The 144,179-nt window shown below is 46.8% G+C and overlaps 2 protein-coding genes across 4 annotated transcripts; one reads left to right on the top strand and one right to left on the bottom strand.

The window, feature by feature from the left end:
• Window positions 1-37,674: 37,674 nt before the first annotated feature.
• On the bottom strand, window positions 37,675-71,570 carry LOC122920183 (APAF1 interacting protein). Of its 3 annotated transcripts, none has more exons than XM_044269450.1 (7): window positions 71,469-71,570; window positions 46,715-46,815; window positions 46,234-46,282; window positions 42,373-42,490; window positions 40,205-40,340; window positions 39,961-40,128; window positions 37,675-37,999 (listed from the first exon to the last, which is right to left on the bottom strand). In XM_044269450.1, exons 1-7 carry the CDS (start codon window positions 71,505-71,507, stop codon window positions 37,900-37,902), a joined length of 711 nt encoding a protein of 236 aa, XP_044125385.1. In that variant the 5' UTR covers window positions 71,508-71,570; the 3' UTR covers window positions 37,675-37,899. The 3 variants fall into 3 exon arrangements, with proteins under 3 accessions (XP_044125385.1, XP_044125384.1, XP_044125386.1); XM_044269449.1 differs by lacking the exon at window positions 71,469-71,570 and adding an exon at window positions 51,926-52,209; XM_044269451.1 differs by lacking the exon at window positions 71,469-71,570 and adding an exon at window positions 51,846-51,949.
• Window positions 52,565-126,553, top strand: PDHX (pyruvate dehydrogenase complex component X). Its single transcript, XM_044269448.1, has 11 exons — window positions 52,565-52,717; window positions 64,596-64,679; window positions 68,210-68,310; window positions 85,518-85,705; window positions 90,973-91,071; window positions 102,421-102,589; window positions 102,926-103,073; window positions 107,758-107,816; window positions 113,034-113,192; window positions 124,644-124,708; window positions 126,186-126,553. Exons 1-11 carry the CDS (start codon window positions 52,600-52,602, stop codon window positions 126,448-126,450), a joined length of 1,455 nt encoding a protein of 484 aa, XP_044125383.1. The 5' UTR covers window positions 52,565-52,599; the 3' UTR covers window positions 126,451-126,553.
• The last annotated feature ends 17,626 nt before the right edge of the window (window positions 126,554-144,179 follow it).

Below are 144,179 nucleotides of genomic sequence, written 5' to 3'. Positions count from 1 at the left end.
AGATCACCGCCCATTTTGTCCCCGTCAAGTAAAGAAGAAGAACAATGCCTATTATTCCTTTTTGATATCTAATGTGAAATATGCAAAATGTATATGTGATAAATTGCCTAAAATGTGTTGTTGTGCATAACCCTTTATTACAGGAGGTTATTGAAGTGTCATGATAGTGCATTGCAATATTTATATCCATATTTGTATTTTTGTGGCGTGTACTTGGTGTATTTCAGGTGACGGCGTAGAGATCCACAGTTTCAGTCACTGTAAATATCGAGGACGACTTACCTTTTAGCAGGGGGGTATGCAGCGTCCCACATATGTGTGTAAATGGGACACTTCAAACATCTGAATATATATATGTATTGAATTGCAATGTATGGTATTCTCTATTATCTGACTGGCAAATTCATTTACATCCATTCGCCCCTAGGTGGTGCTGACACCACATAATATATATAGTGGGGGGTGTCTAGCTGAGTGAATTTAGAATGTAGTCAGAGTTGGGAGAAGCAAGTTCATGGAGGAGAGGAACAGGCTAAAGTCACCATGTAGCTGTTTTCCTTTCCTCTGGGCCCTGATCAAGCCTGGAGAAGATAACTACAGAAACCAAGCACCAGACAGTAAGTCTATACACCAAGATGCAGAGAGAGGGTAACAGCTAAACCTAGCTTATGGACCTCATTAGCACAAGTGACCAGGAGTAGCTTTCCGAGTACCTGGACACAACTAGATGATTAAGGCCATAATTGTCCTTATCCACTACACAAGCCTTCCGGGTCATAGTGGAAAAACCTTTCTAGAAGAGTTTCCTGCCAAATAATGAAGCAGATGAGTTTGCCTGCAGCGAGGGGAACGCCCTTAAAGGATAACTCCTAAATAAATAGTTAATAGCATCTTTAGTGCCAGAGTGCTATAAAGAGTGAACCTAGGATTACCACCAGGATCCTTGCCTGTAAAGTATCAGCAGTAGAAGAATCCCTCCATTGACAACTGCCACTACCTGATAATGGGATTACCAGTGAACTTATTATTGCTATACAAAAAGCTTTCCATTGATGAACTGTACCAACTGTCCAGAGACTATTGATTTGTCAGTAAATGTTCAACTGGTTTACAACCACCGACTCCTCATTTTTACTGCTACTCTCAACATTTGCACCAAACGGTGTTGGCGTCACGAACCAGGGGCCCAGTCGCAAAAGCACCTAACACCCATTACCATCAAGGGCACCTCAACTTCCATCTGGCTGGTATTCCCTGTAACCGAGAGTGCCACAGAGGATTTCGTGCTGTCTTCCCATCGACTGTACGCCGGCCCAGGAAGGCATCTGCTAACCGTAAGTACATGAACTATTGCACCCATCGGCCCATCGTGAGCCTCACGTGTTTCCCCTGTGGTTTGGTATGCTACAATCCCTCCCTGCTTCTTGCTTGTGGGCCAATGAGAAGGCTGCAATGTCTTTGTCTGAGCTTAGCAACATCCCTAGCAACCAATAGGAAAGCAGCCTGCCCCTTACTATATAAGAACCTCCCCAGCAGCCATTTACTGCAGTTTTATGGAGTTCTGAGAGAGAGCAGTGACATTGCTGTGCTCTGTGCTTTACTGTGTCATTACATTAGATAGTTAGTTTATATATATAATACAGATAGTCAGTGTAGGTTAGATAGTGATATAGTGTAGCTGATAGGTTCTGCTGTCCATACATACATGCTACAGACAGTGTTTTGATGTCACAACAATACTTAGTCCACCAATCAGTAATATGTAGTCAGACCTGCTAAAATGTGAAGTTTCACGTTATGTGCCAAAATATCGCGAATATATTGGAGCACTCTATCTGCATATAAAGCTTTTCTAATGTTCTGCCGTGCCAACCATTTTCTCTAGTCTCAGGAAACTTCTAGCAGCTTGGAAAATGTAGCAAAAGTGACCCACGCCTGTATTTCTCGCACATTACGCAAATATTACATTGCCGATTTTTCGCAATCCCAAAAATCATCCTGAATACTCGAATTCATGAATATATGATTAATATTCTACAAAATATTCGCGAAATATCGCAAATTTGAATATTGCCCCTGCCGCTCATCACTACCAAGGATTAGAAGACAATGTCACCAAAAACTAGACAACACAAATTTCTGGGGCCGAGAATCAGGATAATTCAACTAGAAACCTGGCAATAAGCTGTTGTATGACCAAGCATTGGAAATTCTGCCCAAAAAATATATAATGATTTTTGGGGTCAAGAATCAGAACAATTCTACCAGAAACCTAACTATAACCATTTATGTGGTCAAGAATTAGGACACAACTTAACTTGACAAAAACTTGACCATAGCCAAATATTTGAACCATTTTTGGGTCTAAGAATCAGGTTAATTCTAAAACTATCTAATACCAAATCTAATATCAAGTTCTGAGGATGAGAATTAGGATAACTCTAGCAAATCTTTCACGATAACAATTGTACCCGAAACCTGAGCATCACCATTTCCAGGGTCGGGAATCAGAACAATTCTGGCAAAAACTTGAACTACAGTATCTTTTACTGGAGTCATCAACCATGAGAAAAACTTGGCTATAACCAAAAATGTGAACCATATTTGGCTCCAAAAATCAGAACGATTCTAAAAAATCTTAACCATGAAAATGTCAGAACCAGAATAATTGTACAAAGAAAGTTCTTAGTAGTGATGAGCGGGAGGAGCCATATTTGATTTCGCGATATTTCACGAATATTCGATTGGATATTCGTCTTATATTCGTCGAAATCAAATATTCGTCATTATTCTATTTATCGCGAATAATATGCGATTTAATTATTCGCGTATTGTGAATTTTCTTTTAACTGTATAAGGCAACTTTCCTATGGCTATGGCTAGGCTAATATGTGTATTTTACCAATATTCTCTATATTGCTATAACTTCGTTTTTTAGAATATTCGTAATATTCTAAAAAACAAAGTTATAGCAATATAGAGAATATTCGTAAAATACAGATATAGACTGTAATTTAGCTAATATAGTGCTATAATCTTTTTTATAGTCAAATTTTTTTTGCCTTTTCTGAACTTCTGAACTGAAAAATGTACACTATTAAAAAAAAATACTATAGCACTATATTAGCTAAATTACAGTCTCTATGTGTATTTTACGAACATTCGCTATATTGCTATAACTTCGTTTTTTAGAATATTACGTATATTCTAAAAAACTAAGTTATAGCAATATAGCGAATATTCTTAAAATACACATATTAGCCATAGCCATAGCCAACCAATAGCAAAGTTGTGTAATTGCCGATTTATCGCATGACATAAACTATCTTACATAAAGAGGAAAATTATAAATCAGTAATGAGAATCGTTACTGATTTATAATTTTCCTCTTTATGCAGGATAGTTTATGTCATGCGATAAATCGGCAATTACACAACTTTGCTATTGGTTGGCTATGGCTATGGCTAATATGTGTATTTTAAGAATATTCGCTATATTGCTATAACTTAGTTTTTTAGAATATACGTAATATTCTAAAAAACGAAGTTATAGCAATATAGCGAATATTCGTAAAATACACATATAGACTGTAATTTAGCTAATATAGTGCTATAGTATTTTTTTTTTATAGTGTACATTTTTCAGTTCAGAAGAGGCAAAATAAAATTGACTATAAAAAAAAGATAAATCGGCAGTTAAATATGCGAGTGAATCGGGTCGCATAAGGGCTGTATGCTATTGGGCTGTATGCTATTCTACCAAGCCAACCCAATAGTGATAGTAGTAATTTTCACTATCACAAAATTTGTGATAGTAAATGACTAGCACTAATAAAGTGATATTAAAGTAAATTACTAATATGACTAATGGGTTCAGATGGAGAAAAAATGAATATTCGTTATAACAAATATATCTTAATATATTCTAAATATTGGCGAATTTACGAAGTTGTAATATTCGTACGAATATTTCGCTATTCGAATATTCGCGCTCATCCCTAGTTCTTAGTAGAATTATTCTGATTCTGACTATGGTATAACTATGGTTATTTTTGGAGTCAAGAATTAGATCAAATCTAGCATAATCATTTCTAGGGCCATGAATCTCAAAAATTCTACCTGAAAATGTGACTGCAACCACTTCTGGGGCCAAGAATGAGAAGCTTTGCTGATTTTTGTGGTTCAAAATTTGGATCAATTCTATAAAAACAAACTTGACCATAACTATTTTTGGGGCCAAGAATGGAGACAACGGACTGTTTTTCTAAACCTCCTCTGTTTTGAGTTCATAGTGTTACCACGAAGGTAATTTCATGGATATCCTCTCCACTGAAGGCCATCTGGACTGGAGCCAATCGCACCGACTATGCACAGGGGAAAATTCATTACAAAAACATGTTTAGCCGACAAGCGCAAAAAATTAAAAATGCATAGTTAGTTATTAAAAAAATAAATGAGGGTCCGGATACGATAAGGTCCGGTGTTCTATCGATCCACTAAATAAATGTATCCTTTGGATTGTCACAGGGCCCTGCACCTTCTAAGACAAAGAGCTGTTATCGAGCTCACAAATTGAAATGCTAAGTCCATATCAAACAGTGACAGATGGTATTAATATAATTAGACCCAAGCGCCAATGTCAACCTGTTCGAGGGACAGCTCCCGGCCAGCCGCTTGTAAGTTAAAGCCATAATTAAAAATTGTTATTGTGTATTAGCAGAATTGACTTGTAGGACTCAAGCCATTGGAGGGGTTTTTAAAGGGGTTGTCCGGGCTTTTACTATTGAGGACCTATGCTCAGGATAGGTCATCAATATCAGATTGGCGGGGATCTGACACGCGGCACCCCCGCCGATCAGCTGTATGAGGAGACGGTGCGCGCTTCTCTCTTCCTGTCCGCTGCTGCTGTCTATGGTCTTTGCCATAGACAGCAGCGGTGAACACGAAGAGAGAAGGGAGACGGCACATGTGCACTGCGCGTCTCCTCGTACAGCTGATCGGCGGGGGTGCCGGGTGTCAGATCCCCGCCAATCTGATATTGATGACCTATCCCGAGTAAAAGCCCAGAGAACCCCTTTAAGGGACAATGGGGGCACTGCTGTAAGGAGCCTAGGAATTCAACATGGTAAGAGGCCGGCAATCATACGGGAGCTTATGTTAGAACATATGATACCAAGGAAATATTTCGGAATGCAATGATTTCCACACTTTACACCAATAATTTAGGATAGAGGGCATGCTCACTTTTGCAACCCATTTTTATAAGGTCTCCGTGCATTTAAAATGAATAATGCAGTAATGTTGCAGCCGCTCCTATGCAGGCTGATGCATCTTCATGTCTCCTGAAAAGCAAATCTACCTAGTTAAAAACTTATATGAAAGCAAAGGATGTTTCTGTTTATGGCTTGGTGGACTTGGCGTACCTGCAATAGAGGCAGAGCATGCCACTGCTGTGGGGCCCGGGGAGAGTGGGGGGCCTCACAGTACTTGCTCTTCTCTTCCCTGTGTGAGAGCAAAGCATTTTCACGCAGACGCCACTAGGGGGAGCTCAATGCAAAGAGATTATTCCAGCTTCTATGGTAGTTGTATTCATTCCTATTCACTGAGCTCCCCCTAGTGGTGGCTGCAGGCAGCCAGCTTTGAAGCAGAAGAGAAGCAGGAGATTTATCAATGTACTTTTGGCAATTTTCCGGTGTAAATACATTGAGAAATATGGTGTTCAGAATGAGTGCCATATATTTAAAGCACATAAAAGGTGAGGCCAAAGGCAACATTTTTATTGCAATTTGTTTGGATTAAATTTCCTTCCACTTGATTAATAAAAAACAACGTAAATTTGTCCGAAATCTGGGGCGTTGCCCTTATTCTACATTGCCTGGGAGTGACTGATGCACGTACACTGGGACACTAGCTGCAGGGGGCCCATACTAAGATTTACTTACGGGGCCCTATGAGATCTGTGTGCGCTCCTGGTGGTCAGGGCGCCACTAAAGGTAATTTATTTATTTTTTTACCCCCAGGAGCTCTCACGTCGACCATAGTCACCTAGATCTAAAAAATCATTTATAGAGATCCGGGAGGATCTTCACATGTCAATCATCACATTTCTTTACCTTGTACCGATTTCGAGTGACGTGATGTTTTATTCTCCCTGTTACATTATGGAAGCTCGGAGCATAGTCGACAACAGGTTAGAGTTGAACTGCTGACTGTTACCAAGAGCAACCAGAAGAATTTTATGGAATTTTATAATGAACTCAGGATAAGAACATATAAAAATACATAAAATGGCTAAAACTGGCATAAAAACAGTAAACTACTTTTTATCTAGATGTAAAATAAACTGTGACATTTTGTTAGATGCAGAATTCATCCTCAGGCAGTGAAAGGGTTACAGGGCTTTACCGTAAGACCCCCTATACAATGTTCAGTGGCTCCTAGGTACACCCCCCCTGTTTATTCATACATGGCTTTGTACAGTACTCCGTGTTCCTTGCATATATGAAGTGAGCTTTCCATGGCCCACGTCCAAACCACAAGTTGCACAACCTTACACAACTGAAAACGACAACACGGCCATGACGGTTCTGTGCGGAGGCCAAAAGGGGCCACCCTCTGGGGATAAAGCCTGATCTAACCAACCCATTGAGCTCAATATGATTCCCCAATGGACTGATCCTCCCTCCATCGTGAATTTGTTGGAACCTGCTAATTTTCCTATTGATAAGCGGCAGCCGCAGCGTCTGGTAGCCGCTTATCTCTCTTTTGAGTGAGCTTATTAATGTTGCAGCCCATCAGGATAAGGGCTCATGCACACGACTGTGTGCATTTTGCGGTCTGCAAAATACGGATCCGCGAAAAAAAAAAACAACGGACGGACACGGACAGAAAATACGTTTGTGTGCATGAGTGGGCTTTAGACCAGCACTACATGACTTTTCCAACCAGAATATAATTAATTAGAAAATTTAAAGGAACAGTCCAGGCAAAACTGAGATGAACAGAATATATGGGGCGGTCCTTGACAAAGATAGAAGTCATGCACCTCTCCCCCCAGTCCCTGCAATTGGCTTAACACACAGTATAAGTTTTCCAGGTTCCTTTGAAAGGGTGGTCCCTTGAAAAATACATTTTTCAAACCAGCGCCTGGATCTGAATACTTTTGTAATTGCATGTAATAAAAAATTTAGCATAGGCCCTGAGTTATTCAATAAAATGTATCTGTATAGCGCCACCTGCTGTTTGTTCTTTTCTTTACTTCTCTGTCTACCTCAGTAACATTGCTGAAGTGGTCGCACATGCTCAGTTCCATCCTTCAACTGCCACTAGCGGTATCTACTCTTAGAAGCTGTTACAGTTACAGAGAGAGCTGCAGCAGAAAGGACACCCCCCTGAGCTGTGATAGAGAGAGAGCTGTAGCAGAAACGTCACACCCCCTGATCTGTGATAGGGAGAGAGCTGCAGCATAAAGGACACCCCCCTGAGCTGTGATAGGGAGAGAGCTGCAGCAGAGAGGACACGTCCCCTGAGCTGTGATAGAGAGCTGTAGCAGAAACGTCACACCTCCTGATCTGTGATAGGGAGAGAACTGCAGCAGAAAAGACATGCCCTTGAGCTGTGATAGGGAGAAAGCTGCATGAAAAGGATACGCCCCCCTGAACTGTCATAGGGAGAGAGCTGTAGCAGAAAGGACACACTTCTTGAAGTATGATAGGGAGGGAACTGCAGCAGAAAAGACATAAAACATGCCCCTGAGCTGTGATAGGAAGAAAGCTGCAGCAAAAAGGACACCCCCCCTGAGCTGTGATAGGGAGAGAGCTGCAGCAGAAAGGACACCACCCTGAGCTGTGATAGGGAGAGAGCTGCAGCAGAAACGTCACACCTCCTGATCTGTGATAGGGAGAGAACTGCAGTAGAAAGGACACACCCCCTGATCTGTGATAGGGAGAGAACTGCAGTAGAAAGGACATGCCCCCTTAGCTGTGATAGGGAGAGAGCTGCAGCAGAAACGTCACACCTCCTGATCTGTGATAGGGAGAGAACTGCAGTAGAAAGGACATGCCCCCTTAGCTGTGATAGGACGAAAGCTGCAGCAGTAAAAACACTCCCCCTTATCTGTGATAGGGAGAGAACTGCAGCAGAAAAGACATGCCCCTGAGCCGTGATAGGGAGAAAGCTGCATGAAAAAGGATACGCCCCCTGAACTGTCATAGGAAGAGAGTTGCATCAGAAAGGACACGCTCCTTGAAGTCTGATAGGGAGAGAACTGCAGCTTAAAGGTCACACCTCCTGAGAATGGACACACCCCCTGAGCTGCCGAAATAAATCTAGCTGATCATATGTAGCAGTGAATGTGGAGATCTCTGGATCCATGTGAGGTGCAGGGCTGGTTCTAGCTTTGTTAGAATGAGATGGTCATGTTCTATATGATGATGGACCTATGTATTTTTTTTTTATTTACATTAATTATAAGATAACCCCTTTAAGCAACTGTCACCCTGGTGGTCTGGTTCCCAGTCACTTTTACTGGAGCGCAACTAATGGGTGACTTTTTGAACTTGTGCCAAAGTCAACAGCAAGTGGAGCCCAATACCATAGAAAACACACGCTCGCAAATATTGGGCGTCTCCGTCATCATCATGGCGCTCGTGTAACCTCATGTTCTAGACTGGGACTGAAAATGTAACAATTAATGGAACTACCGGTCTACTCTAAATAAATTTTGCAACACATGGACAAAAATGTGAAAGAACTTTGCCGTATATTGGTGCCTTAGGGTCTTCTATCAGTGCTTGGGGTACTAGTGTGGATTTTTTACTTTGATGTGTATTAATTGTATAACTATTGTAACTGATGCAGAATATTTTTTACACCAGTTGAACCTGCTTATTAGGATTTCTATACAGGTCGTCTAGTCAGAAACCTCATTTCAATTACCCTATTGTTATCAATGAACTCCCTTTTTTGGGACCTCCATTAGTTTGCTGGCAAGAACACCTGTCCCTGGAGGACCCGCACTGTACATACAATACACAGACGGCACCTTGATTTGAATTGACAACATGCAGTTCTTCATTTCGCCTGTGGGGGCAATGCAGAGAAACTAAACTCTTGGTGTCAGGTCCCTCTTGAGATTATGAGCTGATTACTGGGGCTTTCAACACAGTTCTCAAGTGACTCTTAGGATTGTCAATAGTGGAAAACGCCTTTAAATGTGTATAATGTGTAACATATAGAAAAACCAGTACTTGCTTATTATACGGGGAAATCCTCTCTTGGAGATGCCTATGACCGTTATTATTTGATAACTATAATAATTATCCTCTGGATTCAAGCCTAATTTTATAGGAATTTCCACCTACATTAGGTGGAATTTTTGACTTAAAGAGGTATTCCTATTTGGACATTTTTGGCATATTCTTTTTAAATGCCAAAAATGTTCAATAGGTGCTGGTCCCACCTCAGGGACCCACTCCTATCCCGAAAAATGGCTTATGTTACATTGAATGGAGAGGTGGCCGCCCATGTGTGGCTTTCTCCAGTCACTGCTATGAACTGCAGTGAACATGCACGACCACCCCTCCATTCAAAGAGAGAAACACAGGACCTCCATTCTTGTGACTGGCGCAAGGCCCATCTGATCAGACACATATTCCTTATCCTGTGTTACCCTGCCAAGACCAGATACGTGTTGCTAGTGGAAAATCACTTTAAATAAAATTCTAGTCACCACTAGAGGGAGCTTACTGCAGACTTTGTGTACATTTAACTCAATTATAAAACAGTATGCTGTGAGCTCCCCCTAGTGGTGATTGAAGGCAGGCAGAATTTTATCATTTAGATACATGTCTCTTCAGTGGATTTGGAGTTCTACATTAGTAAAAAGAGCTCTGATCAACTATAAGGCTCCGTTCACACGGGCGAGTATTCCGCGCGGGTGCGATGCGTGAGGTAAATGCATTGCACCCGCACTGAATCCCGACCCATTCATTTCTATGGGGCTGTGCACATGAGCGGTGATTTTCACGCATCACTTATGCGTTGCGTGAAAATCACAGAATGCTCTATATTGTGCGTTTTTCACGTAACGCAGGCCCCATAGAAATGAATGGGGTTGCATGAAAATCGCAAGCATCCGCAAGCAAGTGCGGATGCGGTGCGATTTTCACGCACAGTTGCTAGGAGACGATCGGGATGGAGACCCAATCATTAATATTTTCCCTTATAACATGGTTATAAGGGAAAATAATAGCATTCTGACTACAGAACGCATAGTAAAATAGCGCTGGAGGGGTTTAAAAAATAAATAAATAATTTAACTCACCTTAGTCCACTTGATCGCGCAGCCGACATCTCCTTCTGTCTTCATCTTAGCTGTGTGCAGAAAAAGGACCTGTGGTGACGTCACTCCGGTCATCACATGGTCCATCACCATGGTAAAAGATCATGTGATGCATCATGTGATAACCGGAGTGACGTCACCACAGGTCCTGTTGCTGCACACAGCTAAGATGAAGACAGAAGGAGATGCCGCCTTCGCGATCAAGTGAACTAAGGTGAGTTAAATTATTATTATATTTTTTTTAACCCCTCCAGCGCTATTGTACTATGCATTCTGTATTCAGAATGCTATTATTTTCCCTTATAACCATGCTATAAGGGAAAATAATACAATCTACAGAACACCGATCCCAAGCCCGAACTTCTGTGAAGAAGTTTGGGTTTGGGTACCAAACATGCGCGATTTTTCTCACGCGAGTGCAAAACACATTACAATGTTTTGCACTCGCGTGTTCCCGCAACGCACCCGCACATTTTCCCGCAACGTCTGAAACCAGCCTTAGACTCTCAAACATACACCTGAGACAGCCATCTGCCAAAATAACCGGCTGCGAGACTGCTCTACCCAGAAGGACGCAGGCTCCTCTACTTTCTGTGTGACTAATTGTTTGTTCCACTGCTAATCCATGCAGTTAATTCGCTGTGTGTTTGCAGAAGTTCTCAGGGTTCTGCAAAATTACCATCCCCGGTTCAATTTTCTCTCTGCGCGCTTTTGTTCAAGCGCCTCCAGATTAGCTAAATTATCCACTAATTGAGCTTTTAAGGGTGTGTAATCACAGTGATCCGAAATTCCTAATAACAGCCTATGGATACAGAGCGCACGTCAGGGTTAAAGGTCTTATTAACAAGACAAAGGGTAACACAGAGGAAGGCGGCGCAAGGTATTGTGAAACACTGATCCTGCAGGCTTGACTCCAGCTGAGCGTCACCTGTGCGTGCCTTTAAATTTGTCGTTAGAAATCACGTCTGGCCTCTGGCAGTCGGTTTTGGTGCATCTGCAGAGGAATCAGGACAAGAGCTATATCCCTGGGATCAGAACAAGGCTTGGCTGCTCCTCACCTGAGGCCTGAAGAAGATATTTCTGACAGTGAACGCCAGGGGCTGTGGTTGTGACACTAGGTGGCGCTGTGTTAAATGGCCCTGTGGCCTTCTGGCGGGAGGCAGCAAAGACTTTGGGACAAATATATTAAGATGCCAGTCTTAAAATGCTGGAGTAAGGCCTCATGCACACGACCGTTCTGTTTTTGCGGTTCGCAATTCGCGGATCCGCAAAAAACGGAAGCCGCCCGTGTTGCCTTCCGTAATTTGCGGAATGGAACGGAAGCCGGCAATATAAATGCTTATTCTTGTCCGCAAAGCACGGACAAGTATAGGACATGTTATATTTTTTTTTTAACAGGGCCGCGGAACGGAGCCATGGACTTTTGCGGCCCCATTGAAGTGAATGGGGTCCGCATCCGAGCCGCCAAAACCCCTGCCTCCTTTAGCCAATTTTAGTGCATAAAAACAGCTGCAAAGTCGTTAAAGGGTTTTCAGGGGTCCAAAATATTGATGAGCTATCTTAAGGATAGGTCATCAATATCGGATGGGTGGGGAGCCCTGCAGCAGATCAACTGTTTGAAGGGGCCACAGCGAGCGCTGCAACTTCCTCAACGTATACCAAGCAGAGCGCCGTACATAGTGTAGTGGCCATGCTTGGTATTGCAGCTCAGTCCCATTTACATGGGAATGGGACTGCGCTGCAGAAAGGCCACGCGCCCGATGAGTGTGACATCACTGGCCGAGGCTTCTAAGCGGTGCGAACGGTTCATTACTGGTTGTAAAATAGTAATGTAACAATAAAATATTGTACCATGCATACACACATCCGTAATTTTCATGGAGTTCATCAAGTTACGAGTAGTTTGTATAATAGTATTAATGGGTAATGTCTATATAGGCAGTATGGGTGTCATTCATTACACAGCTGTCCCAGGTACTAATAGCATTAAAGGGAATGTATCATCAGAAAATGACCTATTGTTTATATTACGAAATTATATTTAACATAATTTTTAAATAATTTTTGATTATGTTATTTTTAATTTTCCATATCAATATTTATATTTAAACAATAACCACAAAATTCCTGCAGTTTTTCGCACTAAGCTTAATAATAGGCGCCACTTCATGGTCTGTACAGATCCCTTTACTGCAGTTATCTGCTTATCTGTCATTCTAATCCTGCCTGTAATGATATCACCTCTGTGTATAGATAACGGGATCCACCATTCACAATAGGTGATTGTCACATCTTATCTATTCTTTCCTTGCCCAGAAAACTCTCCCATAGAAGTCAGTGAGGTCCCCCTGCTGACCATTGTGTCTATGGACCATGGGGCTGCCGTAAAGCAATTTTCTTAAAGGGAGCCTGTCACCAAAATATGACATTGTACACCATTTACATGGCTCTCTAGCATACCTACCCATGATTCAAATGGTACCTTTGTAATTTTCTTCTGACACTATGCAAATGAGGGCTCGCAAGTGCCCAGGGAGCGGAGTTCGGTGTGTAGGAGCCCAGGCTGCTCGGCCTTCTTGTTAGATTAGTCCTCCCCAGCCTCTTCCTTGGCCCGCCCTGCAAGTCCCTTGCTTCATCCACAGGGCCGGCCGATATCCCGCGCATGCGCAGTGCACCGCTACACAGCATCGGTACATGTAGTGCGCATGCGCTGGCCTCCAGTCCTCCTGTTTGCTTCTGGTCCGCCCCCTAGTCACTGGTTTCACGGTGTTTGCTGTTGCATGCGGGCCAGCGGTGCACTGCGCATGCGCGGGATATCGGCCGGTTCTGTGGATGAAGCAAGGGACTTTCAGGGCAGGCCAAGGAAGAGGCTGGGGAGGAGTTATGTAACAAGAAGGCCGAGCCGCCTGGGCACCTACACACCGAACGCCGTCCCCGCACTTGCAAGCCCTCATTTGCATATGAATTAAACTGTGTTTTTCCTACTGGTGAAAGTCAGAAGAAAATTACAAAGTTACCATTTGAATCATGGATAGGTGTGCTAGAGAGCCATGTAAGTGGTCTATAACGTCATATTTTGGTGACAGGCTCCCTTTAAGGCTTTCTAAATGCTGTTAAGAACAGTTCAGGTAAGATGGCCGCCCCCATAATCATTTTCAGGAAATAAAATTTAAAAAAATGAAAAAACTGATTAGAAAAAAAGATATGTTGCTATCTAGTTTTAACTGGCAGATAACATCTTTGGTGGCACATTTCCTTTAAGTAACATCTGATTAGAACCTAGTGGCGAGGAGGATATTTGCTGTCCTACAAAGAATAGTTTTGATCTAGATGTCAGATATTGCAGCGAAAATTCTAATTATCTTTCTAAACCAATAATAAAATGACATGACATTCAATAATAATGTATACAACACGACAAGAAAATATTTCAGGAATTACAAATGAGGAAATGTCAGCAAGCGGAGGACCGACATGTCACCTTCCAGAGAAGACCTTCCTACAACACGTACGATGCCTCTGGAAGGTCTTCAGACACTGCTACTTTTTTGCACATTTTATGTTGCGGCCTTGTGCTAACAAAATAAAAATTCAGGTTTTCCCCTAACATTCTGCACTAAATACCCCAAAATCAGAAAGCAAAAACAGGATTTTTTAGATTTTTGCAAATTTATTAAAAAAGAAAAACAAAAATTTTGCATGGACATACGTATTCAGACCCTTTGCTATGACACTTAGCTCAGAGGCCTCCAATTTCTCTGGATCATCTCTTAGATGTTTCTACAGCTTGAGTGATAAATTCAGTTGGACATGAATTGGAAAGACACAGCCCTGTCTATAGAAGTTCTCACAGCTGACAATGTATATCAGAGCAAAAACCAAGCCGCGAGGAGGAGAGAACTGCCTGTAGAGCTCAGAGACAGGATTGTGTGGAGGCACAGATCTGGAGAAGGGGACAAAAACATTTCTGCTGCACTGAAAATTCCCAAGAGCACAGTGGGCTTAATAATTCCTATATGGAAGAAGTTTGGAAAAACCAGGACACTTACTTGAGCTGGCCGCCCCACCAAACTAAGTAATTGGGGGAGAAGAGCCTTGGTAAGGGAGGTGACTACTGGTCACTCCAAAGATCCTGTGTGCAGATGGAAGAAACTTCCAGAAGGTCAACCATCACTGCAGAACTCCACCAAATCTGGCTTTTATGGCAGAGTACTTAGCACTTAGTACTCTCAGACTGTGAGAAACAAGATTCTCTGGACTGATGGAACCAAGACCATCCAACCTGACAGAGATTGAGAGGATCTGCAGAGAAGAACGGCAGAAAATCCCCAGATCCAGATGTGTAAACCTTGTGGCGTCATCAGTGAGAAGACTGGGGTCTGGAATCACTGCCAAAGACTTATGTCCCGAGTAAAGGGTCTGAAGACTTATGTCCCGAGTAAAGGGGCTGAAGACTTATGTCCCGAGTAAAGGGGCTGAAGATTTATGTCCCGGGTAAAGGGGCTGAAGACTTATGTCCCGGGTAAAGGGGCTGAAGACTTATGTCCCGGGTAAAGGGGCTGAAGACTTATGTCCCGGGTAAAGGGGCTGAAGACTTATGTCCCGAGTAAAGGGGCTGAAGACTTATGTCCCGGGTAAAGGGGCTGAAGACTTATGTCCCGGGTAAAGGGGCTGAAGACTTATGTCCCGGGTAAAGGGGCTGAATACTTATGTCCCGAGTAAAGGGGCTGAAGACTTATGTCCCGAGTAAAGGGGCTGAAGACTTATGTCCCGAGTAAAGGGGCTGAAGACTTATGTCTTGAGTAAAGGGGCTGAAGACTTATGTCCTGAGTAAAGAGGCTGAAGACTTATGTCCTGAGTAAAGGGGCTGAAGACTTATGTCAATGTGAGATTTTAGTTTTTCCTTTTTAGCAAAGATTTCTAACATTTTGTTTTCACGTCTCATTATGAGAGATTAAATGCAGAATGATGGGGAAAACTTGTTTTTTAAAAAATATTTTATCACAAGGAGAAATATAGCAAAATGTGAAAAAGTGAAAGGGTCTGAAGACTTTCCAAATGCACTGCAGGAACCAAAGCAAGGTCAGAAAATGGCAGGCCTACTAAGAGCGGCAACTAAGGGTACTTTCTCACTAGCGTTAGAAGAATCCGGCAGGCAGTTCCGTTGCCGAAACTGCCTGCCGGATCCGGAAATCCGTATGCAATCGGATATCATTTGTTTCCGGATCCGGATCCATCTGACAAATGCATTGCAATACCGGATCCGTCTCTCCAGTGTCATCTGGAAAAACAGTTGTATGGTGGCCATTATGACACATAACAGGTAGTATTTAGTGTTAGGTTCCCGTCTTAGAGAGATCGCCTTGACGTTTGGCGGACGGGCCCAAATAATTTTGTACAAAATGTATTTGCCAATAATCTCAAATTTGCTAAATAAGCGTAGCATTAGCACCAGAATGTTTTCTATTACTTTGGCATTATTGTACTTTATTTGTTTTTGCAGAGTGCATTGTCTTTTTTTCTTTATGTTTCTAGCCATGGCAGCGTGCACCTGCACATTGGGATGGGCTGACTGAGCCCCTTTTCTTGCAGTTGTACTAAGGCCATCAGAGATCATTTGTGACTTTTTTTAGATCAGGCATTTCTTTGTTTTTGGCTCTGAATTCTTTAAAAAATTCATATGCTGGAGTTTGACATCCTCGTCAAAAGCTTAAGCTTCTATGAACACCCCCATGCTTTACACTGCTGCTCTGCTTGTTCAGATTGGCTGCTTTGTCAAGCCACAAGCCCATCAACAGCTTGTGCTCACCAGGATGTCAATGCATGGAGAGTTGATTGGAATTATAGAGAGTACAGAATGATTACAAACTACTGGGTCTCGCATAAGGCGTTGCACGAAGGTCCTGGGCGCCGATGCAAAATCTGTAACAGGCGCCCAACTGCCATGTGCCCTTTATAATGGTGGCGTCTTGGTGACCCATTAGAAATGACCCCAGGGGAAGATTGGCAATGTAGCGTTTTTCTGTCTGCGATGTGGTGCTGAGCAAGACGGATCCGTCCTGACACACAATGTAACTCAATGGGGACGGATCCGTTTTCTCTGACACATAACGGATGCAGACGGTTGTATTATGGTAACGGAAGCGTTTTTGCTGATCCATGAGAGATCCAGCAAAAACGCTGGTGTGAAAGTAGCCGCAGCAAGACGTCGAGGACGGATGGATCAGACTACGCAGGGGCGTATTTATGTAGTCTGTAACTATGGAGACATAACTGTATCTGTATAGTAGCTGTAGACGAAAAAATCAGAAGAAGTTTTCAATCAAGACCCGTCGGAAAGTCGCTTCGATTTACATTTCAGATGCACTGAGGCTAAAAATAATTAAGTAAATAATAACCCCCCCCCCCCCCCTTGCTTCCTGCAAGTGAGTTTTAGCACTTGTCCTAATCCTCGGAGGGGACAATTGCACAGCAGCGCATCCATTGTTCCGTGTTTGCTGAATGCAAAGTATTGAAGGAAATATTTTAAATACAATAGAAAACCTGTGGATAATTATACAATGAACCCATTTACATGGGGGGGGGGGGGGGGGATCTTAAAGGGGTTCTCCAGGATTTTAGAAAATCAAAAATACTTAAATATTACTTTATTCTAAATATATTCCCAAATACCTTTGATTAGTTATAATGTCTCGTTTAGTCTGGGGAGCAATTATTAGGAGAGCTGAAATGGCCGCCGTCCTATTTGTGCACACAGAACCTGTCCTAATCACACAGGAGGACAAGTTACTTCAGAGCACTGAGCTAAAGAGCCGCCTCATCCTCCTCTCTGCTCTGCTTGTCAGGGATTAGGATCCTGAATACAGATGATAAGATCTTCAGCTGAATCTCTGTAAGGATGGAGCTCACGAGGAGACATGAAGTACAGAGAGGAGGGTGAGGCTGATGAGCAGCAGCTCTCGTCTCCATTACCACCGTCTGTCCTCTCCGTCCTGTCATACTTCATGTAGCGCAAACATTCATGTGCCTAATTCTCTTATTGTTCTTTATCAGCAGGGTAAACCCTACTAGGCAGCCATAATTGGATTGATCCTGCTGATTACAGTGCAGGTGCGATGAGGTGCACTGAAGCCGGCATATAGGAAAGTCTTTTTATTTTATTTTTTTGGGTAATGCTGCAACCGATTTTCAAAAGACAGATATTGTTTTAATCATTAGGGTGAACCCTTCCAGACAGTGTGTCTTTGGTTTAATAGGGTTGATCCTGCTGATAGGTACTCTTCAAAGGAAACTAAACTATAAAAAAAAATAATCAAGGAATCTTGAGTTTACAGTGAGATGTCCACTTAGGATCCTCATCGATAGGTCTAAGACTGCAATGCTCAACCTGCGGCCCTCCAGCTGTTTCAAAACTACTACTCCCAGCATGCCTGGAGAGCCTACAGCAGACATGTTCAACCTGCGGCCCTCCAGCTGTTGCAAAACTACAACTCCCAGCATGCCTGAACAGCCTACAGCTATCAGCGTTCAGCAGGGAATTGTGGGAGTTGTAGTTTTACAACAGCTGGAGGGCCGCAGGTTGAGCATGCCTGGCCTACAGCTATTAGGGCATGCTGGGAGTTGTAGTTTTTCCACAGCTGGAGGGCCACAGGTTGAGCATGCCTGGCCTACAGCTATTAGGGCATGCTGGGAGTTGTAGTTTTTCCACAGCTGGAGGGCCACAGGTTGATCATCCTAGGTCTAAGAATGGCTGCAAGAGCATCTCTTCCTCCGGAGGACCTGGCATAGCCGTGCATTACAAAGCCAGTCCATTGATTTAGGGCTCATATACACAACTGTAGGTATTTGCAAAAAAAAACAAAAAAAGTATAACATTCATGAGACGTCCGTGTTACATCCGTTTTTTTGGCGCATACATTTTAACAATGCCTGAATAGGACATGTTCTATTTTTTTTGCAGAACTGAGTCCTTTCCGTTTTTTTTGCGGCCCCATTGAAATGAATGGTTCCGCATACAGACACAAAAACAGAACGGACACGGACAAAAATAAAATATATGTTGTTGTGCATGAGCCCTTAACTGGACCTTGTGCAATGCTTCATTTCTCCTGTGGTGGCGCTGCAGGGAAACCAAACGCTTGCTACAGCCGGTCGCTGGGACCCCCTTAACGTCCGGGCTTTAAAACCTTTAACCTTTTACTGGTAAATTACGAATTGATGAGCAGAAGCTCTGTAAATTTAATTTCCCCTTCTTTACAACAGTCATATTTATGCAAATCCCAAAGTACATATTTGCTTGACAGAGTACGAAAAATAATAATATGGTGAGCATCATTACAAATGTGTCAGATACGATCTGCACGGAGCGCCACGCTGCTGTCAGCGACAGCCAAATCCTGATGATTAACGCTCCTCATCTTCCAGGAAACGGTGGACATAAATATAAAGCAGATTGGAGGCCAGCGCTGTGCTGCTCTGCCCCCTGCTGGTGAGAGAGGGACAAGTACTCATTGTATTATTACTACCAATGAATGATATGCCATAAATGTCTGATAGGTGGGGGATCTCAAAAATGAGGCCTGGCGCACGTCACTTTGAATTGAGAGGTGTCTGTAGCGCATGCGCAGCTTTTTCCATTCAAGGTCCGAAAATAGGCGAGTAAGCGCGCTTGGCAATTTTTTTAGTCCTGACCCATTTTATAAACGAAAAAAAAAAAAAAAGAGTTACTGCGGCTTTGGAAGGGCCACACTGTCATTCTTAAGTATGGGGCCTTATTTCTTCTATATGTCGACGCCACCACATTAACTAAATCTCCCACTATAACCCCGACACAATGGCGGTTATTTACGTAGCGCGCTACACCTCTTTTTGTGACCTTTCAGGCCTCTTGCACACGACCGCATGTATTTTGCTCTCTGCAAAAAACAGATCCGCAAAAAATACGGATGACGTCCGTGTGCATTCCGTATTTTGCGGAACAGAACAGCTGGCCCCTAATAGAACAGTACTATCCTTGTCCGTAATACGGACAATAATAGGACAAGTTCTATTTTTTTTTGCGGGACGGACATATGGAAATACGGAAACGGAATGCACACGGAGTAACTTCCTTTTTTTTGCGGACCCATTGAAATGAATGGAACGGACACGAAAAGAAAATACGTTCCTGTGCATAAGCCCTTAACCAGTTTTGTTGCATGGGTGTTTTTACGCCACGTTCAACATTTGGGCGTGGTGAGGGAGTGACAGGGGCCAGAAGATTAACTCTGGCAAATTTACTGACATTTAGGCCTCTTTCACACGGGCGAGTTTTCCGCGCGGGTGCAATGCGTGAGGTGAACACATTGCACCCGCACTTAATCCAGACCCAGTCATTTCTATGGGGCTGTGCACATGAGCAGTGATTTTCACGCATCACTTGTGCGTTGCATGAAAATCGCAGCATGCTCTATATTGTGCATTTTTCACGCAACCCAGGCCCCATAGAAGTGAATGGGGCTGCGTGAAAATCGCAAGCAAGTGCGGATGTGGTGTGATTTTCACGCATGGTTGCTAGGAGACGATCGGGATGGGGACCCGATCATTATTATTTTCCCTTATATCATGGTTAAAAGGGAAAATAATAGCATTCTTAATACAGAATGCATAGTACAATAGCGCTGGAGGGGTTAAAAAAAATAAAAATTAAACTCACCTCATCCACTTGTTCGCGCAGCCCGACACGTCTGCTTTCTTCTACTTTGATGACCTGGGAGGAAAAGGACCTTTGATGACGTCACTGCACTCATCACATGGTCCATCACCATGGTGATGGACCATGTGATGAGCGCAGTGACGTCACCAAAGGTCCTTTTTCTCCCCGGTCCATAAAGATGAAGAAAGAAGACGATCCGGGCTTTGCGAACAAGTGAATGAGGTGAGTTTAATTATTTATTTATTTTAACCCCTCCATCCCTAATTTACTATGCATTCTGTATTAAGAATGCTATTATTTTCCATTATAACCATGTTATAAGGGAAAAATAATAAAATTTACACACCTAACCCAAACCCGAACTTCACTGAAGAAGTTCGGGTTCGGGTACCAAACATGCCGATTTTTCTCACGCGCGTGTAAAACGCATTAAAGCGCTTTGCACTCGCGGGGAAAAATTGCTGCAGCCTCTTTAGATCCTACCAAGGACAGTGCCATAAACTGCACAGTGGCCGTGCTTGGTATTGCAGCCCAGGCCCTTTCACTTGAATGGGACTGAGCAGCATCTAGGCCAGTGGTGGCTAACCTCCGGCACTCCAGCTGTGGTAAAACTACGACTCCCAGCATGCTTCATTCATTTCTATGGAGTTCTGAGAATAGCCAAGCAAGTGTACATCTTGGGAGTCGTAGATTTACCACAGCTGTAGTGCCGGAGGTTAGCCATCACGTGCACCATGTGTCCAATGAATGTGACATCACTGACCTAGGAAGAGGCTGGTGAACTTTGAGGCCTCTTTAAACAGCTGATCTGCAGAGGTCCAGGGAGTCGAACCCCCAGCGATCAGATATTGATGACCTATCCCGAGGATAAGCTATCAATATCAAAATCCTGGACAACCCCTTTAAGCAGCATACTGTTGCCACCTAGTGGGTGAAAAGTACATAAATTCTATTTGCTTAGAGTACTTTCATACCACTGGTGTGAAACTCCGGCATGCAGGGGCATAGCTATAGTGGGTGCAGAGGTAGCAGTCGCTACGGGGTCCAGGAGCCTGAGGGGGCCAAAGACCCTTGTGGTGCATAAGAAGACACCGGTATTATAGAAAGTGCACGCTGGGAGGGCTCCGTTACAGATTTTGCTCTGGGTCCCAGAATCTTCAAGTTATGCCTTATGAAGGGGTTAGGTCAAGAATTTGGCATGGGGGGAAGGTTGCCTCAGGCTGCAGGAGGGCTATGTGCTTCCCGGCCCCTGGCCACTAAGCACTGAAGGAAGGCGGCCTACGCTGAACCCTTGCACCAGGGCCCATGAGCCTTTGGCTATGGCCCTGCCGGCAGACGAGGGAAGAATCGGCTTGCATGCAGCGGTTTGTGTCCAGCCGTTTCTCCGCTTGTCTGCCGGAATATGTACGGAACAGCCTGGCAGAATTCACATCGGAAGTGTGAAAGTAGCCTAACTCATTATGTAATTAAAGGGGCTGTCTGATGAAGACATACAGAACGAGTGCCACTAGGAGGCTTAGATGCAGCGCTTTATGATGCTGCAGGAGGGGGGTGCTTTGCCCAGCCAGGGAATAAATGGAGAGGGGTCGGTGCATGTGCACAGCTCTAGCAATCCACTTCCAACATCATGGGACTGTCGGAGATTAGCAGAGCAATGTACTCGACTACCTCCGCGGTCCCACAGAGCTGGAGTTGCAGCACACATGCAGGACTAGTGCTACATTGGAATAGGGGAACATGAAGCCTTCATTTTTGTGATCAGTAGGGACCCCTGCCGATCTGACACTTACCCCCTTATCCTGTATCCTATCACTTTTTCCACTATGGAATTTAATGCAAATTTGCAGCAAGTTCTTCATGTGTTGCATGTGGATTTTGCCATTGATTTGGATTTGGAAAAAATGGCTATAAAAGCCTGTGAAAATCAATAGCAGGGCCACATTTTCCTTTCTACACCTATGGCCACGCATATTTGCAACACAGAGCAAAGGGGTACATACCATAGAGGCAGACTATGCAGCTGCTATGGGGCCCTTGAAGAGAGGGGGCCCAGCGCTGGTTGAAACCCATCCTTATTGGATTCCCCCCTCTAGAGGAACTGCATAGAGAGGGGGGAGACAAACACCATCTTCTGTATTTGGTGGCAAAACCTGGCATTATAATGGGGGCCCAGTCTGTTCTCTCCGGGGGGGCATTGCTTCTATAAACACCACTAATTTTAATAAAACGCGCTCCCATTCGGTCAAGTTTTACGCCTCTCTAATATTTGCATCCCTCTGCAGCAGGATTTGCTCGATGCCTTGAAGGGACGTGAGGATCAGGAAGTATTTGTTACTATTATAAACACATTTTTACGAAGATTAATTGTTGGAGTCGCTCGTTTCCTCTCTGGGACATTAGACTATGTCAATGTTTGGCTGTTGAGCAAATTTTGGAGCAGCCAGCGGCTAGCGGTGTCCTGGACTCTACCCATGTGTCAGAGGGGCTGCAGGTAACCAGGTCGGGGGGGTGCCAGACTCGAGTATGTGCAATATTTGTATTGTTGGCTATAGAGGTAGAATGTCCCGGGGGATACGGTTTTGCAATCACAGTTGTGTCACATATTGCGTAATGTTACATCATTCGAAAATTTAACGAGACTTTACTTTTTTTGATGCAGTTTTTAAAAAGCCCAAACCAGGAGGGGATTGAAAAAAGGTGGACAAGTTGTATATGTCCCAGACTATAAATACAACCCATTAAGCTGGGTAAAGGATATGAATCTCTTCATCAGAAAATTAAAATGACGCAAATTCTTCCTGACACACAACAGTCAATGTCCTAGACTGGGGCTAGAATATGAGGAATTATCTGACGTCAGATTACTGGCAGAAATGATGGAAGAGAGTGAACAGGACATCGGCACTGGGCCCTTTACATTATCTACATCCCCCCTATCAGAGACTACTCGCCTTTAGACGCGTTCCTGACAGTAGTCACTGAAAAACTCAGAACACTTAACATAAGGGGCAGGGGAACAGCTGATCTTTAAGCAAAAAAATTCAAGTGAAAGGGGTATATATATCAAAATATCACTTTATTCTCAAATAATAATTACGGGAAAAGACAGGATGGAAAACAGTATTCAGAGAGCCATAGGGACGTACACAAAAATGGAATCATGTACAATCATGCAATTAAGCATGGATAATCCACAGGTGCAGATAATATTGGCACATGGATGATCGGAATCCTGTGTACTAGCATATGGGAAGTAGCAACCGAGTGAGTAAGCAGCCCACCATAAGACTGCATCCCATATTACAATAACAAAGGGACTACCGATCATACATGAACCTCACATCAGCAAGGAAAACATAATAGTATATACACTTGCAAGGATTCAGTATGGGTAATATAATAAATAGGATCACTAAGTATCACTATAAAACCCCCCCACAACTAGTATTGTGGATCTAGTGTGGATGCCAGCTGGAACCAAAACGTGAGTACGCCCTGTGATATACTACTAAGCGAAAACTGTACCTGAGGACATGGTGACCATGATTGTGAGCCCCTAGAGCGCAAACCTCGACGCGCGTTTCGCCTGAGCGGCTTCGTCAGGAGGTGTCAAGAAACAGATTAGCAGGGTATATATAGTCTATGTGACTGTCCAATTAGGGTACCTGGATTATGTGCACCTGCGGTCCAGTGTAGTGGGCGCGAGAACATCATGATGCGCGGCGCCATCTTTCAGCGCGTCACCGTCCACCCGCCGCGCATGCGCGGCGCGTGTGGACGTCACGGAGCGCGTTCAGATGACGTCGCACAGCGCATGTATGGACCGCGACCCGTTGGAACGCAGGTGAACCGCAAATGAGCGGGAGGCGGATCCTTTAACTAAAGAATAGCTATGGTCGATGAATAGCCTATGCGACTATGTTAATCAAAAAGAAGGTAATAGCACGTGATCCAGCTCCCATCCACTCCAGATCCACAAACCACCATAGTATGACAGTGAAATGACAATACAAAACATCTAAAAGGACATTGCGTCGTAATAAGTAAAATGCAATGATAATGGCATAAGCCCATAAGTCATTGCAGTCATACAAAGGGCGAGCTTAATGTATAACATTTATAGATAAGTGAAAAAAACACCACACTAAAACAGTGTAGTGTAAAATTACATTGATCTTGTGGCGGCACCCACATCATGTACAATGCATCAGTTATATATAACCACACGTTAGAAATAGTGAAAGTAAGAAGTAATACATGAATAAAAAATTAATTCATCATCTGTGTTATTCATATAATAATATCATGATAAAATTATCACCAAGTGAATGATCGAAGACAAAGGGGAGAATTACACCCCAATGGCCCCAATTGTGATATCGTCTGCACCCTAAACGGGTGCTGGCATATATATAAAATCGTGACCTATGTGAGTCACCAACATATGTGGGGGTGGGATATCGCGGATGACCATGTATGCACAATGTTAACTGCAATACTGAAGCAGTTATATACCTGATTACTTGCCCATGCCAATTGATTTATATTGGCATGACGACTAGGGCCCTTAAGGTTCGCATTTTGGAACATGTGAATAAGATCAAAGCAGCTGCAACAACACCTGAAAGTGACTATGATACATTACAAGCAGTTCCACGGCATTTTCGTAGGTTTCACGGGTCTGACCCGCGGGGCCTCACAGTAAAGGGTATAGACCGAGTCCATTTAGGATCCAGGGGAGGAAATGTGAAATTAGCGTTGCTCCGGAAAGAAACGAGATGGATCGTCATCTTGGACACGGTTACCCCATACGGTTTGAACGAATCGAATAGCTTCTCCTCCTTTTTATAAGTTGCGCGAATTTTAATCACCAGGGTATAGTAAATTTTATTACTTATATCATAATACTTTCCTTTTTCTTTCTTTGAGATTGTCCTGTGTTGGCGTGCCTTGGATTTGTTGGCGGGTCCATTGGAGAAGTTACTTTTGAGACGAAAGGTGTACAACAGATGGATATCCTACGACGCATCTTTGAGAAATCATACCTCCATGTGATACTCCTTATGTACACCTTTAGCACATTCACAATGCATATATATTCTTAATGTGACATCCGATATAATTATTTTAGATGGATGTGATGTGCACAGTCCCTTGCTTCTCCTTTTCTTTTTCCCTTCTTGTTTTCTTTCCCTTTCCCTCCTCCCCCCCCCCCCCTTTCCCTATCTATCCATTTTGGATAGATGCTTACCTATCTCTTGTGTGTCTTTTGTTTTGATCCCTCCTTTCCACAATGAGAGGTGGTTGAGGTGACTCTTTGATGCTGTGATGCAGGTTTGACCGTATTACCATATTCATAGAACATCATTAATTACGGCCATCTTGAGTGTGTTGATACTGTGATGTACATTTTGACCACAGTATTATACACACTACTATATCATGTAACATCACAATTTAAGCAATATGGTATACCGGGCTCCGGCATCATACTCTATCGTACTTGTTAGTCTCTTATATACACGACCCTTTGAGGTTATTTCGAGTGGGGCGGGGATATCCCGCGTGACACTTTGGGCATTTCTTTGCTGCCTACATGGTCATCCGCGATATCCCACCCCCACATATGTTGGTGACTCACATAGGTCACGATTTTATATATATGCCAGCACCCGTTTAGGGTGCAGACGATATCACAATTGGGGCCATTGGGGTGTAATTCTCCCCTTTGTCTTCGATCATTCACTTGGTGATAATTTTATCATGATATTATTATATGAATAACACAGATGATGAATTAATTTTTTATTCATGTATTACTTCTTACTTTCACTATTTCTAACGTGTGGTTATATATAACTGATGCATTGTACATGATGTGGGTGCCGCCACAAGATCAATGTAATTTTACACTACACTGTTTTAGTGTGGTGTTTTTTTCACTTATCTATAAATGTTATACATTAAGCTCGCCCTTTGTATGACTGCAATGACTTATGGGCTTATGCCATTATCATTGCATTTTACTTATTACGACGCAATGTCCTTTTAGATGTTTTGTATTGTCATTTCACTGTCATACTATGGTGGTTTGTGGATCTGGAGTGGATGGGAGCTGGATCACGTGCTATTACCTTCTTTTTGATTAACATAGTCGCATAGGCTATTCATCGACCATAGCTATTCTTTAGTTAAAGGATCCGCCTCCCGCTCATTTGCGGTTCACCTGCGTTCCAACGGGTCGCGGTCCATACATGCGCTGTGCGACGTCATCTGAACGCGCTCCGTGACGTCCACACGCGCCGCGCATGCGCGGCGGGTGGACGGTGACGCGCTGAAAGATGGCGCCGCGCATCATGATGTTCTCGCGCCCACTACACTGGACCGCAGGTGCACATAATCCAGGTACCCTAATTGGACAGTCACATAGACTATATATACCCTGCTAATCTGTTTCTTGACACCTCCTGACGAAGCCGCTCAGGCGAAACGCGCGTCGAGGTTTGCGCTCTAGGGGCTCACAATCATGGTCACCATGTCCTCAGGTACAGTTTTCGCTTAGTAGTATATCACAGGGCGTACTCACGTTTTGGTTCCAGCTGGCATCCACACTAGATCCACAATACTAGTTGTGGGGGGGTTTTATAGTGATACTTAGTGATCCTATTTATTATATTACCCATACTGAATCCTTGCAAGTGTATATACTATTATGTTTTCCTTGCTGATGTGAGGTTCATGTATGATCGGTAGTCCCTTTGTTATTGTAATATGGGATGCAGTCTTATGGTGGGCTGCTTACTCACTCGGTTGCTACTTCCCATATGCTAGTACACAGGATTCCGATCATCCATGTGCCAATATTATCTGCACCTGTGGATTATCCATGCTTAATTGCATGATTGTACATGATTCCATTTTTGTGTACGTCCCTATGGCTCTCTGAATACTGTTTTCCATCCTGTCTTTTCCCGTAATTATTATTTGAGAATAAAGTGATATTTTGATATATATACCCCTTTCACTTGAATTTTTTTGCTTATAGATTGGATGATATCAAGTGATGTGTTCTGTTTAGACTAGACAGAGAGGTTTTTCTTTTGTAGGTTGAACAGCTGATCTTACCCCACTAGAATACGAGGCCCTGGAAACCCTCCATAATGATCAGACTATGGTGATAAAACCCTCTGATAAAGGGGGAAATGTAGTGGTTTTAGATCATGATAGATATCGTGACATGTGTGAACGGATTCTTGATGATGGTTCATGCTTCAAAAAATTGGATTGTAATCCCACAGATACAGCGAGGAACAGAAGTATTTGAACACCCTGCGATTTTGCAAGTTCTCCCACTTAGAAATCATGAAGGTGTCTGAAATTCACATTGTAGGTGCATTCCCACTCTGAGAGACAGCATAAAAAAATATTAAAATATTCAGGAAATCACATTGTATGATTTTTAGAGAATTTATTTGTCTTGCACATAAGTATTTGAACATCTGAGAAACAGCAAGAATTCTGTCTCTCAAAGACCTGTTAGGCTACTTTCACACTAGCGTTCGTCGGTCCGCTCGTGAGCTCCGTTTGAAGGGGCTCACGAGCGGACCCGAACGCAGCCGTCCAGCCCTGATGCAGTCTGAATGGAGCGGATCCGCTCAGACTGCATCAGTCTGGCGGCGTTCAGCCTCCGCTCCGCTCGCCTCCGCACGGACAGGCGGACAGCTGAACGCTGCTTGCAGCGTTCAGGTGTCCGCCTGGCCGTGCGGAGGCGTGCGGATCCGTCCAGACTTACAATGTAAGTCAATGGGGACGGATCCGTTTGAAGATGCCACAATATGGCTCAATCTTCAGGCGGATCCGTCCCCCATTGACTTTACATTGAAAGTCTGGACGGATCCGTACGAGGCTATTTTCACACTTAGCTGTTATATGCTAAAACAATGCAGACGGATCCGTTCTGAACGGAGCCTCCGTCTGCATTATTATGATCGGATCCGTTCAGAACGGATCCGATCGAACGCTAGTGTGAAAGTAGCCTTACTGTGCCTTTAAAAAGTCCACCTTTACTCCACTCATTAATCTAACTTAGTAGCACCTGTCTGAACTCTGTAAAGACCCCTGTCCACCCCACAGTCAGTCGGACACCAACTACTCCCATGGGCAAGACCAAAGAGCTGTCAGAAGACACCAGAGACAAAATTATGGACCTCCATCCACAAGGCTGGAAAGGGCTACGGGGCAATTGCCAAGCAGCTTGGTGAAAATAGATCAACTGTTGGAGTAATTGTTAGAAAATGGAAGAGTCTAAAGACGACTGTCCGTCTCCCTCGGACTGGGGCTCCATACAATATCTCACCTTGTGGGGTATCACTGAAGATAAGAAAGGTGAGGAATCAGCCCAGAACTACAAGGGAGGAGCTGGTCAATGACATGAAGAGAGCTGGGACCACAGTTTCAAAGGTCACTGTCAGTAGAACACTACGCCGTCATGGTTTCAAATCATGCATTGCACGGAAGGTTCTCCTGCTCAAGTCATCACATGTCCAGGCCTGTCTGAAGTTTGCCAATGACCATCTGGATGATCCAGAGGAGGCATGGGAGAAAGTCATGTGGTCAGCTGAGACCAAAGTAGAACTTTTTAGTCTAAACTTCACTCGTCGCGTTTGGAGGAAAAAGAAGGATGAGTTGCATCCCAAGAACACCATCCCTACTGTGAAGCATGGGGGTGGTAACATCATGCTTTGGGGGTGGTTTTCTGCGAAGGGGACAGGACGACTGGACTGTATTAAGGAGAGGATGAATGGGGCCACTTATTGTGAGATTTTGAGCAACAACCTCCTTCCCTCAGTCAGAGCATTGTAGATGGGTCGTGGCTAGGTCTTCCAACATGACAACGACCTGAAGCACACAGCCAGGATAACCAAGGAGCGGCTCTGTTAGAAGCATATCAAGGTTCTGGAGCGGCCTAGCCAGTCTCCAGACCTAAATCCAATAGAACATCTTTGGAGGGAGCTGAAACTCCGTGTTGCTCAGTGACAGCCCCAAAACCTGACAGATGTAGAGGAGATCTGTGTGGAGGAGTCGGCCAAAATCCCTGCTGCCGTGTGTGCAAACCTGGTCAAGAACTACAGGAAACGTCTGACCTCTGGAATTGCAAACAAAGGCTTCTGCACCAGATATTAACACTGATTTTCTCAGGTGTTCAAATACTTCTGTTCAGCAGTGCAAGACAAATACATTCTTTAAAAATCATACAATGTGATTTCCTGAATTTTCTTTAAAATTCTGTCTCTCAGAGCGGGAATGCACCTACAATGTGAATTTCAGACCCCTCTATGATTTCTAAGTGGGAGAACTTGCAAAATCGCAGGGTGTTCAAATACTTCTGTTCCTCACTGTATGTTTAAAAGGGAGCCAATACAAATCCTTGATGGAGCCAAACAACAACATCTCATTAGCAAAGGGGAGTACGCGTTCCTGCTACCCAAATTCCCAATACTTCCATCATTTTACAGTCTCCCCAAGATACATAAAGGTACATCACCCCTCAAAGGGATTTTGTAGTCAGCCTACCATCCTACGTACGTGACTCTATGGAAGTTTTGAGACGCCTCAATGACATACAGTGTGAGGAGGGCACACTATTGGCGAGTCTCAATGTTGAAGCTCTTTATAGCTCCATCCCTTCAGGAAAAAGGGTGTGAAACCATCAGATCATTCTTGACTGAAAGTGGTACACATCTAGTATCACATAATTAATTTGTGGCAGAACTGCTACAATTTATCCTTAAACGGAACATCTTCTCCTTTTACCGTACCATCTACTACCAGCTCAGGGGAGTGGCAATGGGGAGTCCATGTGCCCCGACTTTTGCCAACCTCTACCTGGGCTGGTGGGAAGAGGAGATTGTCTTTGGTGAAAGGATGGAAAGATGGACCTCATCTATTTTATTGTGGATGAGGTTCATAGATGATGTGTTCATCCTGTGGAGAGGCACTAGCGCCGAGTTTGAACACTTTGTCTCCACACTGAACGTTAATGAGATGGGTTTATTCTTTACGCATGAGATCAGCGATACTCATCTTACACTTCGGGACTTATCAATCACCATAGACCAATCTAGAAAGCTGGTGACCAAGATGTATTGCAAATCTACAGCCACTAACGCCCTTCTGCAATGGAACAGCGGACACCCTACCCCATTGAAGTACAGGATCCCGAAAGGACAATACCTTAGGGCCAGTAGAAACTGCTTCGAGTGGGCAGACTTTAAAATGGCAGCAGGAGACCTTCGAAGGAGGTTCATGCAGAGGGGATATACCCCCAGTCCTCCCTCAAAAAAAGAGTACCATCATGCTGCTGGTTGTAAAAGGGAAAGTTTATTATATCCCAAGAAGAGGGAGACTTGAGGACGGTCAAGTGAGGATTATTGGCACCTTTGATATAGCACATCGAGAAGTACGTGCTATTTTGCAGGATACATGGTCAATTTTAAGATCCAATCCGGATGTGGGAGAACTGGTGGGAGAATACCCGCTCATCACATACCGGAGAGGAGGCAATGTAAGAGACAAATTGGTCCACAGTGCATTCAAAACCCCTATAAAGGAAACCTGGCTCCCACAGAGACCATGCGGCACGTTCAGATGCGGGAACTGTGTCGCATATAGAGTAATTAAGAAAGGCGACACAGTGACCAGCGCAGTAACAGGACGCAACTACAGGATAAGATCTTTTATTAATTGTAAAACTGTAGGCGCGGTATATGTGGCGACCTGCATCTATCACAAAGAGGGGATTCAGAAGGAGAATAGGGGAACACCTCTCCGATATCACCAAGTGAGGCGACACTCCAATGGCACAACATGTGGCAATACACCATGCAGGAGAAGAGAATTGTGTTAGGGTTCAAGGGCTTGAACACATCAAGGAATCCGCAAGAGGAGGCGATACTGATAACCTCTCGTAACGAAAAAGAGGCAGAATGGACGTTTAGACTTCAGACCGTGAAACCGCAAGCTTCTAAATGAATTCATATCATATACGTGTTTTATAGGATAGTGCAGCCCTTAGGGCTGTTTCACACGAGCGAGTCCATTGCGGGAATCACGCTCCGTGTGTGAGTGTGATCCTCCGCTCTGGACTTGGCATTATCATGATTTATAATGCTGTGTGTCTCTGCATGGCCACATAAAGCTGTCAGTATGATTCTGTAGAAATAAGGTCAAGCAGAGACACATAGCATTATAAATCATGATAATGCCAAGTCCAGAGCGAAGGATCACACTCACACACGGAGCGTGAATCCCGCAATGGACTCGCTCGTGTGAACCAGCCCTTACTGTCCTCCTTCCGCACCGCCCACGTTGATCAGGTAGTGACCGGTCATGTACCTCTATCCCCTACTGCTAGTGAATATGTCACCTATTTTCTAGTGTTACAATCTATACCTGATACTGGTATTTTGAGATCATGGTGCCAGGGTTACATGTGCTAGGTACCCCTATACTGGTTATGGATGCTGCCAAAGTGGATTTACTAACCAGTATGTTTAGGGTTAACTTGTATGCGGGCATCCTTTAATATAGTTTTAAATCAGGTACTATCGCACATGAGAATAACATATTACATATTAGCGCAACAGATGGCGATCCCGTTGCGATAGTTACGCTGAATTAAAATTTCCACTTTGGTTATCGGGCCACTCAATCCATTATGATGTCTCCTCACAATGGCAAGTTATGGCCACATTAGGGTCCATTCACACGTCCGCAAAATGAGTGCGGACCTATTCATTTTCAATGGGGCCGGAATGAGCTGTTCGCATCCGCACTTCTGTTCGGCTAAAAAATAGAACATGTCCTATTCTTGTCCGCAATTGTGGACAACAAAAGGCATTTTCTATGAGAGTGCCGGCGATGTGCAGTCCGCAAAATGCGGACTGCACATTGCCGGTGTCCGTGTTTTGCGGATCCGCAAAACTCATACGGACGTGTGAATGGACCCTGATACTCACTGTTACAGTTACTCATTACCATCCCCGGATCGAGTGACAGGAGAAGAGGTGTGGTTCACACCCCCTCGTCCGATTGGACGGACTGTCATGTAGCTCCACCCATGGGGAGGCGTGGCTGTCTTTAACTAGTGGCAGGTGGCGGCCGCGCTACGGCCGTCTTGGTGCCCAAGGCTACGCATCGCTGCACGCTCATTATTCATAGCGTGCAGCACCTCTGTATGTTTGTCCTGTTCCCGCGTTACAGACTCCCGATGAAAGGCTGGCATGTCCAGCTTTAGAAACGCGTCGAGTAGGGACGCTAAATAGGGAAACAGCACATGTAGCAAATCTTTAGGTAGCAGTTAGGGGTATTTCATATAGTCAGCAACTGTGATCTCCCCAGACCAAAGTCCTACCCCCGTAGGCTGGAGGTCAAGCTCACAATCTAGATATAGCCTTAGTCCTCTGTCCCGATGATTAATGCTGGGTTCACACCTGAGCGTTTTACAGCGCGTTTGAACGCGCTGAAAAACGCCCTACGCTCAAAAAAGTTCTTGAGCTTCTTTGGGGCGTTTCGTCGCGCGTTCCCGTACATAGACTTTCGGGAACGTGCGACAATGGGCGTTTGCTTGTCTCTGTATGCGCGATTGTAAACGCCTGTACAATTGCGCATACAGAGCGCTCCTTTCAGAACGCTCAGGTGTGAACCCAGGGTTAGGAGGCACAGAATTAGCATTTGTACCCACGCCCTGGTTCCCACATTGGAAGGATTATAAATGGCGCATGCTAGTGGGGATCCTGTTACATATTTTACAATGGGGCTCGGTTTGCTTTCAGTTTGGTGGAACCACAACGCCACCTGTATATGCCGTCCTCAGTCTGGTCTGAAATACATTGCGTAGGAAGTGCCACCTATCTCCTCACCCTCCTGTCAATGTTCCTTCCTTTGTTGACATTGCGAGACCAATTACACCTCAGCTCCGGTTTGTATTGTTGGGTGGAGGTGACAGGTCGGGAACAATTTATAGAGGAGCAGAGTCTGTGCCAAAAAATAGAGCCACTATATACTTGACTGAGAGCCAAGCAGCCTCCGAAAACAAAACCAGCAGACGGACACATTCAGAGATGTCGGGATGGAAAAACAGAAATGTATTAAAAAAAAAAAAAAAAAAAAAGTAAAAACAGCCAATACCTTTCTTTTAGGATCTGTTCCTACGTCTTTCCTTGGGGATGTCTAAGATGATAAAATATAGTCCATTTCTTCCAAAAACAGTGCCTCGCCTGTGCATGGGCTGTGACTGGTATTGCAGGTCACTTCACGCGTTATGGATTTTACCACCAAATTTGCTGTGGATTTTCACAAATCCATAGCAAATCTGCAGTATAATGTGCAGGCCGCCGCTCTGAAGACCCCATTCAGGCAAGGGCCTAGAGAGATTAGAAATGTTAAAGGGGTTTTCCCCATCACAAACAATGGGGGCATACTTCTGGGACCCGCACCTACAACAAGAACAGAGCGGGGAAATGAATGGAGGGTGCACTGCGCATGCGCAGCTGCCCTCCATTCATTTCAATGGGGTCGCAGAAAATAGCCGAGCGCTGGCTGGGCTATTTCTGTCTGCCCTATAGAAATGAATGGGAGCAGGGGCCGCGCGTGCGCAGTGCTCTCCCATTCACTTGTATGGAAGCAGCGGGGAGCTTCAGCCACCACTCTCCCCGCTCCGTTCTCCTTGTAGGTGCAGGTCCCAGAGGTGGGACCCACAACGGGGGCATATCCTAGCGATATGCCCCCATTGTATATGATGGGAATAACCTATTAAAGCAACAAAAAAAATATAAAAAAAAATTAAACAATTAACTGTATGCATCTTATAAAATTATAAGCAAAAAGTCTTATATTTAAATAACCATAAAAACTAAGACTATAATAAGTTAAGGTTCAATTTGCACCCAAAAAAAACCAAACATTCCCCCCCTCCCCCCTGTATACAATAATGCATCACTTAATATGTGCTACGAAAACTCCAGGCAATGGTTGACTCTCATATAAACTGCTAAGCACACAACCCGAGCACTAAAACAACACAAGTGTCCAAATAACAGAACCGTCCCTGTGTAAATACAGGCGACAGGATGTTAATTAGAGGAACTGTATTTTCCGATACATCCTGGGATATATGGGGTGAACTTCCCAGATATTCAGCAGTATTCAGGTAAAACAAGAAGCCTTAGCCCGGTCACCAGCCGGGCTCATATTGGGAGCAGGTTAACTGAGCCCCCTTTTCCCCGGAATCCGCCCAAGAGCCACTTGAGTCTTACCAGTCACTGCCCTAGACCAGGGATGTCCCACCTGCGGCCCTTCAGCCGTTTCAAAACTACAACTTCCAGCATGCCTGGACAGCCTACAGCTATTAGGGCATGCTGGGAGTTGTAGTTTTGCAACAGCTAGAGGGCCGCAGGTTGAGCATCCCTGCTCTAGACCATCAGGAAATGTAAAATGATCTCCTTCACTACCTTAGACCGCCAGGGAATTTACAGTTTAGACCAGTCTCAGAAGATTGTGTTCACTCCGCGCTGGAGTGTTATTTCCGAGCTTGAACTCTGCTCCTGCGACCTTTATAATGCTGTGTGTCCCTGCCCGACCTCCGCTGTAATGAATTGTAAGGACGGCATGTTGGTACAATTCATAATAGTTGATGCCAGGCAGAGACACACAGCATTATAACGTCATGAAGTCCCGTCACAGGAGCCGAATTCAGGCCAGGAAAGATGGCTCCAACACGAAGCGCGATTTCCAGAGTGAACATGCTCGCCTGAAACTTGCCTTACCCTTTTACTACCCTAGACCCCCAAGGATTCTGAGATTCAAGACATGCTGACAAAGGTTGGTGAGAGGACAGGTCATACTTTGCTGATGCCCAGGGGCTTCAGGAGAGCAGAGCTGACTCCCCAGTCTGTCTGTCTGTCTATCCATCCACATGCACCAATTTTCTTTCTAAAATAAGGAAATATAGCAACTTTGCAACTAGTGTCATTTAAAAATCCTCCATTTTGTGTATAAAGGCGCTGTGCAGACTTGTATGTCTCCATGGCAACAGACTACAAACAAACCCTGTGTAGTCTGTTCCTGCTCTGATTGGCGCCTTCTTGCTGATTTGTTTGTAGCGAACATTCTCATTGACCTTTACGCTGGGTTCACACCTGAGCGTTTTACAGCGCGTTCCTACGTGCTGTAAAACGCACAACAGGCAAGAACCAATGATTCCCTATGGGTAGGGTTCACACCTGGGCGTTTTACAGCGCGTACGATCGCGCTGTAAAACGCCCGACGCTCAAACAAGTACAGGAGCTTTTTTTGGCGCGTTTGACGCGCGTTTGGGCCATAGACTCTTTGGGCAACACTGCTGTCAATCACCCAAACGCGCGTTTACTATTACAAAAAACGCGCATATAAACCCAGCGTTATGCCTCCCTATGCGGCAGTAGGTTTATCTTCCAGAAACAGTGCCGCACCTATCCATGGGTTCTGTGTGGTATTGTAGATTCACCCCATTCATTTCAATAGAGCTAAGCTGCAATACCAGACCCAACCCATGTACAGGTGCGGTGCTAATAAAAACATGGCTCATTTTGAGAAGTGGACCATGTTTTTATAATTCTGCACAAACCCTTTATCCCGCAATATCGGATAACATGACACCGAGCCTCCCCCCCCCCCCCCCAAACACTATAAACCACTTGTGGGCAGACCAGCTGGATCGCTATATATGGAGGTGGACTATAGTTAATAAGCATGGCAAAGCTGAGTGACAAGTCCGGTGACGGGTGGAATGGCAGCCATATTGAATGTCACCAAGCTTTAGGATGTACCATTATGTGCTGAATGGCAACTGTTGTGTAGGCAATAAGGGAGTGGGGAAACCGTGCAAACCGCACTGCTTATTGGCTGTGCTGAACACTACTGGTTCCTCTCGAGTACACCCTAAGGGCTCATTCACACAGCCGTTGCCATATTGAGGCCCGCATACGCCGAGTCCGCAATACACGGGGCACCGGCCGTGTGCGCTCCGCACCACGGATGGGGACCTATTCACTTGAATGGGTTCCGCAAATCCGGTGCGGAACAGAACCACACAGAAGTACTACGGAGTGCTTCCTGGGGTTCCGCTCTGTGCCTCCGCACTGCAAAAAGATAGTACTTGCTATCTTTTTGCGGAACGGACGGATCACGGACCCATTCAAGTGAATGGGTCCACGATCCGCATGTGGCTGGCCCATGGTCGGTGCCCATGCATTGCGGACCGCAATTTGCAGTCCACAGCACGGGCAACACACGGTCGTGTGAACAAGCCCTTATATTAACCGTTTTCAGGAGGGGGGTAACTCTTTAAACCGAACCCCTAAGGTGATTTGTGCCGTCCTAGTTGAGAGCAGGGTATGACAGGAGATATATACGGGTTTATGCGATTTGAGTAAGGGCTCATGCACACAAATGTATATATTTTTTTCTGTGTCCGTTTTTTTTTCTTGTGGCCCGTATGCTTTTACTTCAATGGGGCCGCAAAAAAACAAACTAAAAAAAACAAACGGAAATGACTGTGTATTCAGCGTCTGCATGGCTGTTCTGCAAGAAAACTAACATTATTGCCCGCCTTATGGACAAGGATAGGACAGTTTTTTGTTTTTTTTTAGGAGCCGGCTGTTTCGTTTTGCAAAATGTGGAATGCACATGGCCAGCATCCGTGTTTGTAGACTGAAAAACATCCAACAGTCATGTGCATGAGCCCTAAAAGGCTCATGCAGAAGAACGTAAGGGCTCCGCAAATAGTCCGCACTGCACGGGCACTGGTAGTGTGCACTCCGTGGTGCGGATGCGTACCCATTGACTTGAATGTGTCCGCGATCAGCAAAATACGGCCAAAGACAGGACACGTGTTATCTTTTGTGGTGCAGAGGCACAGACTTGAAAGTCCACGAAAGCGCTTCGTTCCATAAAAGAGACACAACATGTCCTGTCTTTGGCCGTATCTTGCGAATCACAGACCCATTCAAGTCAATGGGTCCACATCCGCAGCAAAGAGTGCACACGTCGGCCAGTGCCCGTAGATTGTAGAACCGCCGTGTGCAATCCGCAATATGGGCAAGGGGCCCTTATGTTCGTGGGCATGAGCCCTAAAAAGCAGAGTAAATTGTGACAGGACTCCTGGGAGAGAATAAAAGAGTCCATCTGACCCCGCCCACACATGATGATTGACAGCCTTCTCTGTATATACAGGGAGAGCGGTCAATCACTGTGTATGGGTGGGGTAATCAGGACTCTCACCGTCTCTCCTAGGAGTCCTGCCAGGATTTACTCAAATCATATAAATGTATATATCTCAGATCTCACCTTCTCAGATAGGACGGCAGAAGTCACCTGACCGGGTTCACTTTAAATGAATTTCAATGTAGGTCGTAGTTCAGAACCTCTACTTTAAGATGTCCAAGCGGTCCAGGGTGGTAAGGCCCCTTGGCTGAGGTAGTATATTAGGACACAGGGGCTCGATGACGTCACGCTTCTATACAATAACACTATGTATAGACAGCTGCTATGTACTATATGCACTATTAGTAGGCGGCATTTCCAGATAGCCAAAACCAACATCCACACCTCCTCCATAGTTTATTAAAAATGTCACTGGCCGGGGCTCAGGACACAACATTAGGTGCTATTGTTTAGGTTGTTACTAACGAATGGATTAAGACGAACGAGGCCAAGTTAGAAATTACTACTAAAATCACAGTGAGAAATGACCAGTGTAAAGGACGCCACAGTTCTCCGATTTCCTGTGCTGGGACTGACGTGGTGGGGTCTTCCTTCAAGGAGATTTACACAATTCCATTTTCTTCTGCAGGAAGAGCAGCGGGGTCCAGGCCAAGTTGTTTCATCTGCACCGCAATCTCAAACAGGTAGTCGTAACACTCGCACCTGGAAGAGACATCATAAGCCATGGTTACGGGGGAGTCCATCAACCCGATACTGTAGCATAGCCTGCAGACTAGAAAAGGTTAAATCCTTAAAGACCAAGCCCATTTGCGTTTTTGTTTTTTCCTCCCCAAATTCCAAGAGCCATAACTTCTTACATTTTCCGTTCACATAGACATTTGACGGCTTACTTTCTACTTTTTTTTTTTTTTAAATAGCACCAATTCATTTATCATGTCTTGTATTGGAAAATGAGGGTGAAATTTAAAAAACCTAAACTCTGCCAAAGTTTTGGGGATTCTGACATTACGGCGTTCACTGTGTGTTAAAAATGACATGACCTCCTTATTCTGCAGCTCAATACGATTACTTGTATAGTTTTACTACTTAAAAAAAAAAAAAAAAAAAAAAAACATTAAGAAATTAAACATTTCTTTGCATCACCATTTTCTGACACCCATAATATTTTTTAATTTCCATCCATGGAGCTTGTTAGGGCTTGCATTTTGCGGAATGAACTGTAGTTTTAGTGTACTTTTTGATCGCGGTGCGGCACCTGAGGGGTTAACTGCAGCGGATTGCAGCTCCCCGTCATAGAGGTCAGGTCCCGGCTATTTGATTCTGGCACCCGCCTCCTGTATTTGTATTAACAGGTCAGTTATCTTCATTGGTGGCGCAGTGCGCCCCCCAACTCCCCAGTATAATAAACATTGGTGGAGCAGTGCGCTCCCCAACACCTCAGTATAATAAACATTGGTGGCGCGGTGCCAATGAGGGTTTAAAAAAAAAAAAAAAAAATCACCTCCTCCAATTGATTGCGTAGCTGCTGGTCTCCTGTTCTTTCTTCAGGACCTGTCAAAGGACCTGTGGTGACATCACTGAGCTCATCACATGGTCCATCACCATGGTGATGGACCTTGTGATGAGCACAGTGACCTCACCACAGGTCCTTTTCCTCACAGATGAAGACAGAAGAGATGCCGGCTGAGCAAACAAGTGGATTAAGGGGAGTTAAATTATTATTATTTTTAACCCCTCCAGCGCTATTGTACTATGCATTCTGTATTCAGAATGCTATTATTTTCCCTTATAACCATGTTATAAGGGAAAATAATAACATCTACACAACCTTGAACCCAAACCTGAACTTCAGTGAAGAAGTTCAGGTCTGGGTACCACAGTCAGTTTTTTTATCACACGCGTGCAAAACGCATTGCACCCGCGCAATAAAAACTGAACAACGGAACGCAATCGCAGTCAAAACTGACTGCAATTGCGTACCTACCCGCACGGGTTTGCCGCAATGCACCTGGGACGCATCCGGACCCCAAAACGTGATGCCAGTCTGAAAGAGGCCTAAGGCTATTTTCACACTTGCGGCAGTGTGATCCGCCGATCAGGATGTGACTGAAAGCATTTGTGAGACGCATCCGGATCCATCTCACAAATGCATTGCAAGAACGAATCCGTCTCTCCGCTTGTCATGCGGACAGACGGATCCGGCATTTTGAATGCCGGATCCGGCACTAATTTTATCTTTTGCCTGATCAGTCAAAATAACTGAACTGAAGACATCCTGATGCATCCTGAACGGATTACTCTCCATTCAGAATGCATGGGGATATGCCTGATCAGTTCTTTTCCGGTATTGAGCCCCTGTGACGGAACTCTAGAACATAGAAAATATATAAACAATAAATAAATATACATATTACATAGCGCTGCGTCCGAAAAGTCCAAACTATTAAATTATAAAAAAAAAAAGAAAACGGTCTTACATTTAGAAGCGGCGGCGGATGTGCTAAAGTTATGGAGAGACCTGCACCTCTACATAACTTCGGCAGATCCACCACCAATCTAAAACGCCGGTCTTCATAAATGTGCCCCTTTGTTTTTACCACTGCACACAATATATATCATCAAGATTGAATATGATGTGAATCAGCCCATAAGTGTATACATACATAGTCTTTGCTTTCTCCCAGGTATCTCCCCAGACGTAGACTCCGTGACGTCGGACCAGCACAGCGCAGGAATCTGGATACTCATCCATGGCTCTTGCCATTCGTTCTTTGAGGTCTTTTTCTTCGGGAGTATTCTCTACGATGGGAACCACCAGCATGTCATCGTATCTAGGAAATTAGCAAAATACATTTCATAAAGGCAATTTACTATCTGCATTCCTACGGAAAGTAGATCTGTCGTTACCTGTAATATCCCCCACTGCTGCACTTCCTAATTCCTTTAATCATTTCTTGGTGCGTGATCTGGAATTCCTTCCCTGGAAAGAGCAGCGTGGTCAGGACCGCCGCCTTAGAGTGAGTGTGGATCACTGCTCCAGCGCCTACAAGAACAAGGCGGCCATGTGACAATAGCACGGGAGTTCTACACATGATACGTGTCCTAACGGCAGGATTTACACAGTTACATAGAGGAGATTCCAAGCAGTTATCTAGCATAGCCCATCAGTGAGCTGACAAAAATCATAACTAGTGGCATAAGGCTCCCCTCACACGACTGTATCCGTTTTGCGGATCAAAAAGCACAGATAGCGGCCATGTGCGTCCGGCACATTCTGCCCTATGTTATAAATGCCCATTGTTGTCCACAAAACGGACACGATTCGGACATGTATCTTTTTTTTTGCCGAGTGTGCTGTCCGCATCTTTTTGTGACCCCATTGAAATGATTGAGTCTGCATCTGATTCACAAAATATGTGGATCGGATGCAGACCGAAAATACTATCGTGTGAACGAGGCCTTAAAAGGGTTTTCCATACTTTTAAAGGCTCATGCACACAAACTTATTTTCTTTCCGCTTCCATCTTTGTTTTGTTTCAATGGGTCTGCAAAAACAACGGAATGTACTCCGTGTGCATTCCGTTTCCGTATTTCCATTCCGCAAAAAAATAATGCATGTCCTATTATTGTCCGTAAATCACGGTCCGAGGCCCTATTCAAGTCGACGGGTCCACAAAAAATACGGAACACATCCATATGTCATCCGTAATTTGCGGATCCATACTGTAGAAATGCTATGCCCAGCCCATATTGCTCATGTGTTTGGTGATTGATAAGTTACTGTTATTAAAGACAGATCGCATACGGAACCATATGGATATGTTTTGTGGAATAACGGAAGAGGACTTAAATCAGAGAAAAAAATAATAATACGGAACAATGGATCCGTGAAAAACGGACCACAAAACAACAGTCGTGTGCATGAGCCCTAACACTTATGACCCATCATCAGGATAAGTCATCAATAGGAGATCGGTCCGGGTACGACACCCGCCGATCAGCTGTATGAGGAGAAGACAGCCGCCATCCTGTCTCCCTTCCTACTCGCTGCTGCTATGTCTATGGCAAGCAGGAAGAGAGACAGGAGACGGCTCGTTCCTTCTCTTCATACAGCTGATCGGCGTGGGTGCTGTGTGTCGGACCCCCACCGATCTGATATCAATGACCTATCCAGAGGATAGGTCATCAATACTAAAAGCCTGGAAAACCCCCTTTAATCAGCAGTATACCTAAACTGGAGGAAAAATCCCATTTACATGCAGTGGAAAAAAAATCTGCTCGAAATTCAGGGCTTGTTGCAGATATTGTAGTTACTGCAGCGCCGTGCACTACTGAGGTGAATGGTAACCTGCGCCGTCCACTACACAATGGCTGGCACCGGAACTACAAGGTAACACCTGATTAGGTCGGGTGCAGGGCTTTGGACCCTCTCCAAAATGATATTGATTTTCTATCCTCAGTACAGGCCATCAATGTCAAAATCCTGGACAACCCCTTTAATGGAAAGTTACTGTACATGAATACCCTCATTATTGGGATCAGAGTTTTAGGACATATCGAATAAATATAAAAACTACCTTCTTAGTAGTCTTATTTTTAAAAAAGCTAAGGCTACTTTCACACTCGTGTTTTGGCTTTCCGTTTGCGAGATCCGTTCAGGGCTCTCACAAGCGGTCCAAAACGGATCAGTTTGCATTCTGAATGGAAAAGGATCCGCTCAGAATGCATCAGTTCAGTCACCTTTTCGCTTTAGAGACGGACACCAAAACGCTGCCTGCATCGTTTTTCTGTCCGCCATGTGGTGTGGAGCAAGACGGATCTGTCCTGGCACACAATGCAAGTCAATGGGGACAGATCCGTTTTCACTGATACAATTGAAAACGGATCCGTCCTCCATTGACTTTCAATGGTGTTCAAGACGGATCCGTCTTGGCTATGATAAAGTTAATACCAACGGATCCGTTCAGAACGGATGCAGACGGTTGTACTATCTGAACAGATCCGTCCATGATGGATCCGCACAAAACGCGAGGGTGAAAGTAGCCTAAAGTTTTAAATGGATTCATGTGACATACCTCTCATGGTGTAAGCGTTCATGAACAGAGGGGTGCATTGACTTTTCTTCAGGTTCTTGTAAGGTGGGGGGCAGCTGATGTCACGCTCCTCAATATCGCAGATAAACAGGTCGTCCGGCTGCAGGAAGAGATTAGTCAGATATTCAGATCTTAGAGGGTGACCCGATATAATCATTATCACCGGCTCATCTCTTTATCTAGCGTGCGGCAAAAGTTCCTTTAGAGACTTAAACCGTTCTTCCCATCTTGTACAGTGATGGCATCTGGTTGAGAAACGTTCCGCTGGAACAAGTGAGTTTATAGGGGTCCACATCTATCTTATGTACATGGCCGACTATAGACGATGTAGCCACAGTGCAACTACTTATCCCAGCAAGTCCTGGTAGTTAATGACCCAGAACTACAAGTCTCATCATTCCTGACCTGCAGTAGTAATATCATTCTTCATAAGTGATCCTTGTACAAATGTGGTATTGTAGACACAGGGGGTAATAATATCAGCAGAGGTCCGTCACCTGCTGCCAGGGATCTCGTCACCTCCTGGTTACCACTCTGCCCGGACTGAGATGACGCCATTGTGACGCCGATCACGTTAACAAAAATAAGCGTCTATGCAAATTTCATGGCTGGAAGCTGCGGCGTCGAACTGAACCTGTCACCCTGTATTAATGCTGTCACCCTCTTATATTGTGCCGGTTATATTTATACTTGTCCTCTACCAGATGCGCTGCCGGCGTCGTATGCAAATGAGAACAAAGCCGCAATCAGCTGGTGATTTAAGTGGTTTAAATTATTTTTTTTTAAAGTTACATTGAGACGAAAACAAAACCTTATCACTAGAAAGTAAATTGTGTATTTTTTTTTTTTTTTTTTTTTTTTACATAGAACGTCAATGTTATATTTTTACAGCTAATAAAGTTTGCTTCATTTTGACTCTGGTCGTACAAAAAAACACAACGGACAACCGTACTGTTTTAAAGTGAAAATCCATTGTTACACCGGGCACCATGACTTGCAGCGCTAGCTCCGCAGAATGTAATAGGTTGTTTTATTGTGGAGAAAAACTAGATTTTTGTACTTACCGTAAAATCTGTCTCTCTTCCGTTCATTGGGGGGCACAGGCCTTGACCATGGGTATAGCTGTTGCCGCTAGGAGGCGGACACTAAGCGCACAAAGTGTAAGCTCCTCCCTCTTCAGCTATTATCCCTTCCTGCAGGGACCAAGCTAATCAGTTTAGTGCAAAAGCAGTAGGAGAAGCCAGACATAAGAAAATCACATTATGTGCAAACCCAGAACCACACAGGCCCGAAAAGGCCCATAATAAAAGAATGGGTGGGAGCTGTGTCCCCCAATGAACGGAAGAGAAACAGATTTAACAGTAAGTACAAAAATCTAGTTTTCTCATCCGTCTTATTGGGGGACACAGGCTTTGACCATGGGACGTTACAGAGAAGTCCCCAAGGGTGGGCATAACAAGAAACCCTCCCGTCAATCAGAGAACTGCCGTCTGCAAAACTCTACGCCCCAGAGACGCAAAGTTGTGCACTCTATAAAACTTGGAAAAAGTAGGCAAAGACAACCGGGTCGCCTCCTTGCACACCTGAAGGGCCGAAGCCCCGTGATGCACCTACCAAGAGGCCCCCACTGCCCAAGTCTGAATGAGCAGTCATCCGGAAGGGCGGAGCCCGGTCCTTAACGCGGTACGCTTCCACAATAGCCAAACAAATCCATTGGGAAATAGAAGTCTTTGATGCTGCCAGCCCTCTGGAATCACGAACAGGGAATCCGTCCGCCTGAAAGATGCCGTCTGGGACAGATAAAGCCGCACAGCTCATACTAATTCCAGGGTATGGAGCAACTGCTCCCGAGGAGGAGACCGGTCCAGACAAAATGAAGGGAGGATAATCTCCTCATTTAGATGGAATGCCGACACCACTTCAGGCAGGAAGGACTGCACAGGGGCGGAAGACCACCTTATTCTGATGGATTATCAGAAAGGGCGACCGACGTGACAGAGCCGCGAGTTCCGACACTCTGAGGATAGAAGTAATTGCAACCAAAAAAGCCACCTTATAAGACAGGAAGCGCAGCGACACCTGCTGCAAAGGCTCAAACGGAGAAGATTGGAGAGCGTTGAGCACTAGATCCCAAGGATCCAACGGAGGACGGAAACGGGGCGCAGCACTCGCCACCCATTGCAGAAAAGTCCGAACCGCCGAAAGCGAAGCTAAATTTCGCTGAAAAAGAATGGAGAGAGCCAACACTTGCTTTTGGAGGAGCTGAGAGCCAGCCCCAAGTCCATGCCCGACTGCAGGAAAGCCAAGAGTCGAGGCAAAGAAAAAATGAACGGAAGACAGCTGTCGCCGCTCGCACCAACTAAAGTAGGACTTCCAGGTCCGGTGGTAGATTCTGGAAGACGACGGCTTCCTGGCCAGAATCATGGTCTGGACCACCGCATCCGAAAACCCACAAGCTTTCAGTACATCCCAAAATTCGGGTGGAAGATTGGCCCCTGCGACAGCACGTCCTTCCGAAGAAGAAGACGCCAAGGTCTGTCGGCGAGATGGCCGACTAGGGACGCGTGCCACACCGTGCGCAGCCAATCTGGGGCCATGAGAATGACGGGCAGTCCCTCGGACCTGATCTTCCGGAGAAGACACGGAATGAGAGGAAGAGGCGGGAACACGTAAGGAAACGTGAACAGACTCCACGGGATCACCGGCGCAATGCGTGCCAGGGCCATGGGGTCCCTGGACCGCGTAACAAAGTCCTCGACCTTGTTGTTGACCCCACCTCTCGCAGATGGCCCAAAAGACCTGCGGGTGAAGAGCCCATTCGCCGGGATCGAAACGCTCCCGGCTGAGGAAGTCTGCGATCCAGTTGTCGACGCCGAGTATGTGAACTGCCGACAGTGGCGGAATGTGTTTCTCCGCCCAGCTGAGAACTCCACCCCTTCCTCTCCCAGGAGCGTTCAGGAGGACGCCGCCATGGAAACAGACGCTCCCAAGAGTAGGTCCCAAATGAAGCCGGGGCCTCAATTCCCAGGGCCATGTGGAAGCGGCAATATTCTCAACCGGTCGGCCACACAACAGGAGCAGCCCCCTGAGCCTTGCACAGGTGCCAATTAAAATTTAAAGGGCTCTTATTAGACATGGGGAGGAGAGGGAACTGGAGGGGGGCACTGTGGGCAGTCTCCTACTCACCTGTCCGAAATCTTCTGCCCCCTCTGGCTCCAGCTGGATCACCAACTTCGGTGTGCTGCCCCTTGGTGAGGGACGCTACACCGGAAACAGAGGGGACTTTCGCTGGGGAGGCCATGGTGATGCGATTTTTATGGGAACCTCTGGTCCTCCTTTTCTTCCGGAGAGCGGGAACGAGCAGGGGGTTTGGGTGAGCCCCTGGTCTCCCGTCTCCTGGGTGGGAGTGCAGACAGTTTTTATGGACTGCCTGAAGCTTCCCGCTAAAGAAGGAAAGAAGAAAAAAAAACTTTAAAAAAAACTCAGCAGACCTGCAACGCAGGGAGGTCTGCCTCCTATAGACACTAAGCTAAAACTGATTTATCTTACTCCCTGCAGGAAGTGATATAGCTGAAGAGGGAGAAGCTTACACTTTGTGCGCTTAGTGTCCGTCTCCTAGCGGCAACAGCTACACCCATGGTCAAAGCCTGTGTCCCCCAATGAGACGGATGAGTACTTTTAATCCATATGCAAATGAACAGTTAAGTGCACTGAGGGCGGGCCTATGCATCTCTGTGCACTTTTTCTCGTCCTGCTTCCTCCGCTTTTTGATTTACAGGACCAGGCGACATGACTTTGCAGGAAAATCTGTTTAGTGCCTTCTATTGATCAGTGTTCTTTTACCTGAATCCTTTCTTTTTGGACTCCAGAGGGAGCGATGTAAATTTCATCCCTGGTAACACAAAAAAAAAAAAAAGTAACGGGGTATTCTGGTTATAGAAAGCTATACCCTATCCAGAGGATAGAGGATAACTAACAGACTGGTTGGGGGTCCACTGATTTATTTCTATGGGAGCGCCGGAGATAGCCGAGCACTGTACCTTCAGGGGGCTCCACAGGTTACGGGACCCCTATTCTCGTGATCGGCAGGGGTCCTAGTGGTAGAACCGCCACCGATCTGATAGTTATCCCCTATTCTCTGGATAGGGTACAACGTTCTATAACTGGAATACCCCTTTAAGATTAAAATTAACAAATAGCTGTAAGCACACAGTAGGTCTGCACTGGAGCTGCATACATAAAACAGTAGGAAATTACAATGTCTGTATAATACTAAATGAATACAAGTGATAGTGATAAAAAAGTGGGGAAGACCACAACTTACTCGTATTTAATGCTGATGCCGCCCCCGGTTCCTGTCACCCATCCTAAGTTATAGAACTGTCGGCAGAGCTCCGGGATCAGGTTTCTTGGGTGTCCTTTCTCCTAGAAGGAAGGAACCGAGACACAAAGACCATAAGATACAGAGTCTGGCACTTCAGTCATCTCAATCAGCTTTCAGAGTGTGTCATTTCATTACGTTTGTACAATTCATGGCGCGGCGGACACATATCTCCTGCTGTAAAAAATTGGGGCATTTTAGGTATCCACTTAGCTGCGCCCTTTTCCCTTATAACCCTGGAGGTAGGTGTTAAAAATCGAAAAATAATCCACAAAATGTGATACTCAGTTTTTTTTTTTTTTGCTTCATACACTTCCCCCAAGTTACATTGGATTAATGTTTCCAAGACCTCTGTCTGCTGTCATTGAATTAATACACGATTTATTATGAATGAATCCGCGACAATAAGCCATTCTGCAGCGTATGAACAGGTTTGTAAACCCCCAAGTCCTGTACTCGGCTGTCACCAGAACTCCCATAGAAATGAATAGAGACGCTTTTGAGATACAGGGGTTCAAAAAAAATAAAAAGTAAAAAAATCTGTCTGTTTGCAGAGTATCACTATGCGGTAGGTGAAGCTTTATCTCTGATCTCCCGACCACATGAACACTTATTTAACCCCTTCTCTACTAGCACCGTACATGTATGGAGCTGGTAAGGTCTTTAAAGGGAACCTGTCATCGACTTTATGCTGCCCATAGTAACGGTAGTATAAAGTAGAGACAGGCGAGTTGATTTCAGCGGTCTGTCATTAAAAAGTTAAAAGTAAGTGGTTGCGGAGAACCGACATCACAATCATTGCAGACCGGGCCTGGAAAAGAGTCACGGCCACCTGAGAAGAGTCCTGGTTATTCATGAAGTCCTGCTCTCCTGCTGATGACTGACAGTCTAATACCGAGTTTTCTCCCTTTCTCTCTAGGAGAAAACTGCCAATCAGCAGCAGATGGGCGAGAGAGCAGGAGATTATGGATAACCAGGACTCTTCTCAGGTAGATGTGACTCTTTTCAGGACTTGGGCTGCAATGGTTACGATGCGGATTATCGGCTGCCACTTACTTTTAGCTCATGAGTGACACATCGCTGAGGTGAGGTCAGCATAAAGTTGATGACAGGTTCCCTTTAAACATGGCGCCCGCTCGTGCGTGCAGAGGGTGAAGTAGCTGGAGGATCTCTGCTGCACCAATAATGCCGATCGCAGTGTGTCAAGTGTGATCACGGCATCTAAATACCGGAAAACCCTGTGCAGCGATTGGGGATGTCGGTCATTAATTCTAATACGCCGAATCTCTCTGAAGAGACCCAGTGTATTAGAGCGGCAGTTCCTATGATGGCTGGCAGGCTAACATAGGAGATTAGCAATTAGAGATTTTACTATACTCCTATGGGAGTATAGGAACAATCTTAAAAAATACAAACTAATGGACAAAAAAAAAAAAAAAAAAAAAGAGGGGCTACAAAAAATTATATATATATATATATATATATATATATATATATATATATATATATATATATATATATTTATATTACACACATATAGGCATATATAATTAAAATTACCCCCTTTCCTTAAAAAACAAAAATAAATACATAAATAATAAAAAATATAACCATCACGTCTGAAAACACCTGCATTATTAAAATAAAAAAATATTTTCCCAATGCGGTGAATGACGTAACGGAAGAATGTATCAAAATGGCGGATTCACAATTTTTTCATCACTTCTCTTACCTCTTACGTTCGAAAATGGTATCAATAAAAACTATAGATCATCCCACAAAAAATGAGCCTCCACACAGCTCAGTAGATATAACCATAAAAAAGTTATGGGGATCAGAATATGGTGATGTAAAAAAAAATTTTTTTTCTAAGTTTTCATTCCCCCCCCCCCAGTATTTAAACATATAAAATCTATACATATGTGGTATCGTTGTAAACGTACTGACCCGGAGAAGGAAGGGCACAGGTCAGTTTTGCTGCAGGGAATGCCATAGGGACAAAACCAGTAAAACTGTGGAGGAATTTCTTTTTTTTTTTTTCAATTCTACCCCATTTACAGTTTTTTCCCACTACATTGTATTCCATATTAAATGGTGGCATTGCGCCTGCACGGAATCCAGACCCATTCATTTCAATGGGTCTGTGTACGTGAGTGTTGGTTTTCACGCATCACTTGTGCGTTGCGTGAAAATTGCAGCAGGTTCTATATTCTGTGTTTTTCATGCAACGCTGGCCCCGTAGAAGTGAATAGGGCTGCGTGAAAAACGTATCGCATTCGCACGCAAGTGCGGATGCAATCCGTTTTTCACTGATGTTTGCTAAGAGATGTTGTTTGTAAACATTCAGTTTTCTATCACGCACGTGAAAAACACATCAATGGGCATTTCACCCGGCCGATAAAAACTAAGCGCAATCGCAGACAAAACTGAATGACTGTTTGTAAAATCGCCCATTTTTCACTGAATGCATCCGGATCTAATCCGGACACCCTCGTCTGCAAGGGGCCTAACGCTGGGTTCACACCTGAACGTTTTACAGCGCGTTCCTACGCGCTGTAAAACGCACAACAGGTAAGAACCAATGATTCCCTATGGGAAGGGTTCACACCTGGGCGTTTTACAGCGCGTACGATCGCGCTGTAAAACGCCCGACGCTCAAACAAGTACAGGAGCTTTTTTTCGCGCGTTTGACGCGCGTTTGGGCCATAGACTCTTTGGACAACACTGCTGTCAATCACCCAAACGCGCGTCAAACGCGCGTTCACTATTAAAAAAAACGCGCATAAAACGCGCGACAAAAACGCGCATAGAAACACGCGTTTGAGAAACGCCTAGGTGTGAACCCAGCGTAAGAGTTTAGCTAGAAAGTATGTTTATGAGGTCAGGAGATCAGAGAAGACTTTGCATGAGCTGATGGTGAAGTGATGCTCTGCAAACTGATTTTCTAACCCTGTACCTCAAAAATGGCTGAAAATGTTTAATAAGGACCAATTGAAAATTTTGTTTTTCAGCCCAAAATGAGTAAAGGTACTTTTACACTAGGGTTTTATTTTTCCGGTATTGAGTTCCCTCACAGGAGCTCAATACCGGTACAGAACTGATCAGTTTTATCCTAATGCATTCTGAATGGAGAGCATTCCGCTCAGGATGCATCAGTTCAGTCCCTCTTACGTTTTTTGGCCGGAGAAAATACTGCAGCATGCTGCAGTTTTCTCTCCGGCAAAAAATACGGAACACTTGCCGGAATGCCGGATCCGGCATTAATTTACGTTGAAGTGTATTAGTGCCGGATCCGGCATTAAGTGTTCCGGCAAAATGGATCTGGCTTTCTGGTCTGCGCAAAATGCAAAAAAAAAATAAAAAATTAATACAGGAGCCATTTTCCGGATGACATCGGAGAGACGTATTTCAATGCATTTGTCAGACAGATCTGGATCCGTCTGAAAAATGCTATCAGTTTGCAGGATCCGACAGGCAGTTCTGGTGACGGAACTGCCTGCCGGAATCCTCTGCCGCGAGTGTGAAAGTACTCTAAAATGCAATCATAAGAAATTGCCCCAAAAGTGTCCAAGTCTCATGCATGTGGTAAAGCCATCTGCACAAAACCATAAAGCAGCACATGGACTGGGGCCATAAGCCCCCCGTGCGCTGCTGTATGGCACTGCCGTGTATCATACTCCCTGCAAGCAAATAGCACGAGATGAAGCGCGCCACTATTTATTTTCAACTTCATATAAAAACAGAATGCATGCATTATGGCGTCACATGTTTGTACAGAGCAACATGGATGGCTGATGCATTGGGGGCTGTGTGAGCAGGGCATGATCACGATGGGTTTTCGGCCTCTGGATCTGTAAAGAAATCTTGAAAAGGTGAAAATCATGATAACGCCATGCACTTCTGTATTCCAGACCACGATCCCTCTCTCACACGGGCCGCGATTCCCACAAGGGACACGCAGAAGTACCTTCATTCTGGGGGGGAGGGGGGGGGGGTCCTGCATCAATCCTAGCGACAGGCCATGAAATTAAGAGATGGAAATATCCCTGGGCTACTACTCAGGTCCTGCTAGTACTTACCCCTCCATCTTTCCGCCGCACTCATGCGGCCATCAGGACTGGATGCGGGCTACTCCACTCAGGTTTATGTTCCTGAGTCTGTACAGTATATGCAGCTGAACAGGAATCCAGTCCTGATGGCCACATGAGTGTGGCGGAAAGATGGAGGGGTAAGTACTGAGCAGATCGTCTTGCTTCAAATTTAAAAGCCAGGAGAACCCCTTTAAAGGACGTCTGACAGCAGTTTTGTACCTACGACACTGGCTGACCTGTTACATGTGCGCTTGGCAGCTGAAGGCGTCTGTGTTGGTCCCATGTTCATATGTCCCCGCATTGCTGAGAGAAAACAATGTTTTAATATATGCAAATGAGCCTCTAGGAGCAACGGGGGCGTTGCCATTACACCTAGAGGCTCTGATCTCTCTGCAATTGCTGCACCCTCTGCACTTTGATTGACAGGGCCAGACAGTGTAAAAGTGATCCCGCCTGGCCCTACGAATCATAGTGCAGAGAGAGCAGACCCTCTAGGTGTAATGGTAACACCCCCATTGCTCCTAGAGGCTCATTTGCATATAATAAAACATCATGTTTCTCAGCAATGCGGACACATAGGAACATGGGACCAACACAGATGCCTTCAGCTGCCAAGTGAACATATAACAGGTCAGACAGTGTCATAGGGACAAAACTGCTGACAGATGCCCTTTAAGTGACGTCAGATCTCCACAAGAGCTTGTCACTAGTGTTGAGAGAACTTGTGTTTTAAGTTCGGCGTGGGGTTATCGAAGTATCCCGTTATGGATTCCGCTACCACGGACCATAACGGAATTTAGAATCCATAACACGATTCTTCGATAACCTGAACTCGAACGTTAGACGCCGAACTTAAAACACAAGTTCGCTCAACACTACTTGTCACTCCTCCGCCATGTCTCCTGTTGCTAAGCGACCATCCTTCTACATTCAGATGCCAGATGGCCCCTAGTAAAATAACTGCATAAATCCACATTTTTTACCATTCTTGATAGGAATTGCTGTTTATATCATCGCGATTCACGACATGTAAAATCCAGGCGCCGTCCCAGTCATACCGTACCTTGGCGTTGTCGGTCTGATTGCAGTTGTCCCCGTTGCAGTAATACATGTCTCCCAGGCTTGTGCTTTGCTGTGCTGTGCCCTGATCACTGCCTGCTGTGATAATGTGCTTGAAGGGATTGCAGTGGCTATTACACGCCAGGGCTGCCTGTGCTGCTTCTAACCTATGTTGTGCTGTGGTATCTGGTGCAGACCTGCCCCAGGTCCTGAAGAAAAGCAGTCCCTGCTGCTAGGTAGAAGGGCTCAGCACCTACAAGCACATTGATGACCTAACCTTAAAAAAAAAGTGCACAAGAGGCGCCACACAATATTACCTCCATGTCTCCAGAGCCCCTCTGCGGGGTTTACATCCAGTATTAGTTACATGCTGTCTCCGACAAAATGGCGGCCGCGCATAGACTGCCCTTGGGACGACGGAAGACAAGTTTAGATAGCACGTGGTAGACGCGTCTTTCCCTCTAGTGTTTGACGTTGGATTTTTTTTTCTAAAATAACTCACTTTGAGTAAATTATAACTAAAAACGTACAGAGTTTTAATAGGATATAAGATTAACAGCTGTTTGAGGGCGGGAAGTGCTGTTTTGTGAACGGCAACCATTTTCTATGAGATTATAGTCAGTCAGGCGCGGCGGTGGGCAGCCCCTGTCAGGGACTTGCGGGTGGTGGTGCAGGAAGATGGCGGCCTCCTTGAGACTTGGCTGCCAAGGAATCGTCAGGTCATTTGTCGCGGGTCTCGGGGGTCGTAGTCGGGGAGGTGCTTTCAGGCTTCTTCACACGACTGAGAGACAATGGGGTAAGAAGGCGCCTTGAGAGAAAAAAAAAAAGTTCTCATGCTTTGAGCTGTCAGGCAGTCATAGCAAGCAGTGGCTGTCAGGGTGTTGCTGGGGCTTGTAGTTCCACGGCAGCCGGTGCAGGCACTTTGGGTTCACTGTGCCCATGGCAACCAATCAGGTAACTGCTTTCATTCTCCAAGGGGCCTTTGAGAAGTGAGAGATGGAATCTGATTGGTTGCTATAACAACTGCCCCACCCATTCCTGCCCGGTGCACTTTGATTGACAAAACTAGGTCTGATGATGTTTTCACTGCCTGTCAAAGTGCAGAGAGAGCAGAGCCTCTAGGTGTAATGGTAACGCCCCCGTTGCACCTAGACACTCATTTGCACATATTAAAACATCATTTTTCTCAGCAATGCGGGCACATATGAACATGGGACCCGTTCAGATGCCTTCAGCTGCCAAGTGCACATGTAACCGGTCAGCCGGTGTCATAGGGACAGATCTGTGGACAGGTTTTGGACCAGTGGGTGCTAGATTCATACAGAGGTACCATAAAGGCCCTTGGACCTCTTGCAACCCAACAGTGGCTCTGTTTTTTCAAGGACTTTGATATCCGGTATCTAAAATATTCCCCCCCTCCCCCAATACTTACCCCACTTCCCGACACACGCGCGTCGCTCCGGATCCCTGCACGGCCGCCGTTGCATATCCCCGTCGCTCGGATCAAACCATCCGTCAAAGAGGGGGAGCAGTCAATAGCAGGCCGCGACATGCCCAGTCTCAGGGGGGCTCGTCCCCATCTCGGCCTGCTATTGGCTGCTGCCCCTCGTTGGCAGATGTTTTGATCTGAGCGACGGGGAGATGCAACGGCGGCCGTGCAGGGATCCGGAGTGACGCCGGAGTCTGGGAGCGGCATAAGTATAATGTATATGAGGGGGGGGGGGGGGGTTATTTTAGATATCGGATAACACCTTTAATAATGCGTTGACTTCCAGCACTGCTGATGATCAGGTGACGACTGAAGGGTCCTTGTAGGCACAGTGCCATACGCTTAGTAGTGGCTGTGCCTGGTATTGCAGCTCACACCCTCTCACTGGGACTGAACTGTTGACAGCTTGGTTAAAGGGGTTTTGCCATCTCAGACAATGGGGGCACATCGCTAGGATATGCTCACATTGTCTGATAGTTGCAGGTCCCACCTCTGAGAACGGAGCGGGGAAATGAACGGAGGGCGCACTGCTCATGTGCAGCAGCCCTCTATTCACTTCTATTGGGCTACCGAAAATAGCCAAGCGCTGGCTTGGTTATTTCCGTCTGCCCTATAGAAATGAATGGGAGCAGGGGCCACGTGTGCGGGGCTCTCCCATTTACTTCTAGGGGAGCAGCGCTCGGTGGTGGACGGACCCCGGGCATTGCCTGTAGAGATGAGGCGTATGACCGCACCGTGTGAGAAACACCCGAAAAGAACCTTGGCCCCTTCCCTACGTCTTGGCAGTGAAATGACTCAGAAGGTAATGCCGCTTTTAAAGGGGTCCTCCAGGCTACGGATATTGATGACCTATCCTCATGCCAGGTCATCAATATCAGATAAATTGGGGCTCCAACACCTGGCACCCCTGCCGATCGGTTGTTTGAAGGGGCCGCGGACTTCGTGCAAAGGCTGCGTCCTCTTCACTTACCGGCAGGTGGTCTACTGTGCAGGGTAGTTGCAGTTGTTCCTCCCATTCAAGTGAAGGGGCGAGGAGGCAGCGCTCGCACGAGTGCCGTGGCCCCTTCAAGCAATTGATCTGCGGGGGTGCTTGGAGTCGCACCACCACCATTCTGAAAGTGATGACCTGTCCTGAGGATAGTTGCATTATCTGTAGCCCGGGAGACCCCCTTTAAGTTTTATTGTGGCCCTTGGGAGTGCTTGGCCTTCTGACCAGAGACTCGGTTCATCTGCTTTAAAACACGCGTCTTTAAGAGAGAAGTCTATGAGAAAAACCAACTAATACGTCACGTCTTAGGCCGCGTTCACTCGCCATCTTGCGTTTTTCTTGGCCTTTTTCTTGCCTTATTTTCACCCAAAAATGCTGCTGCCGGTTGTTACTTTAAAGGGACATGTACGGTACATTGCCAGGGTAGGACATGTTGGCTGGTGCAGATGATGCAGAGAATAATCAGACATATATGGATGGCTGTAGTTTACTAAGATTCATTTGTATTGAAGAGACATACAGCAGAGAGCATGGTGCTCATGTTAGCACAGGAGATATAGAAGAACAACAACCATAGATAACAGGAAAATGAAATAACAGATAGTCAACACATAGAACATTATGATAGAGTATTTGTGTATAGTGACATCTAGTGGTCAGACTCAATACTTCAAATACATAGGCATACAGGGAAATAAACCAAGCAATGTATAACATAGCATGAAACAATGTTCAGTCTCCAACACCCCTTCTCATTGTGAAGTGCTTAATTAGACAAACCGATTCTTCTTGTTAGATCCATATGTCTCTTTGCAGGCAAAGGCTTAGTAAGGATGTCTGCTAACATTTCCTCAGTGGGACAGTATCGTAGATCCATCTGTCCTTGCTCTTGCAAGTCTCTTAAGAAGTGATATCTCACATCTATGTGTTTGGTTCTCGGGTTTATCCGCTCTGTCTGTGCGAGTGCTATACATCCTTGATTGTCCTCATAGATTGGCGTGGACTCTGTCTGGTTGTGATATAGATCTTCCAGCAATTGTCTCAACCAGATTACCTCTTGCCCTGCTTGTGATGCGGCCACATATTCTGCTTCGGTGGAGGACAGTGTCACTGTGGACTGTTTTCTGGTGGTCCAGCTGATCAGCCCGTCTTTGAATAGAAACAGGTGTCCACTGGTGGATTTCCGATCACTGGGGTCACCTGCCCAGTCTGCATCCACATATCCAGTCAGACCACTTTTCCCTGTTGATGAAAGTTTTAGTTTAAAGTCTATTGTTCCCTTCAAATAGCGTATGATCCTTTTTGCTGCGTTCCAGTCCATCTGGGTTGGCTGGGATACTTTTCTGCATAAGAATCCCACTGCTGTGGCTATGTCAGGCCTTGCCACTGTAGCAATGTATAGTAACTTCCCCATTGCTCTTCTGACTTGTTCTTCATTAGGTATGTCACTGTAAACCTTGAGTAGTCGTCTATAAAAGTTAATATGTATTTATTTCCTCCTGGGGTGGTTGTTCTCATAGGCCCGCATACATCTGTGTGTATTAGGTCGATCGGTCTTGTTGCTCTGCTTTCACTTGCCTTTGGTGGGGTTACTCTGGTGGCTTTGGCCTTGATGCAGCATTCACACCTTAGCGTGTTTGGGCAGCCTGTTAACTTGAAGCCTTTCGTTAAATCCCGTCTGGCCAGCTCCTGTATGCTGTCAGGGTGCCTGTGGCCCAGACGTCTGTGCCATAAATGAATACAGTTCTTGTGCTTATGTGTGCAGAGCTTTGTTTCTTGCTCAACAACATCAAGTTCATAAAGGTGCTTACCCGCTTTAGCTGTTGCTATCACTCTTTCCCCATCTTGGATAGTGCATTGGTCACCTTTAAACATTGTGGTTAGTCCTTTGCTTGCCAGTCGCCTGACTGATATAAGGCCGCCATTGAGCCCGGGAACATACAATACATCCGTCATTGGTATTTTTAACACTTGTCCAGCCTCATTTTTACAAGTGACTATTCCATACCCTGTTCCTTCAGCAGTTGTGCAACTCCCGTCTGCAAGATATATGGTTTCTTTCTTGTCTGGATTGAGCTCTACGAAGAATTCTCTATCGTTAGTCATGTGACTTGTTGCTCCAGAATCTATATACCATTTATGATTGGTGACAGCATCTGTCACTTTAAAAGTTCCGTGCCACGCTGCTTGGTCGCTGTTTTTCATCATGGTTATGAGTGCCTGATTGGGATCTTTTTCCCTCTGCTCATTTCTCCACAATGGACAGTCGCGCTTCAAATGCCCAGCCCTGTTGCACCGGAAACATAGTTTGGCCTTCCAGTTTGGCATCTTAGTGTCTGTCGCTTTAAGAGCTGCTCCTGTATCGCTCTCTTGCCTGTGAGAAGTTTGCTCCTTTCTGCGCTTGTATTCATCTGAAAGTCGAGATTTCACCAACTGTAATGTGAGTTCTGCTTCAGATCTTGTCTCTAATGCATTAATCAGAGGGTTGTATGACTCTGGCAGGCTGCATAAAAGTATTGCTGTCACATGGTTATCTTTGATCTCCTCTCCGAGGTCCCTGAGTTGTGCAACAATCTCCAGCACGCTTCTTATATGTTCTTGCATATCCCCTTCTGGAGTCAGTTTTGACTGATACAGCTTCCTTAGTAAATATAACTTGTTGTTTAAGCTAGAGCTCTCATGTAATCTACGGAGTGCATTCCACATACCTTTGGCAGTATCTTCCCCTTTTATGTGGATAAGCTGTTCATCTTCTACCAGTAGGGCTATTGTGGCTCTTGCCTGTCTGTTTTTCTTATCCCATTCCTGGTTGTCTACATCCGGCCTGTCTGTGGTGAGGACATCCCATGTGTCATCTTTGCTCAGCAACATCTCCATCTTGAACTTCCACATCTGGTAGTTGTCACTATTTAGCTTAGTGATCCCCAGTTTAAGATCCCCGCTGCTAGCCATGTTTAATGTACCTTGCTCGTATTCCAAGCACCTGGATACCTCAGAGAAGATTTCCTCCGCAGCTTGATCAAAGATGGTGTTCAGATGGAGACTAGGCCTCTGTTCCGACTGTCTGATGATTCACGTTGTCTGGGCCCATAACCTTTGTTGGCTGGTGCAGATGATGCAGAGAATAATCAGACATATATGGATGGCTGTAGTTTACTAAGATTCATTTGTATTGAAGAGACATACAGCAGAGAGCATGGTGCTCATGTTAGCACAGGAGATATAGAAGAACAACAACCATAGATAACAGGAAAATGAAATAACAGATAGTCAACACATAGAACATTATGATAGAGTATTTGTGTATAGTGACATCTAGTGGTCAGACTCAATACTTCAAATACATAGGCATACAGGGAAATAAACCAAGCAATGTATAACATAGCATGAAACAATGTTCAGTCTCCAACAGGACACACATGTCTGATAGGTGCGGCTCCCACCTCCGGGCCTCACTCCTATCTCAAGAAAAGGGCCCTGATGTGACTGAAGACCACGCTGTACGTTTGTGGCTTGCTCGCGGTTCACCGTTATGGGAATGTGCGGCGTGCTCGCCTTTCTCTTCAGGGCCTCATTCTTACGAAAGGAGCCGGTACCTGCACCATCAGACATTTGTTGATATGCCTTAAGTGTGCCAGATAGGAGTACCCTTCTAAGGCTCCATTCACACGTCCGTAATAATGGGTCTGCATCCGTTCCGCAAATTGCGGAACGGGTGCATACCTATTCATTCTCTATGGGGCAGGAATGGATGCGGACAGCACACAGTGTGCTGTCCGCATCCGCATTTCCTGAGCGCGCCGCCAATCTTCCGGTCCGCTGCTCCGGAAAAAAATAGAACATGTCCTATTCTTGTATGCAATTGCGGACAAGAATAGGTATTTCTATGGGGGTGCCGGCCGGGTGTATTGCGGACCACTACGGACGTTGGATTGGACCCTAATGGGTTGTTTCAGGAGTAGAATATGGATGACCTGTCATCCATATCTGTTCGGTGGGGGTCCGACTACCGGCACTTCAGCTATCAACCGCTTGAAGAGGCTGCGGCACTCCGGTGAGCTCTGCGGCCGGTGAAGTCATGTTCATCCGTCCCATGGCCCATGTGCAAGTGAATGGCCTGGGTTGCAATACCAAGCACAGCCACTATAGAATGTACGGCGCTGTGCTCAGTATGCCGTGAGGAGGCCGTGGCGCTCACCAGAAAACCGCTTTTAAATTTTGGTCGTGAAATATGAAAAGCGTTTTGGCTTATGGCCTTTTTGAGGTTTGTGATGTTATCTGGTTATAGCATTTTTATTATAACACTTCTCTAGAGGCCTTTAGAAAATAGCACTGTGTGGAGGGGTTTCTAAACCCCCCCCCCCCCCCCCCCCCCCCCACCTGTCCATGGGTCCATGTCTGGTGTTGCAATTCAGCTTCAGTTGCCATATACCACTCAACTTGCCGTGTTTGTATTCCTGTAGTGCCACTTTATCACCACTAGATGGCGCAGCCTGGCAGTGAGGTTCCCCTTACCCCTGCAGGGAATGTGATTTAATGAGGTCAGTCCTCAGTAGGTTGAGTGGTGATGACACTGTCAGCTAGCCAGACCTTTCATCTGTGCACATGAAGCGTGCAATTCCCAGCCTGCACACTGTGCCAGAACCTCACCTGTACCCTGCAAAAGTCTGGTTAGCGTTGACTTTTAGACATTATTTTTTCTATGATTTTTTTAATATATATTTGGATTTTCTCCCTTTTTTTTTATTACCATTTTCTTGGATATAACCCATTAGGACCAGTACGCAGATCCTTTTTTTTTTTGTAGTCTTAAGACTGTGCCGTCCCTTCATTCATAGACAGTGGAACTCACACTGACGGAGTGTAAAACCGTACCCGGCCGCATCACCGCGTTCTTCTGCATCCACCTGACGTGTTCAGCCATTCATTCACCTGCCGGCAGCAAGCTTAACCTTTCCTTACCTTAATTTTTTATGTTCTTTTTTTTAATCAATAATCTAAAGTGAATGGCGCTGACGAGATGAGGCGCTGTTTGCGGAGGAATGCAACTGTTTTTCTAACCCTGTAATATCGCTTTTTTATTTAATATATTTTAAAAAAATCCAGATTTTTGGCAGTTTTCATCCTTCTGTAGAGATCACTTGTCAGCAGTCCAATCAGCTGACTGCAGCTCTGCTCCCGGTCAACCTACCCTACCCTCAGGTAGGTCTTCAATAGGCAAGTCCTAGAAAACCCCTGTATGTGATCGTGGCCGACTGCATTTGCCAACTGCTTAAAGGGCATCTGTCAGCAGTTTTGTACCTATGACACTGGCTGACCTTTTACATGTGCACTTGGCAGCTGAAGGCATCTGTGTTGGTACCATGTTCATATGTGCCCGCATTGCTGAGAAAAATTATGTTTTAATATATGCAAATGAGCCTCTAGGAGCAACGAGGGCGTTACCATTACACCTAGGGTCACATGGACACACCCTCTGCATGTTGCTTGACAGGGCCAGATGTGATGACCTTTACACAGCCCGGTCCTGTCAAAGTGCAGTGGACGCGGCAGTTGCAGAGAGAGCAGAGCCTCTAGGTGTAACGGTAACGCCCCCGTTGCTCCTAGAGGCTCATTTGCATATATTAAAACATAATTTTTCTCAGCAATGCAGCACATATAAACATGGGACCAACACAGATGCCTTCAGCTGCCAAGTGCACATGTAACAGGTCAGCCAGTGTCATAGGTACAAAACTGCTGACAGAGGCCCTTTCAGCAGTTGGGAAATGCAGTTGGCCACATTCACATAAAGGGGTTTTTCTCGGACTTCCCTATTGAAGACCTATACCGGGAGAAGAGCTGCACGGTGGCGCCAGGTTTTGGACCCCCACCAATCGGGCATTACCAGTCAAAAGGATAGGTAATAAGTAAGGGCTGATTGACACGACCGCGCTCAGTCTGGTTGATACGGTCCGTGTGTCGGCCCCATCTCTCCAGACACAACTTGACTGATTCGTAGTGATTTATGGTGCAGTCAGTTCCTATCTGATTGTGGCTCCGGTGTACTGTGCACACCTGATGATGTGAGCATAGCGCATCACACCCACAATCAGATAAATCACTATGAATCAGTCGGGTTATTCTGGGCGACATGGACCGTATCACCCAGACTGAGCGCCGTCGTGTGAATCAGCCCTAGGTTATGGAACACCCCTTTAAATCGAGCTGTGCTGGAGCTCTCTGCGCATCCGCTGTGAATGGATACAGCGCTAAGTCAGCATTGTGGTCCTTCATTGTCAGTCACGGGGGTCCCAGAGGGTCAGACCCACGCTGATTACAAATAAAGAGAATATCCCTTTAAGGTGTTCAGGTTACACTGCATAGCAACTGCGAGCTCCGGATGCCTCCGCCACGCGCGCAATGTCGGAATTATTATCGTAATGGCAGTGGTGTTGTACAACTACATCTCCAACGAGAGTCACCTGATGCTCCTTTCCAAATCTGTGTGGGGGGAGGGGGTGGTGACCATCAGGGGTCAAAGACACGGAGGACACGCGTCAGGTACAGTGCGGGTCATACGGCATGTGCCGATCCGAGGAGATCCTGCTGCGACTGGTTACGTATAATCCTCATCATCCAATTACCTAGTTGTTGTGAGCAGGTGTAACACTTGGCTGCGGAGTCCACATGGGGGAGGGTCCTGCACAAGGGACTGTCCGCCAAGTCAACGCTCCCTCAGGAAAAAAAAACAACCCCGTTATCTTGGTCCGATGCCAAGCAGAAGGGTGACGGGGGAACTTGTAGGAAAAGGTTTTATTTTATTTTCCCCGTAGGTGCATTGACATTTACAGAACCGCCAGCGCTGTTCTTCTCTGTTATCAGCCATTTTTTAGGTTGCAGGCGGAGGCCGACTCTTGTGTTCTTCAATGGTATTGGCTGCTTTAAGTCACCAATGCTTTTGCATACTTAGGCGGCATTACTTCAATCCTCTGTTATTCCTCCTGGAAATGTATGCATAAGTTTACAGCTGGGCGTTAATTAACCGCTCGCTTATCGATGGGGTGAGTACTGATACATTCTGAGATGGTCCAGTCAATGTTGACACTGTAGGACACTTACTGTTGGCATCGGGACTAATTACGCCCAGGGAGTAGTTGTCCATCAAGGCTGCCTCTGCCCCCCTTTAGTACTGTGCCATAGATAGCAGTGATCTGCCGTTCCCAGCAGGACCTGATAAGCGCTATGTATGTGCCCGCCCTGAGAAATGGAGAATAGTTAAAGGAATTGGCTCACTTCAGTAAGTGGCATTTATCATGTAGAGAAAGTGAATACAAGGCACTTACTAATGTATTGTGATTGTCCATATTGCCTCCTTTGCTGGCTGGATTCATTTTTCCATCACATTATAACACTGCTCGTTTCCATGGTTACGACCACCTTGTAATCGAGCAGCAGTGGTCAGGCTTGCACACTACAGAAATAAGTGCTGGCCTCCCTGGTGGTGGGACCTCAGAAGTGCACATAGGACGGCTCTTTTTCCTTCAATGTGCAAGCACGACCACTGCTTCTACACTGCAGGGTGGTCATAACCCCTGGATATGAGCAGTGTATAATGTGATGGAAAAATGAATCCAGCCAGCAAAGGAGGCAATGTGGACAAGTGATACGGGTACATTTTTGTACCTGAAATATTGCCACAAACGCGATCCAGCCATGGCCGTAATGACCAGAGCTAATCGTTCCTCTGTGATGAGAGTAGTTCAGGGCGGCATCCGACCTTCAGCAGGGACAGGGCATAATACGCTCGTCTGATACCAGCCTTAAAGGCTACGTCCACTTTTGCAATCAAGTTATCGCATCGTATTTTCTAGCACTGTTTCTTAACGGAATGCTTCTTGAAACAACAGTGACCTTTTAGACGGGGGCTGCATGGCCATCTGGGTAATGACCAAAGACCATGCACTGTGTAGCAGGGCTGCCTTATAAGTTAATGGGGTTGCAGCATGACTTGTGAGCAATCACAACGCCAGCATCGCAAAAAATTCCGTAGTGCTTCATTGTTTGTGGCAAAATGCAAGTTGCCCCCATTCAATTGTGTAGCTGCACTTGTAGTCAGAGTTGCCATGTAGCCGCAGTCTTAGGGCAAGTTCACACATCAGTGATTTCTATTAGTTGAGGAGGCGGTCCTATCAGTGACTGACAGCCTTCCCTCTATGAGGAGGCGGTCCTATCAGTGACTGACAGCCTTCCCTCTATGAGGAGGCGGTCCTATCAGTGACTGACAGCCTTCCCTCTATGAGGAGGAGGTCCTATCAGTGATTGACAGCCTTCCCTCTATGAGGAGGAGGTCCTATCAGTGATTGACAGCCTTCCCTCTATGAGGAGGCGGTCCAATCAGTGATTGACAGCCTTCCCTCTATAAGGAGGCGGTCCAATCAGTGATTAACAGCTATCTCTGTATACACAGTCAAAGGGAGTAGGCTGTCAGTCACTGATTGGACCGCCTCCTCATAGAGGGAAGGCTGTCAGTCACTGATAGGACCGCCTCCTCATAGAGGGAAGGCTGTCAGTCACTGATTGGACCGCCTCCTCATAGAGGGAAGGCTGTCAGTCACTGATAGGACCGCCTCCTCATAGAGGGAAGGCTGTCAGTCACTGATAGGACCGCCTCCTCATAGAGGGAAGGCTGTCAGTCACTGATTGGACCGCCTCCTCATAGAGGGAAGGCTGTCAGTCACTGATAGGACCGCCTCCTCATAGAGGGAAGGCTGTCAGTCACTGATAGGACCGCCTCCTCATAGATGGAAGGCTGTCAATCATTGCTAGGACCGCCTCCTCATAGAGGGAAGGCTGTCAATCACTGATAGTACCGCCTCCTCATAGAGGGAAGGCTGTCAGTCTCTGATAGGACCGCCTCCTCATGGAGGGAAGGCTGTCAGTCACTGATAGGACCGCCTCCTCATGGAGGGAAGGCTGTCAGTCACTGATAGGACCGCCTCCTCATAGAGGGAAGGCTGTCAGTCACTGATAGGACCGCCTCCTCATAGAGGGAAGGCTGTCAGTCACTGATAGGACCGCCTCCTCATAGAGGGAAGGCTGTCAGTCACTGATGGGACCGCCTCCTCATAGAGGGAAGGCTGTCAGTCACTGATGGGACCGCCTCCTCATAGAGGGAAGGCTGTCAGTCACTGATAGGACCGCCTCCTCATAGAGGGAAGGCTGTCAGTCACTGATAGGACCGCCTCCTCATGGAGGGAAGGCTGTCAGTCACTGATAGGACCGCCTCCTCATGGAGGGAAGGCTGTCAGTCACTGATGGGACCGCCTCCTCATGGAGGGAAGGCTGTCAGTCACTGATGGGACCGCCTCCTCATGGAGGGAAGGCTGTCAGTCACTGATGGGACCGCCTCCTCATGGAGGGAAGGCTGTCAGTCACTGATGGGACCGCCTCCTCATGGAGGGAAGGCTGTCAGTCACTGATGGGACCGCCTCCTCATGGAGGGAAGGCTGTCAGTCACTGATGGGACCGCCTCCTCATGGAGGGAAGGCTGTCAGTCACTGATAGGACCGCCTCCTCATAGAGGGAAGGCTGTCAGTCACTGATAGGACCGCCTCCTCATAGAGGGAAGGCTGTCAGTCACTGATAGGACCGCCTCCTCATAGAGGGAAGGCTGTCAGTCACTGATAGGACCGCCTCCTCATAGAGGGAAGGCTGTCAGTCACTGATAGGACCGCCTCCTCATAGAGGGAAGGCTGTCAGTCACTGATAGGACAGCCTCCTCATAGAGGGAAGGCTGTCAGTCACTGATAGGACCGCCTCCTCATATTGGGAAGGCTGTCAGTCACTGATAGGACCGCCTCCTCATATTGGGAAGGCTGTCAGTCACTGATAGGACCGCCTCCTCATAGAGGGAAGGCTGTCAGTCACCGATAGGGCCGCCTCCTTGACTTCAAAGCCCAGAATGAGCAGTAATATAAATTAATGATATACAAGTTTTGCTGAATCTTTTCCCATAAACGGTATATCCGTCTGCTCTGCACCTCCTGCTCTATAACCCCATACAACACGTGTAACTGTCATGATGTCATCAGCATTCTTCCCTTCACCCGTGTTTAATGTCCCGGCTGATCGGGGTGTATAGATGAGTGGAGATGAACATGTTGCTCTGGGCAGGGTGAAGGGTGATGTTTCTGATGATGTCCATCTGTCTTGCAGGGGCGCCATCTGTTCAGGTCTTTATGCCAGCGCTGTCCCCCACCATGGAGGAAGGAAACATTGTGAAATGGCTGAAGAAGGAAGGTGAGAAGAGGCTCCAATATGTCCGTCCCCGGCTTCTACGAGCCATCCCTAGAACTGTCTGTACAAGAGGAAATATTACAGGGAGTGCGTCGCCGCGTCCCCTGCCAGCCCCTCCATCTCCTGGACGGGCAGGTGACATGACTATGGAGGGGCTGGCAGAGGAAGCAGTAGGGAGCAAGGGTGCACAGAGTGTCTTGGGCAGGCCCTCGGTGCACTTAACTGCTCATTTGCACATGGATTAAAAGCCCTTTTTTCTCCAGAATGAAGCAACGCATCGCTAAGTGAAAGGTATCATTACATTCAGCTGAGCTAGCCCTAACAGACCCTCAGCTGTGAGAAGTATTAGGTCTGTGCAGGTTTTCAATAAGACTGTTCATTTTCACTGACAGCAAGCAGAGGCAAGAAATGGAAACGCAAAGTAAATTAGAAAGCTGCAGAACATTTTGCTGTACAACGATTAAAGTAGTATTCCCGTGTTAGATGGAGATGACCTAAATGTCTGCTCGGTCCCTTGACCCCCTTATTCAGCCTGGTGGATATGCCATACCTGTCTAAGATGGATATATCCCATTAAGATTTAATTACACAGTACATTAAAAGTGTCTATTCATATTTTATGGGACTTAAATATTGAGTATAGTTGGGGGTCTGACATACCACAGCCCTCCTGCTGCCTCCTCATAGTGTACAGAGCACAGCGCCGTCCATTGTATAGTGGCTGTTCTTAGTACTGCAGCTTTGGATAGGTCATCGGTATCTGATCAGTGGGGTCTGACATGAGGGATCAGCTGTCCGATAAGGCACAGGCGCCCGCAGTAGCGCCGAGACCTTCTCTCTGCTTTCCCATAGGCCGAGTGACGACACGTTCATCAGTCACATGGCTAAGGCGCAGCTCAGCCCCATAGAAGTGAATGGGGCAGACCGCAATACCAAGCACAGCCACAAGTGTTGAGCAAATCAAGCTTTGGATCAGAAGTCGATTCGTTCAAAACTTCGTTTTAATGCTGCACAGGGACCCGTCTCCGTACAGCATTAAAATGTATGGGCTCCAGCGAGGTGAACAGAGTTATCATAACTTCGGCCATCGAAAACCATTTGAAAACATGGGCCCAAAGTCGACTTCGCTACCGGCTGCTACCTCGGTACTGAAGCTCCCTTCGGATCCATACATTAAAATAGTTTTAAAGTTGAAAAATCAAATCCTGAAGTTATTCACCGAATTTTCCTCGCCAAAGACCATACACTTTAAGGGTCCATTCACACGTCCGTGGTGTATTGCGGATCCCCAATACACCCGGCCGGCCCCATAGAACTGCAATTGCAGACAAGAATAGGACATGTTCTATTTTTTTTGCAGAGTCGCGTCCCGGAAGTTTGGGCCGCCCTCCGGAAATGCGGCTGCGGAGAGCACATAGTGTGAAGAATGAATGGGTCCGCACCCGTTTCCGATATTGCGGAACGGATGCGGACCCATTTGCGGACGTGTGAATGGACCCTAATGCTGTATGGAGACGAATCAACTACGGATCTAGGATCCGAAGCTCGATTCGCTCAACACTAACAGCCACTATACAATGTATGGCGCTGTGCTTGGTGAGCACAGAGAAGGCGGCAGAGCTACTGAAAGCACCTGTACCTTCTCAAACAGCTGATCAGCGGGGTCCTGGGTGTCCGACCCCACCAATCAGATACTGATGACCTATCCAGCTGCAGAAAGACTATGTCACCGATGGACGTGACCTCACAGGCTCCTTCAAACAGCTGATCAGAAGGGGTCCCGGGAGCCTGACCCGCACCCATCTGATATTGATGACCTTTCCTGAGGATATGGACAACTTGTTTAAAAGGGTTTTCCAAGACTTATATCCTCTGGATAGGTCACCAGTATCTGATTGGTGGCGGTCGGTCCCCCCCGCCGATCAGCTATTTGTGAAGGAAGTGGTGCTTACAGTAGATCTCATGAGTGCCGCAGCCTTCTGTCCGCTCGCCAAGCACAGCGCAGTACACTGTATAGCGGTTGTGCTTGGTATTGTGCTCGGCCCCATTCACTTCTATGAGCTGCGTTTAGGTCACGTGACCGATAAATGTTTTGTCCCGGGCTTAGGAAAAGCTGAGAGAAGGCCGCGGCGCTACTGCGAGTGCTGCCGACTTCTCAAACACCTGATTGGAGGGGGTCCCGGGTGTCGGACCCCCACCAATCAGATAATGATGACCTATCCTGAGGAAACGTCATCAGTATTAAAGTCTCGGAAAAGCCCTTTAATGTTTACAGTCCGGACGACCTCTTTAATGTTTTTATGGATCTCGCTTGACGTAGAGTCGCCTGCATTTTGAGATAAAATGACATCATTAGGCCTCATGCACACAACCGTTGTGTGTTTTGCGGTCTGCAAATTGCGGATCCGCAAAACACAGATTGCGTCCGTGTGCGTTCTGCAATTTGCGGAATGGCACGGACAGCCATTGATAAAACTCCCTATTCTGGTCTGCAAAACGGACAAGAATAGGACAAGTTATATTTTTTGTGGACTCGGTAAGGAGCAACGGATGCGGACACTCAGTGTTGTCCGCATCTTATGCGGCTCCCATTGAAGTTTTTGCGGCTCGGAGGTGGACCAAAACAACGATCGTGTGCATGAGGCCTTACTATGACTCCTGGGAGACTCCAGTTTGTCCCTATGGACGCAAAGCTGCAGAGCCCCTTGCAAAAAATCTGATATTCAGGTTGGTGCTGGTGCCATTGTACCCCAGAAAACGAGGTATTTTATGGGTGTTTGCTAGAAGTAACACTTCCTCCAAATTTGCCATTTCTCTCGTCAGTTACAGTAATCCTTTGGATTAACCTGCAGTCCCATGTAAAACCACAGCAATCATATAGTGACATGACTGACAAATAAAGCATGTGTGAATCTGTGAACACCCAGCAGGGGGCGCTGTAACATAAAGCAAGCAGGATGCGCTTGTTTTGCCAGATTTTTTTTCTGGGCACATTTTAACCCTTTGCAGTCAGGTTCGTGTTCTACACAAAGGCCAAAAAATCGAGAGATGCGGAAACGATAAAGGACGTAGTTGCACAAGAAAATCTATTCTATTCCCCAACCCGTCCACATACAAGCTCGTATGTTATGCCGAGTGTTCTTATCAGTGGGAAGAGAGGAGAAAGCTGCTCCCAGACATCTCTGGCGGCTGCTTATCTCCCTGGAAAATAAAAGGATCAGAGGACCGCCATCTCTCCCGACTCCTCCAGCCACATGCATGCTCATGTCGAGCATGCATGTATTCTGGGTGAGTAGAGAGCAAATGGAAAGAGCAGTTGAATTCGAAGTGCCCAGTCCTTCTCTCCCTTGGCATCTGGGGGGGGGGGGGGGGGGAGTCGGAGGCCCCGATACACATTAGATGGTTGACCAGTCTTCCCAGGCTGGGTGACGACCTGCGTAGCTGCTGTGTTTACCTTCGTTATTAAGAGTTTTTTGTTTTTTTTCCAAGAAATGCGGTCACATTAATATTGGTGTGTACCTGTTCTTCGGCAGGTGAGATGGTGAACGCAGGAGATGCCCTGTGCGAGATCGAGACCGATAAGGCCGTGGTCACTATGGAATCTAGTGATGATGGAGTTCTAGCTAAAATTATGGTAAGAGTCCCCCTACAGCTTTTTATTAGAAGAGTCCCCTGAAAATTCGCAGGTCACAGGGTTTCCCGCTGCTGGAAACCACAGCGATCAGCTCTAATCTGCAGAGAAACCTGGTGGCAAGCGAATTAATTTACCTGCAGCGCCACCACAGGAGAAGTGAAGCATTGCACAGTGTACACTAAAGGGGTTGTCTCTCTTTAGCAAATAGCAATTATTGTGATTATCCATATTGCCTCCTTTGCTGGCTCGATTCATTTTTTTTCATCACATTATGGTTACAACCACCCCGCAATCCATCAGCGGTGGTCGTGCTTGCACAGTATAGGAAAAAGCGCCGTCCTCTCTGGTGGCCGGGACCATGGGAGCGCACATAGGTCGGTGCTTTTTCCTTCCTTTTTTTTTTTTTGTGTACAAGCATGTCCACCGCTGATGGATTGCAGGGTGGTCGCAACCATGGATTTAGCAGTCTATATTATAATGGAAAAATGAATCTAGCCAGCGAAGGAAACAATACGGACAATCACAATACATTAGGAAGTGATCAATGCTGTTTCCTGCTGTGAGACAACCCCTTTAAAATCTTGTGCTGTCCTTTGCCAGATCTTCCAGAGTAGAGATGATCTGTGTAGCCTCACTGGTTGCCGAGTGTTCTGAATAAGGCCCCCCCCCCATTAACTTGGTTTGGCTGGGGATAAGCAGCCGCATGTCACATTTTTGACGCTTATCATGGAATGACAAAGGATTGAAGAGACATCCCCCCAACAATAAGACTTTCTGCCATGCCCCAACACGTTATATTGTCAGAGGATCTGTGCGGGTGATTTCGGTGGGATCGGCCAACTATAAAATGTGGACAAGGGCCTGCTGAAGACAGATGTTGGGGGAGAAAAGGGTCGGGCATGTTGATTTTCAACATGCGTGGTCCTTTTGTTCTGGGTTAAATAACCTTCCCACCGGAGGAGTCTTGCACTAGTCGTCTTCCTTCTCCCATTCACAACACTTGCAGACTTGGCCAAACTGGTGGGATAAAGAAAGATGGCCAACAGTTATCTCATGTATATGGCCGGCCTAAAGGGCTTGTCCCATCTGCTTTGGGCACCTCCGGTCTTGAATTTCAGTGGGCAAATCCATTCTATTTGCCTGAAAAGCACAGACAAGCATCGCTGTGATGACATCATAACGCCGCTTGCCTGTGACAGCCACTATGACCTATCCTAGCTGCGCATGGTGCAGAGCTTCTGCGCATACGTGGATATTCCGGACACAGCAGTAAGTGGAGGACTTCATCTCACTGCGCAAGCGCGGCCGCTGCCGGAACAGCGCAGTGGTGGCCGTATCCCCTAAGAACGAGCAGTACACATGGTGGGAGAAGAGGAAGCAGAACCTGGGAAAGAAGGCACCTCCAATTAGGCGGTGCATTTGGTAGGAGCCTTCTGTTGACTTTTGCTGCGTGAGGGGACCCAAGCAGCAAGATAGGAACACCCCTTTAATGGCTAGGTTTGAGCCTTGGCCGCCTTTGACCTGTCTGTCTGTTTGTTTGCCGTGAGCGTGATATTTCTGAGCACCACCGAGTTAGCTCTGCTACATCACAACAGCCCATTGGGGGCCCTCAAGGCTTGAAATGCAGCTTCCAGACATTGCACAGTCGCACATCTGAGCTCTAATATTCTGGTCAGAGCGCAGACAAAGGTAATAATGTAAAAAAACATTGCCACCGTGAAGGAGGATGCCGATTATGTGGCAGGTGCTTTCTGCCCTGTGACCGGTGTCAGGAGCGTCTCCGCTCCGCTTACGTCTAGCGTCCTCTTATCCACATAGTGTCCCGTTCTGCATAGTATAGGACTATTTAAATCCCATTCTGCACACACGAGCCAGCTCAATACTATCCGGCCCTAAGCGTCTTAACGCCTTCAAGGCATGAGGAACATAGTGATATATTGTCCAGCCAAAGCAGGGATAGCTGCGGGGAGGAATGCGTAATGAGCTGCAGGCAGGGCTGCGTACCGCAATACAAAACAAAGCTTTATAATCCACATTGTAACGGGACACAGAGGGGCTGCCATGAATTGGGTTGTAGTTTGGTTTTGTATGGCGGCGATGTGCTGTATGTAATATGTCACCATTTGCGTTTTTATTTTTTTTCATCCCCACCTTATATGAGAGAGAACTTTGGGGCACATTTATTAGGACGGGCGTTTTAGACACCCTTAGCTAGTGGTGGATCCGCCAAAGTAACGGAGGCACAGGCCTCTCCGTAACTTCGGCGTATCCAGCGCCACTTCTTAATCTAAGACCGCTTCCTACTATCTTGCATTTAGACCATTTTCCACAATTTTAGACCTGGCGTGAGCGGAGAAAAGTCGCAGATAGCGGCACAACTAACCATTGCGCAGCCATCTGCTCCTGAAATACGCCTAATTTAGGTGCATTTCAGATTAGTAAATGACCCCCTTTGTTTCCATCGACTTGTTAGGCCTGTTTCACACTGGCGTTGCTCGTTCTGGAAGGCTGTTCTATAATGGGGACCGGCGGAGATCCGGCCGCAGCACAGCAAATATGCCGACGGATGGACAAATACCGCTGCACGTGACGGTTTTTGTCTGCCCGCCTCTCTGCATATTTCAGACAGCGCACGGCTGTACGCGGTAGTTACGAATCCGGCAGGCTGTTTCCCCGTCAGAACAGCCTGCCTGAACAAGTGACGTCAGTGTGAAACAGGCCTTGAGCGGTTAAAAGGGTTGTCCGGGGCTTCAAAAACATGGCCTCTTTGTTCCAGAAATGGCAGCACACCTGTCCATAGGTTGCAGCTCTGCTCCACTGAAGTGAATGGGACTGAGCAGCAATATCGCACACGACCTCTGGACAGGCGTGGCGCTGTTTTTATTAGAAAGCAGCCATGTTTTTCTGATTCTGGAAAATCCCTTTAAAAAGGTTTTCTGGGAGTAGGTATGCGGTACAGCATCATTACAGCGGCGCTGCTGGCTCCATGTATTGCACCTCCTCCAACCATCCTCCTCACATAATAAGATGAACATAAGGAGGCTCTGGGGTGCACTGTATGTATGGGGGGAGGAGAGGGGCGAGTATTGAAATTGATGTTTTGATTGGGTGTAAAGCAGATCTTTAAGGAGAGAAGTTAATTATTCATGAGGACGTACCTGTCCCTGTGCTGTGCGGAGCGTGGCGGTGTCAGGCATCCTCACTCCCTCACTTCATGTGACCTCCATGTCCTTGCCCGGTATTGACACTGGGAATCCTGACGTCCTCCTGGGATGGGAGGCACTCGTCCTGTTGTTTGACACCTGATGAAATATTTAGTATAAAGGCTTAACAGTGGCGCGGTGTGCGCCCACCCAGGGTGTAAGCCGAGCTGTAAATGGAAGCTAGGAAAAATATGTCCATATCTGATCTTAAAGGAGAAGGACAGGGAGGAGGCCTCCATTATACCGACTCATGGACTGTTATTATCTTCTATAATTACTACAGTAAAATTCACAGGACAACCTGTGGTTTATCATTCCATCTATCAACTTATCATTCTGTCTTTACGTCCGTCTACTCTTCCTTCTGTTTATCCATGCTTCAGTTTATTTATTCTTGCTTCTGTCCGTCAGTCTCTACCCTCAATTCGTTCATCCATCTTTTTTTCACTTTGTTTGTCTATTAACCCATCCGTTTCTCCCTCCCTTCATCCGTTGGTGCCTCTGTCCCTCCAACTTTAATTTAGTTCCTCCCTCCCTCCGTTGGTCCTTTTATTCCCTCCTTCGTTCCTTCCGTTGGTTCCTCAGTCGTTCCCTCCCTCCTTACGTCGGTCCCTCCCTCCGTTGGTCCTTTTATTCCCTACTTTGTTCCTTCCGTTGGTCCCTCCGTCATTCCCTCCCTCCTTCCGTCGGTCCCTCCCTCCCCCGTTGGTCCTTTTTATTCCCTCCTTTGTTTCTTCCGTTGGTCCCTCCCTCCCTCCATTGGTCCTTTTTTATTCCTTCCGTTGGTCCCTCCATCGTTCCCTCACTCCTTCCGTCGGTCCCTCCATCGTTCCCTCACTCCTTCCGTCGGTCCCTCCCTCCGTTGGTCCTTTTATTCCCTCCTTCGTTCCTTCTGTTGGTCCCTCCGTCATTCCCTCCCTCCTTCCGTCGGTCCCTCCCTCCCCCCGTTGGTCCTTTTTATTCCCTCCTTTGTTCCTTCCGTTGGTCCCTCCCTCCCTCCATTGGTCCTTTTATTCCTTCCGTTGGTCCCACCATCGGTCCCTCCCTCCTTCCGTCGGTCCCTCCTCCATTGGTCCTTTTATTCCCTCCTTTGTTCCTTCCGTTGGTCGTTCCCTACCTCCTTCCGTCGATCCCTCCCTCCGTTGGTCCTTTTATTCCCTCCTTCGTTCCTTCTGTTGGTCCCTCCGTCATTCCCTCCCTCCTTCCGTCGGTCCCTCCCTCCCCCCGTTGGTCCTTTTATTCCCTCCTTTGTTCCTTCCGTTGGTCCCTCCGTCATTCCCTCCCTCCTTCCGTCGGTCCCTCCCTCCCCCCCGTTGGTCCTTTTATTCCCTCCTTTGTTCCTTCCGTTGGTCCCTCCCTCCATTGGTCCTTTTATTCCTTCCGTTGGTCCCTCCATCGTTCCCTCCCTCCTTCCGTCGGTCCCTCCTCCGTTGGTCCTTTTATTCCCTCCTTTGTTCCTTCCGTTGGTCCCTCCCTCCATTGGTCCTTTTATTCCTTCCGTTGGTCCCTCCATCGTTCCCTCCCTCCTTCCGTCGGTCCCTCCTCCGTTGGTCCTTTTATTCCCTCCTTTGTTCCTTCCGTTGGTCGTTCCCTACCTCCTTCCGTTGGTCGTTCCCTACCTCCTTCCGTCGATCCCTGCCTCCATTGGTCCTTTTATTCCTTCCGTTGGTCCCTCCGTCATTCCCTCCCTCCTTCCGTCGGTCCCTCCCTCCCCCCGTTGGTCCTTTTATTCCCTCCTTTGTTCCTTCCGTTGGTCCCTCCCTCCATTGGTCCTTTTATTCCTTCCGTTGGTCCCTCCATCGTTCCCTCCCTCCTTCCGTCGGTCCCTCCTCCGTTGGTCCTTTTATTCCCTCCTTTGTTCCTTCCGTTGGTCCCTCCCTCCATTGGTCCTTTTATTCCTTCCGTTGGTCCCTCCATCGTTCCCTCCCTCCTTCCGTCGGTCCCTCCTCCGTTGGTCCTTTTATTCCCTCCTTTGTTCCTTCCGTTGGTCGTTCCCTACCTCCTTCCGTTGGTCGTTCCCTACCTCCTTCGGTCGATCCCTGCCTCCATTGGTCCTTTTATTCCTTCCGTTGGTCCCTCCATCGTTCCCTCCCTCCATCGGTCCCTCCCTCCCTCCGTTGGTCCTTTTAATCCCTCCGTCGGTCCCTCCCTCTTTCTATCTGTCCTAAGCATGTTGGGTCATGAGAGTTGCCTGCAGTGGGCAATCATTTTGTGAAGGTCTCCTAATAAGATGCCGACCACCAGGTGTCTACTGCTGAAGCCTCCATCGATTCCAGCGAGGGATTCTGTGTCTAGTTCGTTCCCCTGCATCGCCACTACAGGGGAACTGAAGGATGGCGCAGCTCCTATCCCAAATGAACGGCCGGCATGTATAATGCAGGAGCTTTCTGGGTCCCCCGAGGAAGACCTGCTGTTTGTAGCTCTGACTAATAAATGGCGGTTTTGATTGGGGGACCCCTTTTTTCCTTCTCCAGATTCTTTAAAAGAGAGACCTTTCTCATTGAGCCCATAACATAACATTGTTGGCGGGTGGATGGAAGAACGGCATGTTATGTCCCCTAGTGGCCAGGCAGTATATTACAGGGGTATGAGGGGAATAATATTTCCTCTGTTATAAGCAGACAGGCTATGGGATTTATCTGGCGGCTTTACACAGACGTCCTCTCTTTAATGTGCGGTTCCTCTGTTTTTATAATTCATGTCCCTGTAATGAAAGCTACAGATCTTACTGGGTTCGCTCCGCCATCACCGTGACATTTCTTCATATTGTGCCGCCGATCCGTCCATCCGTCTTCTGTAGGAACCGTTTAAAAATGCATGCCCCTTATTAAATAATAAAATCTTCTGTAGCCGCTCGCGGCAGTAAATGGAGCTGCCACTTCGGACGATTTCCTATTGTGAATTACAATCCGGGATCCAGTACGTCTCTGTCCAAATAGTGAAGCTGTCAAAGGTCCATTATCGAGCCGCAGTTTGTTCTCCAGAGCTGCTCTTCTGTGGCGCTCTTGGGGTGCGTCGCATCTCCTGTCTTGCTTCAAGGGTGGAAGCCGATCCTTGGGATGAGTCATCAGATGCTAAATCCTGAAGAACCCCTTTAAGATGGCCATATACTCTAGAACTGTGATGTCTAACCTCCGACACACCAAATGTGGTAAAATTATAACTCCCAAGATGCACACTTGCTTGCCTGTTCTCAGAACTCCATAGAAATAAATGGAGCATGCTGGGAATCGTAGTTTCGCCCCAACTGGAGTGCCAGAGGTTAGCCATCACTGCTTTAGAAGAATGTTGGTGATCCGCTTGTGTCGTCCATTACTTATCGGACAGATCCTCTTCCACCACTTTTGGTTCCCCCGACTAGGCTCAGTTTACCTGGCCGTAGCGGTGACGTCCTGTCGACAACGCTTGGCCGCTGCAGCCAATCGCTGACCTCATTTGTGCACTGCTCAGACCAGTGATTGGCCTCAGCAGTGCACCAAAGAAGCTTCATTCCATTCTGAACAGGCTCCTAAGGGGTTACTGGTAATCCAGATCCCAGCTGCTGCAATATTTCTATACCTCCGAGCTGACGTAGACCTCGACATTGAAGTGTTTTGTGCTTTTCAGTGCAGTTCGCAGATGTATTTCTATTATTTAAGCTGCTGCGTGCGCTCAATGGCTCATTTTATTCTGTTTTTGTGGATGTTATTCCTCTGCCGCATAATTATGCGTTGTCTGGATCTGCTGTATAGGGGAAAAAATTATTTGCTTGATTCATTGTAGTTCGTGGTGGTGCTTAAAGGGGTTCTCCGATTTGGACGATCCTTACTGTTAGAAGGGTCTCTTGACAATAAGATTATCACACAATACTCCTGTGCTTGGACCCCTAGCGATAACCTATAATCTGTAATCTGTGGCGGAACACAGAAGCAAGTGTTCAGTTTCCCTACAGCACTCCCGCAGGACAAAGGAAGTATTACACATTCAAATCAGTAGGTTGTCTGTATAATGAAGGACAAGTCCTCCAGAGCCAGAGACTCTCATTCTACCTTGTGTCCACTCTGGCCAAAGGATGGGAATCCCGAATAGACTCAGAATACCCTGATAGGGTGTACAGAAATGGGTTTTCTAAACTGTACAACCCCTTAAAATGGATTTCCATCAATTATATGCGATTTTAGACTTCATCTAAACTACATGAAAGGTTGTAAAGCTGTATGCATACAGTAAAGTTCCATTAAAGGTGCTTTCTGGGAGCAGAATATTGAGCTTTTCTCCGGATAGGTCATCAATATCTGATAGTGGGGGTCCGATACCCACCACCTCCACAGATCAGCTGTGTAAAAAGACTGTGGTGTGAAAGCTGCAGTCTCCTCATAACATACCAAGCACAGCGCCACACATTGTATAGTGGCTGTTTTTGGCATTGCAGCCCGGAACCATTCACTTGGCTGGGACTGAGCTGCGCCTAGGCCACATGACCGATGAACGTTGTGTCATCACTTGGCCTTGAAAGAGGCTGCAGCAGTCACCGGAGCACAGCGACCTCCTAGCAGCAGTGTCCCTAGAGTTGGACTCCCACCGATCAGATATTAATGACCTTTCCTGAGGACAGTCCTTCAATATTTTACTCCCGGAAAACCTATGACGCCGGCTGACCTGTTACATGTGCGCTTGGCAGCTGAAGACATCTGTGTTGGTTCCATGTTTATATGTGCTCACAATGATGAAAAAAATATTCTTTAATATATGCAAATGAGCCTCTAGGAGCAACGGGGGCGTTACCATTACACCTAGAGGCTCTGCTCTCTCTGCAACTGCCGTCCCCTCTGCACTTTGATCGACAGGGCCAGGCAGTGTAAACATGATCACTCCTGCCTGGTCCTGTCAATCAAAGTGCAGAGGGCGTGGCAGTTGCAGAGAGAGCAGAGCCTCTAGGTGTAACGGCAACGCCCCCGTTGCTCCTAGAGGCTAATTTGCATGTATTAAAACATCACTTTTCTCAGCAATGCGGGCACATATGAACATGGGACCAACACAGATGTCTTCAGCTGCCAAGCGCACATGTAACAGGTCAGCCAGTGTCATAGGTACAAAACTGCTGACAGATGCCTTTTAAACCGACACCTGATGATCTAGAAATCCCACATTCCAATAATGTGCATCAATCCCGTGCGGATTTTTAGAACACTAGTTTTAGAGTTTTCGGCTTCAGATTTTATACATAAAACGTACGAGCGCAGCAAAACCTTGGCCAACAACGAGTTACTACATCTTCATGAACGGAAGAACGCGCAAATTATGTTATTTCCGACACCTCCACAGAGTGACAACAGCTATTTTATCCTTTTTTTTTTTTTTTTTTTTCCCGCTTGAGTTTATGATGTTTTCTTCTCTTTGTGTAAGTTATCAGAAAATATAATTGTGTGAATAGACCTGACGTCTCATTGACGGGTCTGGCACATACAAAGCCTAGAGCTTCAGAAGGGTTCCTGTACTGTAGTAACGACCTGCTGTGGACGAGGCTCCATGTATGCCGCAGGGTCGTGTACCTCCGCGAGTCGCCTCCGCACCGTATTATGAGATATTAACTCGCCTTAAAGTATTGCCAGCTTGCTCCATCAGATTCCTACAGAAGCCTGACGTGTGGGGGCAGGAGTAAGGGTCAGACTACAGACTATCTGTTTGTAGTCTGTAACCATGGAGACACAAGATTTTTAATGAAAATATTTTGCATAGTTGCTTCATTTTGAAATTTTGGCTGACAGAACTGGTCAAGAAGGTGGAAATGACCTTAAAAAGGAATTAAACTGTCGGGACCTGTCACATAGGCGTACAAGACAAGATTGAGGAGGCCACACACTTTAGATGAGACGGTTTTCGGTGAGACTAAATGACCTTCAAAGGCTTTGTCTTTACATTTTCATCCAAGGCATCGAAACCCCACAGATCCAATGTAAAGCAAGTAGCATTTATTATGCAGATGAAGTTAATACAAGGCACTTACTAATGTATTTTGATTGTCCATATTGCCTCCTTTGCTGGCTGGATTCATTTTTCCATTACATTATACACGGCTCGTTTCCATGGTTACGACCACCCTGCAATCCATCAGCGTTGGCCGTACTTGCACACTATAGGGAAATGCGCCGGCCTCTCTGGTGGCCGGGATCATGGCACCGCACACAGGCTTGTGCTTTTTCCCATTGTGTGCAAGTACGACCACCACCGATGGATTGCAGGGTGGTCATAACCATGGATACGAGCCGTGTATAATGTGATGGAAAAATGAATCCAGCCAACAAAGGAAGCAATATGGACAATCACAATACATTAGTAAGTGCCTGGTATTCACTTGCTCTACCTGATAAATGCTATTTGCTGAAGTGAGAGACAACCCCTTTAAGTCAATTGGGTCCATCGGGTGCTGATGTCCATCATGTGTGAACATAGCCTACTGCGTATAGGGGTGTCCTGACCCACCTCTGATCATAGATGTTGAAGGAAGGCAGGTCGGACATGTTGAACCCCATTCCGAGCACATGCACACCTGGCTGAGCTCGGTGTGCAGGTATATGGAAGGTCCATAGGAATGGCTGTCGGCCGTGCCCAGCAGATATTACCATCTTTACCAAGTGAGAACCATTCTTTGCTGCAGTTCTCCGCTGTGGCTTCTAGGGGGGAGGTTGATGAGCAAGAGATCCTACTCCATGACAGCCATGTGCCCCACTGTGGGCAGGGGTTAGTGGGCGAATGCCCTCTTGATGTAGGTGATCCCACCGGTACATCTCTGCATCCACGCAGTTATTTCCGGATCCTAGCAGGACGGCCTGTCTCCCGGGAAGGATCCTCTTCAAACCTCAGCGTCCATTCCCTTTCATATCCTTTTACTCCAGCATTTTAAGGTTTCTGTTTGTAATTGATAGGGGCCCCGCCGAGTGCAGGCGGTCGGCTCGAGTTACTGCCGTCGGTATGGGAGACGTTGGGTCAATAGCAGCTATTCATCGGATCTCTTGGAGCGATCAATAGTCTCGTCTTGTGTGAGCTCGCTGACAACCGCTGCAGCGCAAGCTCTCAGAGAACCGCACGCGGAGTCGGTCACCCCCACGTGCCGCACCCCAACGTTTCCTGGCCTGTAACTGACTACTGTACTTTATCCAGGAGCGGGAGGTGATGTCGGTGACCATTGTATCATCAGGGGTCGGCGTTCTAATCAAAAATGTTAGTGTGTTTTCCATAGACGAGGCTGAATGAGTCTTGTGGTTTTTTGCTGGACGTGGTGTTCTTTCAGTTTTTACAATGCAGATGTTAACGTCTCATTCTAATTAAGGGCTCGTGGATCTAAAAAAAACACGGATACCGACCGCGTGCGTTCCACATTTTCCTGAGCTGTACGTCCTGCCCTCTATAGAACAGTCCTATCCTTGTCCACAAGACGGTGAGCTGTCCGCACCTTTTGCAGAACAAAACCGCGGCCGTGAGCTCCGATCCAAACACCTGTGACGCTGATCGGTCTCTGAAAAATGAGCTCCGATCCAAACGCCTGTGACGCTGATCGGTCTCTGACTTCTGTAAGAAGGATCAGTGTTCGGGCTCCGTGTCCTCGTGTCATCACCAGGTCCTGTCGTCCAGCATTAGCCGATCTCCTGAGAGCGTCACATGGATAATTCAGTGTACAGGGCTGTCTGTCTGTCTCCTCTCATTTGCTATACCTGTCTGTCTCTCATCTCTGGCTCACTCTCATTTGTCCTCTCTGTCTTTCTTTCTCTCTGTCTTTCTTTCTCTCTGTCTTTCTTTCTCTCTGTCTTTCTTTCTCTCTGTCTTTCTTTCTCTCTGTCTTTCTTTCTCTCTGTCTCTTTCTTTCTCTCTGTCTCTTTCTTTCTCTCTGTCTCTTTCTTTCTCTCTGTCTCTGTCTCTCTCTCTCTCTCTCTCTCTCTCTCTCTCTCTCTCTCTCTCTCATTCAAAATTTATTGGCAGGACCAAGTACATTTTAGCATTGCCAAAGCATTTAAGGATTTTTTGGGGGGGGGATGATATGGGGTAATAGGTAAATCCGGGGGACATATTCAGGGTTGGGGATGATATAACGGGGGGCGCGCTCGCTATCTCTGTCTCATATCTCTCTGGCTCGCTGTCAGTCTCTTATCTCTCTTTCTCTCACTCTCTCTGTTCTTATCTCTCTCTTTCATTCAATTCAATTCAAATAAGCTTTATTGGCAGGACCAGATATATGTTAGCATTGCCAAAGCAGTTGAGTTTGCATAGGAAAAGGGGAGGGAGTAATATAAAGGGGAGGGGGTAATATAAAGGGGAATGGACATAAGTCTGTGGACGTCCTCAGTTTCTCATGTCCCTCTCAGTCTGTGACACGCTGTCACATATTGGGCAGCTCTCTTCACCATTGGCTCCTCTTCTCCCAGTAGAATTTGGAGTTTCCTCTTCCCTTCTGTAGAATTGAAGTCCGGGATGAGAGCGGAGAGTCTCTGGAAGTGAGTGTCCCTCACTGATGAGTACTTGGGGCAATGTAGCAGGAAGTGTTCCTCGTCCTCCGGGACCCCCTGGTCACATTGCTGGCACAGTCTCCTCTCCCTGGGCTTGTAGGTCTGTCTGTGCCGCCCTAATTCCATTTCCAGGCTGTGGGCGCTCAGTCTGTACTGGCTCATTGTCTGTCTGTCTTTGGGTTCTTGTAGCACCTCCAGGTACGGGGCCAGTTTGTAGTCTCTCTGCAGTGACTGGTAAATCAATAGTTTTTTGGAGTTTGTTATTTCGTATCTCCATTCTCCGACATGTTTTACTTTGGAGTTATCAATTATGATTTTTATTTGAGATTTTGTCAGGCTGCATTGTTGAGAGTTTGGTGGAGACAAGGTGTTGATAAGTTGTTGCAGGCCACACGGCTTGGACTGGTTCTTACTGTCCAGTAAGGCTTTATGGTGGTAGGAGTTGGGACTGCTGTTTTGTAGGTGGTCCCAGTATGATAGCGCCCTCTTCTGTACTGCGAGAAGTAAGGGAAATCTGCCCAACTCGGACCGGCAAGCGCTGTTGGAGGTGCTCCGATGGACTTGGAGGAGGTGCTTGCAAAATTCCAGATGGAATATTTCTGTTGGGCTGGGGTCCCATTTGGATTGGTCTGGGTAGGTGACAGGACCCCAAACTTCACTGCCATAAAGAAGAATTGGGGCGATGACGCTGTCAAATATTCTGAGCCAGACTCTCACGGGTGGTTTTAGGTGGTACAGCCGTCTCCTGATGGCGTAGTAGGCTCTGCATGCCTTGTCTTTTAGCGCCTCTATGGCTGGCTTGAAGCTTCCTGATTGGGTAATGTCTAGGCCGAGGTATGTGTAGCTGTTAGTTTCATCTACAGTGCAGTTGTTTATTGTGAAGGAAGGGCTCTTTGTTTGTTTTGTATTTTTCTTTTGGAACACCATGGTTTTTGTTTTGCTCGAGTTGATTGGTAGTGCCCATGTGGCGCTGTATTTCTCCAGCACTTCCAGGCTGTCTTGTAGGCCTTTCTCTGTTGGTGACAGAAGTAGGAGGTCATCCGCATAAAGCAGGAACTTCACCTCGGTGTCATGTAGAGTCAGTCCTGGTGCTGGGGAGGATTCTAGAGCTGCTGCTCTTTCTTGCTCTCTTTGTTATCTCTATCTCTGTTATCTCTCTCGCTCTCTTTCTGCTCTTATCTCTTTCTCTCTCTCTCTGTTCTTATCTCTCTCTCTTTCTCTCTCCGTTCTGTCTCTCTCTGTTCTTATCTCTTTCTTTCTTTTTCTCTCTCCCTGCTCCTCTCTCTTTCTCTCTCTCTCTCTCTCTCTCTCTCTCTCTCTCTCTCTCTCTCTTTCTCTCTCTCTCTGTTCTTATCTCTCTCTCTCTCTCTTTCTCTCTCTCTCTGTTCTTATCTCTCTCTCTCTCTGTGTTCTCTCTCTCTCTGTTCTTATCTCTCTTTCTCTCTCTCTCTCTCTGTTCTTCTCTCTATCTCTCTCTCTCTCTCTCTCTCTCTCTCTCTCTGTTCTTCTCTCTATCTCTCTCTCTCTCTCTCTCTCTCTCTGTTCTTCTCTCTCTCTCTCTCTCTCTCTCTCTCTGTTATCTCTCTTTCTGTTCTTATCTCTCTTTCTCTCTCTCTCTGTTCTTATCTCTCTTTCTCTCTCTCTCTCTGTTCTTATCTTTCTTTCTCTCTCTTCTTATCTCTTTCTCTCTCTCTCTGTTCTTATCTCTCTTTCTCTCTCTCTCTGTTCTTATCTCTCTCTCTCTCTCTCTCTCTCTCTCTCTCTCTCTCTCTGTTCTATCTTTCTTTCTCTCTCTCTCTCTCTCTGTTCTTATCTTTCTTTCTCTCTCTCTCTCTCTCTCTCTCTCTCTCTCTGTTCTTATCTTTCTTTCTCTCTCTCTCTCTCTCTCTCTCTCTCTCTGTTCTTATCTCTCTTCTCTCTCTCTCTCTCTCTGTTCTTATCTCTCTCTCTCTGTTCTTATCTCTCTTTCTCTCTCTCTCTGTTCTTATCTCTCTTTCTCTCTCTCTCTCTCTCTCTCTCTCTCTCTCTCTCTCTCTCTCTCTCTCTCTGTTCTTATCTTTCTCTCTCGCTCTCTCTCTCTCTCTCTCTCTCTCTCTCTCTGTTCTTATCTCTCTCTCTCTCTGTTCTTATCTCTCTTCTCTCTCTCTCTCTCTCTGTTCTTATCTCTCTTTCTCTCTCTCTCTCTCTCTCTCTCTCTCTGTTCTTATCTCTCTTTCTCTCTCTCTCTCTCTTTCGCTCTCCCTTTTTCTCTCGTTCTGTCTCTCTCTCTAGTTTTTCCATATGTCCAGAACTGCAGATACCGCATCCAATTAGATTCCAAGCGAACCAAATCGGTACCATGAAGGTCACATGACGACGCTGCTGACTATTGATTGGTCCATGGTCACTACTTGGTGGAGGTTTTGTCCCCCATGAAAAACAAATGACCCGGTACAGAAACCGAGCGCCAGCTGCTACCAGACGGTGGAAACCGGGCTAGACCATCCATCCAAACGCCCACCGTGTCAGGACATGGATGAAGGTCAGTCCGGCAGTGTAGTACAATGGAGAAGACTACATGTGGTGGAAAGTCACGTTCAGTGGGGTCATCTGATGGAAAATCCGAAAGTCAGCATCATGCTCGTTTTGGCGCGGACTTGCAATACATCGGATGAAATCAGCTGCAAATCCACGACTAAATCTGGATGTGACTCGAGCTGGTTTTGCGACAGGTTTGTTACAGGGACTGTGGATTTTCGGAAAATTCCAGCCACATTCAGACTAAGTCTTCGTGGCGACTGTTGGTCATGTGATGGTTGTGGTCAAATCACTTTTCCCCCCATATATGATAGGTGTGGTAAACCCACGATTTTACTGCCACATATGTCTACTAAATAACTGTTCATCTGATGTGTACGGGCAACCATAGAAAGCTGCTGCCAGATGCTTGTTTTCCCTGCAGCGGCCCCTGCAGGTGAAGTGCGGTATTGCACCCAGCCGTTTAAATCAATGGGTGGCCTTGCTGGTCGGTGCTCTGTCTGGTTGGAGGGGGACGTGAGTGAAGTCTGAATGCTGATCACTTTGTCATCTGCAGCTATGCAACCGACGAGCAAATCTGTGACTTTACTAGAAAAAGCTATCATTTCATTTGGACAAGCTTTGCATTTTAAGCATTAAGAGGCTCCAGATCCAGCGGTGCGGGCGGTCATCCGTCACGCCCCCGCTTTTTCCTCTTTCATAATATTTGGAAAAATCTTTTCCATTCAGATTCATATTTCTAGTCAGGGAGGGAACAAGTATTTTTGTATCAAGAGTTAGAAAAAGCCTCATTTCTCTAGCTGAAATGTTGGAGGTTATCTTGTCAGATGACGAACGCCTCCGATATTCGGTCAGGATTCATAGAATTTGTGCTTTGATTCACAGGACAGTTAAGGAATGGATCGAATTGAAAAAATAATAATAAAATTTAAATATTTGGGTGCCCAGTAAAGCGAATGGATCTTACAGCTCGGAGTATTACGTCTCCGCTGTGATACTGTGATGTTAACTCCTGGGTGTGTTCACACAGGGCGAAATTAGTACAGATTTGCGCAGTAAACTGACTCGAGGAGCGGGATTTAAAAGGTTGAGGATGCCTGGTTTAGAGGGTTTGTCCTAATTTTTCGGGCATATAGACATCATAGAGGGGGTTCCCTTTTTTCAGCTGTTGCAGAAAGAGCTCTTAAAGGGGTTCTCCTATGATTAATGTAGAACATGGGAACCAGACATCATATACGTCGTGAAGCAAACAAAGCTAGAACCAGCCCTTTACTTCGCGTGGGTCGAATCTGACCACGGACAACATCTGCATGGAGTTTGTATCTTCTCCCCGCGTTTGCGTGGGTTTCCTCCCACACTCCAAAGACAGACTGATAGGGACCTTAGATTGTGAGCCCCATCGGGGACAGTGTGACGCTAATGTCTGTAAAGTGCTGCAGAATATGTCAGCGCTATATAAGTTAAGTATAATAAATAAATGGGTCCAGGGATCTCCCTGTTAATTGCTACAATTGATTTACTAGATTTACTTAAGGCAGTGTGCCCTTTCTGCTGCAGCTCTCTTACTTTTACAGCTCAGGGGGCCTATCCTTTCTGCTGCAGCTCTCTCCCTATCACAGCTTAGGGGGTGTGTCTTTTCTGCTGCATCTCTCTCCCTATCACAGCTCAGGGGGCATGTCCTTTCTGCTGCAGATCTCTCCCTATAACAGCTCGGGGGCCTGTCCTTTCTGCTGCAGCTCTCTCCCTATCACAGCTCAGGGGGCATGTCCTTTCTGCTGCAGCTCTCTCCCTATCACAGCTCAGGGGGCATGTCCTTTCTGCTGCAGCTCTCTCTCTATCACAGCTCAGGAAGGAGTGTGCTTTCTGCTGCAGCTCTCTCCCTATCACAGCTCGGGGAGCCTGTTCTTTCTGCTGCAGTTCTCGCTCTATCACAGCCCAGGAAGGAGTGTGCTTTCTGCTGCAGCCCTCTCCCTATCACAGCTTAGGGGGTGTGTCTTTTCTGCTGCATCTCTCTCCCTATCACAGCTCAGGGGGCATGTCCTTTCTGCTGCAGCTCTCTCCCTATCACAGCTCAGGGGGCATGTCCTTTCTGCTGCAGCTCTCTCCCTATCACAGCTCAGGGGGCATGTCCTTTCTGCTGCAGCTCTCTCCCTATCACAGCTCGGGGAGTCTGTTCTTTCTGCTGCAGTTCTCTCTCTATCACAGCCCAGGAAGGAGTGTGCTTTCTGCTGCAGCTCTCTCCCTATCACAGCTCGGGGAGTCTGTTCTTTCTGCTGCAGCTCTCTCCCTATCACAGCTCGGGGAGTCTGTTCTTTCTGCTGCAGTTCTCTCTCTATCACAGCCCAGGAAGGAGTGTGCTTTCTGCTGCAGCTCTCTCCCTATCACAGCTCGGGGAGCCTGTACTTTCTGCTGCAGCTCTCTCCCTATCACAGCTCAGGAAGGAGTGTGCTTTCTGCTGCAGCCCTCTCCCTGTAACTGTCACAGCTTCTAACAGTAGTTGAAGGATGGGACTAAGGATGTGTGACTGCTTCAGTGAATTGGACAGAGAAATAAGAAGGAAAACAAACAGCAGGTGGCGCTATACAGAAACATTTTATTGAATAGCTCAGTGGCTATGCAAAATTTTTATGACATGCAATTACAAAAGTATTTAGATCCAGGCGCTGGTTTGAACACTGTAGAATATTTTTCGTGGGAAGTAGTCACTTCCAGAATTGGCTCTTGGGGCCCCCAACAAGCAGCCAGATTGGACGGGGGAACCACGCCCTTCCAGGCTTTTTCAATACAGCGGCCGATGCAGGGGAAATGTCGTATTCAATGGATGGCCATGTAATGCAAGGATGAGAGCGGGATCGGCTTTCAGTTTTGACTCCTTGAGGGGAGTCCCGAGCTGGGGACCAACCTATACGATGTCCCCAATAGGGCACACGGACAGGTGCTTTATGAGACAACCCCAATCACATGGGTTCCTCTGTAAATCCTCATGTCTGTGATTCTTTTCTGACAGATTCAGGAAGGCAGCAGGAACATACGACTTGGATCCTTGATTGCTCTAATGGTGGATGAAGGACAGGACTGGACGCAGGTAGAGATCCCAAGTGTTCAGACCCCTCCTCCTCCAAGTGCCGCCACCACCGCCACTGCTGAGGTGACCGTAACACCACAGAAGGGCCCGGCCCAGCCCGGAAAACTTGGGTGAGTCTCCTGAACTGATTTATTATGCGTATATGGTGTATTATGTGTATGTGGTATGATGTATTATAGCGGTATGATGTATTATATGTCTATGGTGTAGTATGTGTATATGGTATGATCTATACCAGTTATGGCGTACCTTTTAAAGGCCGAGTGCCCAAACTGCAACCCAAAACCCACTTATATATTGCAAAGTGCCAACAAAGCAATTTAACCTAAATACTATAGTCCAATATAGTATATCCTCTATGTACTTTATGATTTAGCTATAATAGCCTGCTTACATTCAGTGCGCTGCCTGTGTTGTTCATAGTGCGCCCTGCGCTGATGAATGGCAGGAAAAGTCTAAGGCATATTGTACACCATAGACTTTTCCCAGAGTGCGGGTGCCCACAGAGAGGGCTCAGAGTGCCGCCTCTGGCACCAGTGCCATAGGTTCGCCATCACTGATCTATACTAACTCTTTGATTAATTATGTGTAATTATATGATATTGCAGAATTAAAATTGCAGAAACACAGTGAAAACCCCCAGAACCTCTCTGAGACAGAGCAAGCAGACGAGATACTCCTGTTCGTTCCACTTTCTGCTTTTTCTCTTTTCTCCCCCCAGTGTGAATCTGGGCGTCAGCGCCGGTGAGATAGTCAGTCACGGAAAATGGTGTAGCGTGCCGGTGCCTGACTATACGGGAATTACTACTCTTCACTCACCCTCATTCGGCGTACCACTGTTCCTCCATACTCCCCCATACGGCCGAGTATGCATGTGTTCTCACTGGGCGGTAGAGAATAAGCAGGATCAGGGGGTCGGGCATGTTGAATTTTTACATGCCTATTACTTACTTCTGATGTCTGACATTTGTTCCCCGACACCGTTGCTTCCTGCTCTGTGCAGACACCAGGAAAACTTCTCGGCAAACAGCATATGACGCTGTACATTATACCGATTTTTTTTGGGTATACCTGTCCAACGGATGCCAGAACATGACATTTTTTCCCATCCATTTGTTCAGTACTGGTCTATGGGCAAATTACCAATAATGGCTTATTCAATAAAACAGTATTACAAATGGGGAATCATCCACCCCCCTCCTACGCCCCCCCAACTCTTCCGTTTGCCAAATGACAAACTCAGCTCTACTATATCTAAATTGGTGTGTATTTATGTTAGGATTCCATTAATGTTAAATCAGTATCTGGGTGGTGGTGGTGGGGGTCTCTGACTCCTGGCCCGCTAACCAAGTGATTAGGATTGAGCTGCAATACCAAGCACAGCCACTATACAGTGTATGGCGCTGTGCTTAGTATGTATTATAAGTGTTTATAAGGTCAGAGATCAAAGATAAGGAGCCCTCAGATCACATCCTGCTAGTACAGGGATCAGCAGCCTCCGGCACTCCAGCTGTTGTAAAACTACAACTCCTAGCATGCTCTATTCATTTCTATGTGAGTTCCTTCTTGTCGGTATATATTTAGAAGGAGTTCCTCCTTCTTGGAAGAGAAGAGCAAGTTTGCATCCTGGGAGTTGTAGTTTCACAACAGCTGGAGTGTCGGAGGTTGCCTACCCCTGTGCTAGTAGATAAACTCAGAGCTGTACAGGGAAAACTGCTCATCATTTTTATTAAAGACCAATTAAAAAATTATTTTTAGCTCAAAATAAATAATTATTACCTCCATAGCCTTTAAGGCTCCCGGCCTGACCTCCCAGCACTGACGGGATTCACATAGCATTATATTGATTTATGATGCTATGTAACCCTTACAGTTCTGAAATGTATTGGATAACACTGACATAATACTATGTGAATCCCATCAGTGCTGGGAGGTCAGGCCTGGTGCTGCCATGCGGACTCGCTGCGGGAGGAACGCTCGTCCGCAAGGGGCCTAAGTCTTTTTATTCTATTACATAAAAGGCTATTTTCACGCTGGCGTTTCCAATTCCGCTATTGAGATCCGTCATAGGATCTCAAAAGCGGATGAAAACGCTTCAGTTTTGTCCCCATTCATTCTCAACGGATACAAAACTGAACTGAACGAAATGGAGAGCACCAGAATGCATTCCGTTCCGTTTGGTTGTGTGCCCATCGCGGACAGAAAAACGCTGCAAGCAGAGCTTTTCTGTCCGCGAGGTGCTGCGGAGCAAGTCTGATCCGTCCTGACACACAAGGTAAGTCAATGGTGCTTAATCCGTTTTCTCTGACACAATAGAAAACGGATCCGTCCCCCCATTGACTTTCAATGGTGTTCATGACTGATCCTTCATGGCTATAGAAGACCTAATACAACCGGATCCGTTCATGACTTCACGGTAAGTCTTGGAGAGCGACACAGATCAGTGATGAGGAGGAGGAGGGGGACTTGACTGAGCTCCGAGTCCACAATGAGAGATGATATATTTTTCAGTTTTAATTGCAATATGAGACAAATTAGGATCAATGTGTGGAGGGAGAGCTGGTGGCGTTTTTATTATTTTTTGTGCATTTTACGTGGTGTTCCTTTAAAAGGGTTGTCCATGATTAGAAAATAACATGGGTCCTTTCTTCCAAAAACAGCCTGTCCATTGGTTGTTTGGCGTTGCAGCTCAGCTCCTTCGGAGTCAAGGGGGCAGAGCTGCAATACCATTCACAACCTGTGGACAAAGGGTGGTGCTGTTTTTGGAGGAAAGCAGCCATGTTTTTCTAATCCTGGACAACCCCTTTTTGTTGCTATTGATTATCTATCCTCAGGATAGGTCATCCATATCAGATCGGTGGGGGGTCCGACTCCCAGCGTCCCCGCCGATCCGCTGTTTGAAGAGAGCACAGCGCTTGTACGAGCGCTGCCTGCTCTGCTCTGTTTACCTAGTGGTGAGCAGGTGTAATTACAAGTCTGGCGCCCCCATTCACCTCTATGTGATGGCTCTGTAGTATTCACTTGAACAGATTGAGCCGTCCCATAGAGGTGAATGGGGACGCCATACTTGTAATTACACCTGCTCACCACTGCAATTCCTGCGGCGAGCAGGTAAACAGAGCATAGCGCCGCTTTCTCTTTAAACAGCTGATCAGCGGGGGTGCCGGGATTCAGGATAAGTCATCAATAGTAAAAAGCGGACAACCCCATTAAGTAGAGCAAAATGACAAAATCTGCGTGCAGCTTTTTAATCCTGCGTTTTATTTTCTGGTGATCTCCGTATTCTCCGGCGTCTTGAGATTTTTCCGTGCCGCTCTCATGTCTGTACCGTGTCATTTTGCCTAGATGTGTGAGAATCACAAGTGCTTATTTTAATTGCGGCCCTGAGCCAGCCGCTCGGGATGGAGCGTGCGTCTCTAATGACGTGCGTCCAGCTGCCATGTACTTCATTATGCTCCGTGCACAGAGTCGTGCTAGCCCTGGGCAACCCCGCAGCCGAAAAGACGAGCCGACGCGAAAATCACGCAGAAAAGGTCATTCCCGGCGCTGCTGCCCATGGCTGCCATCCATTCAGCACTGGTGGTGTCTCTGTACCCGGGTGCTTTATCACATCAGACCGCAGCCGTGTACATGATATTAATTCACGGGCTCCGACAACTCGCAGGGGGGGATTGACTACTCCACTTCATGTAGAAATGTATTGACCCGGATACAGCTCGACTGTAATAATTGCTCTCTTCTGTACATGTGCCGTGCGTATGATCAGTCTATTATTCCCTGTTATCAGCTATTTCAGGTGGTGATTTCTTGTAAAGAGGACCCGAATTGATAAATATGTGCGTTCCCCTTTAAATGACGATTCTGGAGCATTTTTAAAGAACAATGTGTTTTGCTGTTCCTCCGTTATTCCTCTTGAAATTAGTATTAGAGTGTATACAGACACTCCCTTTTGGCCAGGGGTATAGTATTTTGCAGATGTCAATTTATTAATCAATTTCCCAGAGGAATAATAGAGAAACAGAACAATGAGAGTATTTACTAAAGTATTCACGTCAGGAGAGCTGACACTTACTGAAGGTTTCCCATCTTTACTCCGGCCTATCCCCTACTTAAAGGGTTATCCAAGAATAGAAAAACATGGCTGCTTTCTTCCAAAAACGGCACCAGCCCTGTCCACAGGTTGTGTGCGGTATTGCATCTCTGCCCCATCGGCTCTAATGGAGACGAACCGCAATATCCGACAAAAACAGCCATCTTTTTATAAACCTGGACGGCCCCTTTAAGGGGTTGTCCAGCTTTTACTGAGTGATGGGGTACACCCTGACTAGCTGATCGGCGGGGGTCTGATACCCCGCACCCTCCCGATCAGCCATCAGCTGTGTAGTTCTTGTCACTGCAGCGCTGCTCCCTTTGACCTCAGTGGAATCAGCGCTGTAGTAATGAGCTGCCTCCAATAAACGGTTGAAGCTTTGTCGTTCCGGTGCCGAACCGCTTATTGGCATGGGAGGGGGGTGTCAGACTTAGGGCCCATTCACACGGCCGTATGACCCATTCATTTCAATGGTGCTGCAAAAGATGCGGACAGCGCACCATGTGCTGTCCGCATCCGTAGTTCCGTCCTGCGGCCCTGCAAAAAAAGATAGAGCATGCGGACAAGAATAGACATTTTCTATGACAGTGGTCCGCATATTGCAGAACGCACAGGGGCCGGCATCTGTGTTTTGCGGATCCGCAAAACACTACGGTCGTCTGAATGGGCCCTTATGCCGATCAACTAGTGATGCCCAATCACGAGGAGGAAAAGCTGGCCAATCCCTTTAAAGGTGTCGTCCCATTACAGCAACGTGTCCCCAGCATTCGGCCCTTATGCCGATCAACTAGTGATGCCCAATCCTGAGGATAGGCAGCACTCATTATAAGCTGGCCAATCCCTGTAGGGGTCGTCCCATTACGGCAACGTGTCCCCAGCATTCGGCCCTTTGCCGGTCACCAGAACAGGGGCCATGTTCCCCATATCAGTAGAGTAACAGACATGCATGTCCCCTGCTCCATTCACTTCTATGGCACATAGCCCTTAAATGATTTTTTTTTTTTTAACACTTTGTGTTGGAATTCTTACCATTTTCAAGATCTCTGCTTTTTGTCACTAAACGGAATAATTATTCCAAATGGAGGTGAGAGACGAGGAGTATTCTGGTAACTGTGTAGATGCTCTGGTAATTACTACGCTGCCCCGGCCGTGATACTAATCTGCTTAGGCGATCAGCTTGAATGAAAGTGTAATGCCCCTTTAACGCGGCACAAAGTGGCCCACGTGTGCCAGCCGCATCTCGGCAAAGCCAGCGTTCTTAATAATTGCACGTCTTCTTAATTTCAGGGTCCGCATAAGTCCGGCTGCTCGGCACATCTTGGACACCCATGGCTTCGACCCCAAAATTGTTGTCCCCTGCGGCCCTCGAGGAATAATCACAAAAGAGTAAGTGGCAGACTGCAAATATCGCCCATTTACACTGTATGACGTCTTCTTCCTTTTATACCCGCCATTGCCAGCCAACGCTTCAGGACTAAGGTAGGCGACACGTCCGTATGTCATGTACATTGGTGGCCATATTGGTCAGCGTCTACATTTTCTAGCATCTTCTGTTACCAAATTCTTTATTTCCTTTCGTCGGCCACAGAGTAAAATGATACCATTCTGCCTGCCACTAGGGGGAGCTCTGCCTACAGATGTATATGGGTCTCATTGAGCTGGCTGTATCACTATTATGTAAGGCCGGCATGAGGCCTCTCCTAATGGAACCAGAGAAGAGGTTTCTGGGTAGTAGAAACCCCTCACTGTCCCCCTTTTAGCCTAAGGGGCCCTCCCTTTGCAGAACCTGGCTTATCCTTGCATAACATGGATGGCCCATTGAGTTTGTAGGTGCTGTGTTTCCCCAAATGATTGCAGCTAATCGCGGTGTGTCCTGGCGATGGCGGTATAGTATTTACCTGCTTTACAGCTGGTGGAGGGGGGTGCCCTTTAGCCATTTGCTTTTGCCAACCCAAGCTTCAATGGCACGCTTGTAGATCTGTTTAGCACTCAAATGGGTAAGGGGTGGCTCTCGATGAACCAGTCATGGGTGGGAAGCTGCTCCATCAATCTTCCATGGCACAGATCCTGAAACAAACCGTTCCTTTCCTCTCGCCGGTCTGGGAGGGTTCGGACATTTCTCTCGCCACTGACAGATTTGTCTGTATTTTTAGAATTGTCTGTTTGTAGCCAGATCTCATCTTGGTGCTAATGAGTCGCCTGCAGGAAACTGACGGAGCCGATACATGATGAAACCCGGCCGAAGATATCTTGTAATTAGAACGCTGAGAATCTGCATGACCCTTTCCCATAAATTGCTGGAGGCCGAACGCCAGACGAAGGCCGAACGCCAGACGAAGGCCGAACGCCAGACGAAGGCCGAACGCCAGACGAAGGCCGAACGCCAGACGAAGGCCGAACGCCAGACGAAGGCCGAACGCCAGACGAAGGCCGAACGCCAGACGAAGGCCGAACGCCAGACGAAGGCCGAACGCCAGACGAAGGCCGAACGCCAGACGAAGGCCGAACGCCAGACGAAGGCCGAACGCCAGACGAAGGCCGAACGCCAGACGAAGGCCGAACGCCAGACGAAGGCCGAACGCCAGACGAAGGCCGAGCCTGCGCCCACTTCATGTCCTGCTCAGCAAAATGCAACCTGTGTGTCTAAGGGCTCAAGCACACGACCACGATTTGGGTCTGTATCCGATCCACTTTTTTGGCGGGTCAGATGAGGACGCGTTCACTTCAATGGGGCCGCAAAAGAGGCAGACGGCACAGGGAGTGCTATCCACATCCGCACGCCCTTTCCGTGCCGTCTGCAGAATTTATAGAACACGTTCTAATCTTGTCCGCATTACAGACAAGGATAGGACTGTCCTATCATTCTGTTCCACAACATGCGGTATGCACATGGCCGGTATCTGTGTTTTGCAGATCCGCAATTTGTGGACTGTAAAACAACCAATGGTCGTGTGCATGAGCCCTAAATGACAGGAAAATAAGGTAGCTGAGGGGTTGATGTCACCAGCTGGGGTGGTCTAGGGTTTATTATTTTATTCTCTGTTGGTCTAGAGCAGGGATGCCCAACCTGTGGCCCTCCATCTGTCGCAAAACTACAACTCTCAACATGCCCTGATAGCTGTAGGCTGTCCAGGCGTGCTGGGAGTTGTAGTGTTGTAGTTTTGCAACAGCTGGAGCGCCACGGGTTGGTCATCCCTGGTCTAGAGTTGCTCCTTCCTTCATGGTCTAGGATTGAAGAGAGGTTAATATCTTACTGTCTGGTGTAGAGTAATTCACCCCTAGGGTAGAATAGAGGTTTATATTATATTCCCTGGTGGTCTAGGGTAGAATAGAGGTTTATATTATATTCCCTGGTGGTCTAGGGTAGAATACAGGTCTATATTATATTCCCTGGTGGTCTAGGGTAGAATACAGGTTTAGATTATATTCCCTGGTGGTCTAGGGTAGAATACAGGTCTATATTATATTCCCTCGTGGTCTAGGGTAGAATAGAGGTTTATATTCTATTCCCTGGTGGTCTAGGGTAGAATACAGGTTTAGATTATATTCCCTGGTGGTCTAGGGTAGAATAGAGGCTTAGATTATATTTCCTGGTGGTCTAGGGTAGAATAGAGGCTTAGATTATATTCCCTGGTGGTCTAGGGTAGAATAGAGGTTTATATTCTATTCCCTGGTGGTCTAGGGTAGAATACAGGTCTATATTATATTCCCTGGTGGTCTAGTTTTGAAGAATAGAGTTCATATTCTATTTTCTGGTGGTCTAGGGTAGAATAGAGGTCTATATTATATTCCCTGGTGGTCTAGGGTAGAATAGAGGTCTATATTATATTCCCTGTTGGTCTAGGGTAGAATACAGGTTTAGATTATATTCCCTGGTGGTCTAGGGTAGAATAGAGGTGTTTATTATATTTTTCCTAGTTGTCTAGGGTAGAATAGAGGCTTAGATTATATTCCCTGGTGGTCTAGGGTAGAATAGAGGCTTAGATTATATTCCCTGGTGGTCTAGGGTAGAATAGAGGTCTATATTATATTCCCTGGTGGTCTAGGGTAGAATACAGGTCTATATTATATTCCCTGGTGGTCTAGGGTAGAATAGAGGTCTATATTATATTCCCTGGTGGTCTAGGGTAGAATAGAGGTCTATATTATATTCCCTGGTGGTCTAGGGTAGAATACAGGTCTATATTATATTCCCTGGTGGTCTAGGGTAGAATAGAGGTCTATATTATATTCCCTGGTGGTCTAGGTTTGAAGAAAGGAGTTCATATATTTTATTCTCTGGTGGTCTAGGCTAGAAGAGGGGGGTTAATACCTGGTTGGTATAGCCTCGCTCAGACAGGGAGCTGGATGTGTTGTGCAGCTCGTGAACTACAAATCTCAGGATGCATTTATGGGAGGTGGCATGTCTCTGAGTTTTTGGGGCAGCGATGGCAGCCGGGGTATGGACCGCGGTGCAGCCATTTGGTGCAAATAAGATTTTTAGTATCTAAAACATTTTTGTCAGGCAGTTGCATGTAAAGCAATTGCCCAATGCATTGCCCTTCTGCGATTTCTTTCATTGAGCTTGACCGATGTGATAATAGAAGTCACTCTTATAATGGGTTTAATGGATCTGCTGTATATTCCTCACATCCGGCTTGCTGGAAGTTGTAGTGCAGCTGATGGAGAAGAACCACAGACAGACTGTGGGGGTTCCCCCTCTAGGTATATGAAACGCTGGGATAGAGACGCTCCATATTCTGTACTGAAAGTAGGTTATCCTCTATACCTGCTAGTGCGGGGGCTGGGAATCCATGAATTATAGATTTCTGTATGTGATATACATTAGCCCCCCCCCCTCCTCTTTCCTCTGGCTGGGATTTTCTGCCGAGTCTATTGTTGATGGCCGGAGGCTGGAAACTGTCACATCTGTAGAGAGTGCGGCAGGAATTAGGCCTCATTCACACCGCAGTGGCGCAAAGTGCTGCCATCTTGTCACAGCAGACCGTTCACAGGTAGTGGCGCTACGGGAGACATTATGGCAGTCTATAATGCAGAACGCTATGGCGGTATTGATTTTGGGGGTGCCTCGGCGGTCTCTATAATGCAAGACGCCATGTCGTCAAGGTTATCGGGCCATTATGGCGGTCTCCTTTACGGAGGCACTATGGTGGGCACTATGGTCGTCGGTGTTGATGGGGACACTGGTGATCTCTGGTATTGGAGGGGGGGCTATATGGCATTCTCGGTTTTGGGTATGGGGAGCGCTATGGTGTTGCTCTAGGCTGGTCTTGGTTATGGGGGGGTGTTTGATGGCAGTTCCCGGTTATGGGGCTCAGCTACAAATGGCGACATTTTTTCCACGTCACACGCCACATGATACGTTTTAAGACATCTGATAATCTAGAAAGTCCCATGGTCCGGAGTCTTGTGATGGGTAATGGATATGTGTTTACCGTCCGTTGCGATCGTCATGTTACAGAGAATTGATTTCAAGTCTCGTTACTCTTGGACGCCGCGCTCTTGAGTAATTACCCCAAATGCCATTAATTGCCGCCGCCTGACTACCTCCAGCTTCCCAAGCCCCCCTCCGACCAAGTACCAAGCCTTGATATGAGCTAACGAATGTGTTCCTGTTGCCATAGCGACGTGGTGACACTTTAATTGGAAAGTGGAGCCTTGTGACCACGGCGAGTGCCTAGCGTACCCCCCCCCCCCCCCCCCCCGTCATCCTTTTCACAACAAGCTCTTTAGATCCCTGGAAAAAGAAAACCGTTTTGCGGCGCGCTCATATTTTTAGCGTCCGTGGCGGCGCTGGCGTTAGTCATCGCCTCCATATCGTTGTATCTGTCACTTCTTCTCATTCTGCACATCCACCCGCTGTAACCCCTTCCTCACCGGCAGTCGCAACGCCTTGGATGGCGCGTTCTTCTGCCTCCGTCGCTGAGGGGGTTAACGAGGCACGTGACACAAACCGTACATACATTTGCTGTGCAGATGGGCGCGAGGTTCTCGCCGAGTAGAAAGCTTTCTAAATTGGGAGCCTCGGGGGTCTGCTGTTACTTCCAGATGAATTCCTAATGAGTCTGGGAATGTATTTTTAGAATGCGTTAAGTTATTTTTTTTCCTGATTTGTGTGATTCTGGGGTCTTGTCGTTACTTCGTATTTCACGCAGGGAGTGATGATTTTTTCGCCAACGTGCCGGGAAAATCGACATTTTCTGTGACAGCACAGAGAACAAAAAAGAATGGCGAAGAGTCTTACGTAGGAGGCCGGATCAGTCCCGACTTCCCGTAAACATGTTCTCGGTACAGAGAGGGATAAGCAGCCGCCAGGGACTGCTTATCTCTGTGGAGCACAGGCTTGTCAGCGTCTAACGATGCTCCGTTCTGCCCCCTATCTGCACATGTTGGGTGCGAATCCGCAATACACCCGGCCGGCACCCTCATAGAAATGCCTATTCTTGTCCGCAATTGCGGACAAGAATAGGACATGTTCTTTTTTTTTTCCAGAGCTGCGGACCGGAAGATTGGCGGCGCGCTCCGGAAATGCGGATGCGGACAGCACGCTGTGTGCTGTCCATATCCATTCCTGCCTTAAAGAGAATGAATGGGTCCGCACCCGTTCCGCAATTTGCGAAAAACGGGTGCGGACCCATTATTACGGACGTGTGAATGGAGCTTAAAGGGGTCCTCGCAGCTATAGACCGAACCTCAGGACAGGTCATGAAAGTCAGATCTATGTGGGTCCGACATCCTGCACCCCCGACGATCAGATTTTCCGGACTGCTGCAGCGTTGCACACTAAGGATACATTCACCCGACCATATTTGTTTTGCGGTCTGCAATACACAGATACCGTCCGTGTGCGTTCCGCACGGCCAGCCCTATGATAGAAATGCCTATTGTCTGGAAAAGAATAGGACATGTTCTATCTTTTTTTTCGGAGCCGCAGAACGGAAGTACGGATACAGACGGCACACGGTGTGCTGTTCACAACTTTTGCGGCCCCATTGAAATAAATGGGTCCGCATCCGTTCCGCAGAATTGTGGCACGGATGTGGACCCCTACATACGGTCATGTGAACGAGCCCTAACAGTGCACGGACGGGGGCAGACTGCTCCATTCACTGTGTAGTTTCTGCTGCTAGCGGCTGAAGCTGAGCTCCATTCACTTGAGTGGGATTTAAGCTGCAGTACCCCAGTATGGCCACTACGCAGTGTATGGCGCTGTCTGCCTCTAGCACCGTATGCAGTATAGCTTCTGGCGTTGCAGCAGCCCGGGTGACCAGTCAGGGTGCCAGGAGTTGGACCCCCCCACAGTCCTGAGAATAGATCATAAGAGTCTGTAGCTCGGAGAACCCCCTTTAAACAGAACCCTTTTCTTTTGTATTCTGCGTTGTGCCGTTCCTCTGTTATTCCTCCCAAAAATGTATGAATAAATGGACAGATGGAGGTGTGTACCCCCACAGTCTGATGCTGTCCAATCAGTGCTGACAGGGTGGCCGTGCGGTCGTGCGGTGACGCACCCCCATTTAACAAGGGGAATAGTTACTCCTGGTTGTCATTTTATTCATACTTTTCCAGGAGGATTTACAGAGGGACGGCACAACTCGCTCTAAGAAAAGATGTTCCAGACTAATATTTTGGGAACTACAAGTATTCCCTGAAATAGACATGTCAGGAGGGTTCTCTAGGACAGGCATGCCCCACCTGCGGCCCTCCAGCTGTTGCAAAACTACAACTCCCAGCATGCCCGGGAGTAGTTTTACAACAGCTGGAAGGCCGCTGGTTGAGCATCGCTGCTCTAGGACAACTATAGGGGAATTCGTTATATATATTTCGCCATGATAAAGGGTCAGTGGAGAGGAGGAGGTTAAGAGGGAAATTGCTGGGACTCTTTATTAACTGTTCCTTTAAATCCCGGCCAGTCGCATGATCGGCGATACCACGCGTACAGCCACGCACAGACAACGCTTACCAGATGCAGTAAGAAAAATTAGGAAAAATCTGAAAGTCTAAAAAATAATCACATTTTTATTCCCCAGCTCTCGCGTATAAAGCGTTACCAGCGCTTTCTGTAGAATATACATATCATTTTCCTGCTGTGTTGCTGACACCATCTCCGGCAGGTGACCTCTGCGGTATGGAGGACTCTGCAGCGCAGCCATACACTGTGCAGAGCTGACAGGGTCTGACCCCTGCCTCATGACCCGGAGGCCTCGGTGGGTGGGGGGAGGGCAAGCAGGCCCGCAGCACCTGCCTAGGGGAGCCATCCCGCACGTGACATCATTAAAGTGACACTAGGGCTGAAGCGTTGGGGGATGAGCTGGAATTAAAGGACCCCTCAACATGGACTAAAACGACATCTGTGGAGGTATACAGGGCGGAGGCACTAACAGTAAGGCCTCTTGCACATGACCGTATGGCTTTTTCAGTGTTTTGCGGCCCGTTTTTCACGGATCCGTTGTTCTGTTTTTTGTTTCCATTGTGTTTACGTTTCCGTTCCGTTTTTCCGTATGGCATATACAGTATACAGTGATTACATAGAAAAAATTGGGCTGGGCATAACACTTTCAATAGATGGTTCCGCAAAAACGGAACGGATACGGAAGACATATGGATGAATTTCCGTATGTGTTCCGTGTTTTTTGCGGACCTATTGACTTGAATGGAGCCACAGAATGTGATTTGCCGGCAATAATAGGACATGTTCTATCTTTCAACGGAACGGAAATGTAACGCATACCGAGTACATTAATTTTTTTTTTTCCGGAACCATTGAAATGAATGGTTCCGTATATGAACCGTATATGGATCGCAAAAAAACGGCCCTTAAACGGAAAAAATAAACCGGTCGTGTAAAAGAGGCCTAAGGCCTCTTGCACATGACCGTATGGCTTTTTCAGTATTTTGCGATCCGCAAAAAATATGGATGACGTCTGTGTGCATTCTGTTTTTAGCGGAACGGAACAGCTGGCCCTTGATGTAACAGTCCGTTATGCGGACAATAATAGGACATGTTCTATCTTTGAACGGAAATACGGAAACGGAAGGCATACAGAGTACCTTCCGTTTTTTTGTGGATCTATTGAAATGAATGCTTCTGTATACGGAACGCAAAAAAACGAACGTAAACGGGGAAAAAAAATAATGTTCGTGTGCAAGAGGCCTAAAGCAGTGCTACGGGGGCAGACATATCTGTAGTCTTGTGCCGGTGACTTATGGAAGAATCCCGCTCGGCCTGACGTCGTAGACGCTGGATGTAGACGTATAGTTATTGTATGTGCACACGCTGGGGTTCTGTTTTTGGGTGCTGTATGGCACTGTGAGTCTGCAACGTTGTGCTGCACTGTGAGTTGGTGGCACTGTATGACACTGTCGCTCTCTATGGCACTGTTAGTTGGCCACTCTCTATGGCACTGTTGGCGGCACTGTGTGGCACTGGTAGTTGGCGGCACTGTGTGGCACTTAGTTGACGGCGGCACTGTGTGGCACTGTTAGTTGGCCAGTCTCTATGGCACTGTTAGCTGGCGGCACTGTGTTGCACTGGTAGTTGGCGGCACTGTGTGGCATGGGTAGTGGATGGTGCTTTATGCCATTGGTTGCGTGGCTAGTCCGTGGCGCCATGTGGCACTTGTAGTGCAGCATCTTCTCCACTGTCTACGGCAGAATTCTGTCTGAGCTTCTGATTGGACAGAATTATTGTGTCATGTATCCGGAGAAGCCCTGTCCTCCTTTTCGTCAGACTTTGGACGCGATAGGAGTTATCAGAACTTCCTCCCCCGCTCATCTTGACGTCCAGTGGATCCAGCAGTCGGATTAGGTTTGGTACACGTTATACAGTCTGTGAACACGGCGTCCATTGCGTCACTCAGAAACCAGACCTTGCACTTCTCCCCATCACCTGCAGATGGCAGTGTGATTTTTCCAAAGACACCGCCATGGTTCCCTTTACTTTCTGATAAATGAGTTGCTGTTTTTTACGGTTTCGCCCCCTGAGAAGCGAAGTGCAGCACTAGGACCGGTAGGTAATGCTGCAGATTCCCAGACAGTAAGAACGCGCAGGTACAAGAGGTGAGGATCCGGGTGAAGGCAGCAGGCGATGTGCGGAACGTGCACAATGTGGTTACTCTCAGCAAATAAATCTACTTTCTGTATAAATTCCTAGATCTCTGCTTGCTTTCATTCAGTGGTCATGTGACACACGGGGGCATGCGTCTTGTTTTCGGAAATGTAACGAACCCTGCAAGCCAAAATGTAGCACTGGAGTTTACTCAATGGTGGTGGTGTTCAGCTCCCACTTGCGGTGTGTTGTTGTATTCTCTTTTTTGTGTTCAATGGCATTTTTTGAACAATAGAAATGCCTATTCTGGTCCGCCAAACTGATCGGATACGGACATGTTCTATAATTTGTTGATCAGCCACGCAGACCCATAACAAATGCGGGGGTGTGCACGGACATGAGAGCAGCGTTGTGTATTAATGCATGGTTTGCAAAAACAATGATGTATGAAGGAGACCTAAGGACAGAAAAGGGTAAAAAGAAGGACCTAACCAAGGCCCATTAAATGCACCTCCACCCAAGAACTGCTGCTTGGTCCTGCAGCAATGAAACCGCATTATTCACATGACCGCTGCAGCCAGTCACTGTCCTCAGCGGTAATACTTGCATGGACAGCACAGACTGCACTGATTGGCTGCATCACTCACATGAACCATGCACATGATATCATCGCTGCAGGACCGGAGAAGCGGCAATGGAGCCAAAGGATATTTAACGGTAATTTTATTTATTTTTCTAAAAAATCTTTGAAAGCTTTTTAATGGTTGTGCAGCTAAATAGCAGTTTACTGTGAAGCCATTTGCAGTCCACACAGTAAAGGACCACACGGTGTAGGACCACACAGTGTAGGATATTCGGACCACACGTTGTAGGACCACACAGTGTAGGATATTCGGACCACACGTTGTAGGACCACACAGTGTAGGATATTCGGACCACACGTTGTAGGACCACACAGTGTAGGATATTCGGACCACACGTTGTAGGACCACACAGTGTAGGATATTAGGACCACACGGTGTAGGACCACACAGTGTAGGATATTAGGACCACACGGTGTAGGACCACACAGTGTAGGATATTAGGACCACACGGTGTAGGACCACACAGTGTAGGATATTCGGACCACACGGTGTAGGACCACACAGTGTAGGATATTAGGACCACACAGTGTAGGACCACACAGTGTAGGATATTAGGACCACACGGTGTAGGATATTAGGACCACACGGTGTAGGATATTAGGACCACACGGTGTAGGATATTAGGACCACACGGTGTAGGATATTAGGACCACACGGTGTAGGATATTAGGACCACACGGTGTAGGATATTAGGACCACACGGTGTAGGATATTAGGACCACACGGTGTAGGATATTAGGACCACACGGTGTAGGATATTAGGACAACACGGTATAGGACCACACAGTGTAGGATATTAGGACCACACGGTGTAGGATATTAGGACAACACGGTATAGGACCACACAGTGTAGGATATTAGGACCACACGGTATAGGACCACACAGTGTAGGATATTAGGACAACACGGTATAGGACCACACAGTGTAGGATATTAGGACAACACGGTATAGGACCACACAGTGTAGGATATTAGGACAACACGGTATAGGACCACACAGTGTAGGACCGCACAGTGTAGGACTATGTGGTCCTATACGTGTCAAAAGACAACTGATGGCACAAAAAAAAAAGTGTGAAATCCACAATGAACAGATAATTGAAACACGATCCCCCCCCCATCATCACGAGACCGAGGGTCTTGTGTCACCCGTCTGAAAAGAGCTGCTTCATTCAGTCTCTGTGGAACTGACGGAGATCGCTGCAGTCCCACAGAGGTTAAAGGGAATGTGTCGCCTGAAAATGACCTATTGTTTAAATCAAATTTTTATGTTTAATATATTTTAATACATTTTTTATGTTTTTTTTTTTTCATTTTCCATGTCACAAAGCATAAAATCCTGCAGTTTTCGCACTGGGCGCTAAGCCTAATAATGTGTGCCACTTAGTTATCTGCTTGTCTGTCATTCTAATCCTGCCTGTACCGATACCACCTCTGGGTATAGATACGACAAAATCCTCCATTCACAATAAGCGGTTCACATCTTATCTCTTCCTTCCTTGTACGATGACCTCTGCACAGAGCATGCCCAGAGAACTCTCCCCTAGAAGTCAGCGAGGTCCCCTCCCGTCCATTGTGCAATTTTCCTAATGCTTTCTAAACGCTGTTAAGAGCAGCTCAGGCAAGATGGCCGCCCCCATAGTCCTGTTCAGAAATAGAATAAAAAGAATCTAATCAGAAGATAAAACTAATTAGAAGAAAAGGAGATGTGTCGCGATCTGGTTTTCACTGGCGGATAAAATCACGGTGACACATTTCCGTGAAAGAAGCAGCAGCGTGGGTGCTTGACTCAGAAGACCCCCATTCCTGTGATCGGTGGGTGTCCCAGCCTTCAGACACTTACCACCTAGCTAGTTTAGATTCTGACACAACCCCTTTAAAGGGTCCACAGTGACTGCGCAAGAATGTGAAAAAAGATATAAAAACTAACAGATTATTCGTGCAGCCGTCCTCTGCGTGACATCCCGTATATAATCGGATAGCAGAGATCAGCCCTGTTGTCTGTACCTATTGCAGTTACTGAGTATTTTGCGCTCTTTTGTACAGGGACGCTCTACGAGTCGTGTCACAGAAGGGTGTGACAGCGGAGACAGCCGTGCAGCCGGCACCAGAGAAGGTAGCAGCAGTCACCCCACAACGGCCTGCGCCTCCAGCAGTCGCCCTCCATCGCCCATCAGAACCTCCAATGTCCATCCCTGGAACGCCCCCGGCTCCGGTAAGGATTCATAAACCACATTCTGTTTCCTTGTCGTGCACCTCGTTGTCCAGTCTTTGCCGCGGCTTTGTGACCTGATGTCTCCATGTATCTGATTTCACAGAGGCCTAGAAAACACCCAAACCGCTAGAAACTTTCAGAAAAGGCAAAAAAAAAAATGAAAAAATGTACAAGTTGCAGGACGGTGCATTATTTTTAATTTTTTTTTATCTATTGCGCACAGCGGGCCTTGCGTATCACCGGCTTTAACGGTTTCTTTAAATGTAATTTTGCCAGAGGTGTGACTTGTGCTGCTTGTGCATATATTATCGTTAATACCCTCGTATTTGCCTCCAGGGGACGTTTACTGAAATACCAACCAGCAACATTCGAAAGGTTATTGCCAAGAGGTTGACAGAGTCTAAATCCACCATCCCTCACGCCTACGCCAACACGGACTGCGACCTCGGAGCGGTTCTCAAACTGAGGAAGGAGCTGGCGAAAGGTCAGTGAGACGGTTCCAAAATAATCTGAGGGGAGGTGCTGCCGAAACCATAAGTCATTGGCGCATCTTCCAACCCGTGCCTGGCCGACGTAATAATACTATCTTGTTACAGGCGGATTGGCCATAGACCCTACAGGGAAATTTCCCGGGGGGCCAATGCCCCAGGGGGCCAGCCAAGGTCCATATACATTAGAAGCTCTCGGCCCTCATTATTGCAGGAGTTTCATCCTATAGCCGGGGCGGCAGTATTTTGTGCTGCACTGTGGTATTTGGTTCTGCCGGGGCGGTATTTTGTGCTGCACAACGGTATTGCTGTCTCTGCCCACTTCTTTTAGCCACACCTACTTGTGTTGCCCCGCCTTTTGTCAGTTTGGACCCTCCTACAACATGGGGCCACTTTTAGGATTTTTTTTTTTTCCTGGGCTACTTTAGGTTCCAAATTGAGAAGCCCGTCATGTAGGTCCTACCTTTTATAGACATATAATTGCATTTAACGAGCAATTTCCATATTCTTACTACCGCATGTCACCCGTGTGACATTTACATAGAAACGGGGAAACGGACTCCTGATAAAGATGCTAAGGGACGCAGATTTGTAGACAGAATAACCGTGACGGACTGCAGCTCCACTGTATGGGTAACATATGTAGCAGCTGGACAAACTTCGTAATGATAAATGGGTGAGAATTGCAAAAGTTGGAGGGGTTAAAATAAATCGCACCATTTCAAGGAGTTTTCCCATCTCGGCATTTGCAGCATATCCCTCACCAGACAGGTTTAGCTCCCACCTCTGTGTAGTGATATGCCACAAATGCTGAGAATAGAAAACCCCTTTAAGATAGCGCAGCTCCTCCCTGTAAGTGGGTCCGTCTACTGAGCCCCAACTTGGCAACATGTCGGACTCTTTACAAACTTCTTGCTTCTGTCTAGAGGTTGCTTCTCCCTCTTGGACTCGCTTAAAGGGCATCTGTCAGCAGTTTTGTACCTATGACACTGGCTGACCTGTTGCATGTGCGCTCGGCAGCTGAAGGCAACTGTGTTGGTCCCATGTTCATATGTGCCCGCATTGCTGAGAAAAATGATGTTTTAATACATGCAAATGAGCCTCTAGGAGCAACGGAGGCGTTTCCGTTACACTTAGAGGCTTTCTCTGCAACTGCTGAGCCCTCTGCACATTCAATGACTTTAGGAGAAGTCAGGGCCAGAGGTGATCACATTTTCACTGCCTGGCCCTGTCAATCAAACTGCAGAGGGCGCGGCGGTTGCAGAGAGAGCAGAGCCTCTAGGTGTAACGGTAACGCCCCCATTGCTCCTAGAGGCTCATTTGCATATATTAAAACATCATTTTTCTCAGCAATGCGGGCACATATGAACATGAAACCATGCAAAATATTTTAGTACAGCCCTAAGCAGACTGAAGATGTTGATTCGTTGGTGATTCCCCCCCCCCCCCACCGTTCACAGACCCCCACCCATTTTTGGGCTGGACTTCCTCTTTAAGATTTTAGGAAGACTTATCAGATCTAGTAAAAATGTAAAAAAAAAAATTACAGAACTAGAATCGGGTCACCAAACAAATAAAAAACACTTCCCCTTTAAGTGGGCAACCCTTACGAACGGGTTATAATGAATGCAGATTTGGCGATATACATTGTAAAAGAAAAAAAATCCATCAGATTAATAAAAATAGGTCTGTGTAACGCGCTTGTATAATCCGTGTGTTCAGCTCAGAGCACGACCTCGCTGCTAATGGAAGGTTTAACCGCCCGGGCTGAGGCTACTTTCCTAGATGTGCAGGATATTTGCTCCCCGAGCATGGGTCGCGGCCAAAGTACCCAGACTGGACGGAGCTGGGAGGAGTAATTACAGATGAAACTGCAGCGAAATCCCATTCCATAAACCCCTCAACAGGCAAATCACATTCCGCAACGGCGAGATCGAGCGGGGGATTACAGCCATGTAAAGGAACGCTCCTCATAGACGGCGTTACGCTCAGCATAGGTCTGAGGGGGTGGGGCATTGCTTCCATAATCTGTGGTGTTCTTTGGTGCCCTGTGTCATGCCCCGCCCCCTTAGGCCGCGCATGGGTTTCCCTTGGAATGTTCCTTTAACCTGATTGAGGTTTAAATCTGCTTTCCAAAGCAGACGGTTCAGAGGGATCGTGTCCTGTCCACCCTGGGCTCATGCAGCTTTATGTAAGGAGACGCATTTGTCTTTCAGGTTGTCACCCATTTCCCTTCATCTGGTCCCATACAGCTGCATGGTTTCCCTTCAGGAGCCTAAATAAGCTTGGTGACGGTCAGTATGACCACTATTCATAGCTTTCCCAGGTCCCTGACTGGCAAATTTAGGGAATATTCCTTGTAGGTTTTCTCCAGATTCTTCTGTTTCCTCTCCAGAATAGTTGAATAGTGACTTATATAAGAGATGGCCGTCCATATACAGCGCTGCCGTATATGTTGGTGCTACCAGAAAAAATAAACACCATTCAGGAAAGCGGGGTGACGATTCCCCTATGAGCTGTAATGTTTGCAAACTGGTTCTCACCCACCTTTCCCAGAGACAGAAAGCTGAATACATCTGGTACTCGCTCTGCTTTCCCATAGACAGAAAGCTGAATACATCTGGTCCTCACTCTGCTTTCCCATAGACAGAAAGCTGAATACATCTGGTCCCCACTCTGCTTTCCCAGAGACAGAAAGCTGAATACATCTGGTCCTCACTCTGCTTTCCCAGAGACAGAAAGCTGAATACATCTGGTCCTCACTCTGCTTTCCCAGAGACAGAAAGCTGAACACAGCTAGTCCTCACTCTGCTTTCCCATAGACAGAAAGCTGAATACATCTGGTCCTCACTCTGCTTTCCCAGAGAAAAAAAAAGCTGAATACATGTGGTCCTCACTCTGCTTTCCCAGATACAGAAAGCTGAATACATCTGGTCCTCACTCTGCTTTCCCAGAGACAGAAAGCTGAACACAGCTGGTCCTCACTCTGCTTTCCCATAGACAGAAAGCTGAATATAGCTGGTCCTCACTCTGCTTTCCCAGAGAAAAAAAGCTGAATACATCTGGTCCTCACTCTGCTTTCCCAGATACAGAAAGCTGAATACATCTGGTCCTCACTCTGCTTTCCCAGAGACAGAAAGCTGAACACAGCTGGTCCTCACTCTGCTTTCCCAGAGACAAAGCTGAATACATCTGGTCTTCACTCTGCTTTCCCAGAGACAGAAAGCTGAACACAGCTGGTCCTCACTCTGCTTTCCCAGAGACAGAAAGCGGAATATAGCTGGTCCTCATCCAGATTTCCCAGAGACAGAAAGCTGAACACAGCTGGTCCTCACTCTGCTTTCCCAGAGACAGAAAGCGGAATATAGCTGGTCCTCACTCTGCTTTCCCAGAGACAGAAAGCGGAATACAACAAGGCTGTGTATTTGGTACGTGAGGAGATTTCATTACTGGTGACTGAACACCCCGCTGGCAGCTCCTGCACTATCTCCGGGCCCCGCGGGCTCCTCCACTCATTTATCAGTGTTCCTGAACAGGTCACTGGCTCAGGGTGACAGCTACTAAATACAGAGGGTTTCCCACCCGCCGGGGACTGGCAGCCCTGTTTCCTGGGTAGGGAGCCATGGCAAGGGCAGTATGTGCACAGCAGAGCCGAGCTGGTGCCGGGGGGGCGGGGGCAGGGGTTTGGGAGAGAACGGGGAGATGATTAAATCAGGATTGTGTAACAGGACCGAGCAAACCAATGTTCTTTTTTGCCGAGATTAGAGATTACAGGATTAACCCCTCTGCCGCCGTTGCGAGCCTCAGGTCCGTTCTCGCAATAACGCGAGGATTTTTCATCATCGTTTACCATGTAGCGAACTAAAGGACCTCCATTTGCACACTGATTTGGTATTATGTCAGGATAAGCGGTGGTGGGTGGGGATACAATTTATTCTATTCTGCTGCACTGCCTGTGTGAGTGTCAGTCTTCACTGCATTTGTAGCATTCTATTCATTAACCTATTTTTGTTGAAGGGGTGGTACAGGATTAGATATATATGGCTGCTTTCTTTCAGATTAGCGCCACTCCTGTCCACTGGTTGTGTGTGGTATTGCATTTATATCGAAGTGAATAGAGCTGAGCTGCAATGACACAAACCTGTGGATGGCCGTGGCCCTGTCTTTGGGGAAGAAAAGCAGCCATGTTTTTCCAAACTTACCAGTTCAAACCCCCTCTGCTCCAGCACCGCCACTCTGATCCTCCCAGTCATGCATGGCAACGGTGAGGTGCCTGTATGGCGGATGTAAGCGCTGCAGCCAATCACCGACTTCATCCGTCATCGAACCAGTGTCTATAGAATTATTTTTTTGTGTGTTTTAACCCCGTCCCTACTCAATTCGAACTCCCCCTTTACGACCGGACTATGTGGCCTCCTAAGTGGCTGTCCTGCACCACGTGTAGATAGAAACGCTTCAGACACGTGGGTAATAAAAGCAGCAGTCTGATTAATACCTATTGAATGGGAGAACCCGACTCATAACCGTGATTGATGGCTGCTTTTTTTATGGGCGCGCCAGCCCGTACCCGCTGTGAGTGTGTCATACGTGAGTCTGTCGCCAGCTGTTACATCACAGGGGACGGGGAGAGGCCGATGATGTCATTAACACACTTTCTCTTTTTTTTCGTCCCTTCTTCAGATAATATTAAGGTCTCTGTGAACGATTTCATCATCAAAGCCACGGCCGTCACACTCAAAGTAAGTCCGGCGCAGTACCATGTATCCTAGATCTGACTACTAGGACATGCTGGGAGTTGTAGTTTACAATAGCCAGATGGGCTATAGATTGATTCCCTCAAAGCAGGACGATATCTGACTTGTAATAGTGAGTAGCACAAAGGGGACACTATAGGCACTGGTTGTGGTAGCCTGTATTCTGTGAATGGACTACTCACTCAGCAGCACATCCTGGCAGCCTCTGAAGCAGTCCGTTCACAGAATACAGGTTCCCTGGTAAGATAATAAAAAATAAATCCTTTTCCTTCCTACACCCGCTCTGTTCCAGCTCCACTGCTCATTCTCCTTTCCCAGGCTGCAGCCGGTCCCCGACCTCAGACGTCTGACACTGCACACTGCTGAGGTTATGGATTGGCTGCAGCGGTATATGGTACAAGAGAGGATGGTAGCAGCAGTGCTGGAGCGGGCGCAGGAAGGGAAGTTTTTGTTTTGTTTTTGACTTCCCTTATACTGCTGCAGCCAGTCCCTGGCCTCAGATGTCTGACGCTGCTCACTGCTGAGGTGATGGATTGCCTGCAGTGGTATATGGGATGAGAGGATAGTAGCAGCAATGCTGGAGCGGTTGCAGAAAGGGACTTTTTTTTTGTTTTGTTTTTGACTTCCCTTATACTGCTGCAGCCAGTCCCTGGCCTCAGGGAATTTATATTTTTTTCTTATATTTTACCATTGCCAGGCAATGGACAGTTTAGAAGAAAAGAAAATCTGCCAACCCTTTCAGTATGTGGACGGATTCCCCTGCGTATAAGCTCACCCTAGGGTGTTCCACTGTTGGACGCCAGTAAATTTCTAGAATCTTCTGTTGAACCTGTCCAATTCCGCTGCAGCGCCACCACTGGGAAAATTAAGCATTGCATGCTGCCCATTGAAATCAGTGAGTTATCCATGCAATGCAGAGACCTGTCGGGTCCTCCAGAGAGAAGATGATGCTCTTGGCTCCAGGGTTTTAATGGAGGTCCCGAATGAGGGGCCACATCTCCAGACAGTGGCTTTAAACCAAATCTTCACGTACAGATTAGACTCTGAGATTATTGGGCTGACATGTTTCTATATCATTACTAGATCAGAGCGATGCCCGAATACGTATAGCAGTGAGCATAACCGCGTCCTCGTTACAGCCGGCGAAAAAGAAAGTACTTCCTGCTTCTGTGCAGTCACGTGGTGTATCACATGATCCCTCTCAACCAGTCCGCAGCTCTAAAAAGGATCACGTGACTTGCACTCAGACCGTATCATGTGACTTGCTGAGGCACCATGTTATACAGCAAAGAAAAATCCTGTAATCTGGAAAATCTGCTAATCCAGGAGCAAACACGTGTGCTAAACTTTGCTGTATTCTGTTTCACGTTGCAGCCATCTTGCCGTGATATGGGGATAGGAAAGACTGCGTCCTCTGTGGTCAGGACGGGCGGCTGGGCACATCTGCAGAGTGCGCGGTGTAATGAAGACCTGCGTTGCAGTGTATTACATCAGGCACCGTGCAGAACGTTCGCCTCCCTATTTGTCACGTGGACATCTGCTTGACTTAAAGTGCACCTGTCACCACTAATTAGCATGTCCTGACGCAGTGAAGCATAGTCTCACAGCGGGCTGGAAACGGGGATGATTGTGGTAACAGAAATGAATACAAAAACGCCTTAAAGGGGTTGTTCAGGATTTTATTATTGATGAACTATCCTCAAGGTAGGCCATCAATATCGGATAGGTGGCGGTCCAATATCTTTCACCCCCGCCCGCTGTTTTAGGGGTGACATCGGAGCTACACAGTGCCATGCATTGTATAGTGGAGGGAGCTGGTTACTGCAGTGCTGATTCCACTGAAGTGAATGGAAGCCGCTGTTTCCACTACATACTAGAAGCAGGTGTGTATTTCCAGCACTGGAGCTGCCCAGAAACAGCTGGCCGGTGGGGTTGTGTGTTTTCAGACCCTCGGCGATCAGACATCGATAGCCGATCCTGAGGAAAGGCCATCAATAGAAAAATCCCTTTAAGGGTTGCTCAGTCTCTGCCCCCTGTGGCCTTTCTGGTCTTATCTGCTTGTATTTATATTTGACTGTATACAAGTCTTGGATGTGGACCCCCCAGAACGCCCGGTGAGGTGGCCCACTGGTTGCAACATCCAGGAGGAGACCTGTCTCTCTGTCTCTCTCTCCTTCTTTGGTTAAAGGGCATCTGTCAGCAGTTTTGTACCTATGACACTGGCTGACCTGTTACATGTGCCGCAGCTGTTGGCATCTGTGTTGGTCCCATGTTCATATGTGCCCGCATTGCTGAGAAAAATTATGTTTTAATATATGCAAATGAGCCTATAGGAGCAACAGGGGCGTTGCCATTACACTTGGAGGCTCAGCTCTCTCTGCAACTGCTGTGCTCTCTCACCTTTGATTGACAGGGCCAGGGGAGATGATGTATTCACTGCCTGGCCCTGTCAATCAAAGTACAGAGGGGGTGCGGCAGTTGCAGAGAGAGCAGAGCCTCTAGGTGTAATGGCAACGCCCCCGTTGCTCCTAGAGGCTCATTTGCATATATTAAAACATAATTTTTCTCAGCAACGCGGGCACATATGAACACGGGACCAACACAGATGTCTTCAGCTGCCAAGCGCACATGTAACAGGTCAGCCAGTGTCATAGGGACAAAACTGCTGACAGATGCCCTTTAACTCCTAAAGAAATGAATGGTGAGAGCGCGCACATGCATGGCCTCCATTCGCGGGCCATAAATGTCTAAGATGGGAATACCTCTACTACTAAGCTGAGGTTTAGGCTGCTGTTCCAACAGATGTGCTATGAGTAGAATAATGGAGAGCGCTGTTATTATGGAGAAGAGGAGCCTGCAAATAGCAGCCCAGATCTCAGCTTCCTTCACCCTTTTCAATGTGACTTTGGAAGGAAGAGGCATTTTCCAGCACAGTCTGTGAAAACCTATTGGGCAGGGGATGTATATGACTGTATATACATTCTGCTGTATACCTGTGTGTACGTGATGACCGTCACTTTATAGACTCATTTATATGTAGCACTGTTCAGGCACAGTTACATTATTAGCAGCCCCCCCGCCGTGCACATTTGGTCTCCAGCACCTTCACCTGTTTTTGATTTGCCTCTTTTTATGACCCATGGAGCGGAACCATCTTTATAGCTGTGGATTGTGGGAGTTGTAGTATAAGCACAGGTGGCAGCTCCCTCCGGGTAGTGCCGGATATTGAGCACATGCAGAGCTTTTTTTCCTCGTAGCGTCTCCCAGAGCGGCAGCGACGTTCAGTTCCCCCACCCCACCCCCTGCCAGCAGCCGGCTAATGAGCGCCAGTACGGCACGTCTCCTCTGCCCGTGTGTACTGGGTAGGAAAATTTATTTTCACCGGCATGGGGCATTTCGCAGAGGAAACAAATGTATTCCTTCTGCCATTATTTTAATTTTCTAAAACGTAATCTTTGGGGAGTTCCAGTTGACTGGCTTTTTTTCGTTTCGTCTCGCTCGCTCCGTGTGAGCCGCACCGCATCGCTCTGCTGTTCCTGCATCCCAGGGATTTGCCCATATGCTGCGGTCTGTATCGGAGTAGAGGCACGGCTCTGCACTGTGCGCGATGCGCTTATGAAACACGTTTACAGGTTTTTGCCTCTGCACAGTAAATGTATATATGAATGAGGTATAAGGTATTGTGTTCCTCGTGCCTCGGTTGTATTCCTGGCTCTTATGGATTAGAAAATTGTGCAATTTGCCATTGACAAGAATAACAGCTGCACTGGCATGTTTTTTTTCAATGGAGTAAGTGCAAAAAAACAAAAAATAAAAATTCCCCTCTATTCCATACACAGGAGAATGTTCCCCAAATTGATCAGCTGTGATCTGTGAGGAAACCTGGCAGTAAATATCCAATTTCCCTGCAGCGCCACCGCAGGAAAAACGAAGTATTACGCAATGTCCATACTAATGAAAGGGCTGACAGTGTGATGCACGGATGTGCTGGGTCCTCCAGGGCAAGGGACGCTCTTTGTAGCCACTCTCTGGATAAGAAGAGGATCCAGAGCAAGAGGACCCCCTCTATTAATGGGGTTTCCGGTTGTTACAAGTTATGCCCTATCCATAGGTTGTAGGAATACCCCGTTATGGTCTATTAACTCAGGGTTCCCTAATAGGGTTAATAAAATGGGTTTTGTAAACTGAAGAGCCCCTCTAAATGGGGTTTCTCTCTTTTATAAGAATTTCACCGTTTCAGGCGACCTGCAGTACCAGACCCAGCCTTGGACAAGTGTGGCGCTGTTTGTTTAAAAAAAAAAAAAGGCACCCTTTTCCTGATCCTGAACATCCCCTTTAAAGGGGCATTTCACTTTCGTGATATTGATGACCTGTCCTCAGGATAGATCATCAATATCAGATTGGTGGGGGTCTGACTCTCGGCACCCCCCGCCGACCAGCTGTTTGAGGGAGCTGCAGCACTCACCGGAGAACTGGCGAGCGCCGTTGACCAAGCACAGCGCCGTCCATGTTTCACAAGCCCATTCACTTGAATGGGATCGAACTGCCCCTAGGCCTGTGATGGCTAACATCCGGCACTCCATCTGTGGTAAAACTACAACTCCCAAGATGCACACTTGCTTATCTGTTCTCAGAACTTCATAGAATGGATGAATGGAGCATGCTGGGAGTTGTAGTTTCACCACAGCTGGAGTGCCGGAGGTTAGTCACCACTGGCCTAGGCCATGTGACCAATGGACGGTGTCATCACTGGCCTAGAAAGAGGCCTTAGCGGTCACAGAGCACCCCAGCCTCTTCATACAGCTGATCGCCAGGAGTCGGACCCCCGACAATCTCCTGGGTATAGGCCAGTGATATGAAAACCCCATTTAATGCTATAACCGGACTATTACTCCACCCCTCCTTCCCACTTGGTAATTTGTAGACCTAGAGTAACACTTGACTACACAGGTTGTTTTTGTAGTCTGTAACCATGGTGACACACAGATCTTCATAGGCGCTGTATAAGCAGAACGGTAAGATATTATTAATCCAAGCCCATTTGCTACAAAATTGCATTTTTCTTTCAGATGTAGTAGTAAGAAAAAAATAATGCAAATGTGTGCTTGCCCTTTAAGCAGTGATTGTCTCTAACGCAGCCTGTCTAGAAGCTGTGACTGTTCTTGGACACCATGTAATCTGTGCTTTCCCTCCCATCCCCAGCAAATGCCCGAGGTAAACGTCACTTGGAACGGCGAGGGGCCACGCCAGTTGGAGTCCATTGACATTTCTATCGCCGTGGCAACTGAACGAGGCCTAATCACTCCTATAATAAAGCAAGCCGGCAGCAAGGGAATTCAAGAAATTGCCGACACTGCAAAGGTAAGATAATCGTCTAGGGGGGGGGGGGGGGTCACAGCTGCCTGACGGCGGTCCCCCTCTTATACTCAGGGCAGGCAGGTGGGCTTCTTACAGTCCAATCTTGGCATTTATGCAAGGACGCGATGTGCCATGATTTTACAGATCACTGTTTGCTGCTTTTGAATAGAAACCTAGGTATCAGTGAGAACATTGGGGCTAACTCCGTGGGGTTCTGCACCTCTGTTCCGCACCGACCTTTCAAATGAATGGGTCCGCATCCGTGATGTGGTGAGCCCATATATTGCGTACACGCTGTTTGCGGTCTGCAATACGGGCACGGCCGTGTGCATGAGCCCTTAGACCAGGCATGTCCAAACTGCGGCCCTCCAGCTGTTGCAAAACTACAACTCCCAGCATGCCCTAATAGCTGTAAGCTATCCAGGCATGCTGGGAGTTGTAGTTTTGGAACAGCTGGAGGGCCGCAGTTTGGACATGCCTCCCTTAGACCATAGGATCAGTCATCAGTATCCCATTGGTGGGGCTCTGACTCCAAGGGCCCCCGACAGTCACACTGCAGTAACCAGCCTTGGCCATTGCACTGTGGGTGGAGCTGTGTAGTTCTGGTGCCAGAGCTCCTGCAAACAGCTGATTGGGGAAGGGTACCCGGAGTCGGAGCCCTTCAGATCTGAAGTCCTGGAAAGGGGGTAGTCTAGTTTTAAGATGAAACCGGATGTAGCTGCAATGAACAGGTAAGTACTTACCTGCCAGATCACGTACTGTCGCTCTGGTTCTCGCTGCTCTGTTTACCTGACTGCAGTAGTCACAATGACCGCTGCAGCCAATCACTGGCCTCTTCAATAGAGCCCACTGGGAGGACTGGAGCGGTGGTGCAGGATCTGGCAGGTTAGTACTTACCGTTCTTCACTGCAGTTTGATCCGAAGTGTTGTTCGGTGTCATCCTCAGACCAGACAAGCCCTTTAAACCACATCCCCTTGTTGAGCAAGTGGATAATGCTGTGCTCCATCGACTCCCGGTGACTCAGCTTGCCTTTATTTGGAAGGGAGCATGACTGGCTTATAATCATAATGAGCAGAGTTTTCCTATAAACCCTGCACCCCCTGCCACCTCCTTCTGTCACCTCCACATTGGCCGGGCCCCACAGATTGGAAACCTGATGGCATGCTTACACCCCACTGTGGGAATACACTTGCGTCTAGATGTCCTCCGCGCTGTGCAGCCGCCCCTCTTTTCACACTAGTATGTGTAATCTGATGCATTTCTGTCCTCTGACTCCAGCAGAGTTTAAAGGATTTTTGCAGGGACTTGCAGACTGGTATTAAGTCTGTATCATCCCGGGAACAACCCTGCTCGTAAATGCACACCCTCTGATGTCATCACTTCCCAGATTATTTTTAGTAAACCACAGCCACCGTGTTCAAGATTTATCTGTTAGATGTCAAGAAAGATGGATTTTAAGCTATAGATCCCAGCATGCATCCGTTTTTTATGTGCTAAAGCATTTCTTGTGCAGGTATGAAAGGGTTAAGAATCGTACTGTTATAGATCAGTCGTGCGGCTGTATCTGACCGCACAATTGTGGCTCAGAACCAGATTACATCCTCAAGTCAATGAGCGGAACCATTTTATCAATAGGCAGTCACATGCGGCTCCTGTCACACAGCCAGTTATAATGATGTTACATTACCCGACCTACAGGATCATAAAGCCCGGTGCAGAGGGCAGTGTGTGACATTGTTCTCCTTCTGATGTGACACCAATATAAAATGTCATTTATATGGACAAGTAACTATGTAAATACATTACATTACTTATCCTGTACTGATCCTGAGTTACATCCTGTATTATACTCCAGAGCTGCACTCACTATTCTGCTGGTGCAGTCACTGTGTACATACATGACTTATCCTGTACTGATCCTGAGTTACATCCTGTATTATACTCCAGAGCTGCACTCACGATTCTGCTGGTGCAGTCACTGTGTACATTACATTACTTATCCTGTACTGATCCCGAGTTACATCCTGTATTATACTCCAGAGCTGCACTCACTATTCTGCTGCTGCAGTCACTGTGTACATACATTACTTATCCTGTACTGATCCTGAGTTACATCCTGTATTATACTCCAGAGCTGCACTCACTATTCTGCCGGTGCAGTCACTGTGTACATTACATTACTTATCCTGTACTGATCCTGAGTTACATCCTGTATTATACTCCAGAGCTGCACTCACTATTCTGCTGGTGCAGTCACTGTGTACATACATTACTTATCCTGTACTGATCCTGAGTTACATCCTGTATTATACTCCAGAGCTGCACTCACTATTCTGCTGGTGCAGTCACTGTGTACATACATTACTTATCCTGTACTGATCCTGAGTTACATCCTGTATTATTATACTCCAGAGCTGCACTCACTATTCTGCCGGTGCAGTCACTGTGTACATTACATTACTTATCCTGTACTGATCCTGAGTTACACCCCTCATCACACCATGCTTTAAATTAGCTGCAAGCCCACTCCATGATGTCACCATATCTACCCCTGCCCTGGCAGCTCACCGCACCCATGTCACTGCTGAGACCTCTAGATGTCATCGCTGCCACCTCTCCCTTCATTGAGAGCGCTCGAGCCATTGCAGAACGCGTCGCTTATGGAGGAGGTGTCACGTAGCCCCAGACTACACCTGATCCTACAGCAGTTGGGGCACAGCAATTCTCAGCATGCCCAACCTGCGTCCCTTCCAGCTGTTGACAGCCAATAGCTATTATGGCATGCTGGGAGTTGTAGTTTTGCAACAGCTGAAGGGCCGCAGGTTGAGCATCCCTGCTCTTAGGCTTGCCAGGTTGTGTAGATTGGATATAGTTGGAGCAAACCCTCAGCTGTGAGAATGAATAGGTTTCAAGTGCTGTTTCTATTCACTGACCACAAGCAGAGGTTATGTGACTGCAGTGTGCTTGGTGCCATCTGATGTTCCCTCAAAATACATGATCACAATAAAACCCCGTGAGCTCACAGTCCGGTGGAGACGCTTGTGTAACTGCTGCCGCGCCTTCACCTGGAGCAGGGTGCGTCGGGGCCTTATGACTGGATTTCTAGCCGTTTTCAAAGGAGGCAATCTGTGCCTCTGGAAATAGGCGTCCGCCCCGATGCCTCAATAACCGTCATGCTGGGACATGTTCAAACAGCGTGGGCAGCGCCTCCTACCTCCTCACTCTATTATACGCATTCATTTTTATATAATTGTGTGGCTCTTTTTGCTGTTTTCTGTTATTTTTCTGGTTTTCTTTTAACTTATAATAAATTAATATAAAATAATTTCCCTCTAAGATGGAGAGGAATGGGAACAATGGCTGCCAGTTAAGACACCCTCCCAACTCCTCAATGTTAATTGTGCCGGGTTCCTTTACTACGGTCAGTAGCCTTTTCAGACCCGCATCCTCCTGGACATGTGTTCAGCCCAGATGCATCATGGGAGACGCCGCTCGGCCTGGCTACCAATGCAGAATATTGGGAAATCTGAAGGCTTGAGCCAGTCATTGTTGGGATGGAGATACCATCCATGGTGCAGTGACCTCTGGACATTCTTGAACTTCCTGGCCACCCACAGGGGAGCTGGATACTGGATCCCTCGAAATAAGGGGATCTGAATGATGGCCCAAAACAAGGGAGTGCCCTAAAAATATTGATTAGGACGCTGATTGTAGGGTCACGTGACCTTGTTTGTTCTGGGTTATGCAGAAGGAAGGAAGCCATCTCTAGTGCCACCGATATGTTGCTACCCTGTAAGCCAATGCCTGAGCCTTGAAACATGACTAGGGTCAAACCAGTGCCACCAGTCTGTAGGCGGCACTGTTCTGGAGTTTTTGCCGCTTACCAGTACAGGACAGGTTGGCTGGGTGAAATGCCTTTCGTGCAGCACTTGGAAAGGACCATCCACAGCGCCTAAATAATATCTTCTGCCCAAGGCTCCAAGGTCAGCGCTAACCGACAGAAATTTCAAGATACGGTACTTTCTGCCCTAGCGGGAAATTTGCTTAAAATGGAAATGAACGTTGGTACTTAGGCTTGGTCCAACTTCCAAAATCAGTGACCCCCAACTGATAGTCTGACATACCAGAAGGGTTCTTGCAGAAATGTGGCCCCCGTGTATTGGTGAAGGGTTCCATCTATTATAATCACACCTACCAGGGTTCAGACCTCCACTTATTATTGCTTTGTGTACTGGAAGGTAGACCATTACCCTGCTTTTCTTTTAAATTTCCTACTCCTAACTCACGGGTCGCAACCATTCTTATGGTCTGACATACTGGGAGTGTTCTGGCCATTTACGTAGAACTGTGGCCCGTGTATTGGTGAAGGGTCCCTTCAGTTGTTATAATCGGACCTACCAGGGTTCAGACTTAGACCCCCCACTTGGTATAGCTTTGTATCTGAGAAGGTAGACCATTACCCTACTTTTATTTTAAATGTCCTTCTCACGGGTCTTAATCAGTCTTATGGTCTGACATAATGGAAGGGTTTTGGCCTTTTACCTAGAACTGTGGGCACTTTGTATTGATGAAGGGTCCCATCTATGGTTATAATTGGGCATACCAGGGTTCAGACTCATAGACCCCCTACTTGTTATAACCTCGTATTTCAGAAGGTAGACCACTACCCTGCACTTCTTTTAAGGCTCCTGTTCCTGACTCATGGGGCTTCACCAGTCTTATGGTCTGACATACCAGAAGGGTTCTGACCATTTACTGAGAACCATTGCCTCTTTATTCCAAAGGGTTTTAACTGATGGACCCCAACCCCTTCTGTCGATTCACATACGAGCAGGGGATGAAGACCTTTACCATGCATAATGGCCGATCTTCTTCCGGGCTTCAACAAGTGTAATAGTCTGACTGTGGATTGTGCTACCCAAGCAGTGCTGACCGTCCCCTTATATAAGAAGCAGTGCATTTCGGGAAGCGGGTGCAAGTCGGATGAAGACGACAAGCTAGTCATCACCCACGAGCAAAGCTGAAAAATGCAGAAAAAAAACAAAAACCTAATGAATGCAAGATGCAGCAGCAGAACCTTGCGGGCGCTATGGTATATGCCACCTTGGCGTCTGTTATGTCGGGACGGTTTAGTCGCCGTAAATTCCTTTATTCCTTCTAGAAAGGACTGGTGATTTCTCAAGTGTCCGCTCCAAGACCCAAGTACAATAAGCGCTCCATTGTGCGGTCAGAGCACGACCTGGGTGATGAATTCAATCAGCTTCCACTTTGCTCTGCAGCCGGGAGGAGGAGATGATTACACTTTCGTATTAGACCGTGCCGAAGATCCGACCACTGAGCATCCGGATCTGATGACGCCGCGCCGTACCGCGGGAGGGATGCGAGGAAATACCCTGTAAAACAAGATCAGTGAGGACCCGGGTACTTCTGAGGCGTGTAAAATGATCAGACTGGGCCTAATTAAAATGGCCGGGGCCTAAAGTCCTTTGATGTAAAGTCCTGGACTATCCCATTTTGCTGGGTAGGAACCACTATTGGCAGCCATACTGGAGGTCACCAAACTTCTCAAAGACCCACAATAGCCTGTAACTCTGCATTGTTTCTAGATTTACATCCCCCACTGAAACCTCCCCTCTTTCCTTCTTTTTCTCCTTTTTGGCTGGTCAGCTTAAGTTCCTGAGGACTTGGGTATCATCGGCTGATTTGCCTAATTCTGGGTATTTTCTACAGAAATACTTGCGTCTGGGTACTCTTTGGCCGGTCCTGGAGAATTCAAACTGCCCTCGCGGTCATTTGCTCCCCCTCCACAGGCTGGCACATCAGGTGTGGCAGGCTTCTAAACTACATTCATATAAGGATCTGCCTGATGCCGTCCCCTTGTGGGATAACCCCATGTTCGCTCATATGAGTCTGGTGGATGGGGCCCGATATGTGGAAGCTCCATGGGGTCTGCACACTGGAAGACCTGTATGAGGGTGGGCATTTACGCTCCTTCTCGCAGATTCAGGACCAATTTGGTGTGCCTCGCAATATGTTTTTCAGATACCTGCAATTGAGACGCGCCCTGCAGGCTCAGCTGAGAGTGTCGGGGAGGGTTATCTCAAAATACCCTTTGATAGGAGTGCTGAGATCGCAGGGCCCGAGAGGGATCATCTCCGCCCTGTACACCCATCTGCTATGCAACTGTATGACAATGAACCCCCTTGCCATTGAGAACAAATGGAAGCTGTCTATACCCTCCCTGACGGAAGATGATTGGAGTGAGGCGCTCCTTACTCCGACCAGGGTTTCACCCTCTATTAAAGGGGTTCTGCGCTTTCATTTAACTGATGATCTATCCTCTGGATAGATCATCAGCTTCTGATCGGCAGGGGTCCGACACCCGGGACCCCCACCGATCAGCTATTTGAGAAGGCAGCGGCTCTCCAGCAGCGCCGCGGCCTTCTCACTGTTTACCGCCGGCCCAGTGACGTCACAACTAGTATCAACTAGCGTGGGCGGGGCTAAGCTCTGTTCACTTGAATGGAGCTTAGCCCCGCCCATGCTAGTTGATACAAGTCGTGACATCACTGGGCCTGCGGTAAACGGTGAGAAGGCCGCGGCGCTGCTGGAGAGCCGCTGCCTTCTCAAATAGCTGATCGGTGGGGGTCCCGGGTGTCGCACCCCTGCCGATCAGAAGCTGATGATCTATCCAGAGGATAGATCATCAGTTAAATGAAAGTGCAGAACCCCTTAATGAATTAATAATAGACTGATTCAGATGTTTATTCTGCATAGGAGCGACCTCACTCCGACCAGGCTACACAAGATGGGAAGGATCTCCCATAGTAGGTGCCACAGATGCTCGACAGATAGTGCCGACTTTTGGCATATGTTTTGGGAATGCAGCTATATCCGCCGCTTCTGGACTTCGGTCCTGGGGGTGCTATCTACAATGGTCCCTGTCGCGATCCCTCTCTGTGTATACTTGGGGTGCTGGATGAGGAGTCGCGGTCTCATTACAGCAGAATATTTTTAGGGGAAGCATTATTCCTAGCTAGGAAGGCTATTGCGCTCCGATGGATGGGAGACAGACCACCGTCTCTGGGTCAGTGGAAGTCCCTTGTTAATCACGTAGTGTCCATGGAAAACATGGTCTTTAAACACAGGAAGTGTCCGCAAAAATTCCAGAAAGTTTGGGGAGAGTGGTGTTCTTCCACATTAACCTTGCAAAATAGACATATGTACTCAGTGATTGATAATCCAAGTTTGGGTTAAAGGAGATGTGATTGGTTTCTTATCACTGCATGGAGCTGTACGCTCCCATTCTCAGCACTCTTCCACATGGTTTATTTTGACTCAAATTGTATGCCCGGTATCTTGCATAACTCTGTGCTTGTATCATGTCATGTCACTCCCCTGCGTGGGAAACGACTGGGCATTATCCTACTTGATTCATACCTGAATGGTTAATCGTTAATAAAACGAGTAAAAAAAAAAAAGTGTCAGTCTGCACTGTAGTTCTAGAATTGTATTTGTGAACCAGGATGAGCACTGCGTAGATCCAAGCTATATAGGAAACTGGTTGTCTTGGGAAGGTGGGGGGGGGGGGGGTAAAAATGTTTTATTTTCTATTTTAAACAGCATTACTAACTGTTTCTTCCGGTTGGGATAACATTTTTGGAAAGGATCACAATTGGTTAAAACTAAAACTTTATTCATTGCTCTCATCGCCCACTATTGCTCCTAACCTTGACACACAGGAAATGGTCCTCGGCCAATCACTGTGTGAGGCGGGTCACTGCTGCCACCAGTGATTGGCTGAGGGGCAGTTGTAACTATTTCCTGTGTGTCAAGCTGGGACCCCGGAGTAGAGGGAAGCAGCAGGGGAGCCCTGAAATGATGATTCTAGTTTTTATTTTTAGCCCTTTTAAATGTTAGACGTCCCCTTTAAATGAATAAAATGAAGGTAATTATCAGTGAGTGAGAATGAATTACTAGCATTTTTTAATGGTGGTCCAGATAGGTGTTACCAGTTGGGGGTGTGTCACTGATTGGATAGTGTCAGACTGGGGAGGGACACACCCCCAACTGGTAACAGCCATCTAGCTGGACCTTCATAACAAACTGCTAGTAATTCGTTCATCACTTCAAGCAGGAATAATAGGGGGATGGCACAACATAGAGTCATAAGAACAGATTCTTTAGAATTAATACATGGGGAATGCAATTAGTTGCTAAAACCGACATGTTGGGAGATGTTACTGGTCCCTTTTAGTTTTACTGGCCGATGGCGGAGCTTTCTGCTAAGAACCGACCAGAGATGCTGGTGTTGATGGTCCTCAAAGCAATTGGCTGTGTCCATAGTTGTGGTCCCTCCATGCTGAAGATGCTTGGCCATAAAAATGAATGACTCCCTTAGTGAGGTTGTGTCGTGAAGCCCATATACCCTTTTAAGGTGCACAAACGTCTAAGATGGGGCCCCCTGCTCATGCATCCCCTCTGTTCCAGTTGAGAGCTCAGTAAGAGAGGCTCCTGCTCTGGAGGACTCTGCTCTACCATGTATTATTACATGCTTGGCTATTTATTTGAATGGCTGACGTGTAATACTACACTTGCCCTGTAGAGGCTGCTGGAAGGGGAAACGTGTGTCTGGATCACACCTCCCAGTCGGGGACCAGCAGCAATCAGCTGATTCCTGTGACAACCCATTTAAAGGAGTTTTCTTATTTAAAAGCAGCCACCGTATCAGTTTGCGTATTGACATTCTTAAAGGGGCCAACTTAACTACACAGTATACACCAAGAGAAGGTTTGTAATATACTTGACCTTCGGATAGCATGTGGATCGGCCGCCCAAGAGCCCAGTGATCTGACGCTCCTATTCTGAATACCCTGCTTCCACTGACGTGACGTCCTTCACCAGGTCTCAGGCCTGGGATATGGATGGGGCAGGGCCAGAACTGTTCCTCTCCTTGGCGCATGCGCAGTTGAGGTGGGTTCAGGAGTTTGCGCATGCGCCTGGGAGAGAAGTAGCTCTGACCCCATCTACAGCACAAGTGACGTCCCCTCTATAGCCCTGGGCGGGAAACCTGCCAAAAGAGCTGACGTCGGCGGAAACAGGATTTTCACAAGAGGAGCGTTGCGTGATCGGGTTCCTGGGGGGCAGATCCATGCAGTTTCGTTTATAAGTATATTACAAACTTTCTACTACAGGGGTGTTATGTGCAATTAAAGGGGTTGTCCGGGTTCAGAGCTTTATATGCCCTGATGCTCCCCCTTGCCCTGTACTGTACCGCGCAGGGCAAGGGAATTTTCTTGCAGTACTAGCTCTCCATGAGTCAGCTAGGTGGAGGCTTCCGCCTAGCAGTGTTCCCGGTGACGTCACTGGCACTAATGGGGGCGGGCTTTAGCGCTGCCCTAGGCTGTTTTTACAGGCTAGGGCAGTGCTAAAGACCACCCATTAGAGCTAGTGACATCACCGGGAACACTGCTAGGCGGAAGCCTCCGCCTAGCAGTGCCCAGGTGTAAACAGCCTGTGCAATTCAGCATAGGGGGAGCATCGGAGCGTAAAAAACTCCAATGTTCTGCTCATTCATGGCGAATGAGTGCAGATCGGGTTGTGTCCGGGTTCAGAGCTGACCGAGAAAATCCCCTTTTAAAGTGGAAAAGCTGCACGAAGAAAATACTACAGGGTAATGCATGCCATTATACCGAGGCTGCAGCAATGATACAATTGTTCGCTTGTATCTGCCTTTCCTTGTTCTCTTCCGTCGGGGACGGGTCATGGAGGTGTGGACCTCGGCAGCAGGGGAGCTGTTAGCACTCCACACTTCACGCTCCCATGTTAGCAGCAGCGTAGCACCACGTTTAACAGATGCGGCAGCTTGACTGAGTCCCAGAGCAACAGAGCTTAGTCTGCGATGGGCGCCAGCAGCTGCCAACCCTTCCTCATTTTCTACATTGTCAGTATGAGACATTTGCAGAGTCGAGACATTTTGGGCTCTATAAATAGTGACACAGATGTCACCTAGCTGATTACTGGTGCGTCACTGTGACAGATGTGGAAGTCCAGGCATTTGTAGTGCGGTTCTAGGTTAGGTCTCCACAGTTAGGTCCTAGATTTTTGGGATTTTTGTGCATTACTGTGTCTATTGTATAATTGTGAATATTCTTATTCCGATATATACTGTACTTTATACATTAAAAGTATGTACTGTAAACAAAAGGGAAATAAAGCGCAATATGCTAAATGGAAATGTACTCACCTGTATTTGTTGTGCTTGAATCTAGGCACAATAGGTGAATACATTGTGATTCAGAGACATAAAGATATATGCTAAGACTCTGATTACCTGCAACCACCACTAGGGGGGGCTCACTTGTGTTCAGTGTGTCAACAGTATGCAGTAAGCTCCTAGGCTCCCTCTAGTGGTGACTGCAGGCAGACAGAATTTTATCATTCAGTTTCCATGTTTAGGCAGTGTATTTATACCTCTGTATCTGAAGGGAAAAAAACCGCTGAATTCATGCAGAATTTTTGAGATTTAGATTAAAAAGCCAAAATGGTGTTGGATAGTGGAGGTTATATTTAGGGACAACCTTGCAATAAGGACTGCAGACTTCTAGGGCCTGAGAAGGACCAGTCCAGCAGGATCTTTATTGTCTTAGATCTATTTCAGTGACTTCTGGAAATAGCAGATTCATCTCGGTTAGACCTCATGCACATGAACGTGTGCCGGCCGGGCCCGTGCTGCTGACCGCAAATTGCTGTCCGCAATGCACGGACACTGTCCGTAGGGCTGCTTGAATAGGGTCAGCGATCCGCATCCGACAGTTCGCACCGCAAAAAAGTAGTGCATGCACTACTTTTCTGCGGTGCGGAGGCACGGACAGAAACCCCACGGAAGCACTCCATAATGGTTCCGTTCCGCACGACCCTCCGAATTGCGGACCTATTCAAGTGAATGGGTCCGCATCCGTGATGTGGGGTGCACACAGCCTTGTGCCCGTCTATTGCGGAGCGCAAACAGCCGTGTGCATGAGGCCTTAATGATATTGTAGTACAGAACAGAAAGGCTTCACATTTTTTAAATTTTATTTTTCACAAACTGGCCCAGACTTATCAATGTGCAGTGTCCGGTACTGGTGCGGGCGCCAAATACCCTTCTTTTTTTTTCCATTAGGCACATTACCATACAGTGTGTAACGATACTGCAGGTCAAGTGAATGAGACGGAGTGCAGTACCGGGCACAGCCACTACCAAACTATGACACTGTGCCCAGTAAACAAGCAGTTGCTGCCCCTTCGGTCAGCTACTCAGTGGGGAGGCTGGGAGGCGGACCCCCATGATCTGACATTGATGGCCTATCTCCCGGAGCTGCTCGATGTGACAGATGACTGACTGATGGGATGCACAATCCAATGGGCTATTACTTTGCCGTTTTGATGCATTATATGTCTCTTTATCTTAGACTTTGGCCCAGAAGGCAAGAAATGGAAAACTGTTACCAGAGGAATACCAGGGAGGATCGTTCAGGTATAGTTATGTAACTTTCATCCACCTCTGCAACACTTCTGAAACTGCTGTGTCTCGTTTTGTGTATGCAGCTCCCATGCAGGCCTGTGTGACTCCATGACAAGTCCTAGTCTGATCCTGTAGTGGTGCCTTACTTTATTCCTTCTCTTCTATTGATTAGCGAGAAGAAGAGGCAAGGAGTAGCACGTGAATGCAGAATGGCATCCCTGACTACCTATAGGTCTGCATAAGAGCTGCATACACAAAGTGGTAGAATATTTCTAATCAAAGCTACTTGCTTCAGTTGTGTTTTAGAGTAAAAGGGGTATTAAAGGGGTTGTTCACCTCTGGTGGGACCAAATACATGTGTGTAAGGACCCTAACGGCCTCCGTCACCAGGCACAGTGTCTTGTAGGGCTAGCTCACCTGAAAGGGTTTCTGTCACCCCAATTTTCACTATTAAACAGGCTGACATTATGTATGTGAAAATGTCACCTGAATTTAACTCTGCATTTCTTTTATTTATCTATGCCCCTGTTTTCGTGTAATTTTAACTTTTATTATATGCAAATAAGCCTCTAGGAGCAGGGGGGGGGGGCGTTGCACCTTCTCCTAGAGGCTCCGTTCTCCCACCTCATTTCCACGCCCTTCTGTCATGATTGACAGGGCCAGGCCAGCGTTGGTTCTCCTGCTGGCCCCGGCTGTCGGCTTTCTCACTGCGCCGTATACTGAACGGGGCGAGATTTACACGGCAGACAGGGCCAGCAGGAGAACCAACTCCTCCCCCGTGATTGACGGGGGCCAGACATCTCACAGTGGAACTATCAATCTCTCGTCTGCGCCATTGCTTCAGGTAGCAGCGCAAGCGCCGAGGATCTGTTGCTGCTTCCTGAGTAGCGCAGGTGCTGACTGTGCACGCGCCGCTTACGTCTAAGTACACCAGAAAGTGGAGCGGTGCATGCACAGTCAGCATCTTCTCTGCTCAGGAAGCAGCAGCAAATCCTGTGTGCTTGCGCCACTACCCACTGCAGCGGCGCAGGAGGGAGATGCCTGTCAATCAAGGGGCAGTTTCTGGAGCAGTGGGACCAGCCCCTTGATACCCTGATTTCTGAACAAATCTGATTTGCACTAATCGATTCGCTCATTGTATCCTCCGCAACTTCCTGTGCAGCCGCTCCAATACCTCTGACATCACTGCAGCCAGTCACTGACCTCAGCGGTATACGGCATGAGACCACTGAGGCCAGTGATTGGCCGGGGCGATCACATGGAGTTATACGGACATGTCATCGCTGCAGCCAAACCAACAAAGCCTGACTGGGAGGACTGGAGCGGCGGGGGAGTATATATCATTTTATAACAATATCTGGCTTGGGTATTTTTTATATGTATATTTTTTTACTACCCCTTTAATAAAACGTCACCTATTTTACATCATGTGACTAATGTTATTATATATATACTTATTTTTTTTACATGCATTATCCTGGCGCTGCAGCATCTCTAACCTTGGCATGTTTGGGATCACTGGGTTCAGTGCTGTAATAAACCCCCCGCAGGCCTGTATTCTGGCGGTGGGGCGCACCCGGACTGAGTTGGCTTTGGCTGAAGATGAAGATGGAAACCCAGAGATCTCCAAGAAGGAGCTGCTGAATGTTACCTTGTCCAGCGATGGACGCCTGATCAACGATGACCTGGCTTCCATGTTCCTGGAACGCTTCCGAACCAACCTGGAAAACCCACTCCACTCTGCCCTGCTGTGAGCGAATGCCCCAGAACCGCCATGTATTCTGGTAGTCTTCCCTCCCGAGTGGTCAGAACTTGTATAGGACGACGGATTAATAAAGACGATTAACTTATTAGAAACCACCGTGTGTGATTCTTCATAGTCATCTGAGACCTAGCAGAAGACATTTCCAAAGGGAGAGCATCACTTGAGGTTACAGGCCCAAAGCCTGAGGCTGTACTACTGAGAGAGGTAATTTACATACATTGTTGTCATGTCGACATTAGCAAAACTGCCCTTAGCAACCAATCAGAACTCTGCTTTCATTTCTTAAACTGCAGTGGAAAAATTAAAGCTGTGCTGTGATTGGTTGCTATGGGCAACAACACTTTTTTTTTTTTTTTTAATAAATCTGCCTCATTGTATGGATCCAAATCACTGAATATCTACTTCCTACTTGGCAGGACAAGCAGTGTGTACCTGCGAGGACGTCAGTTTAGGTGATTTGGATCTTAGAGTCTCCATGACAACCCTGAATAGAACATGAAATGTTATCTGTCAGTAGTGCAGCCTCAGGCTTTAGGTCTGTAACACATATTGTGTAAGATTCTAGATATTAAAGGGCATCTGTCAGCAGTTTTGTCCCTATGACACCGGCTGACCTGTTACATGTGCGCTTGGCAGCTGAAGGCATCTGTGTTGATCCCATGTTCATATGTGCCCGCATTGCTGAGAAAAATTAGGTTTTAATATATGCAAATGAGCCTCTAGGAGCAACAGGGGCGTTGTCATTACCCCTAGAGGCTCTGCTCTCTCTGCAACTGCCGCGCCCTCTGCACTTTGATTGACAAGACCCAGTGTGATCACGTTTCCACTGCCTAGTCCTGTCAATCAAAGTGCAGAGGGCGTGGCAGTTGCAGAGAGAGCAGAGCCTCTAGGTGTAATGGTAACGCCCCCATTGCTCCTAGAGGCTCAGCCGTCACTCTTTTCCAGGCCCAGTCTGCAATGATTGTGATGTTGGTTCTCGGCAACCACTTACGTTTAAATGACGGACCGCTGAAACCAACTCGCCTGTCTCTACTTTATGCTGCTGTTAGTACGGGCAGCATAACGTTGATGACAGGTTCCCTTTAATGTATGGGAAAATCACAATGTTGGAGTTCCGTAATCGTTTTAACCCTTAGTGGTATTTTCTATTTCAGTCCAGGGTTTCGCTCATTAGTTTAATTTGCACACAACCGATCAAGCTCCCTCCTGATTGGCTGTCCTAGGTTTCAGCTTATTAGTGCTGTTACTAAGCACGTCACAAATTGATAGAATGTTTGTTACAGGGCGGAATGGATGCCGGTAATTAACCGTGATTCATGGCAGCGTGTAGACTAACGCATAATGTAATTGGCCATGATAACTGTATACCGAGTGTGTACAGAGACGCCCATAGTAACCAGATTCTGCCACGCTGTTTACTCCCTGGGTATTATTGGCGCTTGGTAGCAGGGGGGGGGGGGACACAATTTTAGCCAATCTTCAGTAAAAATATGTGACTTATATGATATTTCTACCTTTTTTTTTCCCCCCAGGCTGCCACTAATGTAAAACAGGAGGGGCTATAGAGAAAGGGTGGGAAAGAGCAGGAGCTGTGCATGTCTGCGGAGCCCGGGCGACTGTGGGACTAAACAAGAGCTCCATGGCTGCTGTAGTTGAACTACTTTTCTCCCACTTTAGGGCTTGTTCACACAACCATATGAATTTTGCGGTACACAAAAAACGGATCTGCAAAAAATACGGATGACATCCGCGTGCATTCCGTATTTTGCGGACCTGAACAGCTGGCCCCTAATAGAACAGTACTATCCTTGTCCGTAATGCGAACAATAATAGGACATGGTCTATGTTTTTGCAGAAAGGACATACGGAAACAGAATGCTCACAGAGTACATTTTGTTTTGTTTTTTGCGGAACCATTAAAATGAATGGTTGCAAATACGGTCCGCAAAAAGAACGGAAACGGAAAAATTATATTGTCGTGTAAATGAGCCCTTAAGGGCACCTTCCTGCGTGGCGGATTTTATTGCAGAAATCCATGTGCTCACCGCCAAAGCAACCCCAGTTAGAGGTATGGAACTGATTGCAGTCACGTGTCCGTAAATGTTTTGCGATCCATAATGCGTTCTGCATTTTGTGGACCGCACATGGCCGTCTCTATGGTAGAAATGCCTACTCTTTTCCGCGACTGCGGACAAGAATAGGACATGCTCTATCTTTTTTGCGAAGCCCCGGTACGGAACTACGTCCGCATCTTTTGCGGCCCCGTTGAAATGAATGGGTCCGCACCAGTCGTGTGAATGGAGCCTTAATCTGCTACAGGTGAAGGCACCCTAATCCCCTTCATTCTGAATGGCACGTGACAACAGTATCCAATCCCGTGCAGCTTATTCTCAGCTGAAATACTCTGCACTGCTGGTCATCTATGATAAATGGTGGCTCACCCTACACAACTAGTGGACCTTGGTGCTCTTGTGGCAGGACTGCCCCACAGTCCCTTTGAGGAAACAGATCAGGTAAGTGTATAGGGTGGAACAGGCACTCAATCACCTGAAGCTGCGAAGGAGTATTGATGTAGATAGATGTAATTCCTTTTTGCATGAACTTTGAACATTTTCATATAAATACTTTTTTAGGATTTTATGATATATTTTTGCATGAACTACTCTTAAGAGTAATCTTAATTTTCCAGGACCCTGTTTCTTCACTGATCACCATTTTTTGTGACCACCACCCATCTTTTTATTCGCTATTTTTATCTACCTTTAAATTGGATGTTCTAAATAAATAAATGAATATTTTCCTACGGTATACTGTCTCAGGTGTACACTATATCCATATTACATCTATCTACATCAATACTCTTTCACAGTGCCCACCTCACAACACGATGGTGGAAATTTTTGCCAATTTTTACAAATATCTGAATATTTCAGGTGGAATGACCACACTTGGAGGTGAACCTATTGGCCAGTAAGGCACATAGAAGGGGAGGGGGGGGGGGGTTACTGGGACTTGTAGTGAGCGAAAGGAGCCGTCTTCTAGTGCATCCCATGGGAGTGATCGCTGCGGAGAACACGCCCTGAGCTGTCAGTGAATGGCTCCATCCATGTGGAATGCATTTTTACTGTTTGACTTAATACAGATGCTGTACTCTGTCATCTGCTATTTTTACCAGCGGGATGACATCCTGCGCAGAATACATTAGCTCCTTGGATCGGTGCCTTCACTTTTCACTTAAGTCATTGTTTTCCGTATCCAGTCAGCAACTTTAGTAAGCGATGCTTCTCCTTCCCTCTGCCCATGGCCCATACATGGGGGCAGCTGGTAGGATAGATCACCATATGGTTGTATAGGGCTAGAAAAAAAAACATGGCTGTTTTCTTCTAGAAATAGCGCCACACCTGTCCATGGGTTGCATCTGGTAATGCAGCTTAGCTTTTTGATAGGACGGAGCTGCAATACTGCAAACAACCTGTGGACAGGGGTGGCACTGTTTTTTTAAAAAAAAGCTTGCATAGTGTGAAAAGTCTAGCTTTTTAGTGCAGTGGCTTACAGGGGTTGTCCAGAAGTTAAATATTGCTTGACCTATCCTCAGGACAAGTCATCAATATCAAAATCGGTGGGGGTCCGTTTCCCAGCACCACTGCCGATTAGCTGTTTGAAGGGGATGCAGCAGACGGCCTCTGAGTTGTGTACTAAGCACAGCGCCGTACATTATATAGTGGCCATGATTGGTACTGCAGCTCAATCTCATTTAGATCATAATTAGAGATGAGCGCATTTTATGTTTTGAAATTCGTTCACGCTTTGTTTGGTGGTTATGGATTCCGTTACCACGGACTATAACGCAATTCTATGACTGAATGCCTTTAGAGGCATTCCGTCATTCATCCCGTCATAATAAAAGTCTATGGGCTGCTAAACGGATCCGTCCCGTTATGCAGGGGAGTCCTCTCCTGCATAACAGAAACGGGACGGATCCATTATGCAGGCCATAGACTGCCTTTAGAGGCATTCCGTCATAGAATTGCGTTATGGTCCGTGGTAACGGAATCCACAACGCAATTCACCTTAAACCAACAAACGAAGCGTGAACGAATGTCATAACATGAAATTCTCTCATCTCTAATCATAATAATCTTTATTTATATAGCGCCAACATATTCCGCAGCACTTTACAATCAGTGGGTTCTGAACAAAGAGTAAAGTAACAAAGCAACAAACAAGTCAACAATTAGAACAAGAGGAATGAGGATCCTGCTCGCAAGAGCTTACAATCTATGAGGAGATGGGGGTGAGACAAAAGGTAATAAGTGCTTGATTTGTATGATGGTCCAGCCATTTTAACACAGTAGTGAAGTAGATCTAAAGCTGCATGAGCCGTCAAGAGCCGATATCTGTGGTGCTTCTGAGGGAATGAGGTGTCGGTATATGACAATGGATCAGGTTTAGAAGAATGAAGATGAAGGGAGGTGAGTGGGGAAGAGTTAGATCAGGGGATGCGATAGGCCGCCCTAAAAATGTGTTTTAAGGGAACGCCTAAAACTGTGGTTGTTATGAATTAACCTAATTTTTGAGGTAGTGCATTCCAGAGAACTGGTGCAGCTCGGGAGAAGTCTTGAAGACGGGAGTGAGAGGTTCGGATTATGGTGGATGTCTGTCGTAAGTCATTGGCTGAATAGAGGGCACGGGTAGGGTGGTAGAGGAGATGTAGGGGGTGCAGAGCTTTGTGGGTGAGGACAAGCAGTTTAAATTGGATTCTATACCAGTACAATGACTGGCACAGGGCGGGGGCATCAGAGCAGAGGTTACACAGATAGATGAGCCTGGCAGCTGCATTCAGTGTCGATTGGGGAGTCTGGTGAGGGGGAGCGCAATGAGTTACAGTAATCAAGACGGGAATGGATCAGGGCAACAATGAGAGTTTTTGTTTCCACAGTAAGAAAAGGGCAAATTCTAAAGATGTTTTAGAGGTGCAGGTGGCATGAGCGGGCAAGAGATTGAATATAGGGGGGTAAAGGAATGATCAGTGTCAAACGTAACACTGAGAGCGGGCAAGCTGCCTAGGCCCGATAGTAGTGCCACACACCGAGGGAGGTAGGTAGGTTAGTAGATGGAGGAAACACTAGATGTTCCGTTTTGGAAAGATTCAGTTTCAGATAGAGAGAGGACATGATGTAAGAGACAGTGGACAGACAGTTACTGGAGGACATGATGTTAGAGACAGTGGACAGTCACAGGTGGACTGTTGTACAGCAGGTGTGATATAATGGGAAGAATTATATATGTGGGTGTCATCGGCCTACAGATGGTACTGGAAAACAAATCTGCTGATAGTCTGTCTGATAGGGGCTGTATAGAGAGACAAGAGGAGAGGACCAAGGACTGAACCGTGAGGAACCCCAACAGCAAGAGGAAGAAGAGGGGAAGAACCTGCGAATGTTACACTGAAGGAGCGGCCAAAGAGATAGGAAGAAAACCAAAGACAGAGCCGCGTCCTTATGGCCGATGGATTGGAACATGGTGAGTAGGAGATTGTGGTCTACAGTGTAAAATGCAGCAGAGAGATTGAGGAGAATTAGTAAAGAGTAGTCACCCTTGCATTTAGTTGTCAGAACTGCACTTGAGTGAAAAAAGACAATGTGACTGTTGGACGTGACGTCACAGACCAAGGAAAGCCACAGTGATATCTGAGCTTCATGGCCCTTGTGTTGGGAGTTGGACCTCCACTGAAAACTCCTTCAAAGGGGTGAGGGGTCATCATGTAAACTGAGACATCACATAACCACGGCAGTTAATTATGGCAGGGCCTAAAGGACACATCCGGACAAAAACCTTTGCATGCAACTGTTTTTGGTCTGTCCAACAGCCGACGTTTGTGCTGAATACCGCAGATGTGAATCCGGCTTTTCCAGGAGGAAAGCAGAAACACTTTATTGGCGCTACTTATTAAAAAAGCACACCAAATCACAAAGCACAGCATATAATAAATCCCAAAAATATTTTATTTAATACATATAAGGCTACTTTGACACTGGCGTTTTGGCTTTCTGTTTCCGAGATCTGTTCAGGGCTCTCACAAGCGGTCCAAAACGGATCAGTTTTGCCCTAATGCATTCTGAATGGAAAAGGATCCGCTCAGGATGCATCATTTGTCTCCGTTCAGTCTCCATTCCGCTCTGGAGGCGGACACCAAAACAGATCCGTCCCCCCATTGACTTTCAATGGTGTTCAAGACGGATCCGTTGTGGCTATAGAAGACATAATAGAACCGGATCCGTTAATGACGGATGCATGCGGTTGTATTTTTGTAACGGAAGCGTTTTTGCAGATCCATGACAAAAAAAACACGCTAGTGTGAAAGTAGCCTAAGATAATACATAAATAAGAAATGGTGGCATGTATACACAGGAAAGACAAAGAACCACAAACAATGGGTCACATATCAACCATACAGACTCCTTGGTAACTGATATTCATAACAATCCTAATTAGGGTATTTTCACACTAGCGGCAGGACGGATCCGACAGGCTGTTCACCCTGTCGGATCCGTCCTGCCGCTATTTCGCCGGACCGCCGCTCCGTCCCCATTAACTAAAATGGGGGCGGAGCTCCCGCGCAGCACGGCAGTTTGCGGTGAGAGGCCACCGCACTAAAAAGTCGGACATGCAGTACTTTTATTTTGGCGGCCTTTCGCCGAGCACTGCCGTGCTGCGCCGGAGCTCCGTCCCCCTCCCATTATAGTCAATGGGGACGGAGCGGCGGCAGGACGGATCCGACAGGGTGAACAGCCTGTCGGATCCGTCCTGCCGCTAGTGTGAAAGTAGCCTTACACTTGAAATAGAATATCAGTTACCACGGAGTCTGTATGGTTGATATGTGACCCATTGTTTGTGGTTCTTTGTCTTTCCTGTGTATACATGCCACCACTATTTCTTATTTATGTATTGTCTTATATGTATTAAATAAAATATTTTTGGGATTTATTATATGCTGTGATTTGGTGTGGTTGAACTCTTTTTCGGGCACGGCCTTGATATTTGGTTGAGCTTTCTCTATTCGGTGTTACTTAAAAAGCACCCAAATCAGGGCAGACGACCTCTTATTTAGCCTCAAGCCTGGATCTTGAGACGTGGAGCTCCTGGTAAGTCACTGTGAAGATCTCTGTCTTTTTATAACACACTAAATTTTTGTCAGCTGAATCAATTACTATTGAAAGGCTTGATATCGCCGCGGGCGCCGTCGTTCTGCCGCCAAGTCTCTGTGGACAACGAAGCCTTTTCATGTCTTGTGATATCATGAGCTCAGGGAGGCGATCTAATTAAATCTGTCAAAAGAATAAACAACATTAAAAATAAAAAATGTGTAAAAAAGTTTCTCTTGTTTATATTATATAGCACCAACATATTCTTCAGCATTGTACAAATATCAATATTCACATCACACCCTGCGCTGCGGTCTAAGAGTCCATTCACGTGCCAGTATCCGTTTTGCAGATATGTAAAATACTGCCAGCCGTGTGCACCCTGCATCGCACTCCCCTGCAGTAGGTCTGTGATTTGCATGTTGTGGACAAAAATTAGACATGTCCAACCTTTTTCAGCGCGGCCACATGGATGCAGAAGCTCTTCCGTGTGCTCCCGGGTCTTTGCGGCTGTGCCACAAAAGATACACATGTTGCAGCCAGATAGGACATGTGCTATCGCGGACCTATCGAAGTCAGTGGGTCTGCACCGTGATGTGGTGTCGGTTGTCCATATCTTGCGGATCCACGGTTTGCGTTCCACAAAACGGACACTGTCATGTGAATGGATCCTTAGAGTACGACCAGGCGGCACGGTCTCATAACACAGTGGTTGTACGTGCCACAGCTGCCTGTTCAGTAGGTCTGTGCTGTTTATGGACGCACATAACCTTCAATACCACGCGGCCATTAACAATACAGACCCATTGAACAGCGCTCGTTAGTTTAATTATGTGGCCATACCCGAATCCCCTCATATAAAGACCGATAAAACCATCACGATGTGTTTGGAGTGTGGGAGGACACTGGAAAACCCGAAGCAAACTCGCTAGACATGAGAAGAACGTACGTGTTTCCTTGGTCGGAGTCTATCCTAGGACTGCAAGGCAACGGTGCAGCTAACCACGAGCCGACTGGCCATAAACCCTACAGGGTAATTTCCTGGGGGGCTGTCTGAGCCCTCCTCATGGCCATCGGCAGCAAACATAATGATCAGATGCTCTCAGCACTAATTAACGCTGCTGAGGCGGTATTATGTGACGCACTGTGGTATTTGGTTCTGCTGGGGCGGTATTATGTACTGCACTACTATATTGCTGTTGCCCCTACGTATTTTGGTTGTCCTGCCTTCTGTCAATGTAAACCTGCCTACAACATGGGGCCACTTTTAGGTTTATTTCCAGGGACACTAAGCTCCTAGTCCGCCCCTTGTGCTAACCAAAATTAACAGGTCGAATGTAGCAGAGCTGGGTTTGTCCCAACTCATGGTCCTGTGCATGTACACAACCATATTACCACTAAAATACCGCTTCCATACAGGTGCCTGAGGCCTAAACTCTACTTCCGCATGGATCATACAAAGGTTTTCCTGTCCAATTCCATATAAAAATGTATCACCGATTAGGGGGATGGGGGGGGGGGGGGGGGGTTGGGTACTGTGTGAATCAAAAGCCCCAGATTTCTGAAATCTGCCTTTGTCGCCCATTGCAACCAATCACAGCGCAGCTTTCATTTTACAGGAGCAGAATATAAAATGAAAGCTGTGCTTGGTTGTTATGGGCAACACCTTTGCTGCACATTGCAGTTTTGTCACCTATTGATTTGTAAGTAAAGCTAGCCTTGTTGCCCACAGCAACCAATCACAGCGCAGCTTTCATTTTACAGGAGCAGAATATAAAATGAAAGCTGTGCTTGGTTGTTATGGGCAACACCTTTGCTGCACATTGCAGTTTTGTCACCTATTGATTTGTAAGTAAAGCTAGCCTTGTTGCCCACAGCAACCAATCACAGCGCAGCTTTCATTTTTCCAGGGTGGCAAAAAACATGGAAGCTGAGCAGTGATTGGTTGCTATGGTCAGCAAGGCCAGCTTTCCTGTTAGACAGATTATAGAGTTACAATAGTTGAGCAGAAGCCGCGGCCAACGCAGTATGAGGGACATGATCACACCGATAAACAATGTGGAGTCAGGTCATTATCTTCTTCTAATGGAAATTTCGGACCTCCTTAATTCGCCTGTTTATCTTTTCCAGTCATTTTTCCATTGAACACATTTGCATCCTCTGACAATTCCAGCTTGTGATTCAGCTCTGCTGCCTACACACGGGGAAGACAGCTGGAACTGGAGAAATTCCACTGAGCCACCATTAAAGGGGTGGTTCTCCTTCAAGGGGTCTTTCGGACAGATCTCTCAGGGGGCCGGACCTGCAGAGGGAGGCATGCTTAGCGGCTGCTGGATTTCCGGCTCCTATGGTCCCCTGCTGCCGTGGTCTCACTCGTCAACATCTGGTTTGATGGGGGTTACTTGTGGAGCCACAACAGGGACGTGTACCCCATGGGTCATGTGACCACTGAAGCCAGACAGTGGTGGCAGTGGCAGACGTCACCCCCTTGTAGGGATGTTCTAGTTCTAAAAAGTTATCCTCTATCCACAGAATAGGGGATAACTATCAGATCCCTACCACTGGGACCCCCATCAATCACATACTTCATGGAGCCCCCTGACACAGATGGAGCGGCTGGTCGAAAAAAGCACGCTGACACTCCATTCATTTCTAGAAGAGCTCCAGCGATAACTGAGTACAGGGGATAAGGGGTAACCGGAATAGATGTTGACAAGAGGGACCAGAGTGCAGCAGTGGGGGGGGGGGGGGGGGGGACCGCAGGACCAAGAGGCAGGGAGCAGGTCCGGCCAGGTGGGGACTGCTGGCCAAATGTCCCCAAACGTGAATGACCCCTTTAATGGATCTAACAGATTCTGGATTTTCAATTATTAAGAATTAAAGGAATCTCACTTTATTAAAGGAGTATTCCCATCTTATAAAGTGATGGCATATCGCCAGGATACCATACCACTTTTTAGGACTGATGGTGGTCCGACCTCTAGGGCCCCAGCAGAATGAAGTTTTTCATTGTTTTGCTGCTGGACCTATTCTCTTAAATGTTGCCGTGCCCTAGTTCCCCTGCACAGGCCCCTTCATTGTCAGAAGTCGGACCACCAAGATATACACTTTCTATCTATTGTCTAGAGAGAGTACCGCTTCTCAGCATTTCACACTGGTGGTCTGCATCTAACGGGGAGTAACGCTTGACTCACCCTCTCACATTGCAGGAGGCTGATATACAGTGCACGTGTGAACACTACATCTCCCACCATGCATGACCACAGAGCTTGCTCCTCCAAAGGGGTTCTCCCAAATGTCCTATCATTAGAATAGAACGGTCCGACTTTCAGGTCCCTTGCCAGTTCAGCTCATTGAAGGGACTGCATCTCTTTCATGGCTCGTCTAGTCACATTAGGACAGGCCGGTGTCCCGTCGTTGCACTGAAGGGTCTGAGAGTTCGGACCACCGCTGATCAAAGCGTAGGCCATGAATGTTGAAGTCCAGGAGGAGCCCTATAACCTGTGAGGAGTTACCTTGCCAGCTGAATGTAATGACATATTTCACTTAGCGATCAGATGCTTCATTCTGGAGAAAAAGTACTTTTAATCCATGAGCAGTTAAGTGCACTGAGGGCGGGCCCAAGCTTCTCTGTGCACCCTTGCTCCTCCTGTTTCCTCTGCCAGCCCCTCCCTCTTCTTTTCCATGGGCCGTGTCAGATTCCTGCATAGTCAGCTCGCCTGGCCCTGTCAATCAATTAAAGGTGCTGAAAGAGGAAGCAGAAGGAGCAATTGTGCACAAACTGGCTTGGACCCGCCCTCGTTGCACTTAACTGCTCATTTGCCTATAGATTAAAATAAAATAAAAATCTCCAGAATGAAGCAACGGGTCACTAAGTAAAAGGTATCACCTACAAGGCGTTTTGTGTGGTTTATTAGTGAATTTCCAGTGAATTCTGCCGCTTGCAATCAGTCACCCCTGAGCTTATATAATGCATGCATGCATGGTCCAGGGCCTGTGGAAGAACAGCATCTCCCATAATGCATTACTGCGAAGCAAATCTGTACAGGCACTGAACGAATATGGCTGCCTGCACAGCTTTTCGTTGAGCGTCCCTCGAAGAGCCACTTTCTCTACCCAGTTAGTTACCTCGTTTTAGTCCTTTAATAGCATTTGCTTTGTGTGGCGGCAATTGGTAGACAATCATAAACCTTCTGAAAACAATAGCTGGATAATCCTCATCAACACAAAATGTGAAGGAACCGGTTCCACGACCTGACTCATATCCTCCCCGCCAATTTCACTTAAATAATCCTCAGGTCGAGTCATGTTACGTTGATACCATCTCTATGTATCAATGGTGAAGACTTCATTAAATATGGATTTTTAAAGAAGATAACCCATAGTAACCCCACAGCTCAGGGAAAGGCTTGTTCTGGGTAAGACGGTGCCAACTACACCGAGATAGAGGGTTGGTGCCCGCAGGTCAATCCAGCCATGACTGACCCAAGAACTGGTGGCCAATGGAGCATCACGGGCTGGGCAGCAGCTACACAACTGCATAGTGGGACCTAAGACACGACTGGACAGACTCACTACATGACTCCCCAAATATCTTATGCAAATGAACGAGCCTAAGGCCTCTCGACCAACCGGTTGCACCGAAACCTTGTGTATTATGGACTCTGCCAATAATGAATGAGTAAGTGGGTAGAGCAATTAAGGGCTGAACATATGCACACATAAATTTGTGGTTCCCATCACAAAGTCAGGGGTCAACGGTTATTATTAATGGGGCCATGAGTACGTATGTTCTCCATATAGGTTTCTAAAAAAAAAATATAAGCATATACTAGGACGCATTAGCGTCTTATACATATGGTTTGCCACTGGCAGGTGGACCATTGATATCTGGTGCTAATGGCGCCTGTCAAGAGATGGGATGTATTTGGCAGCAAGTGAACAGTCAGTTCTTTAAGTTGTTGGGGTTGAAAGCAGGAAAAAATGGGCAAACGTAAGGATCTGAGAGACATTGATGACAGCCAAATTGCTTTGGCAAGATCATTGAGTCAGAGAATCTCCAAAATGTCCAGTCTTGTGAGGTTTGAACCTACCAAAGACGATCAAGAAGGGACAAGTGGTGGCAAAGTCATGGGTGTCTAAGGCTCATGGAGAGTGAAGGTAAGCCCATCTAAGAACTGCATACTGCCTGAAACGTTCAGATGCCTTTGACGGTCAGGACTCTTGGTGGTGTGAGGGCAGCCTACACAATCTCATAATATAATACAGAGAATATTATTATAACTGATCTGTACTACAAAGAATATTCCGCCTATAGATTTCAGCCTCACTCTTTTACACTCCCCATAGCCAGCAGCTCTTCGACCTCCCCCCAAATCCTTTATTAAACCCATATCTAGCAGCAGTGAAGCAGACAGCTGTGGTCAGAGGAGGAAACCCCTGAGAGTCTCGGCCCGCATATGTTCCAGCTCACGACGACTCATCTCATGGCTGTGGAGTTTCGCTTCCTTGGATACAGTTTCCAGTTTTTAAACATTTCTTTGTTATGTGGTTTTAAATCATAGCGCGGTGGGATCCACTGTGTACAGTAAGACTCTCTGAGGGACAATGCGGATCTCTCCTCCTCCTGCAGGCTGATTACCTAATAATCCCTGCATTCCATCAGCCTTATAATATGGCATGCCTCCCGGTGGGGATAGTCTGCAGGCGTCCACAGCCCTCAAGCACATCCCTTCCCTTTTATACTGCTGCTCACTGAACAACATCTAAAAAATACATCCGCCATACAGTAACTCCCCACTAAGAATCCCGTGAATTCCACTATGTGTGTATTTGTCTTACGGCGTGGTCACAGTCTATGGGGTTTCATCTCACCCAAATCAACAAATGGCATTCAGATTAGTCAGCAAAGGCAGACAGAGCTGGAGTGTTAGCTTTTGGGACTAGCGTTTGTGTCTCTGGTCCATTGCACAAAGCATAGACAGATTTGTCTGGTGCCAAATAGGCAAGGGTCTCTGTGGAGGTTATAGGGTTTGTATCTTGGAGGGCAAAACTGCCCATCCTTCTTTGATCAGCATAGGGGTCTGGGTCCTGCAGCTAAACTTTTCATCGTAAGGATCTGTGTGGACATATAGGATGGGACCGCATAGGTAACAATGGCACCGAGTCATCACCTAGCAGCCTAGATTACGTGTACCTCTGGGTCATCAACTAGTGGTCCAGGTCAATAGCTGGATAACTGGCTAAACTAGATATATATAGGGTCTATGTGGACATCATAGGGGTTCGGACTTAGATCACCATTAAAATGCAACACCTGTATAGGTGTCCGCCCCTGCTTCTGAGTGAAATGCATCTAGCTGTGCAGCTGAAACGGAATAATATGGCTAAAAAGAACATCATGGAAGCCCAAAGTATACTTGCTCCTTCACAGTTTTATTTGTACAAAGAATCACAGCCATTAAGCAAACTTTTTTTTTTTAACTGAGGTATGCTTTAAGTTGGGCCAGCTATTAATTCCCTTCATAATTACTAGCAGGAGTATAAATGGAGATCAATGAACATAAAGTCACTCGAAAAGTACGGGAAGGGTAACAAGGAGAGATGGGGGATACAGAAGCATGGTCAAGGTTACAGGATTAGGCAGGTTTTTGATACCAGGGAGTAAACATAGTCAGTGGAGCCAAAGGTCAGGTAATGGAGATCAGACAGGCGGAACCGGTTATAGGGTACCAATGAGAGTAGTTAGAGGACGCTCCAGTAACGGTAGTCAGGAGGAGACGGGTATGTGGTACAGGAAGGAGTCCAATACAATAATCAGCTAAAAAAAAACAACATTTGTGACACATTTGCAAAGTTGCTGTGTAGTTGTGGCCAGAGGACTGATGGGCTGGTCCTGAGGCGGGAAGTGTGGGTGCTATTCAGTGGCAAATAGTAGGTGCAGAGGAAGTGGGTGCTGCAAAAGCAGAAGGGAAGGTTAACAAAACAACAAAGTTTAGCTGACAGCATAGCATTGGCGGTTCCCACATGGTGCACATGCTGTAAGACCTGTTGTAGTTGTGGAGGTATCATGTAGAGCTTCCCTGTTTTCATAGCCCTCAGGTGCTCATTGAAATCAATGTGATGATTTATGTCATGCACGGTCCTACCGCCACCTCCTTTTACTCCCCTTGGCTGATGTTGCCACACGGACCACCATGGAATCTGGCCAATAGACTGCCAACCCCCACAGTATCTACCCAGGCTGTGACCTTATCAGTGTTCAGCTTGTCACCCATGGGTGACGTAGTCACATGGGCACATACCCAACATGAAGTGGCGAGGTAGGAAGGACACCTCCTTTTACTCCCCTTGGCTGATGTTGCCACACGGACAACCATGGAATCTGGCCAATAGACTGACAACCCCCACAGTATCTTCCCAGGCTATGGCCTTATCTGTGTTCAGCTCGTCACCCATGGGTGACGTAGTCACATGGGCACATACCCAACAAGAAGTGGCGAGGTAGGAAGGACACCTCCTTTTATAAAGTAGCCTCCATGAGGAGCCTGATGTCCTTATGCCTATACGTACGCACATTCCACATATAACATTTAACTTTGTACTACGTTATTTTTTTTATGGACTGCACCCAGTCCTCTTACCTCCTCATTAGTTGTATTAGTACTGTATAGTAATTAATAAGTACACATATTTCATAATTTATGACAGTAATACATATGTACGTCTCTGAGGTAGATTCCACCCATGCTAAAAATGTCAACATATCCCTTCCAAGCCTCCCAGGCAGAGGTTAGAGAGATCGGTGATCAGGCTACAAACAGGTGACTGGTGTCAGATGGGGTAGATCCCAGTACGTTGTATTGTACTTGAAAGTATTGATGAGTGGCATGGGCAATATTCGAATTCACAATATTTTGTGAATTTTTTGGCGAATTCGCAAATTTGTGATCTCCAGTCATTATTTTCTTGATTGTGAAAATCGGCAATCAGAAAATTTCGCCATACGAAAATTCGCAATCAACACTACTCCAAAAGTCAAAGATATTGCAGCCTTCTCATTGGCCCACAAGCAAGAAGCAGTGAGGGATCATGGGTACGGATGAAAAAAAAATCTAGAATATTCGCGATTACGAATATATAGCACTATATTCTGGATATTCGCGAATTTTCGAAGTGCCGATATTCACGATAAATATTCGCCATCAACACTACTTGAATTCTGCGACTTGCTATGCGAACCAATCAACAAGCTTCCAAGATGCAAATTACCAAAGCAAGATCTGTGCAGTCATTGGCTCTTTGAGGCTTGCAGAATTGTGAGCACAGCTCTGGAGTACAGAATGAGTACAAGATAAGTATCACAATTCCCACTCTGAATTAATAGAAAATAATCCCTCAATCAGGACCAACATTACTTAGCTGAAGCGAAGATGAGCCATGAAGAGTGTCTCTTTTAACCCTGGGTTCAGACCTGAGCGTTTTACAGCGCGTTCCTACACGCTGTAAAACGCACAACAGGCAAGAACCAATGCTTCCCTATGGGAATGGTTCTCACCTGGGCGTTTTACAGCGCGTACGATCGCGCTGTAAAACGCCCGACGCTCAAACAAGTGCTTGAGCTTTTTTTGGGGCGTTTGTCGCGCGTTCCCGCACATAGATATTCGGGAACGCGCGACAATGTGTGCACGCCTGTCTCTGTATGCGCGATTGTAAACGCCCGTACAATCGCGCATACAGAGCGCTCGTTTCAGAACGCTCAGGTGTGAACCCAGGGTTAGAGAACCGTGCATGACATAAATCATCACATTGATTTCAAAGAGCACCTGTGGTGGTACTGCATGAGAACTGAGCTCTCGCTGGTTCCTCCACAGATAGCTAATGGCTGAGGGTGCCTACAGTGGGACAAACTGTGAAGAGCTTACGTGTGGGGGACTTCTATTGGAGATGTCCAAAGTGAACGACTCCTTTAAATGTCTCAGCGCTTAATGTTCTGGTAATGAGAAATATCAGACTATCTTTACAAGATCATCATTTGGAGTTACAGAGCGTAGATGTTTGCTGCAATTATCCATCTGACATTTCTCGGTATTGAACAAAGTCATTGATCACATCAGTAAGGTCACCAAGGCAAAAATTAATCAGGGCAGATACAAAAACAATCCGTTATTACTAGATGTGTCGCCTGCGATGCTTGACTAATTAGCCACATTCTCTACCCTCTCCGCAGGAGACTATTGACATCACCCCAGCTTAGATCTGTGATAATGTCATAGAAATTATGGAGAGAAACATGACACTTTGACCACACTGAGGCTGCCATAATACATGTGCTTTTTCGATGTTGATTCCATACCCCTCCCCAAGTAGGACATATGAACAGGGGTCATATACACTGCACAGTACATTTAATGTTTGATTGGGGAGTGTACAAACTCTGGTTTTCCTACGTATTTTGAGAATGGTGGACCAATTGCTGAGGCTGACACCAATCATTAGAATGATGGACCAATAGCTGCAACCCACACCAATTATATGGATGGTGGACCAACTGCTGGGGTGCACACCAATCATTAGAATGATGGACCAATAGCTGCAACCCACACCAATTATATGGATGGTGGACCAACTGCTGGGGTGCACACCAATCATTAGAATGATGGACCAATAGCTGCAACCCACACCAATTATATGGATGGTGGACCAACTGCTGGGGTGCACACCAATCATTAGAATGATGGACCAATAGCTGCAACCCACACCAATTATATGGATGGTGGACCAACTGCTGGGGTGCACACCATCTATATGAATGGTGGACAAACTGATGGAATGCACACCAATTATAAGAATGGTGGACCAACTGCTGGGACTGACACTGATCATGAGAATGGTGGACCAATGGTGGAAACCTACACCAATCATGAGAATGGTGGACCAACTACTGAGACCCACACTGTTCAGGAGAATGGTTGACCAACTGCTGGGATCCACACCAATTATAGGAATGGTGATGAACTGCTAAGACCTACACCAGTTATGAGAATGATGGACCAACAGCTGGAACCCACACCAACAATAAGAATGGTGGACCAACTAGTGGGAATACAGCGATCATGAGAATGGTGGACCAATGGCTAAGAACTACACCAATCATGAGAATGGTTGACCAACTGCTTGGACTGACACCAATCATTAGAATGATGGACCAGCAGCTGGGACCCACATTGATCATAAGAATGGTGGACCAACTGTTAGGACTGACAACGATCATGAGAACAGTGAACCAATTGTTGGGTCACATACCGATCATGAGAACAGTGAACCAATAGTTGGGTCACATACCGATCATGAGAAAGGTGGACCAATGGCTGGGACCTACACTGATCTTGAAAATGGGGACCTAACCACAGGTATCAAATCATTTTGAGAATAGTTGACAAACTGCCAGAACCCTGAACCGATTGAGAGAGGGAGGTCCCAACCACTGGGACCAACGATCTTTAAAATTGGAGCCAACAACTAGGATCTCTACCTATCACAAGAACTGGACCTAATCCACTGGGATCCTCCC

This window comes from Bufo gargarizans, chromosome 10, assembly GCF_014858855.1.
Source record: "Bufo gargarizans isolate SCDJY-AF-19 chromosome 10, ASM1485885v1, whole genome shotgun sequence".
NCBI lineage: Eukaryota > Metazoa > Chordata > Amphibia > Anura > Bufonidae > Bufo > Bufo gargarizans.
This window is presented reverse-complemented; position numbering and strand designations above follow the sequence as displayed.

Coding starts and splice junctions, on each gene's coding strand:
- LOC122920183 (XM_044269449.1), bottom strand. CDS start 51,973: ATGTATTACTGCAACGGGGACAACTGCAATCAGACCGACAACGCCAAG. Junction 42,491..46,233: donor TCCAAAAAGAAAGGATTCAG/GTAAAAGAACAC, acceptor CTCTTCCTGCAG/CCGGACGACCTGTTTATCTG. Junction 40,341..42,372: donor GAACGCTTACACCATGAGAG/GTATGTCACATG, acceptor TTGTTCTTGTAG/GCGCTGGAGCAGTGATCCAC.
- PDHX (XM_044269448.1), top strand. CDS start 52,600: ATGGCGGCCTCCTTGAGACTTGGCTGCCAAGGAATCGTCAGGTCATTT. Junction 91,072..102,420: donor CGAGGAATAATCACAAAAGA/GTAAGTGGCAGA, acceptor TCTTTTGTACAG/GGACGCTCTACGAGTCGTGT. Junction 107,817..113,033: donor CCACGGCCGTCACACTCAAA/GTAAGTCCGGCG, acceptor TCCCATCCCCAG/CAAATGCCCGAGGTAAACGT.